At 39.2% G+C, this 138,902-nt stretch overlaps 3 protein-coding genes across 6 annotated transcripts; all 3 read left to right on the forward strand.

Moving 5' to 3' along the window:
* Positions 1-81,858: 81,858 nt before the first annotated feature.
* On the forward strand, positions 81,859-121,550 carry LOC126236419 (tRNA pseudouridine(38/39) synthase). 4 transcript variants are annotated; one of them, XM_049945721.1, is made up of 5 exons: positions 81,859-82,141; positions 82,261-82,411; positions 110,092-110,174; positions 114,552-116,573; positions 116,608-121,550. In XM_049945721.1, the coding sequence occupies exon 4, from the start codon at positions 114,582-114,584 to the stop codon at positions 115,872-115,874; it is 1,293 nt and encodes a 430-aa protein (XP_049801678.1). In that variant the 5' UTR covers positions 81,859-82,141; positions 82,261-82,411; positions 110,092-110,174; positions 114,552-114,581; the 3' UTR covers positions 115,875-116,573; positions 116,608-121,550. The 4 variants fall into 4 exon arrangements, with proteins under 4 accessions (XP_049801678.1, XP_049801677.1, XP_049801675.1 ...); XM_049945720.1 differs by lacking the exon at positions 82,261-82,411 and having other exon boundaries at positions 81,859-82,145; XM_049945718.1 differs by lacking the exon at positions 82,261-82,411.
* LOC126235114 (ARL14 effector protein-like) lies at positions 84,065-84,715 on the forward strand. The gene is made up of 2 exons (XM_049943848.1): positions 84,065-84,411; positions 84,610-84,715. Exons 1-2 carry the CDS (start codon positions 84,065-84,067, stop codon positions 84,713-84,715), a joined length of 453 nt encoding a protein of 150 aa, XP_049799805.1.
* On the forward strand, positions 110,276-112,162 carry LOC126235115 (WD repeat-containing protein 5-like). Its single transcript, XM_049943849.1, has 3 exons — positions 110,276-111,290; positions 111,375-111,477; positions 112,048-112,162. Exons 1-3 carry the CDS (start codon positions 110,276-110,278, stop codon positions 112,160-112,162), a joined length of 1,233 nt encoding a protein of 410 aa, XP_049799806.1.
* Positions 121,551-138,902: the final 17,352 nt, after the last annotated feature.

Raw genomic sequence — 138,902 nt, forward strand, 5'->3', positions numbered from 1 at the left:
GTAGATAGCAAAGAGGAAAACTTTAAACTATTTTGGTGTCATTCGCCCAATTTTTATTGGTACAGAAGATGCTGTAACTGATTCTTTCTAGTCAGTACAGCAGTTGTTATAAGTTGGCCTTAAGAGACTTTACATTAATGTAGAGAAAAATTTCCATCATTACTGCATGAAGGTAATCCTATTTTCACGGATATTAATTGTGCACTTTCTTTCACTGAATATTCTTTACAAGTTGTCAGTGGCTTTTTTTTTTTTAATAGACAATAAATGTCTGAGCTGCAGTAACTGTACTTACAGTAAAGATGTTTCACCTGTTTTTTGTTCACACTTCACTGATGAGAACACCTCATTCCTGTTACTGCAGTTTTAGAACATTTTTCAGAGTGAAAGTGGAATTTGCTATGGTGGTCACTTTCTTCCTTTTTTTAGCTACACATATTTCTCAACATATGTTTCAAATGTAAGAATTTTACTTCAAAATGGACACTACGTTGCTAGGATATTGAGAGCAATAGAAGTAATAATTGATTCTGAGACACCAGAGATTGTGTGAAAGTGGACTGGAAGAAAATGTAATCAAGATGTACAACGTTCTTCTATTTGTAAGGTATGTGACCATTCAGACTTTCCATGGAATTGCTTTAATTGCTAAAAACTTTATGGGTTTTGAGTCATCAGATAATTGTGGCAAATTTACAATAAAGACAAAATTATGAAAGCTAATACATAATAATTATGAGGCAAAAGTAACATCAGGAACGAAAATACATACTGGGTACAAGTACCTACAACATGCTTAGGCAGGTTCATATGAGTTAGCAATACAAGAAAAACACACCGTCTCGTACGCAATTGCCGGTAGGCAACATTTGGAACATAAGATATAATCTGGGAGCTTCATGTCGGACTGAAGACAGCAGACTTGAGGATTGTATTGTTTTTAACTTGCACCAGATGGCATTGATGTCAAAGATTGAGACAAACCAAGACATAGCTTTTATAATACACAAAACAATGTAAATATTCCAGCCACATTTTTGGATACAAGAGACTTGCAATGTTTCAGTGGACAGGGACATAAGGGAGGCAGAGTTGCTATATATTTAAACAGAAAGGTAAAGGATACCACTTTGTGGACAGACAGGAACATACAGAAATTGTCTTGAAGCAGTGGCTATACAGAGAAAGGAAGAAGAGCTTAATACTAGGGCAGTACTGATCTCCAAGTTGTCAGGTAAGACATTTTCTCAAGTAACTGCATGTACTACTAGAAAAGGATACCAGAGAATTCCCTTAAATAATAGTAGTAGGTGATAGTATAAAAACACTGGAAGACAGTTCTCATTCAAGAGACTTATATGATCTAATCAGCCCAAATAGTCAAAGTTCTGCACATGTTCAAAATTGAAACCGTCTGCTAATAATCTATCCAAGTTGTTATTTTCCTTCCTGGTGAAATTCATGTACTTAGTCTTGATTTCATTTACAGAAAGGCCTCTAGGTCCTGTCGCTTCTTTCATCTCACATATTGTCCTCTCTAGTGATACCTTTCTTCTACTAATAATTGTTAGATCATTGGCATAAGCACATATCTGAGTCGACTTTGTGCCTATGTAACCAGATATCTGAAGCTTCCGCGTGGCTGCTTCAAGTCAGATTGAAAAGCATTGTAGAGAGTGCATCCCCTTGTCTGACACCTTTACTAATCCTAAACCAATTGGTCAGTTCTCCATCCACTCGCACTGCAGCCTTGGAACCAGCCAATATTGCTTGAATAAGTGAGACATACTTCGATGGTATACCATGTAGCAGCAAATCATTTAACATTTGTGCTCCATCTAGACTATCAAAGGCCTGCTTGAAGTCTACACAGAGGTTATGAAGCTCAATGTTATACTCATATGTATTTACCTAAACACAAATATCTGGTCTGCTGTTGATCTATTAGCCTGAAATCCATACTGATACTCCCCCAAAATATCTTTTGAATATGGTACTAACCTGTTGTAGATAATACTAGAGAAGATCTGATAGGTTACATTCAGCAAGGTAATTCCACGGTAATTTGAACAGCAGGTCTTGTCTCCCTTCTTATGTATTGGTTGGATTACACCTAAGGTCCATTCTTCGGGCATTCTTTTCAGATTCCATTTCAACTTAATAAGTTTGTGGATTCGCTTATGAAGACCAGTTCCCCCATTTTTAACAGTTCTGCAATTATTTCATTGGTTCCTGGTGCTTTATAATTTTTTAAACAATGCACTACCTTCCGTACTTCCTCTAATGTTGGTTCCTCTATTTCTGGATCTACGGTATAATAGAGTGGCTGCCCATTCCTGGTAGGATTGACCTCCAAAATTCCCTTGTATTATTCTCTCCATCTATCCAAAACATCTTGTTTATCTGTCAGCAAATTTCCCTCTTTGTCCTTACAAGCTGTTATTTTTGGTCTATGTTCTCGAGTTCCTTTTTTGTTGTATTTTCTGCTTTCATTCCTTTTGTACAGCTCTTCCATCTCTTCTCTCTTCATGGCTTCCCTTTTTCTCCTCCTGCATACCCTTGCTGCCTCTATTCTCTTTTCATTATATAATGCCTGATTTGATCTAGTATTCTGCTGAAAGCATTTCAGCCTTACTTCCTTTTTCTGTTCCACTGCCTGTCTACTGACATTGTTTTTCGTGGAAGCTATGGTTCGCATAGTTCAAAATGGACCGTTGGTTAAAAAGTGGTTCATTAAAACGAGAAAAGTCTACAGATGAAGAGGAAGATAATGCATCTGATGTTCAAGCAAGTAAGTGAGTGACTCTCGAACCGAAGTTGTCAGTGTCCATTGAACCTAAATTGTCGGCGTCCCTTGAACCTAACCCTTCCAAGATCATTGTTAAGCTTACTGGAAAAATTACAAAATATAACTCTGATTACTGGGAAATCGGTTTTACTTTCACTTGACCTCACCCTAAACCTCAATGTGTAATTTGCTATGAAAGCCTTTCGAATGAATGTATGAAACCAGCAAATCTCTGGTGCCATCTTGAAACAAAGCACGCAGAGTACAAAAGTAAGTCAGATTTTTTTCAAAAATAAAGAGAGTTGAAAATATCTCGTAAAACAATTACCAAACACTGTGGTGCAAATATAAATGAAAATGCAACCCTTGCGTCTTACGAGGTGGTTCAGCTTGTTGCTAAGTGTGGGAAAAACCACACAATTGCTGAGGAACTTATACTGCCATCAGCAATAATACTTTGCAAGAGAATGTTAGGTGATGCAGCTGCTAAGATAACAGGAACTGTCCCACTCTCAAATAATACTGTTCAAAGACAAATTACTGATATGGCAGTGAACGTGGAAGAAACATTGCTGGCTAGACTTTGTATGAGTGACATGTATGCTCTACATTTGTATGAAAGCACAGACATATTGAAAAAAGCCATAATGTTGGTTTTCGCATGATTCTTATGGGAGGGCCAAGTTTTTGAAGATTTTCTTTTTTCATGCGAACTACTGCATACAACAGCAGGCAATATTTTTACTGCATTAAATAATTATCTCAATGAACATGATGACACCTGGAAAAAATGTGTAGGCTTGCTGACGGATGGAGCAAAGTCAATGGCTGGCAAAAAAACAGGACTTCTAGCTCATATCAAAGCAGTAGCCCCTGAGGTGAAATGGACTTACTGTTGTATCCATCGTGAAGGCTTAGTAGCCAAAAGATTGTCTGAACCTTTGCAAAAGATACTTAACGAAGTAGTTCAAATCATCAACTACATTAAAACTCGACATCTGCAATCCAAGGAAAAATGTAGACATGTTCAAAGTTGAGGATAAGATTAGTGCTATGGTCAAAAAGCATCAGATCTGGGCGTCAAGGATAGAAAACGAGTCACTAACTAACTTTTCTACTTTAAAACAATTCTTGGAGTCATCAGAGGAGAGTTTGCCTGACCAGATCAAGATCAATGTAGCCGAGCATCTACGCAGCCTAGCCACCATTTTTAGAGAGTATTTCCCTGAACCTGACCCTGACAACAGATAGATTCAAAATCCCTTCAGCTGTGAAGAAATAGACAAAATCTAAGGCCTCACTGAAGAAGAGCAAGATCAACTTGTGGATCTGTCCAGCTGTGGTATGATGATAAACATTTTCATTGGTGATAAAATTACAGACTTCTGGGCAACAGCACGCAAGGACTACAAGAAACTTGGAGATAAGGCAATGAAAAAGATCCTTCCATTTGCCACCACATATTGGTGTGAGCAAGCATTTCCTTCCATGTGGTTCATGAAAAACAATATATAGGAATCGGCTCGACGTGCGTTCGGATTTCAGAGTGAAAGTTTCAAGTTTGGAACCTAATATTTCAGAAATAATGGACTCAGAGGTCAGATTGAACTCACCTCATTAAGAACTGAAAATTAAAACTAATTGTATACTGATGGAGTACTCTGTTGTAACTGTATTTTTTCAAATAAATAATACCTTGTATGAAATTAGTGTTTTCTTATTTTTCACACATGTCTACTCAATGCAATCTCAAGTGTAGTACACTTGAAAGACCAATACACTCAGTTTAAATTTTTTCCTGTCATTTTCAGTTCATACTCAATTTTTTTAAGGACTTTGTTATGCTAAACACCCAGATTTGAAGGCAAAGATTTTGAGCAATAATCAAAAATTTAACAATAACGATGATGGCTAAATTGAAAAAGTTTTAAGCTCAATATTTTTTCAATAATGAATATGTCAATGTTTTTTCTAAGTACCAAAAATAGAAAACTTATAAAAAGACTCTTAATTTGGCTTTCTAGGTACTTGATACTGTGATATGACAAGGTACCAATCATGTTCGATGAGGGGGTCCTTGAGAAAATGTTGTTGGGAAGCCCTGCTCTACACAATCAAAAGCTCTGCTCAGGTCACAAAACATAGCCGGAGCATAGTCCCAAGCCTCGAACACAACTAGGACAAATTTTACTTGTGAATTCATTGAGTCAGTTGTACATTTACCTTCCCTGAACCCAAACTGTTTATCATTGATTTGTCCAAATAAAGACTAACTTTTTTATACGTTATTGTTTAAAAATTTTAGAAAAGAAAGGAGTTATGGATATGAGCCTATAGCTAGTGGGACAGTTCTTTTCAACTTTTTTATATATGGGCACAACTCTAGAAATTTTTAGTTTCTCATTGAACTTATTTTCATCTAGAGATTTATTTACACAATAAGTTAAAGGATAAATTACACAGTCAATAGCATCTTTAAACAAATTACATGACAAATCATAGTAATCAACACTAGCTGAAGGTTTGAAATTTTTACATATTTTCAGGATCGTACTTGGACACACTCCTGTGAAAGTGCTTTGGAAGGGCTTTTCAAAGCAGTTGTCGCTGATACTAACTGCACTTTCGGGAGGTCGTTTATTAACTACTAATTTCTTCAAGAAAACTAGCGTTCTATGGGTTGGAGCTTGGAATGTCAAATTGGCAGGTAGGTTAGAAAATTTAAAAAGGGAAATGGTCAGGTTAAAGCTAGATATAGTGGAATTGGTGAGGTTCCGTAGCAGCGGGAAACAAGACTTCTGGTCAGGTGAACACAGCATTATAAATAGAAAATCAAGCAGGGGTAATGCAGGAGTAGGTTTAATAATGAATAAAAAACAGGAGCACGGATAAGCTACTACGAATAGCATAGTGAACGCATTATTGTAGCCAAGGTAGACATGAAGCCCAGGCCTACCACAGTATTACAAGTTTATATGCCAACTAGCTCCACAGATGACGAAGAGATTGAAGAAATGTATGTTGTTAAAAAAATTATTCACATAGTGAAGGGAGCTGAAAATTTTATAGTCATGGGGGACTGGAATTTGATAGTAGGAAAATAAAGAGAAAGAAAAGTAGTAGGTAAATATGGAATGGGGGTAAGGAATGAGAGAGGAAGCTGCCCGGTAGAATTATGCATGGAGCATAGTTTAATCATAGCTAACAATTGGTTTAAGAACCATGAAAGAAGGTTGTATATGTGGGAGAGGCGTCAAGACACTGGAAGATTTCAGATATGTTATACAGTGGTAAGACAGAGATTTAGGAGTCAGGTTTTACATTGTAAGACATTTACAGGGACAAATGTGGACTCTGACGACAACTTCTTGGTCATGAACTGTAGATTAAAACTGAAGAAACTGCAAAAAGGTGGGAATGTAAGGAGGTGGGACCTGGATAAACTGAAACAACCTGAGGTTGTAGAGAGTTTCCGAGAAAGCATTAGGGAACAATTGACAAGAGTGGGTGAAAGAAATATGGTAGAAGAAGAATGGGTGGGTTTGAGAGATGAAATAGTGAAGGCAGCAGAGGATCAAGTAGGTAAAAAAAACAAGGGCTAGTAGAAATCCTTGGGTAACAGAAAAGATACTGAATTTAATTGATGAAAGGAGAAAATATAAAAATGCGGTAAATGAAGCAGGAATACAAACGTCTCAAAAATGAGATTGACAGGAAGTGTAAAATGGCTACGCATAGATGGCTAGAGGACAAATGAAAGGATGTAGAGGCTTATATCACCAGGGATAAGACAGATACTGCCTACAGGAAAATTAGAGAGACCTTTGGATAAAAGAGAACGACCTGTATGATTATCAAGTGCTCAGATAGAAAACCAGAGCTAAGCAAAGAAGGGAAAGCAGAAAGGTGGAAGGGGCATATAGAGGGTCTATACTAGGGTGATGTACTTGTGGGCAATATTATGGAAATGGAAGAGGATATAGATGAAAATGAAAGGGAGATATGATACTGCATGAAGAATTTGACACAGCAGTGAAAGGCCCCAGAAGTAGACAACATTCCATTAGGACTACTGGTAGCCTAGGAAGAGCCAGCCAGGACAAAACTCTACCATCTGGTGAGCAAGATGTATGAGACAGACGAAATACCCTCAGATTTCAGGAAGAATATAGTAATTCCAATCCCAAAGAAAGCAGGTGTTGACACGTGTGACAATTACTGAACTAACAGTTTAATAAGTCATGGCTCTAAAATACTCACACGAAATATTTACAGATGAATGGAAAAACTGGAAGAACCCAGCCTTGGGGGAGATTTTGGATTCCGTAGAAATGAAGGAACACATGAGGCAATACTGAGCCTACGACTTATCTTAGAAGTTAGATTAAGGAAAGGTAAACTATGTTTCTAGCATTGGTAGACTTAGAGAAAGCATTTGACAATGTTGACTGGAATACTCTCTTTCAAATTCTGAAGGTGGCAGGGGTAAAATACAGGGAGCAAAAGGCTATTTACAATTTGTACAGAAACCAGATGGTAGTTATAAGAGTCGAGGGACATGAAAGGGAAGCAGTGGTTGGGAAGGGAGTGAGACAGGGTTGTAGCCTCTCCCCAATGTTACTAAATCTGTATATTGAGCAAGCAGTAAAGGAAACAAAAGGAAAATTCGGAGTAGGTATTAAAATCAATGGAGAAGAAATAAAAACTTTGACATATGCCGATGACATTATAATTCTATCAGAGACAGCAAAGGACTTGGAAGAGCTATTGAACTGAATGGACAGTGTCTTGAATGGAGGATATAAGATGAACATCTACAATAGCAAAATGAGGGTAATGGAATGTAGTCTAATTAAATCAGGTGATGCTGAGGGAATTGGATTAGGAAATAGACACTTAAAGTAGATGAGTTTTGCTATTTGGGGAGCAAAATAAATGATGATGGTTGAAGTAGATAGAATATAAAATGTAGACTGGCTATAGCAAGGAAAATGTTTCTGAAGAAGAGAAATTTGTTAACATTAAGTATAGGTTTAAGTGTCATGAAGTCTTTCCTGAAAGTATTTGTATGGAGTGCAGTCATGTATGGATGTGAAACATGGACGATAAATAGTTTAGACAAGATGAGAATACAAAGTTTCAAAAAGTGGTGCTACAGAAGAATGCTGAAGATTAGTTGCATAGATCATGTAACTAATCAGGAGGTACTGAATAGAATTGGGGGAAAGAGGAATTTGTGGCACAACTTGACTGGAAGAATGGATTGGTTTGTAGAACATGTTCTGAGGCATCAAGGGATCACCAATTTCGTATTGGAGGACAGCGTGGAGGGTAAAAATCATAGAGAGAGGCCAAGGCATGAATACACTGAGCAGATTCAGAAGGATGTAGGTTGCTGTAGTTACTTGGAGATGAAGAAGTTTGCACAGGATAGAGTATCAGGAAGAGCTGCATCAAACCAGTCTCTGGACTGAAGACCACAACAACAATTTCTTCAATGGATTGGATACAAAATTTCTTACATTTGTCTGGGGTTATGGCAATATCATCTTTTTGGTTAGGGTAGACAGTAGAGTTAATTTCACTTCCGACTTCTTTGCATTTTTTTCTGTTATTATTTTATTTATTTTTTTATTTTTTTACTTTTCAATGTTTAGTATATCATGTAGTTTCTTTGCTTCATTGATTGCCTGCTTATACTTACACTTAGCTCTACCATACAATTCTTTATACACTTCTGATTTACCAGTTTAGTACAGTCCAGAATATAGCATAACAGTAACATGGTTATAGAAAATCCATGGATAAACATTGAGAAACTTTCTATTCATCTCTAAGCTACTGCAAAAATATTGCATGCTGTAAGAAAAGCAAAAATATAATGAGAAAGAAATGGATCACACCAGTCATTCCATGGGGAGGAGGGGACCTGAAACATCCATCTGAGAGGCACAAAAAATATTAAAAATCAAACCAGTAACGAAGACTGCACGAACAGAGAGAGAGAGAGAGAGAGAGAGAGAGAGAGAGAGAGAGAGAGCGAGAGAGAGATTACCACTAAAGGAAATAAAGACAATGTTCTTCAAGAAATCAATTACCCACTTAATATGGCAAAGACTGTCTGGGCTTTGATTAGCACAGACAGAATTGAAATACGTGCCAATAATAATGAAAATATAATACCCAAAAAAAAGAAGGAAATGAATTTTTGGACCCACATTTCATCGATTCCATTTTCTATGAACACAATTGTAACTGTGGTAGACAATCTCATATGACAAAATCTCACAAAGCAAAACAAAAAGAATAATATATTTCTTTAAGCATTGTAAATGTAACAGAGTGTTTATTTCTGTTTCTCACAAGTGATCTGTAAATATAAAAAATAATCTGCAAAATGAAAATAAAGAAAAAAAATGCTATAGGGCCCGATGGCATATGTACAAGAGCAGTTAATTATTGTTCAGAGTTTCCAGTCGAGCCACTGACGTTTCTCATAAACAAGTGTAGGGAAGAATCCCTGAGTCTCAAAGCCAACACAGTATTGGGTCAACTGCTTTTCATTCTCTATATAAACGATATGAGTACAATAAAGGGTACAAATGTCATTATATATGCTGATGACATGGGTCAATGGAGGTGGCCAATCCCACCCGTCAGCTGTGGCCCATGACGTAAAGGTGTTGTGGTGTGTGATGTATTATGGTGCAGAGTTTAGTTTATGAGTGTGTTTTGTTTGTAGATGCTGTCTTGTTGCGGTTGGTGGTGTGTATATGGTCCGCATGTCATGTGGTGTACACTGGGTTCATTTGGGACTCGGTGCTAGAAGTGTGCTTTTATCTGTCGTGACTTCTATAGAAGAACGAAAATTGATTTCAGTGAGTTAAGAATTAAGTTTCTGTTGTGTTTATGATTATTTGTGGCTTCTATTGTTAGGTATGGATATGACTTCTAGGTTTAATAGTGTGCGTCTGCGGCCTAAAATGGGGGACGACATATTGCCCTTTATTAAGATTCTGCAACTTTTTGGGCTTGTGGTGGAGATATGTGATTATCCAGAGTTCTGGCTTCTCAGACCAGGGACTGTTGGTGGGTTTTTGTTTTTTGGGGGAGGGTGAAGGTTGGGTGAGGAGCACTGGTAGGTTGTAGGTGGGTTGGGAGTTGATTTTTTTTTTTTTTTTTTTGAGAGAGAGAGAGAGAGAGAGAGAGAGAGAGAGAGAGAGAGAGAGAGAGAGAGAGATTGGGGTGGCTGACCTAGTGTGTAGTGCCGGAACTTTTGTGGGGTAAATAGTCATTGTTTTGGGTCTATTGTTCACGTGTTATGATGTTTGGTGGAGTTTTTATATGTTCTTCGGTTGGTGATATTTACTGCATGTGTTGGTAGTTGATGTTTTGGTATTGGCACTCGTGGTTGATTTATGTATCTTAGGGGAAGAACTCAATTCCAATTTTTTTGGTATCGTCTGTTGTATTTGAGCCATATAGATCATGGGAAGTGACTGATTCCAATTTGTCATCATAGCTATGTGAGTTTTGCTATTGGAGCTGCTGTTGACTTATATAGGTCAAGGGAAGTGTCCGATTCCAATGTGTCGTCATAGCTGTTTTGGTATCGTAAGCTGCTGTTGACCTATATAGGTCAAGGAAAGTGTGCAATTCCCGTTGTTTCATGTGTTGGTTTTGTGGTATTAATAGTTGCGGTGTGATTATAATTTTTGGAGTAGTTGGTTTTTATTTTGTGGTATCGACAATTGCAAAAACAGACATAATGTCTTATGGGATAACAGCAATCAGTGATAAAAAAGTCAGTAATAAAAAAGAATTGCAATCAAGACGGATTTTAAGTAACATCGACAATTGCGGTTGAGCTATGTAGGTGAAGGGAAGCAACCAATGCCTGTCGATATTGTGAGTGTACCGGAATTTGTGATTTTGTGGTGTTTTTATGTAGTCGTTTTGTGTGGTTTGGGATCGTGGTGTGTGCCTGTATGTGTTTATATTTAGTTTGTTCCCACCCATAAACCCTCAATTTCCCGCACTGGTCTCGTTAGTTTGATTATATTTTTGGAGATAGATGTGTTTGTTGGTTTTATATCTATTTTTGTGTTTATGTAATGACGTTATAGGCGCTATATTGGAGATATTGAGAATGGCCGTTTCCACCATATTAGTGAGAGTCAAAGCAGACGAGTGGAATCGGACGCTTCTGTAATCCAGATAATACATATTTTGTAGCTAGTGATAGCACTTACAATGACATGGAGAAAAAACTTACTCTGAACATAGAAAATGCAAACCAGTATTTCAGTAGTAAGTTTGTTCATAATTGGTGCACACACAATGTACTTGCAGTCCCAATTCAGCAGAAATATCCATACTGAAAATATCAGCCTGAAATATGGGAACACAGACATACAACAGACAAGTAGTTATATTTAAGTATTTGGGTGTGGTGATAAAACTGGGAAAATTATGTTGATAATGTGTATCCAAAAATATGTACGATTCTTATCAGTCCTGTAACGTAAAACTCTGTTTTTCTTGCTTGTTTCAAGCTGTCATACCTGGCACCATGCAAGATAATCTAAGGAGATATAAACGTAAACGTTATTCTTGTTGGTTTATCAAACATCGTATTTGTTTGTGTAACATGTGCCTGGGGTTCATCTATTAATAACGCAGTAATCTCGCATATACAATCTGTGTTCGGAAATTATATGACAAACTGTCACGTAAAACAATAATACCGTTCTCTATCAATACAACCAACGTAATACGGCTTGGTTTTTTTTAAAATGTGAAGTTGTGTGATATCTTTAATGTTAATGTTACTCAATTACAGATATTGGAGTTATGTTTCGTACAAATACACTATAAGACATTGTAATATATTCGATCTCTTTTATTAAGGGATACAGTCAGACTGGAATTATACTGTTACTAGAAACCTCGTTACTTCGTTTCGGAAAACCACTTGGCAAGTGTTCTGTTTTTAAGATCACTGAAGGTGGCAGTACGAGAATATGAATATAACGCCAGCACTGCATTAATTTAATCATTTGTAGAATGTGCAACTACAATTTATCTATCAGTAATCACTCAATAATACTAGCTTCCTCATGCACAAATGAAAGACCGAATTAAAAATGGCACTGTTTGGAGAGATCTTTAATACGGTGGATCATTACTTTCGTAATACGCAAAATTGCAGGCTTCAATACGGAAATACAGAATACGTCAACAACTTCGGAAACCTTGAAATTAAGATGGCGGCTGTTATTTACTCGCGTCTCGACAAGAGTCTTGCGACCCGCTGGTCGCAATGCTGCGCTTCCGATTCGCTACTGTATATGACGTCATGAATTTAACTGTCAGCCAATCAGCATCGCGACCAGCGGGTCGCGAGACGCAGGTCTACGTTCAGTCTGGGACCGCGTGACCGCTAAGGTCGCAGGTTAGAATCCCGCCTCGGGCATGGATGTTTGTGATGTCCTTAGCTTAGTTACGTTTAAATACTTCTGAGTTCTAGGGGACTAATGACCACAGATGTTAAGTCCCATAGTGCTCAGAGCCATTTGAACCATTTGATAGTGCTACGAAAGACCTAAGCTAAGGACATCACAAACATCCATGCCCGAGGCGGGATTCTAACCTGCGACCTTAGCGGTCACGCGGTCCCAGACTGAACGTAGCACTATCGTCGAGAGTATTTCCATTGCTGTCACATAGAGAAGGCACTCACTGTCTTGCCAATAGCATACTTTACATACGGCCAGAATCTCTTTGGATTTTCTGCCACGTTTCGAGATAAATCTCGCATTAATACCCGCGCTAAATTCAGAGCTTCTGTAAAAGATCGCCAGTCTTGGAGATTTTGCGTTCACTTAAATTTACCATGCTTTTTTAAATATTTCTACGACAGTGTTCTGTCCTGTTCTGTACACCAAGTGAGATCAGCTCCGTCGTTTGTTAATTTATTTGGTATAAATCTCTCAATTGCTATCGATACTATTTCTTTGAATTCAAGCCTCATCTGGTCTACACTTACATTATTAATTTGGAAGGAGTAGAGGTTGTCTCTCAGGAAGGCGTCAAGTGAATTTTTATCTGCTTTTTTGAATAGGTATGTTTTTCGTTTATTTTTGGAGGATTTGGGGGTTACAATGTTCAGTATCGCTACGACAACCCTGTGTTCACTAATCCCTGTATCCGTTTTGATGCTCGTTATTAACTGAGAATTATTTGTTGCTAAGAGGTCAAGTGTGTTTGCACAACCATTTACTGTTTGCGTGGGCTCATGAACTAACTGCTCGAAATAATTTTCAGAGAATGCGTTTAGCACAATTTAGGATGATCTTTTATGCGTACCTCCGAAATTAAACATGTATTTTCGCCAGCATATCGAGGGTAAATTAAAGTCACCACCAACTATAATTGTATGAGTCGTGTTTTAAATTAAACTCAATTTCTCTTTGAACCTATCAGTAATTGTATCATCTGAGTTGGGAGGTAAAGGGATCCAATTAAAATTTTATTCCGGTCGCCAAGAATGACCTCTGCTCATACTAACTCACAGGAACTATATGGTTCAATTTTGCTACAAGATAAACTACTTCCACCAGCAACAAACACGGTCACCGCCAGGTGCGCTTAGCTTGTCGTTTTGGAAAACCACTCTTCGCAAAAATTTCGGCTGAACTTATCTCCGGCTTTTGCCCGCTTTCAGTGCCTATAACGATAGGGCTTCAGTGCTTTCTATTAGCACTTGGAGCTCTGGTACTTGCCCAACATAGCTGCGACAATTTACAATTGTTTTAGCAATGGTTCCTGTATCTATGTTCTTCCTGTGTTCGACCTGCACCCTTTGAGACTGAAGCCCTCTTTGTATTTCGCCGAGATCCTCTAACTTAAAAAAAAACCGCCCAGTCCACATCACAAATCCCCTGCTACTCGTGTAGCTGCCTGTTGCGTGTAATGGACTCCCAGATCTATTCAGCGGAACCCGAAACCCAACCACCCTATGACACAAGTCGAGGATCTGCGGCCTACACGGTCGCAGAACCGTCTGAGCCTCGGATTCAGACCCTCCACTCAGCTCTGTACAAAGAGAATCTCTTCTGATCCAAAGCGACACACATCAGTGGTACTGACGTGAGCCATCACCTGCAGTTAGCTACACCCTGTGCTCTCCATGGCATCTGGAAGGACCCTTTCCACGTCTGGAATGACTCGACCACTGTAACACTTGAATGGGTCTGCTGAGTGCTGTTGACAAGCGTGATGCATTTGTCCCCTGTGACCTCAATTGAGGAGCTATTTGAGTAAGAAGTAGAGGCTCCAGCCATGAAACCTGACAGGAGTTGGGAGAGCGGTGTGCTGACCAATGTCCCTCCATATCTGATTCCAATAATGCCTATTGGCTGAGGACATCGGCTGGTCGGTACTGGTGCGTCCTCTGAAGAAGCCTGTTCAGACGGCGAGAGAGAGAAAGAGAGAGATTACGTTGTCCTGGATGGCGAGTATTCATCGGAGACAGAGATATCGTCAGGAGCGCTCCTGGAAAGTGTGTACAGACTGCCCTTGCTCTCTCTCTCTCTGTATATAAGTGATGTGGAAGCAGCAATATGCAACTATTTGCTGATGACGCTGTATTTTACGGGGCTGGGTATTCTTAAAATGGCAGTAGGAGGAGGCAGAATGACTTGGACAGAATTACTGTTTTGTGTGATGAATGACAGCTTGCTCTAGAAGTCGAAAAATGTAAATTAATGCAGACGAGCAGAAAAATCAAGCCCACAGTGTTCGAATATAGTATTACTGTTGTGCTCCTTAACACAGTCACATCTTTTAAATATTTAGGCATAACGTTGTAAACGTGATGTTATTGGCGATTTTTTTTAAACGAGCTAAAGCTGGGTTCACACACATAACTAATGTGGCGCCACATCTTGTGGCTCTCTATAGTGGCATCATGAGATACCGTTCATACAGCACACCACAAATTGTTGCACAGCTTTCAGTACGGCGTCAGTTGAAATCATATGGGGAGGTGTGAATGTTAAAGTGCAAGTTATTGCATTTCAACTGTGACAAGAGTTAAATACAAAGAAGACGTAATCCAAACGTTGGATCCAAAAATATATTTCACATAGGGACAAATCACAGATGAAAATGCTGTCTACAGTGACAAACTAACCAACAGCTGGCATGTAAATGTCATCGTATTATATTTACTATAAATTTATTTTTTGATCATTTAAGCTGACGGTTTTGATTTTCATGGTACAACACTGATATTATGAAATGGATTGATATGAAAAATAGAATTATACTATCAAAAAATTCTTTAGTAATCAGATATGTTCAGAGATATCTTCAGATAAGAAAAATATAATTTAAATAAGAAGGTTAACCCAAGTCTGGCCAAAATTTATATGGAATCGATCATTTCGGTTAACATGTGAAAGTTCTGAGGGGGCTAGGTTCATTGCACCATGCAAACGCAGGAGTGAAATTGATAATTTTGAAACCTGGCTATAGTTTGCTACTTGGCACATCACGCCATGTCTACTCCTTGTCTTCTGTGTACATGTACAGGCATTTTCTGCAAACCACTGTGAAATGCATGACAGTGGGTACTTGTGCTACATGTTAGAGTTTCTTCCAGTTCCAATCGTGTATGGACTACAGGAAGAACGACTGCTTAAATACCTTGCGCATGCCGTAATTAGTCTAATTTTGCCTCCACAGTCTCTGGGAGAGTGATGTGTAGGGGGCTCAAGAATATATCTAGATTCTTCTCTTAATTCAGCTTCTACAAATTTTGAATGTAGCTTTTGTGGGATATCTGTCTCCGAGAGTCTATCTTCAAGAGTCTCCTAAGTTTGGACAAAAAAGGTAATGCAATTGCATGCCCACAACATGTAGCTCAGAATGCAATGAAGTCTTTAACTCATCCCCAGAGGTTCCTCTCCTCATTTGCTAGTGAAGCATGTCACAGCTGATATCCCCACAGAGCCCCCCCCCCTCCCCCACTTATAATACAGAGCACTGGAGGAAAAATGTAAACTATGTCACTGTTAGGCCGCCTGGCTAGCCTCGTGGTCTAACACGCTGCTTCCCAAGCGGGAAGGCATGCTTGTCCCCAGCACGAATCCGCCCGGCAGATTAGTGTCGAGGTCTGGTGTGCCGGCCAGCCTGTGGATGGTTTTTAAGGCAGTTTCCCATCTACCTCGGTAAGAGTACACGCTGGTTCCCCTTATTCTGCCTCAGTTATACTGTGTCGGTGATTGCTGCACAAACACCATTTCCACGTACGAGTACACCATAATTATTCTACCATGCAAACATTTGGGGTTACACTGGTGTGAGATGTTCCCAGTGGGGGAGGGGGGAGGGAGGGTCCACTGGCGGCTGAACCGCAGAATAACCCATAACCCTGGGTTCGGGATTCAGTGTGGGGCAGCGTTGAGGTGGGTGAACTGCTGTGGCCTGTTGCAGGGTTGTGAACCACTGAGGGCTATGGCGGGACAAAGCCTCTCCATCATTTCTTGGTCCCCTGTTTAATACATACATACATATGTCATTGTTTGGCTGGACCAGCGTGCACAGGTATGTATGACCAGCTGTGTCATGGCTGGCTGCTCTTCAGGGCACAGCTGGACCATTTCTCAAAGTTGTGCCATATTTTGCACTGGTGCTGGGTAGCTGGTAGGGGAGCAAGTGACACAGAAGTGGTGCACCCAAACCAGGGCACTGGCAGGGCATCCAGGGAGAAGGGAAGTGGTGGCAGTGTGGTCACCTCTGCAACAGGATCTGCTTCAGCCTGAGGCAAGATTGTAGGCAATGAACTTGTTAGGACCCTCAGGCAGGTGGTGATGAGGACACCATCTGTTGAAAGGGGGGATGATTCAGAGGTATAGTTGATGTTGCCGGGTAAAGTGTGCACGTGGTTGAGGCATCAGATGCATGCAGTGTCACCTATCATAGTGTCTTCATTGTGAGCTGTGAGACACAGATCTTTATTAACCAATTTGATGGTGATGTCATCATGATTGAAGTTACTGTGATTGAGACTAATGATGACAGGAAGGGCTGTATTGGGATGGGTCACACACTGGGTAAAGGGCAGTCATTGTCATCACTGTTTGTGGCATTGTCCTGCAATGGGCATTAGTTTATCATTAATAAGAATATGGAACACATATGTGCCTCTCTTAAGAGGTTTGGAGGGTCTTGTGAATGGCAGCTGTACTGCCAGTTGGGCTATATCATACCACAGCATGATGTGTTCAAAAATGGAAATCGCTTTATGTATGAAGACCTTGGGCGCCAGTTGTGGAGCAGGAGGTAGCATATGAATATTTCTAATGTGGTCTTTCACTCATTGAACTACTGCTGGGAGGTCTGTATACTTGGGGTCTTGTGTAGGTAGAATGAAATCGGCGGGAGGCACCAGTGACTTCCCATATAGTATTTCAGTGAGGGACACTTGTAGATCGTCCTTGAGTGGTAATGTGCTGTGATGGTACTGTGTCCTTTTTTTTTATTTTACACGTCTTGTTCCGTAGGACCAAATTGAGGAGCAAATCTCCATTGTCATGGAACATGACAGTCCACGAAATTGCAGCAGAAAAATAATAACAGATAAAACAAAATGTGTATGAATCCTAAAAAGAAGTCGAACTATAAGTTTATGTAAACGCAATCAACAATATAACACAGGAAACAGCTAAATTTTTCAAGTAAATCTGCAACTGAATAAAAGGAGTGACCCAAGAGGAAACTCTTCAGTTTGGATTTGAAAGTGTGTGTATTACTGGTAAGATTTTTGAATACTTGTAGTAGCTTAATGAAAATGGATGCCACAGAATACTGCATACCTCTCTGTACAAGAGACAAGGAAGTGTAATCGAAATGCAGTTTGGATTTCTCCCTAGTATTAACAAAGTGAAAGCTCCTAATTCTTAGGAATAAGCTGATATTGTTAACAAGAACCAACAGTAAAGAATATATATATTGAGAGGCCAAAGTCAGAATCACCACACTAATGAACAGAAGTTGACAAAAGGTTTGTGAACTAACACCACTTAGTGCCTGAAACAACTGTTCCTGAGCCAAAAGTACCCTTCGAGAATGGGAAGAGTTACCACAAAATATAATACCTATGTCATAAGTAAAATAGACTACTTTTTGTGTTAAACTATCACTTACTTCAGATACTGTTCTAATCGTAAAAATGGAACCATTAAATCTTTGAACAATATCCTGAACATAGGCTTTCCACAATATTTATTAGTTTATGCACTTTCAAATCTAAACCGTCTATTTTAACACCTAGAAATCTGAACTATCCAGTCTCACTAGTCATACACCAATTCTGTGTAATTAAATGTCTGGTTTTGTTGAATTTTGTGTTAGAAACTGTAAACACTGAGTCTGCCTGTGATTTAGCTTTAGTTTATTTTTTACAAGCTATGAACTTATGTCTTGAACTACACTATTTGAATAGTGCCACAGAAGTACACAGCATCCTTTGCTACCAAGCTACTGTCATCAGCAAGCAGAAATATTTTAGTATCACCTGTAACACTAGAAGGCATATCATTTACATGAATAATGAACAGGTGTGGCCCCAGCACTGATCCCTGGGGCACCCCTCATTTAATCAGGCCGCACTTGGACCCCACATCATAGTACTCTCACATCTCAGTACTGTGGAGAATGACCTCTTGCTGTGTGTTATTAAAGAAAGAAGTGAACCAATTCTGACCTACTCTCTGTATTCCCACTTCATTCCACATGATATCCTTATCCCACTATCAGCCAGCCAGATTGCCTTTTTTGCTAGTTCCCTGTTTAGAACATTGTAATGGAAAGCAACTTTGAAAGAGCATGAGAAATGTGTTAAGGAAAGCATTACATTTGTCACCATTTTATTAGCACTATAAACATCCTGCCACTCTTATTCCTTAATGAGGCCTAAAAACTACTCTATTACCATTGGATTAGCTTTTCTGCATAGTTTGTAATTATATATAAGATTTATTTGAGTTTAAAAATGTTTTAGTATTAAAATTTGTGGATCATGGTTTGAAAGGCTTTTCCTTACAGAATGCCCATCTAGTAATTGAGAATGACTAAAAATATATTGTGCTACTCTTCCCCTGCATCCTGGCTGGGAACAATATGGTCTGCATCAGATCATATGAATTTAGGAGATCTTCCAACATCCTTTTTCTTGCTCAGTCACATGCAAAATTAACATTGAAATCACCATATGCAACTAATTTTTGGTACTTCCTATAATGTAAACCAAGAACCCTCTGTAGCTTGAGCAGAAATGCCCTGAAGTCAGAGTTATATGACCTATTAATAACAACATTAGAAGTTTAGCTTCACTAAATTTACCTGCCCTTGCACAACATTCAAATACCTGCTCAGTGCAGAGCTTTGATATGTCTACAGACTTAAATGGAATACTGGTTTTTACCTACACAGCCTCTCTTCCACCCTGCAAAGGACTCCTTGAAAAACATGCAGCTAATCTGTATCCTGGTAAAGGAAGCCTCTGAATTGTCAAATTATTTTAGTGATGCTCTGACATACCAGTAATGTCAGGGTCAACACCTAAAAGCAGTTCACTAATTTTATCTCCAATAGCTCTTAGATTTTGATGAAATATGCTAATTCCTTCACTGTTCAGATACCTGACCTCCTTTGATGGTGATTCCTTTATCAGAGAGACTTCCTTTAAGCAGGGATACCTATCAGCTGACTTCAATCTAAAAAAAAGGTGCAGCTCTAACACCAACTACTACAGGAATTTTCCTGTGACTGATCCCACCATCACCTACTACATCTATAAGCTTTGCCAACCTCCCATTCCCATACCTATTGAGGTAAAAGGCATGCTTAGTGTACTGATGGACTCAACTGGCACCATTGCAATGTGAGCCATGCCCTCTGCCTATGAGTACCTTCTCAAGCCCGATGTCAACAAGCCTAACAGCAGTATTAAGCCGAGTGGACATCTGTGCCACCTGTTTGAGTATCTATCTTTTCCATGTCACCACCTACATAATACTCTCCATCCCTATCAAGACTATTGCCAGCTCCACGCATAGTTCTTTTTCGTAAAATTCCTACATAACTCCCCCAAGTTAATAGTAACCTGAGCCATCCCTACATTAGGCTTCATAATGCTGGTGACCTGGTATTCACACACCAACATTTCCTACAACTGCTTGCCTACAACTCTGCCATGTGAACTACCTAACAGCAGAATCTTCTCCATTCCATTTGAAACTGCAAGTGTCTTAGGGTCTTTAACTGCTGACGTCTGCTGCATCTTTCCTACACCTACAGCTACAAGAGGCTCCTCTCCACTAAACTCTGACAAATCTATTGGTGATACACAAAGGACGACTGTCTGAATATCTCCTCCTCCTAGCTGCCTTCTTACCAACTGCCAGTTTCCATTTTCCAGATCCCTTCTTCCTCCTCATCCTATCCAGTTCCTCCTTTGTGTTTTGTAACTGCACCTGAAGGGCACAGATCTTATGCTTCTGCTCCTCTATCAACTTATTTCTACTACAAATTCCAGGAGAAGATCTCACTGGAAAGCCCACTGGCTTCCCCAATGCATTCGCCACAATGAAAATACTTTGAACAAATCGCACACCATAACCCACTACTCACAAACCTATGACAAAGCCCATACTTCTCATTCATGGTAAAATGTTAATAATTACTGCAAAAAACATCTATGTTTCCTAAGTTCAATTACTACAGTATGGGGATTTAAAGAACTAGCATCAGTGATCTCAAATTTCGTTCTCTACTAAGAAAGTGTAGAGGACAAGGGATTATTTTTAGGAAATATGGTGTGAAATTGTGATTTAGTGTGTTTCAGTGTGTGATGCACCAGCCTCACAGCAGACGGCGGACGAAGGCTGGCCGGCGCATTATGCAGGTTACACAGTTTTGCAACGAGCATCAGTATGTGTGTACGTGCACAGCAGCCATCAACAGCCAGAATGCAGGATTAGCAGACTTATGCAGGCGCGGGCCGCATGAGGCGCAGTTGCGTTAACCAATTCATCGAGAACGTTCCAATAAACACGGGGCCACGTAACTGGCGGATTCAGCAGTGGTCTGCACTATTTAAGGGCATCAGAGGTGGGCGTCGGCATCAGTTCGACTGATTGGGCGTTCGGCCTCTGTTACGTCGTCGTCATCAGTGACGCTGTCCCCAAAGACCAGCCGGCGGAGGGCATTGCCCGGCGACTCCCAGCATCGACACGAGCCGCAGCATCTGCAGGAGGTGAGCTAGGCCGGGCCTCGTGCTGCTATCCTCCTACCGCCTGCACAGCCGCTGACCGAGCATTGTGCCGCATTCCCCGGGCTGTGCGCATCAGCACGTCTCCACCATGACAGAGCGGTGGGGCTGAGCTACTGGAAAATGTATTGGAAGAACCAACAATAAAGAGGAAGATTGCTAAAAGCAGCCACCTTCTTCTACCCAGCCACGCCCTGCAACCCCAACCAAATGACCCGCTCCGGTCATCCTATTACAAAAGTAACTACTGTTATTAACACTACTAAACCACAACTAACACTGATACCACAAAAACTTCACAAAATTTCTTATCTAAAACCAAAAATTCGAGCAGTCCCTGGAACACTAAATGAAATTAAACACAGTGAACAAATGTTTTTACTGAAAAACTCTACATGATACAGCGCATATGTTGTAGTACTGCAAATATTCTGTCTGCAAGAGCCAACCAATTTTCAGGGGTTTGGTTTCAAGTGATATCATTGCCAGATGTAGTTGTGGTGGAAATTTAACAATCCAGAGCATTCAAATGGCAGTATCTGGCATGAACATCCAGAGTAGGTTGAAATCATTCCCAAAGCTTGGACCACATTCCATTGTCCAAATATTCCTCATAGATAGCCTGTTTTAATTGTTGCTCAGTTGTCCAACAAAGCCAATATAACAGTGCAGACATGACTGTATCATACGTGTTGTGGGTAGGTGGCACTACAATGACGTTGCTGACTAATTCAGCGTGTTCTGCAATATGACAAATCAGGGTGAGGAATTGGGTATCATCATCTAAACTGCTTAATGAATCAAACACACACCACGGTGGCAAACCCCAGAGTGGGTTGGGACAATGGCAGTTTAGGCTGGGAGTTGAGTCTGTGAGATAGATAATGGTTGTGATGTAGCGCAGTCACTATCGGCCAAGCCAGTATCAGTGACAAGGGAGCTTACTGAAATGGTAAGAAATACAGTTCCCAGTACACTGAGTACCCAGACAGTTCTGTGGGTACTTATGAAATGGAAGGATATCCCATAACATCACATACTGTGGATGGTGTGCTTGACTCGTGTGACATATCATAGTTTGAAATAAATTCCACTTCCTGATTGTCTGCATACTGTCTGAGTTTACAGCAAATTCCTGTTTTCAATCACAGCAAGAAGTTGCCTGTTGCCTACCATTGTCATTATGTTGTAGGAGTTGTGTTGATCAATAACAAAACACTCATAGCCACGGCATACATATGTTTTCCACAGGTCAACGATCTGCACAATGATTGCATTATTTCTACATTTCAGATGCATTAATTCCATATGCTATGTTCTGTGGAGCTGGTAGAACTGTACACACAACCAAATGCAGAATAAGACAGTTCTTACAAAAACTTGCATGATATATTTTGCAGTTGATGTGGGGTTACCAGTATGAAGGTATTCCTTGCTGGATAATAAGGAATGTCTCAATAATGGAGTTGACATGGTAAATTGCACATATATTTTACCCAAAAATTGTGATACAACTTCATGTCCACAACATGTCATAGCTCAGAATGCACAGAAGTCTTTGAATCATCCACAGATGTTCCTCTCCTCACTTGCTAGCAAAGCATATCACAGACGATATCTCCACATAGACAATATCCCAACATAGACAAAACATGCTAAAAGACTTAAAGCCAATGAAATGAAATTCTTGAGACAAACAGTTGGTTACACGAAATGAGATCACAAAAGAAACTAAGATGTGTTTAAGAAACTTAAAATGGAACCCATCACATATTATATTCAGAACAAGAAAAACAACTGGAGAAAACATCTTCAATGAATGACTCAAAAATGATGCAATACTAACCCCCCCCCCTGGTGTAAGACCACTAGGTTGATCAATGAAAAGATGAGAGGAGAACTTCTTGATGAGATTGTAATGGGTCAAGAGGCCTAATACTTGAGAGGAAGATGATGAGGATGATGATGAACTTTAATTTCCTTTCTAAATTTGTCTTTGGTTTCATTAACTGCTTACTCAATGTCAATGAATAATGCTGGAGATAAACTGTGGCATTGTATCACTCCTTTCTCAGCTACTGCTCCTGTTTCATGCCCTTTGGTCTTATATCTGCTGTCTTATTCCTGTACATACTGTAGATAATATTTCTTCTATCTATATCCAAATCCCACTCCAGCTACTGCCGGGTCTGGGTGCTGATGAGTCCTCTCCATTTGGCTCGGTCCTCCCACCACTTTTCTTCCTCCACTTGCTGCCAGTTCACACCTCTCCTTTCTACAGATATTCTCACTCCCATTTTCCACCGTGTTCTTGGGCGCCCTCTAGGTCTTTTCCCATCCATCTTTAGTTCTTCCATAATTTTGGGGAGTCTCTGCCCATGCATCCTCTTAACATGCCCATACCATCTTAATCTCTTTTTTTCAATTTCCTCTCTCATACTTTCTTGTTTGAGGTTCTTTTTAATCTCTACATTCCTTACTCTGTCCATTCTTGTTTTTCCCTTAAATGCTCTGAGAAATTTCATTTCCCCTGCTTTCAGTCTGCTCCAGACCCTTTCTGTCATTGTCCATGTTTCTCCACCATAGGTGACAATAGGGATGTAATAATTCTTATACATAAGGAGTTTTGCTGTTTCTGAAACTTCATTATTCCAAATTAGATGTTTTATTGTTTGATAGAAATTGCCTCCCTTCTGTAACCTCCTATTAATTTCGTTAGTTATTCTTCCATCTCTAGATATTTCACTCCCTAAATAAGTAAAACTTTCGACCACTTTGTGGGGTTCTCCATTCAAGGTAATATTTCCATTGATTTCTTTCTCTCTTCCAAATACCATTACTTCACTCTTAACTTTATTTATTTTTAATCCATACCTTTTCATTATTTCCTTACATGCATCAAGCTGTAACTGTACATCTACCTCTTTATCACCCCATATTACCATATCATCTGCAAAAATCATCTTTTTGTCTTTTTCTTTTACTATATCTTTAACTGCCCTATTCATTCCCTCCATCACAACGTTAAAAAGTGCAAGAGATAGAATACTTCCTTGCTTAAATCCTTGTCTTATTTTGAAGTATTCAGAGTTCCCCAATGGTGTTCTAATTCTACAATTGTGTCCTCTGTACATTGTCTTTATAACATTAATGTATCTATCTTCTATATCTATCTTCTTCATTTCTTCCCAGAGTCTTTCCCTGTCAACTGAGTCATATGCCTTTTCTGTGTCTATAAAAACCATTATAACCCTTTTGTTATACTCCCAACTTTTTTCCATCAGTTGATGGATAGAAAATATCAGGTCGATCGTGCTTCTTCCTTTCCAAAACCCATGCTGTTCTTCACTCAGCTCCTTTTCCATCTTTTCACTTCTCCGATTTAGTAAAATTCTTTCAAAAATCTTGGCTGTATGACTCATAAGGGTTATTCCTTTGTAGTTTTTACAAAGTCTTTTATTGCCTTTTTTGAAGATGGGAACAATGCCTCCTATTCTCCAGTCATCAGGTATTGTACTATTTCTCCACACGCTTGATAGTACTCTATACAGCCACTGCATTCCCACTGGACCTGCTGCTCTTATCATCTCCACTGATACTTCATCAGGTCCTGGAGCTTTCCCCCCATTCATCCTCTTCACAGCTTTTTCCATTTCTTCCCGTGTAATTTGTCCTAATTCTGCTTCCCAACTTCTCTCAATTTCTCCATTATTTGTTGTTTCCTCATGTACCTGCTCCTCAGCGTTTAACAGCTTCTTAAAATGTTCTTTCCAGAGATCTTTTATATTCCCTGGATCTTCAACAATGGTACCGTCCTCTGTTTCCATCTTTACTGGTACTTCAGAAGCCTTCCTTTTAATTTTCATCATTTTATAGAACATTTTCTTATTGCTCTTCACATCTTATTCAAGTTTTTTTGTAAACTCTTCCCATGCCTTTTTCTTTGCTGTTTCCACTATTTCTTTGCACTTCTTATTTTCCTCTATGTATCTTTTATGGTCTTCGTCATTTTTAGTTTTCCACCACTTTCTCCATGCTCCATTTTTTCTTCTAACTGCTTGGATTGTGGTATCATCCCACCAACTTGTCTGTGTTATTTTTTCGATTCCAGATGTTCTGCCACATACTTTTTGTGCTGCTTCGACTAAAGTGTCTTTGAATAAACTCCATTCTTTTTCTACATCGCAGAAAACTTCTTTTGGAAATTTTTGTGTGATTAATTCTCTGTACTTCTCAGCACATTCACTCTCCTTCAGTTTCCAATCACTTTCTTCTGTTTTCTATTTTTCACACACTGATTCATTTTCCATTGTCCCACCAGTAATCTATGGTCTCCATTTGCACTCACACTTGGAATTACCTTCACATTTGTTACTCTCTCTCCCCATTCCCTATCTACTACAATATAATCAATTACACTCTTGGTTCTTCCATCCCAACTGTATCTGGTGATAACATGACTTTCTCTCTTCATAAACCAGCTGTTTGCTATTTTCATTCCATTCCTCTGGCACAAATCCAGGAGTCTTTCCCCTTCTTCATTTCTGCCTCCATATCCAAAACATCCCAATACTTGCTCAAATCCCTTTCTGTCTTTGCCTACCTGTGCATTAAAATCTCCCATCACTATATTAGCACTCTCAATATGGTTTTCTAACACATTTTCAAAGTCCATCTTCTCTTCTTCGCTACATCCCACTTGAGGTGCATAAATCTGGATTACTTTTAGTGTTTCTTTTTGGAATCTCAGGTTTAAGATTATGATCCTGTCTGATATATATCTCACATTTTCAATACAGCTTTGTACATTCTTATTCACCATCACTGCCACACCATTTCTTCCAGACCTGTTATTCCCACTCAAGTACAATTTTCCTCCTCCTCTCAAATTCTTCTCACCTTTTCCCTTCCACTTTGTTTCGCTTAATCCCAATATATCTAACTTCCTCTCTGTTAGTACATCTGTCATTTCTTCCATTTTTCCATTGAGGGTTAATATATTAAGGGTGCCAATATTTAGGTTATTTTTTAGTCCAGTTGGTTTCATCTTCTTGTACTGATGAACATCATCAGGTCTCCCATCATTTGCACTAGTACTTGAAGAAGCAGTGGGGTCAAATCCTGAATGGTTCGTTTCGAGGCTCATATGTGTTTTGAAAGCAATATATGAAGACTTTCCTACTGGCTTGCTAGGCCTAACGCAAGAAAGGATTTTCTGTTGGGGTTGTCTCCCTTAGCCTTTGGAGTTTCTCCTCCACCACAAGGCAGTGGTTCCCTTCTCATTTAATCCCCAGAAAGCAGGATTGCCTCATCTGCCAGCTACGCTGTTCCGAAGTCTTCCTTCTCTACCGTCGCTGCCATTAAGGTCTTCACCCATAACCCTGGGCATGGGTTCCGTGTTGTACCCCATGGGATTTCTTATCAGTCAATATTGTCAAAAGCTTTCTCTAAACTTACAAATGCTGTAAATGCATGAAAGTTTGCCTTTCTTCTATGATAGATCATACAATAGTATTGACTTGTAACTTCTTAAGTTTTTTAATATCTCAAACTGCCGAAGAGCCAGCAAGTTTGGAGATAATTTCATTTTATTTTCTGGTAGTAATGTTTCAAAACTTGTTGATGCTAACCATTAGCTGAGCAGACATTCACACATTGCACAGGGTGTGAAATCATGCCGGCCACCAAAACTATGAATTGTGATTTATTAGTCTCATAACATACATAATCTAAATCATGTGATTTAGGTGCAGGAGACATGTCAAAATTGTGGTAAGATTTCATCATAAACATTAACAAACAGCATCAAGACAATAGTACTAATTCTGTTATATAAACATACAATAAAATTCATCACTAAATTACCTTTTGCTCAAATTATCATTTCACACTCTATGAATTCTACTACTGAATAGTAGCATTTCTCCCACATAATCTGCTGCAGCCCTGTTTTTAAAATCTCTGGTTTCATGTTAAATAGATTTTTGCCCATTAACTTGTTATTTATTGTCATCCCCATATACTGTGAAGTTCATGCATATAATTTAGGTTGGTGTGTGGGTACCGGAAAATGTATTGGAAGAACCAACAATAAAGAGGAAGATTGCTAAAAACAGCCACCTTCTTCTACCCAGCCACACCCTACAACCCCGACCACGTCACTCGCTCCGGTCATCCTATTACAAATTTTATTTCTCATGTTACATGTGTTGTTAAAATGATTCTTCTTAAATAATGTTTGTCTACTGTGTAGGAAGATTATGATTTCATAAATGTATATGGCGGGAATGGGTGACAAGACTGTGTTTGCTGTGCAGTACAAATGTATCTGGCAATTTTCTTTTGCAGTTTCAGTATTCAAGATACACTATCTGAACTTCCCCAGAAAATTATACCATATCTAATGACTGTATCAAAATAATTATGATATGCTATTTTTATGCACTCAACTCAGTGGAATTGGTAGTATTTGCATTACAAATGCAAAACTGCTTAATTTATATGGTACAAAGTCAATATGTATATTCCAGCTTACATTCTTGTCCACATTTAGTGCTAGGAATTTAATTGTGTCAAATTCTTTGATAGGTTAATTGTTATGTTGTATTTTAAGTTCCACACATTTGGGATGTTTGGTTTTGAAATGTACCATAAGGGTTTTTGCAACGTTCAATTTCAACCCACTTAACTGGAACCAGTTTTCTAAGGTATCTGTTGAGCTTATGATAGAGCTCAGAATTTTTCCTGTATCACCATCTTCAATTAAAACAGAAGTATCATCTGCAAACAGAATTGGTGGAGGATTTGTATTTACAGGTAAGTTATTTACGTAGAATAGGAACAAGATTGGTCCCACAATTTTTTTTTTTTTTTTTTTTTTTTTTTTTTTTTTGTGCAAGTATAATGTGAACTAATTTGGAGCATTTCCCTTAATCTGATATTTGTCTAATTTGTAGTTAAGCAATGTTAAGCAGAGTCAGATGCTTTTGTAAGATCACAGAAAAATCTGTAACTTTACTCCTCTGATACAATGTTTTGAATATCTCTTCAATAAAGTTATTCTCTACATCCAGAGTGTTTTTGCTTGTTGAAATCCAAATTGGTTACATATAATAATATCATTTTTTACAATAAAATTATTGATCTGGTTTGCAGCTACTTTCTCCAACACTTTCGACAGGACTGGAAGAATATAAATAGATTGATAGTTTCCTATTTCATAATAAGTCCTTTATAATAGTAGCCATATACAGAGAACCTTCAGGAAATTTCAACCTGTTTATAAATGGTCTTGAAGATTTATTATCTCATATAAAATTAAAAAACAAAGAACTAGTGGATGCTGGTGATTTGAATATAGATGTCCTGAAAAACACTGTCAGTGCACAGTTACTGAAATCGGTTACATTGTTATTCAATTTAATTTTTACTGTAAATATCCCAGCTAGGGTATACGAATGTTTTAAGACTGCCATTGATAATATATTTATAGACAGTTCTAGGCAACTAAGCCACATTACAAAACCAGTAGTAAATGAGCTATCCGACCATGACATGCAACACCTAACATTAAATTTTGAATATTGTCAGGGTAAAACATCTATCAGAACTGAGTACAGAAGGCCAATAAAACAGTCAAAAACTCAGAAATTTAGGAGAGTGCTCAAAGAAATTAATTGGATGGATGTTTACAGCATCCAAAACACAAATGGAAAATACAAAACATTCATTAATAAAGTTAGCACCTAATTTGAAAATTGTTTTCTCCTGAAGGTAACTCAAATTAAGCAGAAGTGTAATAACCATGGATCACACAAGGGATAAGGATATCATGTGAGACAAAAAGGAAACTCTATCTGATATACAGGGACACCTTTGATACTAGCATTATAGCTCATTACAAAAATTACTGCAAAATACTGAAGAAGGTTATCCAGAAATCTAAACACCTGCATTATGAGAAGAAGATAAATACATCCAGCAAGTAAAATAAAAAAAAATGGGATGTAGTTAAGTCAGAGACAGGTAGGACCAGAAATGAGGAGGAACAAATAGCTCTAACAATAAATGAAACCCTGGTAACAAACACATGTTGTGTTGCAAATCATTTAAACAAGTAACAGTCTCTGTTACTGATAGCAAGAGGTTGTCAAGTTCAGTAAATAATGCAATGGAATATCTGAGACCAATGCACACAAGCAATCTCGGTAAAATGGAATTGACACTTACTTCACCCAAAGAAACAGAATCCATCATAAAGTCCTTGAAATCAAAGCATTCTAGTGGTTATGATAACATATCAACAAAGTTAATAAAAGAGTGTTCATGTGAGCTTAGTCATATCTTAAGTTATTTGTGTAATCAATCACTTGTCACAGGAAAGTTCCCAAACTAGCTTAAATATGCTGAAGTTATACCTCTCCACAAGAAAGGGGACAAAGAAATGGCATCAAATTACAGACCGGTCTCACTTTTGCCAGCCTTTTCAAAAAGCTTTGAAACGGTTATGTTCAAGCATCTACTTAAGCACCTTAGTGAAAATAACATACTGTCAAAGTCACAGTTTGGGTTTCTTAAGGGTTCTGATATTGAGAAAGCTATTTACACTTACAGTGAAAATGTCCTTAATTCATTCGACAACAAATTAGAGGCAACTGGTATATTCGTGACCTGTCAAAGGCGTTTGACTGTGTGAATCACAGCATTCTTTTAAGTAAATTAAAATATTATGGCATCACTGGTAGTGCTCCAAAGTGGTTTCAGTCATATTTTACTAATAGAAAACAAGGGTGTCATTACATAGCACTTCAGCAGTAGGCAATCAGACATCATCTGACTGGGAAGAAATTACATGTGGTGTTCCCCAAGGTTCCATACTAGGTCCACTACTGTTTCTTGTGTATATTAATGACTGTCATCTGTTACATTACCAGATGCCAAGTTTGCCTTATTTGCAGATGATACAAACATTGCAATAAATAGTAAATCACATATAAATTTAGAAAGGGCAGCTAATCAAATTTTTACTGACATTAATAAGTGGTTCATAGCCAATTCACTGTCATTAAACTTTGAAAAGACCCACTATATGCAGATCAGAACTTCCAAGAGATTTCCTTCTGGTGTGTGTATAAAATATGATGACGTGGAAATAGGAGAAGTTGAGAGTGTAAAATTCTTGGGATTACAACTTCATAATAAATTCAGTTGGGAACAACATACTAACGAACTGCTAAAGCACCTAAACAAGTCTGTGTTTGCAATGTGAATGATGTCAGACATAGGAGATATAAATATAAAAAAACTTACATATTTTGCTTATTATGTCATATGGTATCATATTTTGGGGTAATTCCACAAACAGAGAAAAAATTTTTAGAGTACAGAAGTGTATAATTAGAGTAATGAGTAGTGTAAATCCAAGAACATCATGTTGAAACCTATTCAAAGAATTGGGCATATTAACCACAGCTTCTCAGTATATTTATTCCTTAATGAAGTTTGTTGTAAATAATACATCTCTTTTTCCAACTAACTGCTTAGTACACAGTATCAATACTAGGAATAAGAACAATATACATAAAGATTTAAAATCACTTACTCTTGCCCAGAAAGGAGTCCAGTATTCAGCAACGCATATTTTCAATAAGTTACCAGCAACCATTAAGAGTTTAGTTTCAGACAAGGCACAATTTAAACATAATTTAAAAGAATTGTTGGTGCCCAACTCCTTTTATTCCATCCATGAGTTTCCTAACTAGTGCAGTAGACCATTTTAATGAATATTTATTATACTTTAATTTTTGACAATACTTGGTTGTAACAGCCAGGTAACTACCTATTGTGTGAATGATGGATGTATGGAAAGCAGATGTAAGTATTAAGTTTGTAAATAGTGGAAGTTTAATTTTAAATCTTGTACATAATCTGACTGTTCTTAACTGAGGATCACTGAAATGAATAATTTACTTTAATTTTTGACAATACTTGGTTGTAATAGCCAAGAAACTAGCAAATATCTGAATGACGGATTTAATGAAAGCAGATGTAAGTATTAAACCTGTAAATATTAGAAGTTTAAATGTAATTCTTGTACATAATTTTACTGTTTATTGACTGAGGATCATTAAAATTAATGAAACTCAAGTTTTTCTAATTACATTTTTGTAATGTGGTTATCTGACATGTTCCACACCCAGGAGGATTCCCTCTTTTATGGGTCTATGGAATGAATAATTAATCTAATCTAATCCAATCTTCCCATGTCTTCCCTCGACCCTTTCTTGAACAAAGGTCTGACTTTGGCATACTTCAACACATCAGGGAAGCGTCCCTGTTCAAAATATTGGTCAATTACTATAGTTATGGGAGGTACTATTATGTTACACACTGTTTTAATCACCTTAGTAGGTATCCCATCCCACTCAATACAGTTTTTTTTCTTAATGATAATATAAAACTGTCCACATCCTTTATCGTGACTTTTTTAAAATCCATGAGATACTCAGTTTTTCCGTGGTCTCCAAAGGGATTTACCTTACTCCAATACTGTGCTATATCAACATCTGACTTTGCCATATTTAGGAAGTAATACATCTGCCCTCAAGTTACAAGTGAATAACAGAAAATCTTACCTTTTATTGAAAGTTATTTTATGAGACAATCAGTTTTTTGGAGGCATAGACAGTTTAATTTCTCAGGAAACGAAATTTGTATTTTCTGAGGTTTGAGATGTAGCAAGTTGGAAACTATGCTTTCTGCTCCCAGGAGTAACAAAAACTTTTTTGCTCTTTCATTCGATATCTAATGCAGCTGCACATGTAATATGTAATCTAATGCAGTTGCACATGTAACATGTAGTATGTCCTGGAATATGACACATTTATATTTATGTAAAGTTTCATTTAAATTTATAGTTCAGTCATTTATGTTTATTTTACTGATTATAGTGATGAAACTGGCCTAAGTAATTATACATTATGGCTTATTAAAGTTATAGCAAGGTTGCCTCATGGGAAAATATTTTGAGCTAGTGGGTAGCATAGGACATATTGTTACCACTCATTTGAAAGCAGGCATTCCCAACTTTCCAAGAACATATTTTAAATTATCTGAAACTAACTGAATTAAAAGTTTGGACACACATAATTTCAACTGTCTATTTTTCTTTAATATCTAAAACTTCTGAACTTTGACAATATACTTTTATTGCTATATTTTTTCTGACTCAGGCGACACCTGTCACTAATTAATTAAGTCACTATTTAAGATTTTGGATAATTTAGGATCATAAAATATTGATTTCAAGATGGATGCCAACTCATAAGTTGAGGATTTCAGACTACAAAAGCATAATAATGTTCCATATACTTTTAAGACATACTAACCAGAAACATGTTTCATAAAGCAGATATTTGCAAATCTTAGCTCCCATGCAAAATGGTAAAATCTAATCTAGCCGATTTTCAAAACATTCAGTAGTTTCAGAAATCACATCATATTCTTGCACCTGTGTTTAAATACTCACCCCTGCCCCAAAATTGCCAGTCTTTGACCTGTGAGCAAACAGGCAACCTCTCTATGTTTATAATTTCATGGTCAGTAATGACTTCAGTGAAAGCTATGCACAAAAATTCTGTCTCCAGCTATCATGATGCTCATATCTCCATGTCTGCAGTCAGTATGTGGACATGCTACAACTGACAGTGAATGTGAGAGACTTTGCATTGACATCATAATTGGAACAAAGATATATATTTATATGCAGAGATTAGACATCCTGCAACACCAAAACATCTTTGCATCATAGGCTCTCACGTGTAACAGTAAAAAATTAAACTTCAGATATGAATGTTCCACAAACACTACTTATTAGACAGTGTAATTAATTTTTATGATTGTATTTCAAGTCATATCATGTACACTGTGATTTCACCTTTTTGTCACTGCAAATTACACCACTGTGAAAGTCAACAAATGTTTTGTTGCTGATTGATGCCTGGTTTATTTTTCTTCCAGACACATTAATGAGGGAACAGATTGACATGTCTTTACAAGTGTAACTGTTATCTGTAAAACTGGAACTGGCCACCTTCAATATTATAGTGCTAATAAAGGGGTGTGGGCCATTTTAAAATGTATATGTTGTGTGGTCTACATCATCGGTACTATCCTTTAGAGAATAAGTTTTCAGCATATTATTTCAGAACATCAAAATATGAGACTTCGAGACATGTGGAAACGAGTGCATCAGAAGGTATGGGGCACAATGCAGATTGGTGTCCCATTCTTCTGTATGTAATTTGACTTTGGTATAATTTATAAGACAAAATTGTCATTTTCAGTATTTTGTAAATATTTTGGGAGTTACGTATATTGTAAGCAGCAGGATCTCTACATCCATATGGTTACTCTGCAAGTCACAGTTCTATCTGGTGCAGATCCCACACCACATAGCAGTACAACAGAAGAGGATGGACAAGCATGGTGCAAGCATTCTGTTAGTAGACTTGTTGCACTCTCTTAGTGTTCTGCCAATAAATCACAGTCTTTTGCTTGCTTTCCCCACAATGTAAGCTATATGATTGTTCCAATTTAAGTTATTCATAATTGCAATCCATAACAATTTAGCTGAATTTACATCCTTTAGATTTGTGTGATCCACTATAATCATAATGATCCACTATAATGATAACCTCATGAAGGTTTCAGCAAACCACCTTCAGGCTGTTTCTCTATCTTTCCACTATCAAACGGCATGTGAGAAAACAAGCACTTAAATCTTTCCATGTGAGCTCTGATTTCTCTTATTTTATTATGATGATCATTTCTCACTATTCTCTCTATGTAGATGGGCACCAACAAAATATTTTCACAATTTGGGGAGAAAGTTGGCGAATGGATCTTTGTGAGAAAATCCTGCTTCTATGAAAAATGCATTTGTTTTAATGACAGCCACCCAAATTTGCGTATCATATCCATGGCACTCTCTCTCCTATTTCTCAATAATACAAGATGAGCTGCCCTTCTTTGTACATTTTTATGTCCTCTATCAGTTCCATCTGGTGCAGATCCCACACCTCACAGCAGTACTATAGAAGAGGATGGACAAACATGGTGCAAGCATTCTGTTAGCAGACTTGTTTCTCTCTCTTAGTGTTCTGCCAATAAATCACAAACTTTTGCTTGCTTTCCCCACAACATTAGCTATATGATTGTTCCAATTTAAGTTATTCATAATTGTAATTTACAGCCTTTAGATTTGTGTGATCCACTATAATGATAACCTAGGTGAAAATATAACTGAAAAATCAAGATTTGTAAGTTTTAATGCTAACTAGAAAAAATCATTCAAATCAAGGATCATTGGTTTCCTTGTAAAAATACTATTATGCAAAATGTTCATAAATAACAAATTATAAATTAAGAACTGTGTATAGAACTATTTGGGTATCAGTTATACTGTGAGGCAGACAGCCTTTAGTCCATATTAACTTGTGGTTAGTGTTTCATTGTGTGCAAGTGCAAGTCTCTAATCCTCCATTATTATCTACCAGATTGATTTGTTTATTTTAGAAAGGAAACCCTAGTTATAAGTATTTGCAGCAGGTAAAAAACAATAAAAAGAAGTGATTTGTAATGAAATTTAATGATGACTTGTAAGATAAAAGACATTAGAACATAAGTATGTATTTCATGTAGGGTACATATTTGTTATCACTTTTTTAAATATTATATAATATAAATAATAAAAATGAGATCGACAGGAAATGCTAAGTGGCTAAGCAGGGATGGCTAGAAGACAAATGTAAGGATGTAGAGGCATATATCACTAGGTGTAAGATAGATACTGCCTACAGGAAAATTAAAGAGACCTTGAATATCAAGAGCATGAATATCAAGAGCTCAGATGGAAACCCAGTTCTAAGCAAAGAAGGGAAAGCAGAAAAGTGGAAGGAGTATATAGTGGGTCTATATAAGGGTGATGTACTTCAGAGCAATACTACGGAAATGGAAGAGGACATAGGTGAAGATGAAATGGGAGGTATGATACTGCATGAAGAATTTGACAGAGCATTGAAAGACGTAAGTCGAAACAAGGCCCAGGGAGTAGACAACATTCCATTAGAACTACTGATGGCCTTGGGAGAGCCAACCCTGACAAAACTCTACCATCTGGTGAGCAAGATGTAAGAGACAGGCAAAATACCCTCAGACTTCAAGAAGAATATAATAATTCCAGTCCCAAAGAAAGCAGGTGTTGACAGGTGTGAAAATTACCGAACTATTACCTTAATAAGCCACGGCTGCAAAATACTAACATGAATTCTTTACAGACAAATGGGAAAACTAGTAGAAGCTGACCTCAGGGAAGATCAGTTTGGATTCTGTAGAAATGTTGGAACAAGCGAGGCAATACTGACCCCATGACTTATCTTAGAAGATAGATTAAAAGAAGGCAAACCTACATTTGTAGCATTTGTAGACTCAGAGAAAGCTTTTGACAGTGTTGACTGGAATACTCTCTTTCAAATTCTGAAGGTGGCAAGGGTCAAATACAGGGAACAAAAGGCCATTTACAATTTGTACACAAACCAGATGGCAGTTATAAGAGTGGAGGGGCATGAAAGGGAAGCAGTGATTGGGAAAGGAGTGAGACAGGGTTGTTGCCTATCCCCAGTGTTATTCAATCTGTGTATTGAGCAAGCAGTAAAGGAAACAAAAGGAAAATTCAGAGTAAGAATTAAAATCCATGGGGAAGAAATGAAAACTTTGAGGTTTGCCAATGACACCGTAATTCTGTCAAAGACAGCGAAGGACCTGGAAGAGCAGTTGAACGGAATGGACAGTATCTTGAAAGGAGGATATAAAATGAAAATCAACAAAAGTAAAATGAGGATAATGGAATGTAGTCAAATTAAATCTGGTGATTCTGAGGGAATTAGATTAAGAAATGAGACACTTAAAGTAGTAGATGAGTTTTGTTCTTTGGGGAGCAAAATAACTGATGATGGTCGAAGTAGAGAGGATATAAAATGTCGACTGGTAATGGCAAGGAAAGCATTTGTGAAGAAGAGAAATATGTTAAAATCGAATGTAGATTTAAGTGTCAGGAAGTCGTTTCTGAAAGTATTTGTATGGAGTGTAGCCATGTATGGAAGTGAAACATGGACAATAAAGACAAGAAGAGAAAAGAAGCTTTCGCAATGTTTTGCTACAGAAGAAAGCTGAAGATTAGATGGGTGGATCGTGTAACTAATGAGGAGGTAAGGCCCACCCGGTTGGCCATGCGGTCTAACGCACGGCTTTCCGGGCGGGAAGGAGGGCCTGGTCCCCGGCACAAATCCGCCCAGCGGATTTGTGTCGAGGCCTGGTGTACCGGCCAGTCTGTGGATGGTTTTTAGGCAGTTTTCCATCTTCCTCTGCGAATGCAAGCTGGTTCCCCTTATTCCGACTCAGTGACACTATGTCAGCGATTGCTGCACAAACAAGTTCTTCACATACGCGTACACCACCATTACTCTACCACGCAAACATAGGGGTTACACTCATCTGGTGTGAGACGTTCCCTGGGGGGGGGGGGGGGGGGTCCACCAGGGCCGAACCACACAATAACCCTGGGCTCGGTGTGTGGGGTGGCAGAGGGGTGAAGTGGACTGCGGTAGTCGTCGTCGGGTTGTGGACCACTGTGGCGGGGACGGAGCCTCTCCATCGTTTCTAGGTCCCTGGTTAACATACGATACAATACAATACAATGAGGAGGTACTGAATAGAATTGGGGAGAAGTGGAATTTGTGGCACAACTTGACTAGAAGAAGAGATCGGTTGGTAGGACATGTTCTGAGGCATCAAGAGATCATTAATATCGGAGGGAAGAGTGGAGGGTAAAAATCTTACAGGGAGACCAAGAGATGAATACACTAAGCAGATTCAGAAGGATTTAGGTTGCAGTAGGTACTTGGAGATGAAGAAACTTTCACATGATAGAGTAGCATGGAGAGCTGCATCAAACCAGTCACTTGACTGAAGACCACAACAACAACATAATATGGAATATACTATTATGCAAAATGTTCATAAATAATAAATTATAATGTAACTAAAAACAAAGATGATGTGACTTACCAAACGAAATTGCTGGCAGGTCGATAGACACACAAACAAACACAAACATACACACAAAATTCAAGCTTTCGCAACCAACGGTTGCTTCATCAGGAAAGAGGGAAGGGAGGGAAAGACGAAAGGATGTGGGTTTTAAGGGAGAGGGTAAGGAGTCATTCCAATCCCGGGAGCGGAAAGACTTACCTTAGGGAAAAAAAAGGACAGGTATACACTCGCACACACACACATATCCATCCGCACATACACAGACACAAGCAGACATTTGTAAAGGCAAAGAGTTTGGGCAGAGATGTCAGTCGAGGCGGAAGTACAGAGGCAAAGATGTTGTTGAAAGACAGGTAAGGCATGAGCAGCGGCAAATTGAAATTAGCGGAGATTGAGACCTGGCGGATAACGAGAAGAGAGGATATACTGAAGGGCAAGTTCCCATCTCCGGAGTTCTGACATGTTAGTGTTAGTGGGAAGTAGCCAGATAACCTGGACGGTGTAACACTGTGCCAAGATGTGCTGGCCATGCACCAAGGCATGTTTAGCCACAGGGTGATCCTCATTACCAACAAACACTGTCTGCCTGTGTCCATTCATGCGAATGGACAGTTTGTTGCTGGTCATTCCCACGTAGAAAGCTGCACAGTGTAGGCAGGTCAGTTGGTAAATCACGTGGGTGCTTTCACACGTGGCTCTGCCTTTGATCGTGTACACCTTCCGGGTAACAGGACTGGAGTAGGTGGTGGTGGGAGGGTGCATGGGACAGGTTTTACACCGGGTGCGGTTACAAGGGTAGGAGCCATAGGGTAGGGAAGGTGGTTTGGGGATTTCATAGGGATGAACTAAGAGGTTACGGAGGTTAGGTGGACAGCGGAAAGACACTCTTGGTGGAGTGGGGAGGATTTCATGAAGGATGGATCTCATTTCAGGGTAGGATTTGAGGAAGTCGTATCCCTGCTGGAGAGCCACATTCAGAGTCTGATCCAGTCCCGGAAAGTATCCTGTCACAAGTGGGGCACTTTTGGGGTTCTTCTGTGGGGTTCTTCCGTTGGTTGCGAAAGCTTGAATTTTGTGTGTATGTTTGTGTTTGTTTGTGTGTCTATCGACCTGCCAGCACTTTCGTTTGGTAAGTCACATCATCTTTGTTTTTAGATATATTTTTCCCACGTGGAATGTTTCCCTCTGTTATATTCAAATTATAATGTAAGAACTGTATATAGAGCTATTTGGGTATCAGTTATACTGTGAGACAGACAACCTTTAATTAATAGTAACATGTGGTCAGTCTTTCATCATGTGCAGGTGCGAGTTTCTAATTCTCCATAATAATCCACCAGATTATTTGTTTATCTTGGAAAGAAAACACTAATTACAATATATGTATTTGCACCAAGTAAAAACTGACGAAAAGGAGTGAATATGTAATGAAATTTGATGATGACTACTAACATAAAAAACTTAATAACATTTATGTATTTAATGTAGGGTACATATTTGTTATCACTGTAGTTCCCACTTCTTTAAATACTGTATAATGTGGGATGAGTCAGTGGACATATGAAAAGATGTACCATGTTAAGGCACATATAGTTGAGAGAAACTATATTACTTAAATTTAGTATTCAAGAGGTGAGAAGTTACAGTTTCCAACAGCTCAAAACAGCCCCTTTCCAACAAGGGCACGAATCTTCATAAAAACCCTTTAATGATACCATTCAATAATGTTTGAAAAATTATAATCATTAATATAAATTAACTTTGGAAATCGGTAGGTGATTTAATTGGAACAGCAACCCAATACACAATCCTAAACATGGTTTGCACTTGGTCATCCATTTATTATTTCCCAAATCATCATTAATAAACACATCTTTGTACAAACGTTTTTTTACTCAAAACACATTTCTGAACTAATATTGAGTGCTAGTAAGTAATTCCCCCCCCATGAACCATGGACCTTGCCGTTGGTGGGGAGGCTTGCGTGCCACAACGATACAGATAGCCGTACTGTAGGTGCTACCACAACGGAGGGGTATCTGTTGAGAGGCCAGACAAACATGTGGTTCCTGAAGAGGGGCAGCAGCCTTTTCAGTAGTTGCATGGGCAACAGTCTGGATGATTGACTGATCTGGCCTTGTAACATTAACCAAAATGGCCTTGCTGTTCTGGTACTGTGAACGGCTGAAAGCAAGGGGAAACTACAGCCGTAATTTTTCCCGAGGGCATGCAGCTTCACTGTATGATTAAATGATGATGGCGTCCTCTTGGGTAAAATATTCCGGAGGTAAAATAGTCCCCCATTCGGATCTCCGGGCGGGGACTACTCAAGAGGACGTTGTTATCAGGAGAAAGAAAACTGGCGTTCTACGGATCGGAGCGTGGAATGTCAGATCCCTTAATCGGGCAGGTAGGTTAGAAAATTTAAAAAGGGAAATGGATAGGTTAAAGTTAGATATAGTGGGAATTAGTGAAGTTTGGTGGCAGGAGGAACAGGACTTCTGGTCAGGTGAGTACAGGGTTATAAATACAAAATGAAATAGGGGTAATGCAGGAGTAGGTTTAATAATGAATAAAAAAAATAGGTGTACGTGTAAGCTACTACAAACAGCATAGTGAACGCATTATTGTGGCCAAGATAGACACAAAGCCCATGCCTACTACAGTAGTACAAGTTTATATGCCAACTAGCTCTGCAGATGATGAAGAAATTGATGAAATGTATGATGAGATAAAAGAAATTATTCAGGTAGTGAAGGGAGACGAAAATTTAATAGTCATGGGTGACTGGAATTCATCAGTAGGAAAAGGGAGAGAAGGAAATATAGTAGGTGAATATGGATTGGGGCTAAGAAATGAAAGAGGAAGCCGCCTGGTAGAATTTTGCGCAGAGCATAACTTAATCATAGCTAAAACTTGGTTTAAGAATCATAAAAGAAGGCTGTATACATGGAAGAACCCTGGAGATACTAAAAGGTATCAGATAGATTATGTAATGGTAAGACAGAGATTTAGGAACCAGGTTTTAAATTGTAAGACATTTCCAGGGGCAGATGTGGACCCTGACCACAATCTATTGGTTATGAACTGTAGATTAAAACCAAAGAAACTGCAAAAAGGTGGGAATTTAAGGAGATGGGACCTGGATAAACTGAAAGAACCAGAGATTGTACAGAGTTTCAGGGAGAGCATCAGGAAACAATTGACAGGAATGGGGGAAAGAAATACAGTAGAAGAAGAATGGGTAGCTTTGAGGGATGAAATACTGAAGGCAGCAGAGGATCAAATAGGTAAAAAGACGAGGGCTAGTAGAAACCCTTGGGTAACAGAAGAAATATTGAATTTAATTGATGAAAGGAGAAAATATAAAAATGCAGTAAATGAAGCAGGCAAAAAGGAATACAATCGTCTCAAAAATGATATTGACAGGAAGTGCAAAATGGCTAAGCAGGGATGGCTAGAGGACAAATGTAAGGATGTAGAGGCTTATCTCACTAGGGGTAAGATAGATACTGCCTACAGGAAAATTAAAGAGACCTTTGGAGAAAGGAGAACCACTTACATGAATATCAAGAGCTCTGATGGAAACCCAGTTCTAAGCAAAGAAGGGAAAGCAGAAAGGTGGAAGGAGTATATAGAGAGCCTATACAAGGGCGATGTACTTGAGGAGAATATTATGGAAATGGAAGAGGATGTAGATGAAGATGAAATGGGAGATATGATATTGCGTGAAGAGTTTGACAGAGCACTGAAAGACCTGAGTCGAAACAAGGCCCCCGGAGTAGACAACATTCCATTGGAACTACTGACGGCCTTGGGAGAGCCAGTCCTGACAGAACTCTACCATCTGGTGAGCAAGATGTACAAGACAGGCAAAATACCCTCAGACTTCAAGAAGAATATAATAATCCCAATCCCAAAGAAAGCAGGTGTTGACAGATGTGAAAATTACCGAACTATCAGTTTAATCAGTCACAGCTGCTAAATACTAAGGCGAATTATTTACAGACGAATGGAAAAACTGATAGAAGCCGACCTTGGGGAAGATCAGTTTGGATTCCGTAGAAATGTTGGAACACGTGAGGCAATACTGACCCTTCGACTTATCTTAGAAGAAGGATTAAGGAAAGGCAAACCTACGTTTCTAGCATTTGTAGACTTAGAGAAAGCTTTTGACAATGTTAATTGGAATACTCTCTTTCAAATTCTGAAGATGGCAGGGATAAAATACGGAGAGCGAAAGGCTATTTACAAATTGTACAGAAAGCAGATGGCAGTTATAAGAGGCAAGGGGTATGAAAGGGAAGCAGTGATTGGGAAGGGAGTGAGACAGGGTTGTAGCCTTTCCCCGATGTTATTCAATCTGTATATTGAGCAAGCAATAAAGGAAACAAAAGAAAAATTCAGAGTAGGTATTAAAATTCATGGAGAAGAAGTAAAAACTTTGAGGTTCGCCAATGACATTGTAATTCTGTCAGAGACAGCAAAGGACTTGGAAGAGCAGTTGAACGGAATGGACAGTGTCTTGAAAGGAGGATATAAGATGAACATCAACAAAAGCAAAACGAGGATAATGGAATGTAGTCGAATTAAGTCGGGTGATGCTGAGGGAATTAGATTAGGAAATGAGACACTTAAAGTAGTAAAGGAGTTTTGCTATTTGGGGAGCAAAATAACTGATGATGGTCGAAGTAGAGAGAATATAAAATGTAGACTGGCAATGGCAAGGAAAGCGTTTCTTAAGAAGAGAAATTTGTTAACATTGAGTATTGATTTAAGTGTCGGGAAGTCATTTCTGAATGTATTTGTATGGAGTGTAGCCATGTATGGAAGTGAAACGTGGACGATAAATAGCTTAGACAAGAAGAGAATAGAAGCTTTCGAAATGTGGTGCTACAGCAGAATGCTGAAGATTAGATGGGTTGTTCACATAACTAATGAGGAGGTATTGAATAGAATTGGGGAGAAGAGGAGCTTGTGGCACAACTTGACTAGAAGAAGGGATCGGTTGGTAGGACATGTTCTGAGGCATGAAGGGATCACAAATTTAGCATTGGAGGGCAGCGTGGAGGGTAAAAATCGTAGAGGGAGACCAAGAGATGAATACACTAAACAGATTCAGAAGGATGTAGGTTGCAGCAGGTACTGAGAGATGAAGAAGCTTGCACAGGATAGAGTAGCATGGAGAGCTGCATCAAACCAGTCTCAGGACTGAAGACCACAACAACAACAACAGTAAGTAATTTGAAAGAGTTGCATTTGCTACAAGAGTGATTTTACTACTTAATGTTCTAGTTCTTAAGTGAATATTAAAGCTCAAAGAAAGCACAAACAAATGTTAAATTAGAAGACGTGAAAGATAAATTTAGAAAGTTTTGTAATTTCATCAAACAATTAAGCTTTTGATAGAAATGATCACTGAAGCTATATTAATTCCAACTATTACCAAATTTTAATATGAGTTTTGTAGTGAAATTACTTGGATTAAAGAATCTACATTAATAATAAATATGTTAAACTGCCATGTGTTTCTGTTTGTCTTTGAATATGCTAATTTCCAAAACTACTAGATTAATTTTTGTGGGGGATGTTTTTGCAGATAACTTGAGCATAGTTTGGGGCCTGTATAGACTTTAGTTCATCAAAACTGGGTCACAGAAAACATAACATATTCATACATACTAATGTATGTATGTTCCATATCTCCTCCAAAACCACTGGTTAGATTTCAACCAGATATGGTACACATATCACTTACTGTCTGGAAAGAATGTTGTGGGGGTAAGAATTACTTACCTATCAAAGAGATGGGGATGGGTTGAAAAAGAAGTGCAGCCTATGATGCACAATTACCCTGATTTTATTCATTCAGTATTTGAGAATGAGAGCACTGAGTGACTTGCAGCAAACTTATCACATAATTTCAAACTTTTATGAAACTTTTACTCATTGACAACCCCCCCCCCCCCCCCATCCCCAGATAATCAGCACCTACAACTATATTCTGCAAACCACTGTGAAGTTAATGGCAGGGTGTACTTCCCACTGTACCAGTTACTAAGGTTTCTTTCTGTTCCATTAACATATGAATGATTGTTTGAATGCCTCTTTCTGTGCTGCAATTATTCTTGTCCTCACAGTTCCTATGTGAGTGATACATAAGGGCTTGATGTAAATTCTTAGAGTCATCATTTAAAACCAGTTCTTGTAACTTTGTAAGTGAGCTTTCTCAAGATAGTTTACTGCCATCTCCAAGAGTTTCCGAATTCAGTTCATGGATCAAAGAAACCTGTGACCATTCTTGCTACCCTTCTCTGCATATTAGTCCTATGTGGCATGGGTCCCACCCATTTGAGCAATATTCTAGAATGGATTGCATGAGTGATTTGTAAGCAATCTATAAACTTAGGCCTACCACTTGCTTTACCCACATGTGATCACTCCATTTTATATCCGTACAAAGTGTTACACCCAAGTATTTGTAATTTGTATGAGTTGGCCAATTCCAATTATAGCTCACTGACATTACAGACACATTGAAGTGCACAATTTTACATTTCTGAATGTTTAAAGCAAGTTGCTAGTATTTGTACCACTTTGAAATCTTATCAAGATCTGATTGGATATCGCTGCAACATCTTTCAGACAGTGCTGCATTATAGATAACTACATCATCTGCAAAAAGTCTGAGATTATTATTAATATTGTCCACAACGTTATTAATATACAATATAAACAGCAGGGACCCAAATACACTACCCTGGGGCATAACCAATTTTACTTCTACATCTGACAATGACTCTCTGTCCAAGATAACCTGCTGTGTCCTTCCTACCAAAAGATCCTCAATCCAGTAACAAATTTTGCTTGATGCACCATGTGATTGTAATTTTGATAATAACTGTAAATGTGGTACTGACTCAAGTGCTCTTCAGAAGTCAAGAGATTCTGCATCTACCTGACTGCCTTGATACAAACCTTTTATTATGTCATGTAAGAAGAGTGTGAGCTGGGTTTCACATGATCAGTGTTTTCAGAATCTATGCCGAGTGCCTTGGAGTTCATTCTGTTCAAGATATCTTATTGTGTTTCAAACCAGAACATGTTCTAAGGTTTTACAACAAATTAATGTCAAGGATTTTTGTGGATCACTTCTGCTACCCTTCTTGTAAACAGATGTGACCTGCACTTTCTTCCAGCTACTGTGCATTGTGTTTTGTTTGAGGAATCTGTGACAGATTGTAGATAAAAGAGGGGCAATTCAACCGCAAATTTAGGATGGAATCTGTTAGGGATTTCAACTGGCCTGGAAACTTTGTTAAATTTTAATTATTACTGCTGTTTCTCAACACCAACAATGATTTGACTCATCTTTTCTGTGGTACAAGGATTTAATTGGGACAATTCTCCTGGGTCTCCTTTGTTAAGGAACATTTCAAAATAGAGTTAAGCATTTCAACTTTTGCTTTGCTACCCTCAGTTTGAGTTCCTGTCTCATTCATAAGTAACTAGTCACTTGACTTTTGTTTGCACTGTGCTGCACTAACTAATGGACCGATCATAGAGTCTGAGTGTTGCGGAGGTTAAGTAGCCTGGCTGCTGTTCCTCCTTGATCTTCTCTGGAGATGTGATGACTTCTCTTGTGAAATGGCATAACTCTACTTCTTCAGTTTGTAAGCGATGGTGGCAAGATCTTTTGGGGCAGGCTTCTTCCTGCCTGAGCGCCACTCTTCCTTCATCCACTTCTCCAAGATTTGTTAAATGTGCTCCCAGGCCTGGAGTGTGAAGATCAGGTGGGTGCTGATTATGCATAGCTCCTTCCTGAACACCACATCATACAACATGCCACAAATGTGGCAGAGGTCATACAGTTGGTGGGGAAGGGAGAGCTTGGAGGTGTCCGCTGGCATGAATGGGTATGGATTGTCCCTATGGGGGTATGTTCCATCCCTGAGAGACGCCACAGTCTTCTTTAGGAAGGGCTGCATGCTGCTCTCATCTGGGAGTGGCAGGTACTGGGGCAGGTCTTCTTTCTCAGACTCTTCCTCGTCTTGTGAGGAAGCGGTGGGCATCTCTTCCTCGGCCCACAAGTCTGCCTCCAAAACAGGAGGGAGGGCAGGCATCTCCACATCCATCAGCGAATGCTCTGCCTCCCACATTTCTACAAGTGGCAAGGCTGTGGACATCTGCGTGGCAGTGTCCACCCCTGCCGGCTGCCTCACAAGGGAGGCAGTGGCAGGGTCAGACATCTTCTTCAGCACTCACATTTCATCACGCAACTGTTGGAGCTGGCGATGGATGGCTGTGAGCTCTTCTTTCATGGTGGCCCTCTCAGCCAGAGGTGGCTTGGAGGCCGGCCAGGGCGTCATCGGTGGCGGCTTCACGGTGGCACAGCTCACTTCCGGAGTGGGGGGAGGGGGGGGGGGGAGGGGGCAGGTGGCCGTCTTGTTGCCAGAGACCACCACAGGGAGTGTTGCAACGTTCTGACATTGATGTTCCTTGATGTAACTTCAGCTGCATGAATTTGCAGCTTGGGCTCCACACTTGACAGCCACACCATGCGGCATGTGTCACATGCTTCAGCACACTTCAGGCACACAACGGTGCCCTTGCTGTTCTTGCAACATGCCCCATCCACTGACACTTGTAGCACTTCAGCACAATGCATTTATGCTTCAGCCATATTTTGCAGCCACAATCCTTCCCCACAATGTCCATGAGGAATTCGAGTGTGGCAGCAAGCCTGCCTCCCTTTCCGTGTCCAGACATTGTGTTCGGCTAGTGATGTAGGAGAGATAGTAGCGAGCGAAGAAGTGAGGCACAGCGAGTCGAGCAGCAGAGTGCATGACTTGACTTTTATGCCACTAACAGCCTTTATGCATGACCAGAATTTGTTTGAGTTTTGTGAAACATCATTTGACAATACTCTGCTATTGTAGTCATTGGAGGCCTCAAGCATTGATCATTTATAGTCAAAAACATTTCATTCAGCATCTATAGCCCTATACTTCATTTTACAGCTATTATGTAGTAGTCTCTGTGTCTTTAGATGTTTCTTCGGAGACTGTATATCGTGAGGATCCCCCCCACCCACCCCACTCCCCAATAAGAACTGTTTTGGTGGGTGCATATCTGTTTAGTGCATAGTATTAAACTTGAAGCCTAGTTGCTCTATATGCTCCAGCCCAATGTTGTAAGTTTCAAGTTCCTCATCAAAATATGACACTACTGCTCTTTTATCAACTTTACTTGTCTTAGTTGGCCTTTGTACTTTGGTAATCATTGTTGCCACAGCCACAGCATGGTCACTGATACCAGTTTTGCCACTGATTATTAAAGTATGATTTGAGACCTTACATACAAGTGAACTAAGGTTGTCTTTACAGTTTTCAGTTACATCAGAAGATAGTCTGGAGGATGATAGAGGGATCCAATTACCTTTTATTCCCACACTTGATACCAAGTCTTGCCCAAACAGTCTTCAGTTTCTATTTTAGTGGATTTGAGTTTCATGTCTACTGCAACAAATACACCACTTTCATTTACCATTAGTCTATCCTTTTGATAGATAGTTAAATTTTCCCCAAAAATCCCACTGCAGTCAATTACAGGTTTCAACCAGCTTTCTGAGCCTGATACTGCATGAGCTCCACTGTCTTTAGGAGAGCTCCAAATTCTGGAATTTTGATGCAAATGCTTCAGCAGTTAACTACTAGGGTTTTAATACTCTCACATGTGGGAGAGGAGGGAGGCATGCTTTTGGAGTTTACACTTATTTTTCTGGGTCTGCTATAGCTGTCATAACCTGAACTGGATGAAGAGTCACCTAATCTAAAAAAAAAAAAAAAAAACACTTGTGTGCGTCACACACACTGTCAGCTACCTGGGTAGCAGCCTCTGATGTGTAGTGCACACCTGACCCATTTAGAGGAACCCTACTACTCTCAACCTTATGATGCAGGTCCAGGAAGTCACAGCCTAGCTTGTCATAGAACTTTCAAAATCTCTTGTTCAGTTCTTCCACTCAACTTAGAACCAATGGCCACAGTCTGTTCTGGGAACAATTCTGCAAATTGTGAGACTCTTTGTTGAAACTTAATGTATGAGGCTGGTCTTCTTAACCTTCTCCGCCAGTTGCTGGAATGATCCAAGTATGACATTAGAACCCAAATAACAGGCATCCTTTGTTCCCATGTGAGCCACCTTTTCCCTCAGTGGCTGCTCGAAATGTTTTCTTTCCATTACTGTCATTTTCCTAATGGATGCTGTTATTTGCCATAAGTTTGAACTGCAAATTATTAATAAACCTTTTCCCCTTTTGCATTTGCCTCCTCCTGATACAGGACAAAACAAGTTTCCCCAAAACAGGTGAAGTGGGTCCCTCCGGCTTAGTCTTGCTGTCAGTGAGAAACAGGGCCTCAAACTTATTGATTAAGGGGATCAGCATAACACCCTGAGTCCTTTCCAGTCCCCATCTAACTCATGTACCATTGACATGCCATTTCCACTGAAATGAGTGAGTAATGACCCATCCCATACTTGCTGCAAAAGAGACAGGATTCACAGGAGAGGATAGTACTTGAGATACCTTTGCTACTAGTACAGAAGATGCATGACTCTAGGGGAGCTTTTCCAACACACCAATGCTGTGTTATGGCTGGTGCAATGTATTAGAGGACAGTGAACAAACAACTTTAAACTGAGCATGCTGATTATCTTTTAACCTGTTGAGCTAAAAATTAATAATTCCCAGTAAAATTTGAAGCAAACAAACAAAACTAGATTTCTATTAAGGCAACAGGAAAATGTGTGGTAAAAATCACATTATCACATACACCACTCAATGTACCTACAAAATTATATCTATGTACGACACATAGTTCAGGATACGTGATGTCATAAACACTCTTAAGGAACAGCATAGGCTACTTTAGAAAGTGTGCAGAACAAATACTTGTCGATTTGAAGAATGTTACATGAATTAGGGAAATATATTTACTCTCTGAAAAAACCATTTACTCTCTCACTTTTGAACTTTATCATATTTGTGAAAATGTTGTTCTTGGTTGATATGTGCTACATGATACAATTCAAAGTAATGAACACAATGCTTATACAATCTTCAATACGTTTATTCCATACTTCCACACTATTTGTTGCATAATATACACGTTGCAAAATATATAGGTATTACACACACTATCCAGTATTTAAGAGCATGAGAACTTATGGACTTGCAACAAACTTTGTACATAATTTCAAACCTTTATGAAAGTTTTCACACTGATAACCTTCACCAAATTATGAGAGGAAAAAAGTTTATCATTTATTTCATTTTCAATGTTCATGCTGTAAAAACAGTTGGATCAGGCATGATGTCATTAAATTTACATTTATTACTTCTTTGTTACTAAATTTATTTGCAGCAGATTTACCAGACAGTATCCACGTATGCTGCTGAATGTACCTACAAAATTATGTCATTGTACACCATATTGTTCACAAGATACTGTATGAGAGGAGGAGGAGATGGAGAGAGAGAGGAAGAGCTGGACAGAAAAAGGGAAGAGGAGGAGATAGACAGGAAGGGAAAAGAGGAGGAGATTGAGAGAGAGAGAGGGGGAAGGAGGAGATGGACTAATAGAATTGAAATATATACATACCAGGGCAATACCAGACACTCAGCTAGTTATAAGTATTAACAAAGAAATAAATACCATTTTCATTATCAAAAAGTTGTAAATTGATTTTGGCTGCAACCCCATGGCAGTATTTATTTGGCTCCATCTCAATATAGTTCAGGGTTTTATGAGATAATATTGAGAAATAAATAAGGAAATTTTTAAAAATCTTGTGTGTTGAAATGTTATTTAAAGAAGTAAAAACATATGATTTGTGTTAGAAAACAAATAATTCAGAAACAGACTCAGGACTTCTGCATCAAGTAACTGGATTATTTATTTATTTATTAATCTTTATTTATCCAAGGATCTTCTCACAGTGACATAGGACTTGTCAAGGCACAATACAATGCAAATCAATAGGTCAAAATATACATCATGTAGCATATATACCATACTTTATGGGGGTAGGACAGATGGTCTATGAGCATGGGACAGGTGGTTGGCCATGACCTTGACTGAGGAACCATCCTGACATTTGTCAAAGTGATCTAGGAAAATGACAGGAAAACCCAAATAGGGATGGCTGGACAGAGCAACTCCATTCTCCCAAAGATGTCACTGTCTTAACAGCTACACTACCTCATTCAGTAAGTCCCTATTGTGTAATGTTCCCTGATTTACACTCAACTTGTTTCAGGTAACTTGTAATATAAAACATAGCTTCAGTCTTCATTGCTGCACATCCACTACCCCCTGGACTGCAAAGATGCAGTTGTGCCCTTTGTACAAAACAAACTCTATTCCTGTCATGTTCAAATATATTCCTCAGTCCACCTGATAAACTGATTTATGTGACAATACTATCATGCATTTTACATCTTGACACATTATTTCCTTGTGAAAGCACTAATGAACTGAAATGTGACAAGGTGGGGCAGTTATCTGGTTCCATTACTGCCCTCTGCTCTATATTCCTTAAGCAGTCTTTAATTGTATATTATGCATTTTACTCATGAAAAATGTTTTAGCTGCTCTTTTAAATAGATGTATTTTAGTCATCATTTTATTTCCTTTGGTAATTTATTATACACTCTTATCCCCTGATATAAAATGCTATTTTTAGTTTTTGTTTCTTTTTCAGGGGTAAATTTAATTCCAAACTAGCTCTTGCTACATGATTATGTATAGAACTATCAGTGAAGTATTTACTAATGTTTCCCTGATATGTGCCACAGATTGCTGTCTGTGACTGTGTTTGTGCTTTTGATTACCAGAAAAAATTTCCTTAGCTATGAATTGAGAGTATGTAGGCCTAGTAGGTCACCACAAGTCATCAGCTGCTACAGAGTGATGCCTTCACCCATTGAGCATAACATAATGATGATGTTATTTCTTTGCATGTTCAACAGAATTAAATTAATTTCATTGTTCCTTTAACATCATTGTTATTAAAATTGCTTGTATTTGAAGCTGATGTGCTGCTTGTCAGTTTTTATTCTTTATTTCATTACATTGTAACCACAACTCACAATGAAGGGTTTCACATGAGCAATGCACACTTCACTGAGATGTCAGCCCAGCGGCAACTGCACGACTTACACGTAGGATTTCTGACATCCCTGGTCTGTCACATGAAACTCTTTATGTTTCTTCCCAGCTTTTGGAGAATAGACTGTACATTATTTTCCACACACACACACACACATTGCAATCCTGGTTTGTTTTGCCAATGCCCTAGAAAGAGTATGTATTTTATGTTCTGTAAAAAAGGCCTTTTGTAGATCTGCAGTGTTGCAGGTTTTAGTAAATCTGTTTTAGCTTTATTATTTGACAGCAATAATTCAAAATTTCAAGATATCTTATAAGTATTTTAACAATAAAAGAAAAAGATAGATTTCTACTCACCATAAAGATGACATGTTGAGTCACAGACAGGCACAACAAAAATACACTTACTCATTAGCTTTTGGCCAAAGTCATCATCAGAAATGGAAACATGCACACATTCATTCACACAAGCAAGCACACCTCATGCACACATGACTGCCATCTCCATCAGCCTGGACTGGAATGCATCTGTCATGTAGACTGGAAGCAGCAATCTGGAGGGGGTTGGGAAGGGATAGCAGGATATGGATGGGAGGAGAGAAGAGCATTGTCCAACAGAGCATGCAGGGACTAGACTGCCACAGGTGCAGCATAAGGAGGCTATAGGGCAGGTACGATTTGGGGGAAATGGGGGGCAGAAAAGGAGAGAAGCAACGGGAAAGATAGTCTGGTATATTGGCAGTGTGTGGCACAGAATTGTGGTGGGAAATGAGAATAGTGGGGAGAGGATAGGACAGAGAGGGTGGAAACTGTTTGGTGAATGGTGTGGAGACAGTAGGTTACCATAGAACGTGGCTGGCATACGTTTGGGAGTGGAGAATGTGTTGTGAGGATCATCAGTACAGTTCATGAAAGCTGCTTAAGGAGTGAGGAGCCAATCAAAATTAAGCATTCTATGTTCAGTAGCATGTAGTGCCACAGAGTGGTTTGTTTGTCTACTGGCAACGAATTGAGAGTGGCATAGGGGTGGACTAGCATGTTGTGGAGGTTAGGTTGGCCAGGGAGGGCTGGGTGTGCCTCATTTCAGGATGATAGGAAATCAAAGTCCTGATGGAGGATGTGGTTCAGTTGTTGCAGCCCAGAGTGGTATTTGGTGACTAAGGGGAACTCCTTTCTAGTTGGTTGTTGGGTGTGGTGGGAGGATTGGGGGTGTGAGGAGAAATTGCATGGGAGATCAATTGCAGAGTAAGTCTGGGGATAACACCTGTCTGTGAAGGCCTCAGTGAGACCTTTAGCGTATTCAGCAAGGGAATTCTTGTCACTGCAGATATGTTGTCCCCAGGTGGTGAGGCTGTGTGGGAGGGATTTTTTGGTGTGGAAGGGATGACAGCTGTAGAAATGCAGGTACTGTTGTTGGTTGGTGGGTTTAATGTGTTTTGTGGTTGGAGCCATCAGAGAGGATGAGGTTAATATCCAAAAAGGTGGCAGGCTGCGTTGAGGGGAACCAGGTAATGTACTGTAGATGGGAAGCAGGTGTTGAGGTAGTTAAGGAATGAAGTTAGGGTGTATTGGCCCTGAGTCCAGATCATGAAGGTATCATCAATGAAGCTGAACCAGACTAGAGGTTTGCTGTTTTGGGAGGGTAGGAAGGACTCCTCTAGGTGGCCCAGGAAAAGGTTGGCATAGGAGGGTACCATGCAGGTGCCAATGGCTGTGCCATGGATTTGTTTATATACCTTCCCTTCAAATGAGGAATGAAGTAGTGGGTCTGGAGTCAGAAGGACTTTGGGAAAGGTAGTGCTCAGTAACAGTAAGACCATGGGCATGAGGAAAGTTGGTGTATAGGGAGGTGTCATCAACACTGATAAGTAGACACCCAGGAAGTTAAGAGGTGGGGATGGTGGAGAGTTGATGAAAGAAGTAGTTGGTGTCTTTGACATTGGAGGCTAGATTACAGGCAATTGGTTGGCAATGTTAGTCAATGAGGGCCGAAATTCTTTCAGTGGGAGCACAATAACCAGCTACAAAGGATGTACAGGATTGTTGGGTTTGTGGATTTTGGGAGCATGTAGAAGGTGGGTGAGTGGGGTGCCATAGGTGTGAGGAGGAAAATGGATTCAGGGGAGAGACTCTTGGAAGGGCCTAAGGCTTTAAGCAGGAATTGGAGGTTATGTTGGACTTCTGGGCTGGGATAATTCTGGCAGAGTCTGTAGGTGGAGGAGACAGATAATAGACAGGACCTTCTGCCAGGTAGTCGCTGTGATTCATAATAACAATGGTGGACTCTTTCTATGCAGGTCTGATGATTATGTCAGGCTTTGTTTTGAGGTTGTGTATGGCTGACCTGTCTCCTGCTGAAATTTTGGTGTTCAGAGCAGAGGACCTGAGGAAGGATCATGAGGCCAAGTTGGAGGTAAGGAATTCCTGGAAGATGACCAGTATGTGGACTGTCTTGTCTCACAGTGAGGTAGATATACTAACAGTTACAATAATTGCCTTTCCAATAATAAACAGTTTGTTCACCCTTTTTAGGTACATCTCACCTTCATTTGACTGTCCCTAATATATGTCTAGCTTTGTTAATTCAATGGCTGTCACTAATCTACACTAATTGTGGTCAGATCTTCTCCAGCTTTAAAACTCATGCGACCCATGACAGAAATGCCTGATTCCCCACCCTTTAAAGAAGTTCTACAGTAGTAACTTGCATGTTAATGTGACGATAGTACTATACATTGGAATTTACATCTCTGCACCAGTGGTCTGCAATGTACACTACCATGCTGTACAAAGACTGTAATTTAACTTCAAGTTTCTGTACTTTGGACTGCCCATTTTGATTAATAATCATTATGAGCAAATTTGTGTGGTGTTTGTGCACTTCAGTGTTGTACAGTACATTCTGTTTTTTACATGAAAGATGCAGGAACGTCTAACACAAAGAAGAGAATCAGGATGGTGTAGACTGCATAGTCACATCACTCACGCAACAGAATAAAATAAACAGTGTCTAGTGTAGAAGGTGCACAAAACATGTGTGTAGTTGAAGGAATTCTGTGCATTAAATGCAAATATTGATTAAATGAAAAGTGCGCCAAAGTATTTTTAAAATTCATTTGCAACGATTTACAGTGGTTGTGGTCCAACTGTTTAAACAAGGAACCACGTGATTAGCATCAGCAGTGAAGTCGAAAGATGGAGTTATAAAAGTGTTATTTAGTGTTATAGGCGTTTTGAAAACTGAGATACGAGTATTGACGGAAGAAAATGAAGATCTGAAGCATCAAGAGAACTGTAGTTGTGTGAAAACACCCGTTATTGCGGACCATAGACAAGAAAATGAGCGAAACATTATTAACGGACAAAGACATGAAAATCGGTACAGTGTTACAGTTTCCTCAAAAGAATATGTAGGAGTTATAGAATCAACTGAAGACTGTAAATAAATGAAAAAATATGAATCGATAGCTGAAGGTGTAGAAAGGGCACAACAAGCTTTCAAGGACTTGAAAAAGATAGGGAAATTTGTAAAGAGAAAGAAAGTTCTGTTGTTAGGTAGTTCCCATGGTAGAGGTGTTGGCCAACTACTGCAGGAAAATCTAGGTCCAGAGTACCAGGTCACAAACTTTTTCAAGCCTAGTGCAGATCTGGGTCAGGTAACAGAGGATATAGGTTCTTTATGCAAGGATTTCACGAAGGAGGATGCCGTGGTTATAGTGGGTGGTCCGGGAAATAGCATTGACAGAGACTCTGAATATTCCATAGAGAGTGACCTGGTGAAGATAGCATCAGCAACGAAGCATACAAGTGTGGGATTTGTGTCTGTGTTGAGACGCCATGATCGGCCTCATTTGAACTCTTCTGTAGGGAGGGTGAACTTGGAGTTGGAGTGGCTGCTTAGGACGGATATAGGGTCCCATTTTGTTTTGATTCCTGTGGATGCTATTGATAGGTGGGACTACACTAGGCATGGCCTTCACCTCAATAGGAAAGAGAAGGGAAATCTGTCTGGGTTGATTGCAGAAAACTTAAGGGGGGACACTGTCACAAGTGGTAAAATACCAGTGGTCACATGTGTCAGAGGGATGCCTTTTTTAGGATAGGGAAGGGGGATGGAAAATGAGTTTTAAGAGAGATTGGCAGACACACTCAGTTTGAGAAAACAGATGAACAGGAGTCAGATTTTAGCATACAGCCTCCATTTAAACAATGTTTAACAGAAAGTAATCATAAACTGCCAGTTCATCTTCACCAAAGCAGTTATAATCCCATTAGTATGCAGTATCAGTTATCTTTATTACACCAGAACATTCCGGGACTCATAAATAAAGTTGATGAACTACTCATTTGTATCGATGAAATGAATTCATCTAACCAAATTGACTTAATCTGCCTCTCTGAACATCAAGTGACCACTGGTATAGATATGTTAGACATTTCGGGATTTAAGCTAGCTTCCTACTTCTGCAGAGTAGATATGGATGGAGGAGGATTTGCCACATTTATTAAAACCTGCCATAAATTCAAGAACATTGACATTAATAAATTCTGTTTAGAGCAGCATCTAGAAGCATGTGCAACAGAAGTAGAGTTCCATAACAGATCCTATATAATAGTAACTATTTACCGAGCACCTGCAGGAAATTATAATCTATTCATAAATCATTTAGAAGCTCTTTTGGGTTATTTAACAGGAAGAAACAAAGAAATTTTGATTGCTGGTGACTTTAATACGGATTTTCTAATGCAATCTTCCAGTAAACATTTACTGCAGTTAGTAATGTTGTCTTTCAATCTAACTCACACTGTAAACTTTCCGACTAGGATCACTAAATTCTCAAGGACAGCCATTGATAACATTTTTATAGACAAATCAAAGGAACAAAATCATATCATAAAACCTGTAATAAATGGATTATCAGATCATGACATGCAGCTCCTTGTTTTAGATGTAAATTCTAAGCAGATTATCAAGACTGCTAAATCTGAGTACAGGAGAGTGTTCAATCAACCAAAAATTGAGTGTTTTAGAAAACCGCTCAAAGATATGAACTGGAAAGATGTTTATAGTGCTCATGGCATGAATGAAAAATATAACACATTCATGAACAATGTCAGTACCATATTTGAAAACTGTTTTCCTCTAAAAGTTACTCAAAGTAAACAGAAGTCTATAATAAAACCATGGATCACACAAGGAATAAAGATTTCCTGTAAGACAAAAAGGAAAATGTATCTGTCGACCAAGAATAGCTCCAATGCTGATGATTTAGCTGAATACAAGGAATACTGTAAAATATTAAAAAAAAGTAATTCAGACATCTAAACAAATGCACTACGAGAAGAAGATAGCAATGTCAGGGAACAAAATAAAAAAAAAATTGGATATAGTGAAAGAGGAGACTGGTAGAACCAGAAAGGAACAGGAGCAAATAGCACTAAGGGTAGATGAAACATTAGTAACCGATGGGCATAGTGTGACAAATCTATTTAACAAGTACTTTATATCCGTTACTGATAGAATGGGATTGTCTGCATCAGTAAATAATGCCCTTGAATATCTGAAACTAGCCTTTACAAATAGCTTCAGGTACATGAATATGTCACTCACTTCACCAAAAGGAATAACTTCCATAATAAAATCTTTAAAAACAAAGCATTCTAGTGGTTACGATGAAATATCAACAAAGTTAATTAAGGCATGTTCTTGTGAGTTTAGTACAATTCTAAGTTACTTGTGTAACCAGTCAATTATAACTGGGACATTTCCTGACTGGCTGAAATATGCAGATGTTAAGCCTCTATTCAAGAAAGGGGATAAAGAGATGCCATCAAACTACAGACCGATTTCACTTTTGCCAGCATTCTCAAAAATTTTAGAAAAAGTAATGTACAGGAAGCTTCTCAACCATCTGACCACAAATAACATATTATCCAAACACAGTTTGGATTTCTGAAGGGTTTTGATATCGAAAAGGCTATTTACACCTACAGTGAAAATGCACTTAATTCATTAAATAACAAGTTACAAGCACAGGTATTTTCTGTGATTTGTCAAAGGCATTTGATTGTGTAAACCACAACATCCTTTTAAATAAATTAGAATTCTATGGTGTCACGGGCAGTGCTGCAAAATTTTTCAAGTCATACCTCGCTAACAGGAAACAAAGGGTGCCAGTGCAAGGGACTAGTGAATTCAGTTTATCAGTCATCATCAGAATGGCAAGAAATTACATGTGGTGTCCCACAAGGATCCATCTTAGGGCCATTGCTTTTTCTTGTGTACATTAATGATCTCTCATCAGTTACACTGCCAGAAGCAGAGTTCGTTTTGTTTGCAGATGACACAAGTATTGCAATAAATAGTATGTCGAGTGTAGTTCTAGAAAGATCTGCTAATGATATTTTCATGGATATTAATAAATGGTTTAAAGCCAACTCACTGGGATTAAACTTCGAAAAGACTCACTATATGTAATTCAGAACCTGTAAGAAGTTTCCACCCGGCATATGCATAAAGTACGAAGAAGAGCAGATAGAAGAGGTTGACAGTCTTAAATTCCTGGGATTACAACTTGATAATAAATTCAGTTGGGAGGAGCACACCACAGAACTGCAGAAACGCCTAAACAAGTCTGTATCTGCAATTCGAGTGTTAGCAGACATAGGCGACATAAAAGTGAAAAAGCTTGCATACTTTGCCTACTTTCATTCCATAATGTCATATGGCATAATATTTTGAGGTAACTCTTCAAGTCAAACAAAAGTTTTCAGAGTCCAAAAGCGTGTAATACGTATTATTTGTGGAGTAAATTCACGGACGTCTTGTAGAAACCTCTTCAAAGAACTGGGTATACTAACTACTGCTCTCAGTATATTTACTCCTTAATGAAATTTGTCCTAAATAATATATCTCTTTTTCCAACAAACAGCTCAGTTCATACATACAATACCGGGAACAAAAATGATCTGCACAAGGACTTAAAAGCACTTACTTTATTTCAAAAAGGGGTCCACTACTCAGGAACACTCATCTTCAATAATTTGCCAGCAAACATAAAAAATTTAGCTACAAATAAAGATCAGTTTAAAAGGAGCCTGAAAGACTTATTGTGGCCAACTCCTTCTACTCCATTGACGAATTTTTTAATAGAAACAAATGATGTATTGTATATACACTCCTGGAAATTGAAATAAGAACACCGTGAATTCATTGTCCCAGGAAGGGGAAACTTTATTGACACATTCCTGGGGTCAGATACATCACATGATCACACTGACAGAACCACAGGCACATAGACACAGGCAACAGAGCATGCACAATGTCGGCACTAGTACAGTGTATATCCACCTTTCGCAGCAATGCAGGCTGCTATTCTCCCATGGAGACGATCATAGAGATGCTGGATGTAGTCCTGTGGAACGGCTTGCCATGCCATTTCCACCTGGCGCCTCAGTTGGACCAGCGTTCGTGCTGGACGTGCAGACCGCGTGAGACGACGCTTCATCCAGTCCCAAACATGCTCAATGGGGGACAGATCCGGAGATCTTGCTGGCCAGGGTAGTTGACTTACACCTTCTAGAGCACGTTGGGTGGCACGGGATACATGCGGACGTGCATTGTCCTGTTGGAACAGCAAGTTCCCTTGCCGGTCTAGGAATGGTAGAACGATGGGTTCGATGACGGTTTGGATGTACCGTGCACTATTCAGTGTCCCCTCGACGATCACCAGTGGTGTATGGCCAGTGTAGGAGATCGCTCCCCACACCATGATGCCGGGTGTTGACCCTGTGTGCCTCGGTCGTATGCAGTCCATATTGTGGCGCTCACCTGCACGGCGCCAAACACGCATACGACCATCATTGGCACCAAGGCAGAAGCGACTCTCATCGCTGAAGACGACACGTCTCCATTCGTCCCTCCATTCACGCCAGCGCGACACCACTGGAGGCGGGCTGCACGATGTTGGGGCGTGAGCGGAAGACGGCCTAACGGTGTGCGGGACCGTAGCCCAGCTTCATGGAGACGGTTGCGAATGGTCCTCGCCGATACCCCAGGAGCAACAGTGTCCCTAATTTGCTGGGAAGTGGCGGTGCGGTCCCCTACGGCACTGCGTAGGATCCTACGGTCTTGGCGTGCATCCGTGGGTCGCTGCGGTCCGGTCCCAGGTCGACGGGCACGTGCACCTTCCGCCGACCACTGGCGACAACCTCGATGTACTGTGGAGACCTCACGCCCCACGTGTTGAGCAATTCGGCGGTACGTCCACCCTGCCTCCCGCATGCCCACTATACGCCCTCGCTCAAAGTCCGTCAACTGCACATATGGTTCACGTCCACGCTGTCGCGGCATGCTACCAGTGTTAAAGACTGCGATGGAGCTCCGTATGCCACGGCAAACTGGCTGACACTGACGGCGGCGGTGCACAAATGCTGCGCAGCTAGCGCCATTCGACGGCCAACACCGCGGTTCCTGGTGTGTCCGCTGTGCCGTGCGTGTGATCATTGCTTGTACAGCCCTCTCGCAGTGTCCGGAGCAAGTATGGTGGGTCTGACACACCGGTGTCAATGTGTTCTTTTTTCCATTTCCAGGAGTGTATTAATACTATTAGTATTGTTATTTCAGCTTTAAAAAAAAAGTGACATGTTCCAAATCCACGAGGATCTCCTCAACACGGATCTATGGAACGAAAAACTAATCTAATCTAATCATAAAAAAGAGTAAATAGCAGCGCAATAGTGAATCAAATACTGTCAAAGACGAGTTTCTCGAAAATTGGCAACACTATGCTGGAAAACATCGAAGTACCAAATGAAAAAAAAAAAACTGAAGAACCGGTGCGTGCAGGCTTCAAGTATCAGCAAATGAGTAAGTATCTCAGTAACATGCTCGAAAGAAACGTCAAGAGACGAAACCAGCGGGAACTACAAAGTTGTATTCCTACACGTGTGGACAAATTCACCTCAAAGCAGCAGCCAGGAAGAAAACGTCGAGACGAGAAACATGGCGACGCATATAGATATGGTAGTAAATCGGTCCATAAATTGCCAGTATTTAGCGTCAATAAGGTGCAAGTTATGCGACAAAATCGTATCAAGTGGCATTAGAATTTGTTCAGTGTTGCATATTTGGTATCATTCGCAGTGCTTCATTTGGTGTACGTGTGGAACAAAGTGTAACAGACGTCTGGCAGCGAGTGAAATGTGCCGCGCAAATCGTGAAATCATAGTACTCGAATCACTGCAGAAAGAACTGAAAGCCACAATAGAACATGCTCTGTTGCTGGAAAACATTATTAAAAGTCTATCTGACCCATCACATAAAGAACTCGGTCAACCTCAGGAGTACAGTGAACCAAAGAAATGCGCAAAACCTAAATTTGTTTCCAGTGAGTTAAAAGTTCCGTTAAGAAATCGATTTCAACACCTTATTACGGATTGTGAACTTAAAAATGTTGAAACAAGCAACTCACACCAAGACTACGAATTGGAATCGGCGGACAGGAAATTTACAAAGCGTAAAAGTCAGTAAAACGTAACTGTCTCGATGTTGCAAACAAAGTGACTCCTAAAAACTTTAGTAGGCCTACAGTTTTGCTTGCTGACAGCCACGGAAGAAGAATTGCAGGAATTCTTCGTTTCCAGCAGGATCTCAATTTTACAAGTGCTGTGAAACCTGGAGCAGGCCTAAAAGAAGTTTGGAAAGACTATAAAAACAATAATCACGTGACACAAAGTGAATGCATTGTAATATTGGGCGGCGCAAAATCATGTATATAAGAATGAACTAATAGTAGCAAACAGAGTGCTAAGAGATGCGCTATGTACAACAGAGGATCAAAAAGTTATTGTTGTAGGCATACCACACAGACATGACCTTACTGAATCTTCTTGTGTGAACAGAGAAATCCAAAAAGCAAACAGGGTGTATAAAAAGATCTGCAAGACCACTTCAAATGCTTTTTTCCTCAGTATTGACGATCTTGAAAGACAGCACTTCACAACACATGGTATGCATTTAAATAAATAGGGCAAATCGCTGATCAGTCAAAAGATCAAAATGTTGGTGGATAGTGTTTCTCCTAGATGTAAGAAAAGTGATCCTATTCCACTACCACTGGTAAAGGACGCCTGCAAAGTATCTTCCCTACCACGTACTCCAGTTGCAGCAGTAACACAACATCAGGTATCACTGATTACAAAAAATGTGCTGGGAGAGAAGAAGCTGTAACTACCGTTACAACAGATAGAACACCTCATTCAGGAACTAAGATAACAGAAACAGCAAAAGTGGCAGCATATTCAGCAACAAGTGTACCAACAGGTGATCCAGCTGTCCATTCTGCAGCAACATTTGAACTACCTAATTTGAACTACCTACACTGGGAACCAAGGCACTTAGATCATGCCTTGAACAGGAAGAAGAGAAGAGACCTCCAAGAGTAGAAGCAGTATCAAGTGTAGTGGGCAAACAGAAAACTGTTCCTCCATTACGTCTAAATGATTTTTTAGTAGAAGGCAGCAAGGGGAAGAAGCCCATAAGATAAATAGTGCCAGAGATTTAATAATCTCTCAGCAAAATAGTGCATCTGTAAAGAAAGACAGGTTTGATTTTATATAATCTGTTATCTTAACATTGAAGGAGTGAGGGATAAATAATTTATTGTCAATGTCTTTGGATTAGAAAATAAGTTTGATATCTTTTGTTTAAGTGAACACTGGGCTAGTGAGAGTGAAGTTACATTTATTAAATTTGATAATTATAATCTAGCCAGTAGCTACTGCAGAAAATTGCATTTAAGAGGTGGTGTGGCAATATATGTTAACAAGTCACTTAGCGGTACAGTCAATAGATTAGATCTAGATTTTCTGTGTGATGAACAAAACTTTGAAGCCGCTGGTATAGTAATAGACAGTCTTAAGTTAGTTGTAATTTCCCTGTACATGTCACCTAAGGGTATAACCAATGTATTTTTAGAAAAACTGGACCTGCTGTTACATGTACTTACAGATACTAGATGGATACATTATGATATTGTGATAGGTGGAGATGTGAATGCTGAATTCGATGTTACAACACAAAAACGTACTGTCACTGAACTCCAAAACCTACTAAGACAGTGCAACTTACATTCAGTCAATAACAAGCCTACAAGAGAACATGCATGTCTTGACAATATTTTTGTAAATTTTAAAACAACAGAAGACTCATGTTTTGTGACAGTATTTCCGTATTCTGATCAAATTATACAAGTATGTTCCCTCTTGATAAGAGTAATGTAAATAAGCTTGTCCCAGAAGTTGTGGTTACTAGACCAGTCACAGATGAGAAAATTGACAGGTTTCGTACGTCCCTTTCTAACAGAGATTGGTTTGGCCTGTGTTATGATGAGACACATTATACTCTAAGCAATTATCTGCCAGCAAAGGTACTATTTGATAGGTTTCTCAAAGCATTTTTGGGACACTTTAATGACTGCATACCAATAAAGAAATGCAAAGTAACTGACAGAGTCCTAAAAGCAAAAGTTCCAAATTGACAAAATACATGATATACAAAACAGCTGTCTACTATGAAAAAATCAAGTTATGTTGTTGTACAATATTTATAAAAATCTGAAAACCAACCATGCTAAATTAGCCTATGTTAGATCTAGGAATCAGTACAAAAAAGCAATTGTGGAAGCCAAACAAGCACACAATTTCAGAAATATCGAGAAATCCACCAATAAGTGCAAAGCAGCATGGACACTAATAAATAGTGTTGCCAAAGATAAAAGAAGTGACAAAATTAGTATCTCTCCCCAGGAATTTAATGACTTTTTTATTAAATCAGTTGAGGAAGTAGGAACCTGAAATCAGCTCATCACAGTTACTGTCAAAAAATATTGCTAGGTCATCAACAAACACAAGTACCTTCAATTTTTCTGAGGTCTCATCTGGTTTTGTGTTAAGAATAGTGAAGCAGTTAAAATCATCAGACAGTGTAGACATATATGACCTGTCTTGTAACACGCTGAAGAAAGTAATAGACTGTATAGTGTACCCCCTAACATATTGTATAAACAAGTGTATACTGGAGGGTTTTTTCCCTGATGAGCTTAAACTGTCTAGGGTAGCTCCAGTACATAAAAAAGGAGATAAAAATTCTGTCTCAAGTTACAGGCCAATATCCATAGTCCCAGTTTTTTCAAAAGTTCTAGAATGCATAATTTACCAACAATTATCTGTTTACTTTGATAACATAGGATTAATAAGTGGATCACAGTATGGCTTTAGGAAAAACATGTCAACCATTGATGCAATAGACAGTGTTGTTAAATACATCCATCAAGCATTTGAAGATAAATGCTTTGCTCAAGTGACTTTTTGTGACCTAAGCAAAGCCTTTGACTGTGTAGAACAAACACCACTACTCGAAAAAATGGACTTTTATGGTGTTAAAGATAACAGCCTTAAGCTATTAAGATCATATTTACAAAACCGTAAACAAGCCGTCTGTGTTGCGAAAGAAATGTCCAGTATAGAACAAGTTAAGGTAGGTGTTCCGCAGGGATCCGTGCTGGGACCTTTCCTTTTCTTAATAATGATAAATGATCTGCCATCATTTATTAAATCCAGAACAGTACTCTATGCTGATGATACAACGTTTCTCAACAGCAGTAATGATCTTAATAGCCTTAAAACATGTGTTAGAGAGACAATTGAGCAAGCTTCACTCTGGTTTAAAGCAAATGGGTTCTTGCTTAATGAAAGCAAAACCCAGCAGATGGTATTTAGTTTAAAAGACAAGTTTCCATCAGATGATCCTAGTTGTGTTAAATTTTTGGGGGTATATTTGGATGACAAACTTTTCTTGGAATCCACATATTAAGTATATTAGTGGTAATCTATTTGTTAAGGCGATTAATGCACTGTGTACCAAAAAATTATGTTAGAGTATCTTACTACTCATTTTTCCAAAGCATCATATCCTATGGTATTATTTTATGGGGAAACTCCACCTGTGTGCATGATATACTATTGCTGCAAAAGAAAGCTATTAGGATAATTACAGGCTCACCATACAAGGCTCATTGTAAACCTTTGTTTACTCAACAAAAATTCATGACAGTAATAAACCTATATATTTATTATGTTTTAATCTACACAAAAAAGAACTTACCTAAAGTAAAACACAGGGCAAATATACATTGTTACAGCACTAGGATAAACAGCTCTACCTATACGCCCTACCACAGACTGTCAAAATCAGTTAACAGTTATGAACTTATGGGCCACAAATGATTTAACAAAATTCCACAAGCTATACAAAATTTACCAGAGCAACAATACAAACAAACACTTCATGACTGGTTAGTTGTAAACCCATTCTACAATATAAAGGATATTAAAGTGTAACGTTCTTAACAATTCTGTACTTTTATAGCATGTACTGTATTGTATTATATGTATGACTTTGTCTATTGCTGTAATGGCTTAAAGACAATAAAATTATTATTATTATTATCGTGATTTGAACGGCAAGACACCTATACAAAGCTTATAGGAGGCAAGCAGCGGAATATACAGAAGATCGGTTAATGAAATGTACATAGCAGATTAAATTTCAGTATGCAGCAGCATTTCAACAGATTAGGAGCTGTATTTATTGATCCTAATAAATTCTTAAGCAATAAATGTCTGGGGAAAGATGGTTTAGTTACATCTTAACAGATTGAGTTCCAAAATACTTAGTAAAATATTCACTGATACATGCCATATCATAAGAAATTAGGGAAACCAATAAGTGTTGATGAGGATGTTAAAGAACCTAAATGACTTCCAACCAATAGTAAAATTATAAATAGAACTGAGCGTTCATATATAAGGCACTCAAATGTAAATTGATTAAATGCTGAATATTCAGGTGACAAAAGCTCTAAAATAGATGAGCTTCAAATAATTTGTCTGAGTTTAAAAATAGTAAAACTCTTCAATAAAACTTAAAATTTTAAATTAGCTACCAGTCTTTGCAGGAAAAGTCAGTCACGAGGAGGTTCATGCATACTTATTCATTGAGCTGTAGATAACCATGTAAGAAGTGACTTCAAACTGTTTATTTTTGAGAGCTGCTGTATCGAATTAAGGATCCAAATTGTTGTTACAATGTCGACTTATAGAAACCCAGGTAAAGTCACAATTAAGCATTTCCTATGAAAACTCCATTGTTTGCTAGAACACCTAGATAAAGAGAAAAAAATTGTAATTGCTGCTGAATTCATCATCAATGTGTTGAGTGAAAATGGTGAAGCACCAAAATTCATTGACACAATAAAAAAACACAGTTTCAAATAAAAATTTTCGGAATCACTGAGAGAAGGTCCACAGTCAGCTACAAGTATTGATAATATTTTAACTAATTATGTTTTTGGAGACACACATAAATTTTGTTTCAATTTAGGAGTTTCTGGTCAATTGTGTTATTCATTGAGCTGAGATCAAGTAAGGAAGTTCTGTGTGAGAATGTGTACCTAAGAAGGAACTTTAATCAGGAAAACATGATTTCATTTCATGGCAAGCTGAATGAGACAGAAAGGCACGAAAATATTCCAAGGAGTGTAAATTCTGAAGCGTTCTTAAGTAGATTTTTGAATGTTTTCAATGTAAAGTTTCCACCTAAAATTTGTTTTAATAAAGTGACAAATTGAAATTAACCACACAGCTACATAATGAACAAAGATATAACAAAAATACTCGAATTGTTTAATATGTTAGATGATAGAAATTTACATTTAAGAAAGTTGTCAGGGCAGCAAAGCAGATGGCAAATAGTAGTTTAATTTTAAGACATGAGAATAAATTAAAGGCAGTGTGGTCAATTGTGAAATCTGAATTATGTATTAAAGACTCTCGTCACGAAATTTGTAAAATCAAACTTGAAGATAAGGTAATTGAAAATCTAGCTCAAATTTCAGAATGCTTCAGTGAATTCTTCATTAATGTAACAAAGTATCAGTGTTGCAGATTATGACAACAAACTATGTTCCTGTATCAAATGTCTGAATGCTTCACAAAATTTAAAACAGTGTAAGGAATAGATGTGGAAATATTATATTAATAAAAAAACAAAAAATCTACAGGTTAGGATAGGATTCCCACAATAGTTCTCAAATTTGTGCTTAAAACAGTAGGACAGCCACTATCTATAATAGTAAACCAATCTTTTGATCATGGATGTTTCCCAGAGGTACTAAACTAAGTAGAATTAAAAGTGCTGTTCAAAAAAGGATCAAGAGAGGATATGGGAAATCATCATCCCACATCTCTTCTTCCAGTCTTGTCAAAAGTATTCGAAAAATCTGCCATCTCGACTCAAAATTTTATTGAAAACCATAACATTATTTTGAAAAATGAATGTGGCTTCCAGGGTGGAAAAAGAAATGTAGATGCAATTATCAAGTTTGTTGACAAGTTTAGCACATCATCAGACAATAAAAATAAAGTTACAGGGGTCCTCTGTGATGTCACAAAAGCCTTTGAGTCAGTGTATCTTGCAATTATTATCTGTAAACTTGATAGATATAGAATTAGCAGTAGTGTTCTGCAGTGGCTTGCTTCATACCTGTGCAATGGGAAACAGAGTGCACCAAATTATTCTTCCAAATGGAAGACAGTAATGCAAGATGTCCCTCAAGGTTATATACTAGGACCTATTTTATTTCTATTCTACATTGATAAACTATCAATTAATATTAATGCCCCATCGGTTTCATTTGCAAATGAAACATCCATATTAATTGACGATCATGAGCCAGAAACTGTCCCTATCTGCATCATCAATACTGAACGAGATGACGCAGTAGTTCATACACTGGACTCACATTCTGGAGGACGACAATTCAAACCCATGTCCTGCCATCTTCTTTTAGGATTTCTGTGGTTCCTCTAAGTCACTTCATGTAAATCCTGGTATGGTTCCTGTGAAAGGGCATGGCCAACTTCCTTCCCCATCATTTCTTAATCTGATGGGACTGATGACCTCACTGTTTGGTCCCCTCCGCCCCAAACCAAACAACCAACCAACCACAATCAATACAACAGATAATTGAGAAACATGGTTTCATCTCACTGGATTAACCCTGGACATCCCAAAAACTCATATGATCCAGTTCAGAACAAATCAGTCAACGGCCCAGGAAATTAAAATAAATTGAAAAATCAACATCCATAAGAAGTGGGTTCTGTGAATTTTTTAGTATTAAATCTAGACAAGAATTTAAATTGAAACAGACATGTGGAATATTTGGTTAACAAACTATGTAGCTTTGTGTTTGCAGTGCAAATATTAGCAAAAGCCACTGACATGGATAGAAGGAAAATTGTGTGCAATAGCTGCTTCCAGTTAGTTACAAGGTATGGTATTGCTTTTTGTGGAAATTCCAGTAACTTAAAGTGCATTCTCAAATTACAGAATGGAATTATTAGAAACATTTTTGCTATGCATCTGAGGAAATCATGTCGCCCATTATTTAAAACTCTGAAATTATTAACAGTACTCTCTCAATATATCTATAACATTATAATTTTCTTGTGTAGCAATTTATAGTTCTTTGATCACACGTATAATGAAGAAATAGAGAAACTTTTGGGTCCTTGCACATTTTTTAAACTTGTATAATCAAACTCTCTAGTAAATGGGAATCAAAACTTATAACAGACTGTAAAAACCAAGATCATTCTGAATATGAACCTAGATATCCTGAATAGAAAGTAGCATGATGCTCTGCTTCAGCGATGCTACTGCTCAGTTGAAGATTTCATGAATGATGAACTAAATATTTGGGTAGATATAGTGTATCAGTTGTCTTGTTGTGTGAATATGGGATGGAACTTAGTCATAAAAAAGTTATATTACTGTTTAAATACATCACCTTATTACGGTTTTATATCAGTGAAATTCTATTAAACATATTTTGGTGTGTCTCCTGTACTCTGATTTAATGATTAACATATGCATGTTATGAGACAAATAAATCACATTTGGCATTTCATTGGTTGTAATGATTTTATCTTAAAAAGGACTACTTCTCCTTCATATGACAGCAGGTATTTGACCATGTTGGCCGAACACCCACTGGCTATACCCCCACTAATTAATTCCTCCAGCCTCCCTTTCCCAACTCTATTGAAGTGCATACACACCTAGTGTAGCCCCATCTCCCAGTTGTCCCCAGCTGCACCAGTGCAATGTGCATCTGGCCGCCAGTCATCAGCGTCATCTCCAGCTCTATACTGATTAGTTGTACAGTACTGCCAAGATGAGACCTCTCATTTCATTATGTACAAATGTGTGTCACCTGTCAGGGAAGCTATCTTACTCATCTATGTTGTACACTCTGTCCCTACCCAAGCTTTTCCCTACCACACCCACTATCGCTATGTGATCATCTTGTGTGAAAAAACACGAAATCTTCAATCACTTGATCAAACCCAGTACTTGGCTTGAAAACACTAGGGATCTGACACTACTCCCCTAACTTCTCCTGTAACTGAGGGTTTGCCATGACAGCTACATAGCAGCAGTACTCTCTTTTTCCTAACATATATGCCTTTCCCATCCTTCCTACTCATAGGCAGAGTACACTGCACATCCAACATCTTACAGCATATTTAGGCTCCTCTACCCTCACCTCTGGCAGTCGGTACCAATTGCTGGTTTTGCATTGTCAGACTGCATCCTGTTCCTGCTAGCCCTTCGACCAACTGCCAATTCCCAACCACCCACCTCACCACTGCCTTCTCTCAGCCTCACTAGTTCTTTTCTAGCTTGATCTAAGTGTGCCTGAAGGGCATATATCTTTCCTTCTGCTCACCTATTAATCCATTCCACCAGCATATTTTACAATTTCAGGAAATGACCTTGGAGACCTCCCCAGAGCTCCCTCCACTATCTTTCCCAAATGAAATCATTTACTACAGCTTATACAATACATCCCACTAATTAGTTTCATATGACAGTTCCCACAGTTTCTACATACAGTCAAATAATGCCTACAGCAAAGAAGAAGAACCTAAATATGAAACACTAAATAAATATTACGAAATCAATTACTTTTATCTCACTACAAAAAGAATGTAACCTCCAGTACTGTATTAAATTCGTTAATACTGTAAATTCAGCATTATTCTAAAAGGCCAGGTGAATGTAAAAAACGCCAGAGCTAATAAAAATTTAAAACAACTCGAGTTATTTCCTAAACTTAAAAATGGTATTTCATGTCTTCCCTTGTGTAACAAGAAAAAAAGCTCTAGCACAGCTGTTCATAGCAAAAGGTCCTATAAAATTTGTGGGAATAGCTATAGTCCATTAGAAGCAATGACTTCAGTATGTGAATGGAAGTCCGATCTACAAAACGACTACCAGTAAGTCAATGTTCAGACAGACCTACAACATAATGCACATTAAATATACTGCAAAAGGTGTTCAGAATGTAAAAGAGACAAAAAAGAACAAAAATAAAATCAAAACTTATATTAGTAATGATGTTTACAATTTGTTTTGGAATAAATTTTGCAGTTACCACCATCCACCATCTGACACTTACTTTTATCATGTGTATTGTATATTTTATGCCCTAGATTTGAATCAACAATGTGATACTGTATAATTCATAGGAAGAGAATGGAGAGATTTGGTAAGCAGTTCAAGAAAGAATTCTAGTGAAGGAGATGAAGATGGACAACTTATCCCATGAAACAAGGACAAAAAACAAGAAAGAAGAAGAAAACTAATTAAATTTTTTGCATTTCAATGTCCCCCACAGAAAGCAGACAACTATACAAGTTAGGGTTGTTTCAAGGCAACACAAACCGTGATTTTTTACAGGGCTTCTGGTAACAAATCAACATGAGTACTGACTCTGTTGGGCTTGTGTCAACACAATTCTAACTCAAATACTTGTTAACTTTTTTGTTGCATGGATATTCTGGCAGAGTCTAATGTATAAGTTTCATGTATGAAATTCTGGAGGGAGTGGGGGTCCAGACTCACATAGTGTAGTGTATGAGATAAATTTGACTAATGTACATGATGTGCTACAATTTCATTACATACTGTATCTTTATTGTCATATCTGTGTTTTCATTTACAGAAATTAGTGTTAAATGGGGTATAGAAATTGTTTCAATAGGACTTCTTTCTGTTCCAGAATTTTCAAAAAGCTGAAGACAATTCTTCATAAAATAAGTATGAACTAATCAATAGTATTAAATAAGAGAAGTAATGGTGAAACTTATAAAAAATAATAAGAATTGTCGTATAAAGCTACTACAATTCGTAGGCTAGTGTAAAAAAATCACATTTATGCATTGAGTGGTGGGCAGGAAACAAACGGTGAGAAGAACCTTCATATGTGATCGAACTTATTGAATATTTTTCGGTCTTAGCTTTTCAGGCAGTTTGCATTGGAACGATCTGACCTCAATTTCGACGTCATATCTAATATATATCCACGTTTCATCACATGTTATAACCTCCTTTAGAAGTTTGGGATCATTGTCGACTTTATTCAAGAATTCCCCAGCAATATCTAAGTGATGTCTTTTTTGGTCGAAATTCGACAGTTTCAGAACAAACTTTGCTGCAAAACGTTTCATCCCAAAACATACGAAAAAAGTACTTGGCATAAGCGAAAAGACGCTTACATCATCAACAACCTCTGACGCTGATTCAGCGATTTTCCAGAACCATTTTCCTTACTTCTTCCAAACTGTAGTCAGTAACAGTTGTGCTAGGTCGTCCAGGGTGTTCGTCATCTTCAGCGTCTTCTCGAACTTCCTTGAAGCGTCTGTACAACTCGTAAACTCATGTCTTTCTAATAGCAAATTAGCCAAAAGCAACAGTCAACATTTCGAATGAGGTGCTGCACTTTATTCCCCCTTTTTCAAGCAAAATGTAATGAAAATTCTTTGATTCATCTTTTTCAAAAGTAAAAATTCGCCAAGCACTCAACAATAAACTAAATATGCAAAACACATGAAAATGCAAACAAACATCAGAAACATGTGTACTAACAAGATAAAAAAAATTAAAATTGGATGTATGAAACCTGCAAAATAAAAAAAAATTCCTTTACTTTCGATCACACATCGTACGCCACTAAACATGAAGCATGATACAACTTTTCTTTCATTTTGCACATGACACCTCTTAATGTGAACAGTGTGGAATATAATATAATTGCTGCAGATAATAGGGTAGTCCGCAACATCAGCATGTAGTTTTTAGAGAAAAAATCAATGATTAACTGTGACAAAGTGTAATGCATTCAGTTTCTGACATGAAAATCCTGTAAAAACAAAATTTTATTGTCCCAAAAGATCTAACAATCAGTGAAGTTAATTATTTTCAATTCTTGGGACTAAGTGTAGATGGAAGGCTTTCTTGAAAGTATCGTTTTTAATTTCTTGTGCAGAAACTAAATGTTACTATCTTCACTGTAAATAAGATCTCCACTGTTTCTGACACTGAACTCTCAAGACTTGTTTTAATTGCTTACTTTCTCTTTATTGTGTTATAAGATATTGTATATTGGAGCAACTCTGTGCACTCACAAAGAACATTCTTAGCCCACAAAAGGATTTCAAACTGAACTGCAGTGCCAGTTCACGAGCTTCATGTAGGCCATTAATCTGGTGTCTCAGAAATCTAACTCTGCTATCCCTGTTCATCCTATTCATATATTCCATCATGGAATTTGTGGTTGACAATATTGGTTCACTCATATGAGTCTGCAATATTCATCCAATGAACATTAAATGGAAAAATGATGTGCTCTTGGAATAATACTTTCTTAAGCACTGATCAGAAAGATGTGCACTATTCAGCAGTTTGCATTTTCGGTAGGCTCACACCAGAACTAAGAAAATTGAATTATAAACCCAACGTATTCCAGTCCACCTTGTAAGGTTTCCTTCTCCTTCTGTTCCATAGAGGAGTGACTTGCAATGTATTATTTTTAGTACATTCTTCAACAACTTCTTTCACATTTTATTAATTCTTTTGTTTATAAATTTTCTAATCAGCATTCTGTAAACTCGTCCCATGATCAAGTAGTTTTGTCTCACATGGTTCCACAGAAACTCATAAAGAAATAAAACCCCCGGCACGTACCACAAGAAATTTAATTAAAGAATAGAAAACCTAAATTAGGATGACGAGATGAATATTACAGCTTCCATCCATCCAGATATAAGGTCAGTATGTTAAAAACCATGCAACCACATTCGGTCTATCCCTAGTGTACAATATTGGTTTGTTTATACTTTTTTGCTATGCTCTGTCAGCTGATATCAAAATGATGAGGATGATGTTTAGTTTCTATTTTATGTGCCACAATTTCCCAATGGGCTTGACTGAAAAATTTTGCCTCCATATAATGTGTGAGATGTTGCACTCAAAAAGAGTCTTGCTTTAATATTTTCATGAAAAGAGAAGAAAAGGATTATAGCGAAAAAATATGATGTCAAGTGAGACAGAGTTATTTACTTTCGCCACATTTTTTACTGTGCCCCTGCTACGTGTTACACTAAAATAAAAAGAAATTTCGACACCATGAAGGAGTCGTGTGACGTAAACGAAAGCTGATAAGCAAGCTTTCATTTGAAAGACGATGTCTATTCAAACTTCGCGCCTGTCGCAGAAGAGTTGTTCTAGTGGTGTCACTATAAGGATGTGAGTCCGATTTGCTTTAAATAAACGCTGTAATGGTATGAGGATTAGTTAATTTTCATATTGGCCGTGATGAGTTGATGTTAGTCGAGAATACCCTATAAGGCAACAGAGACACCATCCCAGAATGAGATTTTTACTCTGCAGCGGAGTGTGCGCTGATATGAAACTTCCTGGCAGATTAAAACTGTGTGCTGGACCGAACTTGAACTCGGGACCTTTGCCTTTCGCGGGCAAGTGCTCTACCAACTGAGCTACCCAAGCACGACTCACGCCCCGTCCTCACAGCTTTACTTGTGCCAGTACCTTGTCTCCTACCTTCCAAACTTTACAGAAGCTCTCCTGCGAACCTTGGTAGGAGACGAGGTACTGGCAGAAGTAAAGCTGTGAGGACAGGGCGTGAGTCGTGCTTGGGTAGCTCAGTTGGTAGAGCACTTGCCTGCTAAGGAAAAAGGTCCCGAGTTCGAGTCTCGGTCCGGCACAGTTTTAATCTGCCACGAAGTTTCAGAGACACCATTGTCAACACATCAGTGTGTTTCGACAAGGTCATGTAATATGACTATGAGAAACTGAATGTTCCTACTGTGGTACTGCAGAAGGATTTGGCAGGCACGTAGCCACTGTATATGTTTGCTGGCAGCGGTGGTCGCGAGAATGTACAGTTGAAGAAGATCAAGCACTGGATGGACACGTCACTACCGAGAGAGAAGACCATTGTGTTTGGCGTATGGCTCAAGTGCATCTGCAGCAGCACTTTCGAGCAGCAGCTGGCACCAGAGTGACACAAAGAACAGTTATAAATTGGTTACTTCAAGGACAGCTCTGCGCCAGATGCCCAGTAGCCCAAACCGCCGCCATTTGCGAGTGCAGTGGTGTCAAGCGTGAGCTCACTGGAGGGCAGGGTGGAGATCTTTTATGTTTTCTGCTGAATGCTGGTTCTGCTTTGGTGCCAGTGATGGTTAGAAGGAGGCCAGATGAGGGCCTGCCACCAACTTGTCTGCTCACTAGACACACTGGACCCACTGGACCCACACCTGGAGTTATAGTCTGGTGTGCGATTTCGAATGACAGCAGGAGCACTCTTGTGGTTATCCCATGCACGCTGACTGCAAATCTGTATGTCAGTCTGGTGATTCGACTTGTTATACTGCCATTGATGAACAGCGTTCCACTGGGTGTTTTCCAACAGGATAAAGCTCGCCCACGTCCCACTGTTGCAACCCAACATGCCCTACAGAGTGTCCATCTGTTGCCTTGGCCTGCTTGATCACCAGATCTGTAACCAATGAACCACATATGGGATATCATTGGATGACATCTCCAGCGTCATCCACAACCTGCATTAACTGTCCCTGTATTGACTAGACAAGTGCAGCAGGCATTGACCTCCAACCCACAAAATGACATGCAGCACCTGTACAACACAATGCATTCACATTTACATGCTTACATTCAACTTTATGGCGGTTACGCCAGTTACTAATGTACCAGCATTTCACATTTGCAATGGCTTATCTCGTCCTTATGGTGACCTGTGATCTTGCAATGTTAATCACTTAATTATGTTACCAAGACAAATGTATTCCCGAAATTTCTTTACTGTACTCTACATTAATATTTTTTTGTTACAATTTTTTCTGTCAGTGTATTTAAGTAATCCTTCACAGCGCAGAATGTATTGCTTAATAGGAACTTTCTGGTTTTTATGCAACTTAATTTCAGTAAACTCTTTAGGGAATTAGTTGTATAATTTTATTTCTGAAGAGAAAACGCTGTTTTGAGTTTTATGTTTATTTTTTCTTGGTACACGTAAGTTCAGCATAGATCTTAGTCCATGGCCAGGAACAGAGCAGTTTGTGCAGTAATACGAGGGTGGTCTGAAAAGTTCTCCAAATGGATTTAAAAAAAACTTACATCACTGAAACCTTTTTTATTTTTCAATGTAGTCTCCTTGCAGATTAATGCATGTGGTCCAACGATGTTCCAGTGCCTTGATCCCATCTCGAAAACGAGTTTCATCCAGGCCAGCAAATAGTTCTCAACTCCGGCTATCAATTCTTCGTTGGAAGTGAATCATCGTCCGCAAGAAAAATTTTCAGTTCTGGGGAGAGATGGAAGTCTGACAGAGCCATATCAGGCGAGTAAGGTGGGTGTGGCAACAATTCATACCTTAGTTCGTGTAATTTTGCCTTGGCGATGGCACATGTGTGTGGGCACGCATCAAGAGTAGCGGCACCTGTCTTGCAGAAAAATTTTTCATTTCTAATTCTTCAGTTAAAATGTGTTATAACCTTTCAGATTACATCTGTCAAGCATGAGCAATTTCAGGCACTTTCAATCGGCGATCCTCAATGACCATTTTGTGCACTTTTGCAATGATTTCTGGAGTAGTGACAAATTTGGCCGACCACTGTACAGATCTTCACTAAGCTCTCCCGACCAAATTTAATTTCATTTATCCACTTGGCAACTGTTGAATATGAAGGAGCAGAGTCCCCCAGTGTATGTTGGAAACCCGCATGAATGTCCTTTGCTTTCATACCTTTCTTTATGAAGTACTTAACACTAGAACTGCTGATATTTTGACATACCTAGAACCGCAGCTGGGTCACTAATGACCCCCGATCTTTTCCTTTATTTCCCCTATGTCAATGAGTTATTGTTACTGCCAATTAATCTATTGTTAAAAGCACTAGGAAATTTAGAATGAAATTAACAAAAATAAACAAGGTTTACACAAATTTTAATTTTATATTTTAAAACCTACATGTATTTGCTGAGTGTTTTTACTGGTTATGGTTACATGATGAACACAAATAATAGTCTTTTGATGTACATTTGTTGCACACAGTTTTCTTGCAGATGTGACACTTTACAAATGACTTGTTTCCTTCACAGTTAGACTTTACAAGGCAACATGTTCGCTTTTTTTGTCTGTCAGCAAAATCTTCAGGTCTGACAGGGACACTAGTCTTTCTAGTCGCTGCATATTTCTCAGCAAGCTCCTCCCCCAGCTACAGGATGAAATCCCTACGTTTCAATTTTTTATCATTTATGGAATTGAACAATACCTACGCATTTATCACAGCCAAATCGAGCAAGTTGTAAAATGTGTGAACAGGCCAAAGTCTCGATGGTGCACTGACAGAGTATTTGCGAGCCATTTGGTCGACCCCGTCCACTCCGTATTTAGAGCAGTTATAAAACGTAACTGTATCTGGCTTCTTTTTTATACCATCCTCAATCGTCACATAAGGATGCATAGTGCTCACAATCAGGACATTCTTGTTGCTCTTACACTGATAAACAGTCAGTGTGGTATCATCTTTTTTCAACAATACTGTGCTGTATAACTATTCTCTTGCCTTCTTGATACAGACTGGAATTTCCCTGCGAGATCGATTTATTGTGCCCACAAGACTCTTAGAATTAGCTTTCAGTGTCTCAGAGGGCGCTAAGGAGGTGAAAAAATTGTCAAATGTGACATTTATTCCTTTGTTGAGGTAAGGTTGCTTCAATTTTCTTACAACAAAGTCACCAAGGTGCTCATCACTCCGCCTAGTGTCATCCTTTCCTAGATAAGGGATGGCATTCACAATATATTTTAAGTCTTTATCTACCACCATCCAATACTTTTGTCCGTATTCATCCGGTTTTGAGGCCATAAACTGCGTGAATCTGCAACGGCACTTTGAAGGAAGAAGCTGTTCGACGATTGTTTTGTATGGACCTGGTATGTAGCTTGACTGTGCATTCGCAATGACCTCAATCCAGATTTCTGATACCAAAGCAAACTTGTATTCTCTTAGTCGTTCTGATCTTGTGGATCTAATGTCAAATCTGAGATAATGCGTTATCTCTCTGAATCTGTCACGAGACATTGTTGATTTCACAAAATTATTTCCCCACTTCACTGACCACAATGCGTCTAGTTCTAAGCTCTTAGCTCCAATAGCACCACGAACGTACAATATAGCTATAAAAGCTTCCAGTTCTTCAATTTTTATAGTCCACTCATCTGAGCTCAGTACACGACGTGTTTCAGCTTCTGTACATTTTACAATATGTTTCAAAATTCTGTTCATTATTATGTGATGCCACGCACTGTAAAAGGTCTCATTCACGTTTCGTTTTGCATACGGAGATGGTCCTGTCCTATCTTTGAAAACATTCTGTTGTCTATATCTTCCAGCTGAACAGTCATCTATTACTCCAACTTTCCAGGTTGTTCCATTGGGTGCTACAATATCGCTACCTGAAAGAAACTGAAGTAGTCCAGAACACTGGGCATTTTGTTGTCCACACCGACCTTGAGGACGTCCACTTCCTTGAGTTGACTTAGTCTTTGTGGCAGCTGTTCCTGTAATAGTAGTTATACGTATTAGAATGCGATTTAACATTGAATATATTGTGTAATATTAGAACAAAGAAATACCTTCATAAATGTAATATATAATTTGTAAAAATTCAACACGTAGCAAAGTATAAACATAAATGTTACAATTGAAATTAGTGTCTGTGCAACATATACATAAACAAAAGTTATTATAAAACAAACACATAAACAAGCATACCTTTCTCTTCAGCATTCAGTAGAACCTTCTCAGGAGTAACATCGTCTTCTGATGAAGGATCCGGAACTATTGGCGATGGAAATTCTTCCTCAGATAAAGACTCCAGCGGTCCGCCCTCAGATTCATTATCTAAAATCGCATTTAGAGCATTTATAATGTCCTCTTCTGTGCGTAGAAATTTGGCCATAATATATTCGTAAGTTACAAGCACTATCTACACCGACAGAATGCACTACTAAACCCGTTTTCGTGGTACAAAACTCTCGGTGCGCAATATCTGCATACAATGTCAGACTTGTTTGAACCTCTCTCCCTCTCGTCCCCTGCTGAAAACTGGAACGTCAGCCGGAAGTGAAGTAAAAACGAGTTTTGCAATTGTTGACCAAACACACACTAAAAATAGGCATGAAGCTACATGAAAAATGTGATTGTTGTAGCGACTGCGCCGGGCGGGTCAGAACTGACCCTTCCGCAGTTCTAGGTGAATCTTCATATTTCTGTTTTATGTTGTCGCCATAAAATGTGAAATGAAGTATAATCACTAATTACCTTATTTCATAAAAAGTCACAGAAATGTAACACTGTAAGCAATAATACAAAAGAGTGACAAACAAAAGGATTATCAAGTGGGTCACGAGTGACCCAGCCACGGTTATAGTGTTAATCACTGCTCGAATCTCGATTTTTTTCCATCTTCGCAAATCACTACGCGGGAACAACAGAGGATGTCACCACCACAGCTTTCTTTCAAGAGTGCTGACGTGGCACGTGTTAACAGGCAACAGTCCAATGAGTATCACGTGAACAACTTGTTGTGCTAGTGCTGACCTCTCATTGTGATTCTGAGAACTTTTAAAACAACCCTCGTAATCAAGGTTATTTTTCATGTGTATAAGTGAGTAGTAAAGGTACATACATGGTGGAGTTAAAATCCCCAATGTTTTGGAAACATGAATTGGCAGGCTCTTGAAGACAGACGTCTATTATCCCTCAAAGTCTAATTAAAAAATTTCAAGGAGCACTATTAAGTGAAAACTCTAGAGATATTGTGTCCTTACATATCATTTACATGAAGACAAAATTAGACTGACTACAGCAGACACTGCAGAATTCTTCCTGCATTCCATATGAGACGGGGATGGAAATAAACCGTAACGTGTGCTACTGTTCCAAGTACCCTCTGCCACGTACTTCACAGTAATTTGTGTAGCATGTATATAGATGCAGAACATAAGGATTTGTAATGGAACTTAAAATGGAGCATAGCAACCCATATTAATGGCGCCTCCATGTTCTTAAAAAATTCTCAAAATTTTCATCTCTTTCTGCTCAATTAAACTAGTTTCTTGTTTGGTTTGTTCCACACTAAAGAGCCAAAGAAACTGGTACACCTACCTAATATCGTGTAGGGCCACTGCAAGCATGCAGAAGTGGCACAACATGACATGGACTCGACTAATGTCTGAAGTTGTTCTGTAAGTTCTGTAAGAGTAAGAGGGGGTAGAGACCTCTTTTGAACAGCATGTTGCAAGGCATCACAGATATGCTTAATAATGTTCATGTCTGGAGCGTTTGGTGGCCAGCAGAAATGTTTAAATTCAGAAGTGTGTTCCTGGAGCCACTCTGTAGCAATTCTGGACGTGTGGGGTGTCACAGTGCCCTGCTGGAGCTGCCGAAGTCTGTCGGAATGCACAGTGGACATGAATGGATGCAGGTGATCAGACAGGATGCTTACGTACATGTCACCTGTCAGAGTCGTATCTACATGGATCAAGAGTTCCATATCACTCCAACTGCACACGGCCCACACAATTACAGGGCCACCGCCAGCTTGAACAGTCCCCTGCTGACATGCAGGATCCATGAATTCATGAGGTTGTCTCCATACCCGTACACGTCCATCTGCTCGATACAATTTGAAACGAAACTCGTCCGACTAGGCAACATGTTTCCAGTCATCAACAGTCCCATTTCGGTGTTGACGGGCCCAGGCGAGATGTAAAGCTTATGTCGTGCAATCATCACAGGTACACGAGTGGGCCTTCGGCTTCGAAAGACATTATGTTTCGTTGGAAGGTTCACACACTGACACTTGTTGGTGGCCCAGCATTGAAATCTGCAGTAATTTGCGGGGTGTTGCACGTCTGTCACGTTGAACGATTCACTTCAGTCGTCGTTGGTCCTGTTCTTGCAGGATCTTTTTCCGGCCGGAGCGATGTCGGAGATTTGATGTTTTACCGGATTCCTGATTCTCACGGTACACTCGTGAAATGGTCGTATAGTAAAATCCCCACTTCATCGCTACCTCGGAGATGCTATCTCCCATCGCTCGCCCGCCGACTACACCGTCACGTTCAAACTCACTTAAATCTTGATAACCTGCCACTGTAGCAGCAGTAACCGATCTAACAACTGTGTCAGGCACTTGTTGCGTTATATGGACGTTATCGATCGCAGTGCCATATTCTACGTGTTTACGTATCTCTGTATTTGAATCATAGAGTAAATAACTCTGGAGTGAGCATTGCGTTCTGCGCATGTTGTCAACATTAAACCAGGATTGTCACGTGATCTCGGGACTTCGCTGTGCCTGTGTGCTTTCTGCAGCGTTTGAAGTTTATACTACCAAGAGTTTTTGTTGTGTTTCACCGTTTGTTGATAGTGTAATAGCGATGGTGAATTACGTTGTTGCTACGGATGGAAAGAAAAATATGTGAAAGGAGGGATAGTAACTTTTCATGGGTACATTCCATATAGCTCTAATTATAGTTTTCATTTTAGTAAGAGACACTGTATACGTTTAAAAATTTCGAGACGCATTATAATTAAGACTTGATTCTGTAGACCTATTTTTCTACGATTTTATGACTATATAATAGATATTACGGCTCGTACAAAAGCTTACAAACAATCGCTTCCTCTCGTAAATTTGCTAATGGAACAGGAAAGGGAAAAGTTAGTTGTTTCAGTAAATACTATCCTCCATGCATTTATCAGTGACTTGTCAATTATGTATATAGATTACTCCGTCCACTATTTATTTAATGAACTGGGAGCAAGTACTTGAAATGCGTTAAATAAATATTTCAAAGTGCCACCAGTAAGAAAAATTGTGCTTAAGGTCGCAAAAACGAGAAAATAAATACGCAGAAATACAAGAAAACAGGACGAATTAGCAGGGATATAATCTCTAATGTGTGGTAAATTCGGTGTTTTTCGGACACTTGCGAAAGTACTAATGTACTGTCAAGTCGTTTTGCAGGACTATCACTGCAAAAATGTACTTCAGGCTCTGTAATACTATAAAGTGCGATATCATACCAAAAACTACCAAAAATCGAGTGCATCTGAACTATGACACCTATCGCAAAGAAGCTGAATGTAATATCACTTGCCCTTAAAAGTTGCGTAGCTGGTTTATTCCCGGTATCAAATGGATACTGTTAAAATGTCTTCGCAACATATATAAATAATCCACGACACGTATGAAAAGAATCCGTCTGTACTAGGGATGTAGTGACATTCTAAATATACAGGGCGCTTGTTGACAACACAAAATCTGTTCTGCGCATGTGAGTGCTCACTCCAGAGATATTTACTCTATGATTTGAATACGGGTGCCTATGCCATTTTCTTTGGCTATACAGTGTTTTTTCCACCTGTAATTTTCAAGTTTAGCTATTCAAGAGCGGCTCAAGTCCGTTACATCTAGTCCCTTGTCTTTATTGTTTTAAAAAATTGTAGATTTGGTTTTTAGGTTCTTTTGGTTCTTGCCAAGCGCATTCCAGCTTTTTTTTTTTTCCTTTTGTAGAAGTGTGTCAAGGACAAGTACCAGGTGATAAAAAAGTCAGTATAAATTTGAAAACTGAATAAATCACGGAATAATGTAGATAGAGAGGTACAAATTGACACACATGCTTGGAATGACATGGGGTTTTATTAGAACCAAAAAAATACAAAAGTTCAAAACATTTCTGACAGATGGCGCTTCATCTGATCAGAATAGCAATAATTAGCATAACAAAATAAGACAAAGCAAAGATGATGTTCTTTACAGGAAATGTTCAAAATGTCCACCATCATTCTGCAACAATAGCTGTAGTCGAGGAATAATGTTGTGAACAGCATTGTAAAGCATGTCCAGAGTTATGGTGAGGCATTGGCGTCGGATGTTGTCTTTCAGCATCCCTAGAGATGACGGTCGATCACGATACAGTTGCGACTTCAGGTAACCCCAAAGCCAATAATCGTTGGGACTGAGGTCTGGGGACCTGGGAGGCCAAGCACGACGAAAATGGCGGCTGAGCACACGGTCATCACCAAACGATGCGCGCAAGAGATCTTTCACGCGTCTGTCGGACATTTTGTGAACTTTTTTTTTATTATTCTAATAAAACCCCATGTCATTCCAAGCATGTGTGTCAATTTTTACCTCTCTATGTACATTATTGCGTGGTTTATTACGTTTCCAAATTTATACTGACTTTTTGATCACCCAATATGTTCTCCTTCTTAGAATGTATTTAAACAACAGTTGTTCCAAAGGTCCGTAAAAAATGGGTTTTCTTATTTGCTACATTGCTAACTATCGACGAATGCTGACGACTCCTTTACATCTGATATAACTACTCTTATGTGACCCACCAGTTGGAGTCAAAGTGAAAAAATATAAGAATTTCAAGAATTAAACGTCTGTTGACTATACTAAATTATCGAGAAAGTTTGTTAAATCACTGAATAAGACCATGGTATGGTCCAACAGCTCTCTTCATTCGATTCTGCTATTGGCAGTTGCCGCGAAATTTCGCCCTCAGATTTATTTCCGATTATGTATAGCAGTTGAATTCACGTGATTTACTTTCAATATCCTAAATAAGTAAGAGCTTACTAAGGCAAATACCGAAATTACTCGAGGAGTTTCGTAAACATCTGTTTTTATAGGCAAACTTTGTCTCATTTGTGAACTGTTCCGAAGAGTTCATGATTCTATGGAAAAACGTAACTTGCAAAGTTTTTTCGTAATCTTATAATGAAAAACAATTTGAATTACTTGCGATTGACGTTCAGAAAACAATAAATTATTTTAATAAGTTGATACGTCTTGCGCAGCATATGTGTATTACTGTATAATTCGCACTACAAATTGAATGTATAAACAAGGCTGTTGTCGGTAAAGGAAAGCAGCGCTATTTGTTTCCTTTTAATACGCATTTGTTTACAGTATGGACGTTGTAGCCGTCATACAGTAAATAAGCAAGATTATAGCTAATGATACAACATTATTTATTATTTCGGTTGTGTAAGTTGGAAACCAGAGAGTGTTTGCCGCCAATTATCAAATGACTACCCGTGGCAGCGTTAAATGTCTGTGATGTTGATGTTTTGATAAAGGTGAGAGAAAGCGTAACACAATTTTCCAAGAGTTTGGAGTCATTAAAATGACATGTAGGTAAATAAGATAGTACATTTTGACGTAAATATCTTTGTTGATATTAATTTATGGACGACATAGTCTAGTACATATGTGTAGATACTCGTTTGATTAACCATTTTCTATATGTTAGAGTGTTAGACGAAATTGAGAAGCATGAGGCAGATTTAACTGTTCATTGAAGGCCCCCGTCTCCACGACTGAAGCGTGTTAAAGCCCATCGGCAAGATAAGTCAACAACAGCTGAATGATATGTTATGCTAATATGTTTACGTTCTTAGACGGTATGTAAGAACTGTAGGTATTTGTGCTGCAGCTATACTACCTAAAGTTACGTTTGTAAGATGATCGTTCTTTGAATACGACCCAAGTTTATCATACAAAATTCATCTAAAACCATACTGACCTGCCGTGCATCTACGAAGTCAATTTCATGTCTGAGTGGGTGAGAGATGCTGTGGTCATTTACGTGTTATGTTACTTCAGTTTTTGATTTTCTGTTGACTTCGTTCTAACAGTATGCCTTTGTTTAAATTTTACTATTTACTAACAAACAAAGAGAAATTTGTTATATCTTAGATTAAATGTGTATTGCAACACTTGAGTTACATATGGCTCTCAGTTTGCAACAGTGATGATCAGTTTTAATTAACCGAATAACCTATTAGCCACTCCGCAAATGATTTGTAATCAGATTTCTACTTGGAGGTATGAATTGGTTCCAGTAACCATCATTGCAAGTAGGTACACTTCACAGTAGGGTCATTCCATGTCAATTCAACCAATTTGAGAAAATGTTCCAGCTGATAGTCTCAGATTTGGCTGAAATTTAGCACACCGACGCTACCGAGTGTGGAACACTCATGTACAAAATTTAAAGTTCCCCTGCCAATTAGTTCCAGAATTATGGCTTGTGAAAGACGGTGGCATGACCCGGAAATTGCAACCCGCATCTGGCAATCTATCTTCAGACCCAACTTCAGGTCTTAATAACTTGGGAACTATTTCGCACAGTCCAGTGAAATTTTTACAACCCAGTAACATCCACTTAGAGAACACACTCTATGAATCAAAACACCAACAACATATTTCTGAGAGAAAATAAAAAATTCCAAAATGTGATTAAAAAATGTAATACGTTAAAAGGTACATATTGTAGGTGCCCTCTATGCCAAATATATTTAACTCAAAAAGGGTATAATTTTTTTGTGGTAAGCTTAATGTAGCCTAAACACACACAGAACTCATCTTGCCCATATCAGTTACACGAACATGAAAATACAAAAATTAGAAAAATTACCAGAAAAACATGGATTTTCTAAGTGTGGTAGCACAAAAGGGACAAGTGATGTCCAAGCCAAATTTCAAACACGGCATAAGTAGACCATAATATTATATGTGGCAAAATTTCAACTTGTTATTGCAAGTCATTTGTGTACAAAAAAAGTTGACAGAGATGTATTTGGTCACGTTTCTTTTAACACGATTTAGCAAGTAATAGTGATGATGCAGACAGCTTGTTTCAGATAAAGCTGCAGCAATTGTTGGGAACCATTAGGCAACAAAAAGTTAAACAATGGTAGTTTTCAGGGACAGAATGAGTCATTGTTAGGCAGTCACAACAAAGGAAACAAGCAACAATTACAGGTTGCTCATGTTTTTAAGATTCTAGTTCAGACTGGTCAGTACTGTTGTGGAAAGTCAGTATGGCGGCGGAAGAGTGTGCTAGTGGTGCTTTTGATCAAACAAGTTGCAGTATTGGTAGAGCACAAGCATCTGAATGTAATAAAACAACATATGAAACAAAATGTAGCATTCGCTTTGTACTGTATGATCTGGATCAATCGGACTAAGATTTGTTGCTATGGAGATCCAGGATACACCCTGTGGGCACAAGAAGTACAGTTCCAGGAAACTTTAGTGTTTGTTACCATCATATGAGAGTGTTTCTGGATAAGTGTTCTTTCCTACAAAAAAGTTGTTTTGATCCATTTTGGATTCATAAGAAGACAGTGAAGTGTAGCCTCAGAGAAATTGATATAAAATCAGTATTGAAAGTGAATCAGTGCATGGGACTTAACATGAAACCAGGACAAAAGTTATGTTCCAGGTGTGTTACATTACTAAAAAATGAAGAATATTCTGATAATTTACATGACAGTGACGAAGAGGATCAGCCACCTACAACCACAGCGGATGAGCAATTAAATACTTCTGTGACTGCTCTTGGTTTGTCTTCCATGAAGACACACAAAGTTGGGAAAAAGAGACAGGCCCAGCTATGGTAGACGAAAACTACAAGAAGCTCAAATGAAATTAAAACATAAAATAGCTGACACACTAATGGTGGAAGAGGAAGAACTATCTGCTCCAAAGGAACGGAAATCATGCCAGAAATGCTCTAATTTGGACAAAATTGTGCATGATTTGAAAGAAAACTGTGCCAGAAAAAAGTAGCTATTCTTACCCTTGCTCCTTCCAGCTGGTCTATTGACTACACTGCAAAGGAATTCAATGTTTCTACATATATGGTAAAGCAAGCTAGGAAAGTAAAAACAACCCAAGGAATGCTGTCACAACTTCAGTAGGCTCAGAGTAAGCAATTGAGTTCAGAAATAAAGGTGCTAGTGTCAGAGTTTTATGAAAATAATGACTACAGCCGAATAATGCCTGGAAAAAAAGATTATGTAATGGTGAAAATGGGAAATGTACATGTACAGATGCAAAAATGACTGTTGCTATGCAACATATCAGAACTATATGTAGAATTCAAGGAAAAGTATCCCAATACCAAAGTAGGTTTATCATCTTTTTTCAATCTTCGGCCAAAATGGGTTGTGCCTGTAAGTGCAAGGGGCACACACAATGTTTGTGTATGGGAGATCCATCAAAATGCTAAGCTGATGTTTGCTGCTATAGAGGATTCTGGTCTGGATTACAAAGGTGCAATGCAGCTGCTAGTGTGTGACATCAGTTCCTACCAGTGCATGATACACAAGTGTGAAAAGTGTCCTGGTAAGGCAAATCTTGCAGAACACATGAATAACAAACTGAATGGTGAACTCCTAATGGATGATGATGAACTTGTTTCTTATAAACAATGGACACTCATGGATCGCACAAGTCTTGAAACAAAGCAAAGTACAGTGGAAGATTTTGTTGAAATGTGTTGTCAAAAAACAGACAAACTAACCACACACACAGCTTCACATCAACAGCACAATCGGCTTATCTCCAGTTTTGTAAGGATAATTTGAAACAAGATGAAATTATAGTAATACTAGACTTTTCTGAAAATTATGCATTTATAGTTCTAGATGCCATCCAAGGATATCACTGGAACAACAGTCAAACAACTCTCCAGCCATTTGCAATTTACTATAGTGGTGAATCAGGTGATGTGTCTGTCAAGAACCTGTGCGTTTTTAGCGACTGTTTAATTCATGATGCCATTGCAGTTCATGCCCACATTCGCACTGTCATGGCATATGTGAAAAGCTGCCTCACACACATTTTGCGAAATACTTCAGTGATGGGGCAGCTAGTCAGTACAAAAACTGTAAAAATCTCAAAAATTTATGCATGCATTACCATGATTTTCAGATTCACGCAGAATGGAATTTTTTCATAACAAGTCATGGTAAAAATGTATGTGATGGTATTGGTGCGACCATTAAGCGCATGGCATCACGAGCTAGTCTACAACACCCTACAGAAGGTCACATTCTAACACCTCTTCAATTATTTACCTGGGTACAGAAAAATATCTCTGGCATACAGTTATTCTATGTTTCGAAAGATGAGGTGAAATCAGTCGAAGAGTTGCTAAAAAGCAGACTATAACACGTTAAAAATGTTGCAGGCACAAGGAGCCATCATCACCTCTCTCCAGCAGACTCTGGCTATGTGCAGATGAGCAGACTGTTTGGTTATAACTATAGGTTCATGCACAACATGTGTCTTCACAGTGTGTCTGACTCAGGATTCAGAAGCAAAAGCTGCAACATACAACCAGGTTGCTATGTTATTGCTGTTTATGATGACAGATGGTACTTAGGATGTGTTGCAGAGTACTGTGAAGCAGAAGGTGGTGTATTTGTGAACTTCATGGCACCAGCAAGATCATTTCATTGGCCAAGTTTGGCAGACAGGTGTTTCATTCCTTTTGAACATATTCTTGTGACAGTTCCAGTTCCTACCACAGTGTCAGGAAGACAGTACAATTTGCCACTCAATGTACAGAGTACAGTAGTTAAAGTGTGGGAGAACTTCTGTTCGAAGCACAATCCAGTAACATCCATTTAGGGAACACACTCCATGAATCAAAACACCAACAACATATTTCTGAGTGAAAATAAAAAATTCCGAAATGTGGTTAAAAAAAATTTCAGTGGACTGTGTGGAATAGTTCCAAAGTTAGCAGTTAAGTTGCAGTGTTCATTAATGATAGGTTGTGTTAATCTGTCTATATGTTGTTGCTTAGTGATTAAACACTTGTGGGAGAGGATAAGAAGAGGCAGAACAGTTTACGATATGTTTTTACAAAATTGTGTGTGGAACAATGGCCACATCACAAATACATCTGTCAACTTCCATTATACACAAATGTCTTGCAATAACATGCTGAAATTTTGAGATATATATCATTAGGGTCTACTTATGTAGTGTGTGAAATTTGGATTGGATACCACTTGTCCCTTTTGTGCTACCACACTTCGAAAATCCATGTTTTTCAGGTAATTTTTCAAATTTTTGTATTTTCGTGTGCATGTAACTCAGTTTTTGTGACTGATATGGGCATGATGTGTTCTTTGTGTGTTTAGGCCACATTAAGCTTACCACAAAAAAATTTATACCCTTTTTGAGTGAGCTATATTTGGCATAGAGGGTACCTACAGTATGTACCTTTTAACGTATTATATTTTTTTTAACCACATTTTGGAATTTTTTATTTTCCCTCAGAAATATGTTGTTTGTGTTTTGATTCATGGAGTCTGTTCTCTAAATGGATGTTACTGGATTGTAAAAATTTCAGTGGACTGTGTGGAATAGTTCCAAAGTTATTAAGACCTGAAGTTGGGTCTGAAGATAGATTGCCAGATTCGGGTTGCAATTTCCGGGTCATGCCACCTTCTTTTACAAGTCATAATTCTGGAACTAATTGGCAGGGGAAACTAATACTTTGTACACGAGTATTCTACACATGGTAGAATTCGTGTACTGAATTTCAGTCAAATCTGAGACTATGCCCCTGGTTGAACTGACATGGAATGACCCAGTAGTTTGCAGAGTATGGATGCAGATGGTTAGTCTACACAGCAGAAGTACGCTACAATGGCTGCTTTTTCCTGTTTGCGCAGTGGTTAGAACACTGGACTCGCATTCAGGAGGACGACGGTTCAATCCCGTCTCCAGCCATCCTGATTTAGGTTTTCCGTGATTTCCCTAAATCGTTTCAGGCAAATGCCGGGATGGTTCCTTTGAAAGGGCACGGCCGATTTCCTTCCCAATCCTTCCCCAACCCGAGCTTGCGCTCCGTCTCTAATGACCTCGTTGTCGACGGGACGTTAAACACTAACCACCACCACCACTTTTCCTGTTTGTGTAAAAGTTCACTGATTTTGCATCACTGGGCGCACCGCTTCATGAGATTGATAAATGAAATTCATAAAGTAATTGTGAACACTAATCCTTAAATCTGCATACTTCTGTAGGAGCAGTTGAAATCATTTTCGTGATTATGGTAAAAAAGCACTCCATCTTCAGGCCGCAAGCGGCCCATCGGGACCATCCGACCGCCGTATCATCCTCAGGTGAGGATGCGGATAGGAGGGGCGTGTGGTCAGCGCACTGCTCTCACGGTCTTTACGATGGTTTTCTTTGACCGGAGCCGCTACTATTCGGTCGAGTAGCTCCTCAATTAGCATCACGAGGCTGAGTGCACCCCGAAAAATGGCAACAGCGCATGGCAGTTGGATGGTCACCCATCCAAGTGCTGGCCACGCCCGACAGCGCTTAACTTCAGTGATCTCACGGGAAACTGTGTATCCACTATGGCAAGGCCGTTGTTGATTATGGTAAAGACTTCTACAAATACAGCCTTTTTCTTCATTTACCTCCACAAACATTTAGTAAAAAATAATTTTTATGTTTATGTAATATATAATTAATCTTGTCTTGACCAGAGATCACCACAATTAATGCATGAAAATGCGTTCTAAATTCCCAGCCACTCTGACAGTGTGTGTGGAATGGATCACATTATTCTGGTATGCCTCCAGATTTACATTTTGTATCATTTTCCTAAATTGCTCCAAGTAAATGCCAGGATAATCGGAAATATGGAAGCGTCCGATCCCGCCCGTCTGCTTTGACCCATGACGTCACAAATATGGTGGAAACAAAAACAAACACACACACTTTCCACAAGAAGCCTAATGACACTAACAGGACAAGCGCGGGAAATGGAGTGTTTTGGGTGGGGGGCAAACGAAATATAAACAAATTTAGACGCCTTGCGTAGCTACAACGTGCAAGTGAAGACAGCCATGCATGAATACCCACCCACCTCCCCAGGGGTCGTACCCCTGCAACCCATAGAAGATAAAGATGCTTCAGTAGCTAATTAGTGTTTTTTGTCTTCAAAAAAAAAAAAAAAAAAAATCTCACGGGATAGAACGAACAGATCAGAAAGATAAATATAATAAACTAAAACAGAAATTGGAGGAAACAGATAATTAAAATAAGTAATAAGTGTTTTTAAATTTAAAAAAAAATCTCACGAGATAGAACGAACAGATCAGAAAATTAAATAAAATAAGATAAAACAGAACTGGAGACAGCCACACTCAAACCAAACTCCGCGCCGTCATGACGTCACACACGACAACACCCTTATGTCATGCGTCAAAGCCGACGCGTGGGATCGGACGCTTCTGTCGACCCGGATAATCCATTTGAAGAGGACGGGCTAATTTCCTTCCTCATACTTTTGTAATCTGGGCCTGCACCATCTCTGATGACCACACTGTCAATAGTACATAAAGTTTTTATGTTCCTTCCTTCATCAGCTGTGAATGTTTGCATAACCATGTGTTTGCTTAATAATAACCTTCATTTAATAACACCCCCCTGCAGGTTCGGGGGTAAGAATAGGCCTGCGGTATTCCTGCCTGTCGTAAGAGGCGACTAAAAGGAGTCTCAAACTTTTCGGTCTTAATGTGGTGGTCCCCTCAGTGGTTTGACCACTAGATTTCAAAATTTTCTGTTAGTGCATACCATTTGGGGAAGGACGCCTTACATGGTGTATTATATATCCATCTTGCCCTAAGATCTGGCACACCCGATATTGTCATGGAGCTGGACTTACACCGAGCTTCCGGCCACATCCGCTGCAGTGTGTTCCGGGTAGCGTGTTCCGGGTAGCATACATTCCCTCCATAGTGCACTTCCATCTTTGCCCTCGTGATGTACATGGATATTTCGACACCCGACATCCAGCATGGTAGCCAGTCCGTTGTGGTGGGGTTGTCATGTACCCTCTTGGTGGTAGCCCCCTGACTACACAGGGATCGCACTGCTGATGCCTGAGCTGCTACCTCCCCACATATGCTGAGGAGGAGATGCCTATCCCTCTGGGGCATCGGGACTCCTGGCAAAGGCCATCCTGCCAGGTGGTCTTTGCTGCGGCTGGGTGGCACCCGTGGGGAGAGCCCCTGGTCAGAGTGGGTGGCATCAGGGCGGATGACCCGCAATGAAGCATGGTACATCATCTCTCGCTGGTGAGCCTCCACCAGCAGTCTCTAAGCGATCGAGGTTTAACGTCAATGGGAAGAAATACGATCCAAGATCATTTCCCTCCATGGCCACTCCATGGGAGGAACGCATGGCTAAAGCCAGCAGTGGAGATTATTCACCTCGATACCTTGTCTGTACGCGGGTTGATGGTGAATCTTTTATGCCAACCAAGCCTCAGTTTTTTGTGGAGCATTTAGAGGACAAGTTCGGGGAGGTGAAGGGCTTGTCCAAAATGCGCTCTGGGTCAGTTCTCATCGAAACAGCATCCTCTGCCCAGTCACGGAGGTTGCTCACTTGCGACAATTGGGGGATGTTTCCGTCACTATCACTCCCCATAAAAGTTTAAACATGGTCTAGGGTATTATCTTCCACAGGGATCTTCTTCTACAGCCCGACGATGAACTAAGTGCCAACCTAGAACGACGAGGTGTTCACTTCATCCGGCGCGTCCATCAGGGTCTGAGGGATAATCAGGTGGCCATCGGTGCCTTCATCTTGGCCTTCGAGGGTGATGTCTTACCCGAAAAGGTCAAGGTGATGGTTTACCGCTGTGATGTGAAACCATATATCCCTCCTCCGATGCGGTGTTTTAAATGCTGGAAGTTCGGACACATGTCATCCCGCTGTACTTACGGCATCACGTGTAGAGATTGTGGACATCCTTTGCATCCCAATACTCCATGTGCCCCGCCTCCTATCTGTGTTAACTGCGGAGAACACCATTCCCCCTGCTTGCCGGACTGTAGGATATTCCAGAAAGAAAGGAAGATAATGGAATATAAGACACTGGACCGTCTGACCTACCCCAAGGCTAGGCAGAAATATGAGCGGTTACATCCTGTGCCAATGCCAACAAGTTATGCCGCTGCTGCAACACCGGTACGATCCACTTCCGTGTCGTCACGTACAGTTGCCTCTCAGCTATGTCAGACTTCACCGGACCCCTAGGTTGTTGGGGGCACTTCACTCCCTGTTGCTCCTGCTCCATCTACTTCAGGAGCAACACCCCCCCAAACCATCGGGGACATCAGTTCCCCCTTCCCAGCCGGAGAAGCGTAAGACTTCTTCGGCTTCTCTCACCAGGAAGGGGTCTCTTGGGGACCTCCCTTCGCAAGTTCCGACCGGCTTAAAAGTGGACACCCGCAAATGGCTCAAGCAACCACCGGTCGCTGGTCGTAGGGCCTCACGGTCGTCGTCCGTCCCTGAGACTGAACCAGGGAAGCCCTCCCAGCCTGAACCACCGAAGGCACAGAGAGAGACAGAAAAAGAAAAAGGTTCGTAAAAATCACGGCAGTGCGGTGGCACCCGTTCCACCGCTTCCTACAAGCTCTGCGTGTGAGGACGAGGTGGAGATTCTGGCGTCCGCAGAGGACCTCGATCTCTCCGGTCCCTCAGACACCATTGATAGCACTAGTGCAGGTGCTCAGTTGGAGGCAGCAGGTGACCCAGCGGCGTAATCTGCGATCCCAGTCCCTTCACGCCTTTCTCAGCCATGGACATCATCATCCTCCAGTGGAACTGCAGCGGTTTCTTCCACCATCTAGCTGAGCTCCGCCAACGTATCAGCCTTCACCCTTTCCTCTGCATTGCTCTGCAGGAAACTTGGTTTCCGGCAATGCGAACCCCCGCCCTCCGTGGCTATCGGGGTTATTATAAGAACCGGGCAGCTTATGAAAGTGCGTCCGGTGGCGTCTGCATCTATGTCCTTAACTCTCTTCACAGCGAGTTTGTCCCTCTACAAACAGCTTTAGAGGCTGTCGCTGTGCGGGTGTGGACGCCACAGGCTGTTACCATCTGCAGTCTTTACCTTCCACCGGATGGTGATGTCGCGCAGCATGTCCTGGCTGCGCTGATAGCCCAATTGCCGCCACCTTTCTTGTTACTGAGCGATTTCAATGCCCATAACCCTCTGTGGGGTGGTTCAGTGGCAACAGGTCGAGGCGCCACCGTTGAGCATTTATTGGCGCAGCTCAATCTTTCGATTTTAAATGATGGTGCCTTCACACACTTCAGTGTGGTGCATGGCACATACTCTGCCATTGACCTTTCGATCTGCAGCCCTAGCCTCTTACCGTCTGTCCAATGGAGTGTGCATGACGACCTGTGTGGTAGTGACCACATTCCAATCTTTCTGTCACTGCCACGGCATCACTCTTCTGGGCGCCCCAGCAGATGGGCTATGAATAAGGCTGACTGGGACTTGTTCTCCTCCATTGCCGCTATTGAGCCTCTCTCTAATGATGACATTGATGCGGTGGTTCAATCGGTCACCACCAGCATCATTACTGCCGCTGACTCTCCCATTGCCTGTTCTTCTGGGTCCCCTCGGAGGAGGACTGTGCCTTGGTGGTCGCCTGAGATCGCTGAGGCAATTAAAGATCGCCTGCGGGCGCTACAGCATCACAAGCGACATCCCTGCATTGAACACCTCTTCACCTTCAAACGGCTGCGTGCGCAGGCCCATCGCCTTATCCGCCAAAGCAAGCAGGAGTGCTGGGAGCGGTATGTGTCCACCATTGGCCTCCATGTCTCTCCATCGCAGGTCTGAGCCAAGATCCGACGCCTCTATGGCTATTGGACCCCTGTCAGCGTCCCTGCGCTCTCACTGAATGGAGCAGTTTGTACAGACTCCGACGAAATTGCCAACAGCTTGGCAGAGCATTTTGCTCTGAGTTCCACTTCTTCCAATTACCCTTTGGCCTTCCGCTCCATTAAAGAGCTGATGGAACGTCGGAGCCTTTCTTTTCGCACCCGCCATTCTGAATCCTACAATGCTCCATTCAGTGAGTGGGAATTTCACAGTGCCCTTGCCGCTTGCCCTGATACCGCTCCTGGGCCAGATTGCATCTACTGTCAGATGCTGAAACACCTTTCAGTGGACTGCAAGCGACGCCTCCTCGACCTTTACAACCGTCTCTGGGTCGAGGGTGAGTTTCCGTCGCAATGGCGGGAAAGCATTGTCATCCCCGTTTTGAAACCAGGCAAGAGCTCTTTGGAGGTGGACAGCTACCGCCTGATTAGCCTCACCAACGTTCTTTGCAAAGATTCCGTAAAGGCCGCTCCGCCACTGACAATCTGGTGAGTCTGGAGTCGACCATCCGTACTGCCTTTGCCCGCCATCAGCACCTGGTCGCTGTCTTTTTCGACATGCGGAAGGCGTATGATACGACATGGCGTCATCACATACTTTCTACGCTTCATGGATGGGGTCTTCGGGGCCCTCTGCCGATCTTTATCCGAAATTTTCTGCCGTATCGTACCTTCCGCGTGCAAGTCGCCGCCTCTCATAGTTCCTCCTGAGTCCAGGAGAACGGGGTACTACAGGGATCTGTCCTCAGTGTCTGCCTGTTTTTAATCGCAATCAACGGGCTCGCTGCAGCGGTGGGAAATTCTATCTCCGCTTCCCTGTATGCTGACGACTTCTGCCTTTACTACAGCTCTACTGGCATTGCAGCTGCTGAACATCAGCTACAGGGCGCTGTCCACAAGGCGCAGTCTTGGGCTGTAGCGCATGGTTTTCAGTTTTCGGCTGCCAAGACCCGCGTTATGCATTTCTGCCGGCGCTGAACAGCCGTGGCTTTATCTTGACGACGAACTTCTTGCTGTGGTGGAGACCCACAGGTTTCTGGGTGTAGTTTTTGATGCCCGGTTGACTTGGCTGCCTCATATTCGGCAGCTTAAACAGACGTGTTGGCGGCATCTAAATGCTCTGAGATGCTTGAGCCACACCCACTGGGGCGCCGACCGATCTACCCTGTTCCGGCTCTACCAGGCGTTAATCCAGTCCCGTCTGGATTATGGGAGCCTGGCTTATGGCTCAGCATCCCCATCTGCGTTGTGGGTGCTGGACCCAATCCTCCACAGCGGGATACGCCTTGCCACCGGTGCTTTCCATACCAGCCCTGTGGACAGCATACTAATGGAGGCAGGTGTCCTTCCACTGCGGTTACGGCGCCAACGTTTGCTGGCTGCTTATGCTGCTCATGTTTTCAGCTTGCCCGGGCAAGCTACTATTCCCACAGTCGCACGTCCATCTTCCAGAACATCGGCCCAGGGCTGGATGTACGATCGCCGTCCGCGTCCGGGAGCTTCTCTCTGGGCTTGGGGCTTTACCTCTTCCGCCTCCTTTCCGGGCACCTCTGCGTGCACCCCCTTGGTGTGTGCCTCGCCTTCAGCTGGAACTGGCACAGGGCCCGAAGGACTCAGTCCCTCCGGAGGCCTTCCACCGCCGCTTTCTTTCCATCATCGCAACGTATCAGGGCTCTGGCATTGTTTACACTGACGGCTCGATGGTTGCTGGTCATGTCGGTTATTCGCTAACTCTAGGGGACCATTCCGAACAACGTTCCTTGCCGGCTGGCTGCAACGATTACACTGCTGGGCTGGTCACCATCTTTCGAGCCCTAGAGTATATCCGCTCCTGCTCAGATGAGTCCTTCGTGATCTGTAGCGATTCCCTGAGCGGTTTACGAGCTCTCGACCAGTGTTTTCCTCGTTCTCGTCTGGTGATGGCTATCCAGGAGTCCCTGCATACTCTTGCCCGTTGCGGCTGCTCTGTGGTCTTTGTGTGGATCCCAGGTCATGTTGGGATACCCGGCAATGAATATGTTGACTGCCTGGCGAAAGAGGCCACCAGTAAACCACCTCTGGACATTGGCCTCCCGGAGACTGATTTGCGAGCAGTCCTCTGCCGACAAATTTTCTCGCTTTGGGACGCTGAGTGGCGCGAGCTAACCACGCCCAATAAACTCCGTGTTATAAAGGAGACAACGACTGTGTGGCATTCCTCCATGCGAGCTCCTCGCAGCGACTCCGTTGTCCTTTGTCAGCTCCGTATTGGCCACACCCGCCTGACGCACGGCTATTTACTGAGTTGTGAGGAACCGCCTCTATGTTGCTGCGGGTCTGCTTTGACGGTGGTCCACATTTTGTTGGACTGCCCACTTTTAAGTGTGCTCAGGCAGACGTTTGCGCTCCCTGATACGCTCCCTGCCCTTTTAACTGATGACTCTGCCATGGCATGCTTAGTTTTCCGTTTTATTCGGGCAGGGGGTTTTTATCATTTAATTTGAGTGTTTGTTATGTTTTCTTGTGTTGATTCGGGCCTTTGGCCTACGATTTTAAACTGAGTTTTTAATGTGTCTCTCGGTGGTTGGCTTCTCCTTCATTTTGTTCCTATGGTCGGCCAACCACCGTCACACTCTGTGTGCTTTTATTTCGTTTTGTTTGGTCCTTGTCTACGTTTCTCTTGTTCTGTGTCGTCTGTCTACGTTTCTCTTGTTCTGTGTCGTCTGTCTACTATTTTGTTGCACGTTTTTCTTTATTCTCTGTGTGTATTTTTAGTATTTGGAAAAACGGACTGATGGCCATCGCAGTCTGGTCCCTTTAACCCCCACAAACCAACCAATTTAATAACATATCGGCCCTTGACCAGCTTTACAGGAGAGAACATAGCATTCAGAAGATGGGCATTTGCTGCTGTACTCCTCCCCTCCTCCCTCCCATTTGAAATCTGGATTACAGAGTTTTTATTCATCTATTGAGTGGATCACCATCAATTCTCGGTGGTATCATATGTTTGTTTTTTGAGTCACCTACAAAATTTAGTTATTGCATGGCATGCGTCAAATCTGACCACTCATTTATGTAAAGAAAATGGGAATTTTAAAGTCTTTCTCCCTTGGCCTCCAAAAATTCCCACACATTCCCAAGCAATGGAAGTAAATTCTCTTGTGTCTCACAGGGCCAAATCCACAATTTCAGAACTGGAATACAGATGCTAAGAATGACAGAACTAGAACTTGTAGACTATGGGAACTTTTCCAGAGATGTAATGAATGCAGAAAGGGTGTGATTGGAATACAAATAATGAAATTAGTAAAGGGGCCCACTCACCATATTTTTAATGCTTTGAGCAGTTGACAGGCATATAAATGTAATAGAAAGAAATGATTATGCTAAACCTTTTAGTGTCATACACACTTTGTGTGTGTGTATGGTACAATTTTATGGAAATCATTGCAGTTTCCTCGTAGACCCACTCACAAGTACGAGTCAGAGTTGGTGAATATTGAGGGAGTTTCTTTCATGGGCCACTTGTGTGTGTGTGTGTGTGTGTGTGTGTGTGTGTGTGTGTGTGTGTGTGTGTGTGTGTTTCGTAAGCATTTGTTATAAAACAGTTATGCTTGATGTCATAGGCGTTACTGTCACTAGCAGCACATACTGATAAAATTGTTTACATTGTAAAGTGTGAAGCTGCCTATGCTTATAGAAAGGAGTAAGAAGTGACAACATACTCAGTATTGATTTTGGCAGATATGTTTTTCAGCTTCAATACAATGTTACAATGCAGTCCATTTGATATCTTGTCATATGGTACCTGCTGTTTCATGACAGAAATCTAGTGATGGGATTCTTCCGAAATGTATCATGAGATGATAAATAAAATTATGTTGCTGCTCAAGACAAGTGTTTTACCATTGAGATCTACATATTTACACAAGTATCTTATTTGGTCATCAGCTGTGTGGTGATATAATGCATTTTGAATGTGGTTAAATGTGCAGCTGCAGAATGGTTGTATATGTTTTAGAATCATGGGATTTGTATGAAATATTGTAGAGTTTCATACACATTTAATGTTGTGCTTTTGCTTGAATTACTTAACAAGTACACAGATGGAAACTGTGTCAATAACGGCATGTCAATAGCCAGTAACTGATAGTCCTGTTACGAAGCTCACTACTGAGTATCACCAATGCTTCCACTTTATAATGAGTGAATTTCATGGCCACAACATTAGAAACTGGTTTAAATTATCAGTGGTTAAGGGACCTCAATAAACATTTGCAGACAACATCTAGTGGGCTCTAATCAGCATGTTCTGTCGTTAAAGTTATCACAAGACTTACAGGACTAAAATATTGGTTACTGCAGTTTTCAGAGATGAAATAATGAAGGCAGCAGATCATCAAAAGGGTAAAAAGACAAGGCCTAATATAAATCTTTGGATAACACAGGAGATATTGAATTTATTGATGAAATAAGAAAATACAAGGTGGCACAGATAAATGTAGACTATTTATGTATAAAGGAAATCCAGTGAAATTACAGAAACAAAGAGCTGAAATGGACTTATCATTTATTAATAATGAAAAATATAGTGAAAATACAACAATAGAAGATGCTGAAAGTGACCCCCTGCGACTTCAGTACACGGATGTGCATGTCGAGGCATGTTCAGATACACCTGGTGTATAGTTTGGATGTCTATGGCAGCAACTTCACAGCTGATGATGGTCTTTGTATTGTGTATGGATTTGTTTTATAGACCTTACGCTTCACGTGCTCCCTGCGCCCCCCCCCCCCTCCCCCACCTCCCTCCCCAGGAAAACAGGAAAAGAAAAAAAAAAATCACATATTGTTAGTTCCAGCAAATGTGGTGGCCAAAATGTTTGCTGGTAATTCGTTCCTCATCATGGACTCGTTCCAAGGATACCATAGAAGTGTGGCATGTTGCCTTATATTACTGGAAGAACCAGTATTGTCTTTCATATTCAGAGAATTGAGCACAAAATGTATCAAAAATTTCCATATATGCGACCATATTGAGAGTAGTATCAAAAAATATCAGTCCAATAATACATGTTGCTGTTACACTGCACTGAATGTTGATATTTTCCTCACGATGTGGTTGCTAACAGTGTTAGGGTTATCTGCAGCCTAGTACCCCATGTTCTGTGAACTCTCATGACCAGGAAGATGAAACCGCGTTTCGTCACTTGTGATATAAGAGAAAGGGTCTAACAAACCGTTTTTGAAAGGAGGCTGTTAAGATGAACATAAACAAAAGGAAAACAAGGATAATCTAACATAGTTGAATTAAATCAGGTGATGCTGATGGAATTGGAGTAGCAAGCAAATTGTAGATAAAATCTACTATTTCGACAGCAGTGTAACTGATATGGCCGAAGTAGAGAGGATATGAAACTTAGACTGGAATAGCAAGAGAAATGTTTCTGTTTGTATGTCCATATGTGACAGGTTACATTTACCATAAGTTCTGTTCTTACCGTATTACTACCAGGTTACGTTTAGCAGCTCCATGAATGAATGTTCATCCTAACAGTGCCAACACTGACTAAGACATTGTCTTCTGATCAACATTTTTTGCTTTGTGTCCCAAAGCTTCTGAATGTTAACATTATTGTAGAAGACTCAGCTTTGGAAGTGGTATATCTTTCTTACTTCTTGTCCATAGACTTCACTAATTCTCTTCCAAAGTGTGGGTAATAATGTCCTTGACTTTGATGACATATTGTTGGCTTAAACTGTGTACTATAGACTTCATGGCAGAAAGCTACAGAAATATTTATTCACTCCCAAAAATATCAATAAGATCATGGCGTTTGCATGAATTACATATAAAGGTTTCACCTGTAATACGTGACTACTTATTGTTGCCTTTTCTCATCACTGCTATTCATTACTGACAATATGATGTAGTTACTGCTACAATACGTTATTCTAAATATTGCAAATGTACCTTTTAGGCCTTCTGAAATAGGCCACAAGAATTTTTGCATCTTCTGTGGAAAAAAGACATAAAAACTGGAATTCCTGAAAGGACATCATACATCATCAGTGCTGGCTGAACATATCTGATACAACAGGTACCAGTAAACAAGGTCTCTTCAAAAAATTCTGAAGCTTTTTCCACAAAACTTTTCTGCACTCACCTTTTAATTATTGTGAATGGTCTCCTTCGAATTACTTTCCTCCTCAATTGATACACCGCTCTGAGCACCATTTCCACTTCTGGAAGCAGTGTTGGTACATCTCTTGCTGGTTTGTGCGAAGCACTGTCTGCAAAGTTTCTTTTATCTCATTTATTGTTGCAAATTTTCATCCTTTCAATGGGATTTTCGGCTTTGGAAATAAAAGAAAGTCCACAGGGGCCAGGTCTGGAGAGCACGGTGGGTGAGGCAGCACAGTGATTTCATTTCTTGTGATCTTCACAGATTGCGAGACAAAGGTCTCTCTGATTTTTACTCATGAGCAGTGAACGAACTTGGTGGCAACATCATGCATTCCAAGATGCTGTGTGAGGATTTCATGACTTGATCCAACTAAAATGTTAACTTCATCTACGATCTCTCAGACAGGAAAGTTTTGGCTTTGTAAGCTAAAACAAAGAACGAATGTGTGTTAATAGAACATAAGTGAACCACCTTTATGTTGCCAATCTGATTTCCTTGAGTGCAAATAAACCACAAAGTCAATGAAATAGCTTCATAGAGTAAGTTGGAAAGCGAGCCTGAAAAATCAGTTACTGCTATAATTGATGTAATCTATCCTCACAGTCCCTAAGTGAGAAATACATAGAGGATCGTAAAATATTCCTAGAGTCATCACTCAAAGCTGGTTCTTGAAACTTCTCAGGATGTGTACATCTGTCTTCAGGAGTCTACCAGTTCAGTTTCTTCAACCTCTCTGTGACACTCTCCCACAGGTCAAACAAACCTGTGACCATTCGTGCTGACTTTCTCTGTACATGTTCAGTATCGCTTGTTAATCCTGTTTGATACAGATCCCACACAATTGAGTAATATTAGAATCAGTTGCACAAGTTATTTTTAAGCAGCTTCATTAGTAGACTGATAGCATTTCTCCCTAATATTCTACAAATAAACGAAGTTTACCACCTGCTTTACCCCTGACTGAGTCTAGGCGGTCATTCCATTTCATATCCCAACAAAGTGTTACACCCAGGTATTTGTATGAGTTGGCCAGTTACAACTGTGACATATTGGTATTACAGTCAGAGGATACCACTTTTTTTTCCATGTTGTGAAGCACACAGTTTTATGTTTCTTAACTTTTAAAGCAAATTGTCAAATCTTTACACCACTTTGTAACCTTACTAAGATCTGACAATATTTATGCAGCTTCTTTCAGACAGTACTTCAATATAGATAACTGCATCATGTACAAAAAGCCTGGGCTACTACGAATATTGTTCATGAGGTCACTAATGTACAACATGAACAGGAAGCATCCCAACACCCAAAGTTACCTCTAATCCTGATAATGAATCCAAGATAACAAGCTGTGTCCTCCCTGCTAAAAAATTTCACATGATATACTCCGTAGTGTCATACTTTTGACAGTAAGCGTAGATATGGTACTGATTCAAGAATATTTACTTGCCCTTCTGTGATGAAGGAATTTTGGAAAACCATTTGTATTAACTCCGCTTTGGTGCCACTGTCATCAGTAACTTTACCATTGCTACCACACTGTGGAGGTATTGAGTGTCTTGCTGCTGGCGTACTTTACATATTATCGGAATCTCTCTGGATTTTCTGACAGGTTTTGAGACAAGAGTTTCATTGTGGAAATTATTAGAAGCATTTTGCATTGAAGTCTGTGCTAAATTTTGGGCTTCCGTAAAACATCATAAATCTTGACAATTTTGTGTTCCGCTAAATCTGTGCAACGGTGTCCTGACCTGTTTTGTGAATCAGGGGGATCTCTCCATCTCTTATTAAATTACTTGAGATGAAACTCAATTGGTGTCAGTATTTCTTTGAATTTAAGGCACATCCAGTCTGTGCTTACATAGCTAGTTTGGAAGAAATACAGTTTGTCTCTTTTGAAGATATCAAGCAAATTTTTGCAAATTTTTTTTTTTCTTTTTTAAATATATTTATTTTTGATGGATTTGGATGTTAATGGTGTTCAGTCTCACTACAACAGCCTTGTGGTCAATAGTCTCTGTACCCATTGTGATGCTCCCTATTTGTTCAGGATTGTTCGTTGTCAGATCTAGAATGTTATCACAACTACTTGCTCTGTGTGTGGGCTCTTGAGCTAATTGCTCAAAATACTTTACTGAGAAAGCATGATGATTTATGTCTACTACCAACTTTAAATGTGTGTTTTCGCCAACATATTGAGGGTATGGTGAAGTTGCCACCAACTGTAATTGTATGAGTTGGAAACCTATTTGAAATGAAACTCAAATTGTCCTTGAACTTTTCAGAAACTTTATCATTCAAGGTGGGGGGGGGGGGGTCCTGTAAAAGGGACCAACTGATAATTTATTCCAGTTGTTCCATAAAACCTCTACCCATACTAACTCACAGCAACTATCTATTTCAATTACACTGCAAGGGAAACTAATTTTGACAGCAACAAGCATGCCACTGTCAACTGAATTTACTCATCTTTTCCGAATAGTGTCAGGTCCTTTGTAAAAGTTTTGTGTGGTTGTCTCTGGCTTAAGCCAACTTTAAGTACCTATAAAGACTTGTGTTTCAGTGCTTTTGGTTAGAACTTGGAGCACTATTTCTTTCCCAACACAGCTATAACTGTTTACAACTGTAATACAAGTGAAATTCCTGGCGATTAAAGCTGTGTGCCTGACTGAGACTCGAACCCGGGATCTTTGTCAATCAGAGCAAATGCTTTACCGACTTAGCTAACCCAAGTACAGCTCAAGACCAATCTTCAGTTTTACTTCTGCCAGTACCTCATCTCCACCTCCTAAACTTCACAAAAGTTCTCCTGTGAAACTTGCAGGATTGACATACATGGAAGAAATGATTTTTCAGCTGGGGGATGTTCCCGGAATGAATTTTTCACTCTGCAGCAGTGTGTATGCTGATGTGAAACTTTTCGGGAGATTACGACTGTTTGTCAGACCCTGACTCAAACTCAGGATCTTTGCTTCTTGCGCGCAGGTGCTCTTCTAACTGAGCTATGTAAGCACAACTCATGACCTGTCCTCACAATTTTACGTACACCAGTATTTCATTTCCTAGCTTCCAGACTTCATATTTCATTTTGTAATAGTGATATTTCTTGGGTCTACCCTCATTTCTCGTTTGAACCACACCTTTTGATACTGAACCCTTTGCCGGGTGTGTCTAACATGGGCCACTACCTAGTCCACTCCACACAACCCTCCGATACCCATGCAGCCACCTCCTGTGTGTAATGGGTCCCTGATGTATTGAGTGAATCACAGCACCTCTGTAATGTAAGGTGCAAGTCAAGGAATCTTCAGGCCACACATTTGCAGAACCGTCTGAGCCTTTGATCAGACATTCCACTCAGCTCTGTACTGAAGGTCCAGAATGGTTCTGTCAACAGTGCTACTGATGGTGAGCTCCACTTTTGAGAGTGTTGCAACATGTCACTTTGGTAAAGCAGTGTGTTATCCAACTTCTACTTAGCTGATGAAGCCAGACTGGCTGTCTTTACCACTTCAGATAACCTCTGGAAACTAGAGAGAATCTGTTCTGAGTCAAAGGAACACACATTAGTAATGAATGAGGCACTATCTGCTCTTGGCTGTATGCTGTGTGCTTCATGTCATCCAGAATAATCCAGTCCACACTTGAGATAATTGTGTCCAGTATGCACACAGTGTGCAATTGTTGTGAACATCATTCATTGGCTAGGTAGATGTTGCTTTACCAAAGTGATATGTTCCACCACACTCTAGACTATCAATATTCTCACCCTCTGTGAGTGCCCAACCTTGTAAACTGAGAGGCTTCCACTAAAACAAGGCAAATGACTGCATCTGGCTCAGGACCATCATTAGTGCCAGGTAGCACCTGAAGGCTGTTTGTCAGACAGACTGGGGAGGCATTTCAGTCAGTGGCCCAGAAAATTATCGTTGTCTGCCACATGTTGAAACAATCTCACACTCGACTCAGTGCAGGCAGTAACCAATTTATTCACTGTAGTGGAGATATCAGGGGACTCATGAGATGTGCTGGATATTCCTTGGAATCCCAAGTCCACTGATGCCCATTGGCAACAGTCTCACGCTGTATGATCAAAGCCAGAACCTCATGGAGCTGTGAGTGAAGGGTCTTCAACTCGCCTTACATGCAAACACATCATTCACAGTCAAATGGTTCAAATGGCTCTGAGCACTATGGGAATTAACTGCAGCGGTCATCAGTCCATTCACAGTCCCTAGCTATACTAAAGACATTGGAAACCTACGCAACACCATTACAAAAGCACACAGACAAAGCAAAATAAGTAAGACAACAGAGGAGGAAGAGCAGTTCCCGACTTGTGGAAAAAGTTTTTTAAACTTCCTTTCCTTCTCCAGGAATCAGGAAAACTGTCCAATTAATTTTTCTGGTGTTTCCCTCAATAATGCACAGGGAATATCAGACAGACATTGAACTGTTAATGTATTTGGAATGCAGAAGGATTTGGGAGATACTATTCCATCCTGATAGCTTGCTCTTGCTTCAAATGCTGTGCAGCATGTTTCACTGTATGCAGGAGGTTCACTCTAGTGGGACTTACAGTATAATGCAATATTTCAAATGTAATTGTCTTTCCTATTTTAATTAAAAAGTAACCTTCAGTGAGAGAGAATATGTTCATTATTCTATGTACGTGGTTTCTATTTTTCATTAATATTTCAGCCTTGTAATAATGTCACAGATTTACATTTGATAATCATTTGACTGCCACACTTATGGCACCTTATGACTTACTTCGCCAAACAAATATTTTTATTGGGTATTAATCTGCAAGAAATGGACAGATAAAACCTGTATCATGAGTCACCCCATAAATGCAAACAACTATCCCACATAGTGGCATTTAAAAAATGTATTCCTTACTTAGGCACTAATACACCATACTGTTGCTCACTGGGTAATTGCATAAATAGTTCTCTGTGAGTTGTGAAGTCCTTTGAGATTTGCATTAGGAAATCTCGTTTGTTAATTCCACACTGACTTTTCAACAGACCTGGAATATTTTAAACATGACAAAATTAAATGAAGAATTTTGCTGTTGTTGTAAATTGTAGACCTACTTGTGATAAAGGATTCATAGTCCAGATGGTATCCAGTGCATTGAAAGCTCTGAAGAAAACATGCTATGATTGAGGGGAGAATTTCTCTTATCTGCACCAGTTGCCTTAATGACTTACAGAGTATTTCAATATAATTTAATTGGATAGACAAAAAATCCACTCACCAAGCAGCAGCAGAACACACACTTAAAAGATGGTTACACTTTTGGAGCCAGTGGCTCCTTCTGGCAGAATGGTTAGAGGGCGAGGAAGAGGGGTGAAGTAAAAGACTGGAAAGGTTTTGGGAAAGGGCAGGTTTTTGAAAAGTCTCCCCTGAACTGCCGTTTTCCAAAATCTTCCTCTTTTCTGAAACCTCTCCAGTCATTTTTTCACCCCTCTTTCTTCCCCTCCAACCTCTTTGCCGGAAGGAGGAGCCACTGATTCTGGAAGCTTACATAAGTATAACCTTCTTTTATGTGTGTGTTCAACCGTTGCTTGGTGAGTAGAGTTTTTTATCAGTCCAGTTACATTAAGTTGTCAAAAACTGATTATTTTGTTGTTATATTAGAGTACTTCAATAGATATACAAAACAGAAGAAATATCCAAAACGTACGGAAGTACTTTATAATACTAATACAAAAACAAGAAAGGATGTACATGAGTGTGCTGAAAAGTGATGCCTCCAAATTTTCTATTCTGTTCTCAAGATTGGTTGAGGTGTTATATGTCATGCATATTACTCGGCCGACTTTTCCGCTTTGCTGACACAGGTTGCAACCCTCTGCTGCTAGAGGGCTCTGAATTGAAGCATCTAATGTAACTATGTCAGCGTGCTGCAAGAATCTCAGAAAACTGAAAACACTAATTCAAAGATTTCATTCACACATGGAGCACCCTCTCCTTCAGTGTTACAATACCAGACCAGATGAGCAGTATGTCATCTGCAAAGTTAGATGCGTTAGCTTTACTGTCATCAATCATCCTCCATACAGTCCTGACTAGGCCCCACCCAATTTTCATCTGCTTCCAAAACTTAAGAAAACCTTCAGGGATCACAGTTTTATAGTGATGAAGCGATGCAACAGAGTCGAGAAAGTCAAACATTTTACAGTGGCCGTGTCGACCAACTTGTTTCTCACTGGAAGAAATGTGTTTGTTGTCAGGATGACTGTTGAGAAATAAATCTGTAGACATGTGCAATAAAGATGTAGGCATCTGTGCCTTGATGTATTCAAATGCACTTCTGGGGAGTTGTTTAAACAAGTGAGGCATTGGTGGATGGTAAAAATGTATGTTGTTTGATAAGTGTTTGCTAGGGATCTGGTAAGAAAGCAGGACATACCCCATTGAAATACCTACCATTGAAAATAAGTTAAATATAGTGTGAATTTGAAAACGTAAAATCAGTCAAAATGTAGCAACACGTTCTTTTTTAATTTTTAATTTTTTTTATAGATGAATTTGATACAATAACTGGTGATAGCCAAACAAATACTTAATGTCTTAAAAATCTGGCTTTTGGAATTCTTTTGTTGGTGAAGACCCTTTCACCACTTCAACTTTTTGGCATTCTCACAAAAGCAAATGAATTAGATATATAAATATCCCTCTGCAGAGTTGAAAATCAGTTAAAATCTCAAGGTAAAAGTAGACATCTATATCCAATGAATTGCAAGTTCAGCTATACACAGAATGTCCTACATAGCACAAGTCCTAGCTACTTCCTGCAGGTCACTTAAGTGAGCATGCTTTCTGTTTACCTGCGAAAAACAGTTAGCGTGCCCAGGCCACAATACTTTAGAATTCACAAATACCTTTTATTCTTACATATGATATCATTCCTTGCAGTTAATCAGAGCCTTTCCCAAAACTAAAATGGATTTCAGAAGTGATGATTGTGTGAACCAAGGAATGAAGCTAGCTGTGAAATCTAGCAAAGGAAGGAGTTGGTTGAAAGTGGTCCGGGTACAAAGAAACTCTTTTCCGGTTTGTGTCATAACAGTTAATATCTGCTCTCGCACACAGTTAATATCTGCCCTCGCATGCCTCCAACCTGAATCTTTGAACCCCTCATAGTAGTGAGATAAGTAAAATGTCTAACTTTGTAGTGGGACAGTATCCATCTGCTCAATATTCTAGATGTTTTGTGGTTTCTGTATCTCTGTAATAGAGGGGGGAGGGGGAGGTACTTTGTGCCCACCTTTTGTAAATATTGTAACTTATATTGGTATTCCATATTTTAAAATTCTCATAAAAAATTTATTGTTTTTTTCTTTTTTTTTTTACCTGATTTTATAAATGTGTAAATTCTTTCATCAAAACTTAGTATAAGTCTAATGGCACTCGTCATAAAGTCTACCTTCTTAGTAGTAGATGTGACTTGACAACGAATGCCTTATTCCATAAGTTTTAAAATTTTGGCAGTGTGAATCCTCTGGGCATTGAATTTCTCTGTGTGGGTAGCAACAATGATCTCAAAAGTGATTCATGTGTCTTGAGTTTATGATTGTTTCTTGTTACTTCTTATTCAGTGCCATTTTGTCCAGTGCTAGAGATAACTGTCACCTGTTCCCAATTTATGGTCCAACACTTACAGAAGGTTTGTTTACTCTGCTACTACGAGTAGAAGCAGAGTCCATGAGCATACTAAAATAGTAAGATTTGATGAGAGAGAGAGACACACACACACACACAGTGAGTGCAGGAAATATGACAACTTTGCTGCAATTTGAGAAGTATTTGATAAAATGAATGAATTACTACCAAGATTTTATTTTGCAGGGATGTACACTGTTGTTGATGAAATATTGTCATTGTTTTGTGGCAGGTGTCCCTTCAAGGTCTTCATTAAGGAAAAACCTGGAAAGTATGGTATACATACAATGCTCACAGACTATAAAACCAGATATGTTCTCAGCATGGAGCCATATGCAGGGAGGAAAAATGACAGTCCACAACAATCAAATTCAGCTGCAACTGTAGTGGAACATCTGGTTGTTCCTACACATAATTCAGGATGCAAAGCCACCACACAGAGAGATATTACACTTCAGTTAATTTGGCCGAAGATTTATGAATGAATCACAAGCTCACTTGTGGGAACATTGCAAGCTAATAGGAAGCATATTCCTCAAGAAGAGAATTATTTTCCAGTAAATTTTCGTGCAGTGATTCTATTACTGGAATCATCCCAATCACGGTTGTATCATGTATCACCCATGAAAACAATAAAAATAAAAAGCCTTCCGTTGCTGCCGACTCAACATTATGATGCTGCACTTGGTTCACATACTGACACTAAGAAGAAAACAATTATAAATTTGTATTATAATGAGTTGAAAGGCAGTGTTGGCACAGTTGATCAAATGGTGAGTCAATTTCCAACTAAAAGACCTACAAGAAGGTGGTTGTGATCTATTTTCTATACTTTTGTGGACATAGCAATGTTGAATGGTTGTACATTGTTTCTGTTCAGCTTCCCAGAGGGGAATAAGATGAAATCTAATAAGCAGTGACTTTTTCTTCAAGAATTTGGACTACAATTCACAAAATCATACATTGAATAAAGGGCTGTGAATATTAGAGGACTCCAGAACTGTATGGCTTCACTGTGGAACATATTCTCAGATGGAGTATCAAACAGAAGTTTTCTGCAAAGGAAGCTGAAGGAGGGCGGGGAAGGTGTCTTTTGTGTTTTCATGAAAGCCAGTCAAAAGCCGTGAAATACAATAAAGTGAACTAAACAACAATTATCTGTAACAACTGTAACAGATACACATACAGTAAACACAGCAAGAAAACTGTTGCATGTTCCAAGTGCGAAGACATGCCTGAAGAAAGGGATGAATAAGTTATCCCAGAAGCTATGTAATGTAAACTGCTATGTTTTACGTAAAATATCTGTAATACTTTTTAATTATAATGAAGTTTCTTCAATAACTCTGTAATGACTTTTACTACCAATGTAAAGAGATGCTGCTCAAGAAAATAAGACTGAATAAACTCAAGTGATGGATAAAAGTGAAAAATACTAAATGCATTTTTGTAGAGCGTGCTAAAAGATATTTACAATTTCTGGACATTTATTACATTATATACAATATTTTGTTGATAAAGGTCAATAAAAGTTAAAGAAATCTGAATTATAACATTTTTTGTGGTGGGCACAAAATACACCCCCCCCCCTCAATCCTCCTTGGCACTACATGTTACGATAAATACATTGGTACTGGAAGGGTTATGTGTCAGTGCTGCTCTTAGTAGTCCATTGGCTAGACACAGTCGTCAGTGCCAATATTTGTAATGTGAGAATTGTGAGATGCCAGACAAAACAGCTTTATCTTTATTTATTTCAAATGAGTGAAGACTGTTGTGGAGCCTTTGTCAGTTCTATTTTACAAACATATATAGATACCAGTTACATTAGTTTATGTAAAAATATTACTTTATTGTAGGCACTGGAAAGACTTAATTACTTACCAGCAACATCCTATATTTGTTTAAAAAAATAAAGGTAAATATCTGCAAGTATTGGATAATAACCAGAAAACATCATTTACCCCAAAAAGCATTAAAATAACTTTTTCTCAGAAAGCACCTCTGGAAAATGCCATAACAATTACTTCAGTGAGGCTTTGGTTGATTTATTCCCCTATCCTTTCCCAACTGTGCTTGGTTTCTGACGAGACAATAAACTCTAGCCCTGCTTCTTCTGAGACACATGTTGTATACCACCCACCTACTGCCTCCCTTGACATAGATTCATGATTATCCCGATACAAAAGTGGATGTCAGCCAGATACAGATAACTGTTCAAATTATCTATGGTTATAGCAGCTAAGATAGTTACTATTGCTTCATTCATCGGTTGGCTCCATCTGTGATTTTATTTTGCACTCTGTGTTGGTTTTGATTACTCATATCAGGTCCAAGAACCTTATCGTGTATCACATACAATACATGATCAGCTACCATCTCTTTTCATTGCTAGAACTGAGCTTAGTATTTTCCTCTTTTTTTATCACCAGTGCTGTGCACAGAAATCTGGTCTCTAGCTGTCTGCTATTGTATTGCTAAAAAGCATTGTACAGTCAGCTTGTTTGCCTTTGTCAACTTGATGTGCATCAATATTAATCATTTTTCGTTAAGAGGGCATTGTCCTCATTGTCAGCTATATGTACACATTTCATTAAGCCTGTGTAAGAATAAAGAAGAATTCTTGCTGCCTGCATACATGGATCATGCACAGTGGTAAAAAGGCTGCAGTATTTACACTGAAATCAACAAGAATTATTATATGAAGCACTGCATTCTCATTTTCCAACAGACAAAGAGGAATCTTGTTTATTTATACATAGATGAAGTATAGGTAACTATTGGTGGACACAACAGTGATGTCCTCTTAAAGGTAAATAATTTTTACTGACAAATTTTGTATCAAGCTATAACGTATGGAAGTGGCACACGTGTGGAAATAGGGATTGTGAATTAAATAACAGACTGGAATGAACTGTGACAGGATCTCAAACAGCAGGTGTAGACATACTAAGGCAGGCATAAAAACTTTGAAATACTGCATTGATAATGGCTATTTACTATTCGAAACCTAGTTCTGCTTTAATAAAGCTAGAAAGGAAACTACTACTGATTGCTGCTCTCTATCACTTCGAAAGTCATATCGTGGTTGTTGAGCGCATTCTGCTCTCCTAATGGAAGACAATCTGTTAATTAATCTAATGTTATTCGCAGATACCTGTTGCTGACTTTCATTTTAAACAATGGTAGGAGTAAAGTCAGCCTGTCGCCAAATAATTGTGTGTTTGAACAGGTGACAAGTGCGTAACAAAAATTGAAATTAACCAAGTTTTTGTACACAATAGACTAGCAAAACCCACATTCGTACACATAACACATAATTGCGTCGTCTTGATAGTGTAGCACAACTGCGTGTTTGAGCTGATGTAACCATACACCGTCAGGTGGCTTGCGGAGTATGGATGTAGATGTAGATCTCCAAGGAAAGACATTGTTTGAAAGCCTAGCAATAATTTCATTCTTCTGTATGTACCTGTGCACTGTCCATCATCTCAACTATAGGAGAGTGATTACCCCTATTCCTTCCATCATTATTATTATTATTATTATTATTATTATTATTACACCCAGGTTTTTCAAGTATCATATTCACTCTTATTTTACGGCCTCTCACCCATCACTCATTTAGAAAGAACATATTGACATGTTTTGTACAAGAGTGGACACACACACACACACACACACACACCAGGGTGCAAAGTATTTGCTAACAAAGAAACTTGTCATTGTTTCAGAATTGTTCCTGTTCCTGCAAGGCGTCAACACTACTGAGAGGGTTACGCTGTAGTTTCCTTCACAAGTGCATATAGTGGACTAGGTGTGTTGAGCAGACAGCCCCTAGTTTGATTATTATGAATTCCAGACATTACGTGATATTGATACATTTAACATAGCTGTCACTTTTTGAAAATCGTTACAATGGTACCAGTAAGCTCGGGGCAAAGTATTTCACAAACTGGAGTCAACAATACGACTACTCCAGGAACTCCTAATAATCCAACAGGAGGATCTGCTAAAACAAGTTCCGGAGTAAAACCTAACTATGCACTAAAGTTCACTCTTGCTGGTCATACAAAGGCAGTATCTGCTGTAAAATTCAGCCCAAATGGTGAATGGCTTGCAAGTTCATCTGCTGATAAACTAATCAAAATCTGGGGAGCATATGACGGAAAGTTTGAAAAGACAATTTCAGGACATAAATTGGGTATATCAGATGTATCGTGGTCTAGTGATAGCAGGTTATTAGTAAGTGCTTCTGATGATAAAACATTAAAAATTTGGGAACTGAGTTCAGGAAAGTGTTTGAAAACGCTTAAAGGTCATAGTAATTATGTTTTTTGCTGTAACTTCAATCCTCAGTCTAACCTAATTGTTTCTGGCTCATTTGATGAGAGTGTTCGCATCTGGGATGTAAGAACTGGAAAGTGTTTAAAGACATTGCCTGCTCATTCAGATCCAGTGAGTGCTGTTCATTTTAACAGAGATGGTTCCCTAATTGTGTCCAGCAGCTATGATGGCCTCTGCAGAATATGGGATACTGCATCAGGTCAGTGCCTGAAAACACTGATAGATGATGACAATCCTCCAGTGTCATTTGTTAAATTTTCTCCAAATGGCAAATACATCCTTGCAGCTACATTGGATAACACATTGAAGCTTTGGGACTATAGCAAAGGAAAATGTTTGAAAACATACACAGGACATCGTAATGAAAAATATTGTATATTTGCTAATTTTTCTGTAACTGGTGGTAAATGGATTGTTTCTGGTTCAGAGGACAATATGGTGTACATTTGGAATCTCCAGACAAAGGAAATAGTGCAGAAGCTACAAGGACATACAGATGTAGTGCTTTGCACAACATGTCATCCAACAGAAAATATTATTGCTTCAGCAGCACTAGAAAATGACAAGACAATTAAATTATGGAAAAGTGATATTTAAGTTGTTTTACTTCCTATTATTGAGATAATGATTGTAATTGTTCGTGGTGATTATTAATTGTACTGACAATCAGCTCAAGTCATTGACTGTGCATTCAGTATTAGTTTCAGTCATTTGTTTTATATTAAATGTAATCAGTGCCTAAGATTTGCTGGACAAACAATAATATTTATAGAGTAAATGGCCTTTGTAAGAAGAATTTTTTGAAGTTTCAGTAATTCTCAAACATCTGACAACTGTGGTATAGGGATCCTTCGTATGTATAGAGAATCAAGTTACATTTAACCTGTATATAAGTTACTCTTCAACCGAAAAGTTACAATTCTACAGTACTTTCTTTGTTTCATTGTATATTATTTAATGTAAAACTTAAAAATCAATAATAATATTGAAATAGCACTTTATTTCATTGTCCATTATTTTTGGACTCATTCTAAATCACCACACAACAATACATTGAAAAATTATTTCAAAATTAATTTAGTCTGTGGAAAACAATTATGTTGTGATGGTTTGTCCTCTATTTATTCCAGCAGTTCCAAATAATTTGGCAATAGTAGTTCTGCTGATATGATCATGTAATATCTTATGTATTTTTAAATGTAAGAAAAATGGCTGATGGAATTTAAGAGTGCGCAGTTATATTGCAGTGACTGATGATGATTACTGGATTTTAAATTGCCCTATACAAAATTTTTACTGTAAGACTGTGGTATGTTATATTTTTAATTAACTGCATTTTGTAGCCATAATGCTGACTTTGTTCGCAAGAATGTTTTGATTGTATGTACTGTCATGAAAGAAAGTAAATCAAAGATGGAATGTAGTGTTAATGACTTATCAGATACTGATAATGGATGATTATCATTAATAAAAATTTGTTAGCCTTATGCCTTCACAAGTGAAGGAGAACAATGTTAATGAAATATTTGTGAGATAGTTTGTGTTACTGAGAGGCACAATACATGTAACTGCAAGTTTGTTAGCTTTGTGTACATCTCTCTCTACATGTGAGACATTCTGGTTCCAAATCTCTAAGGAGTCATAGTAATAAGTTACTGTTGATGATAGAAGTTTGAATTTCTGGAGTTCCTTAGATATGGCTGTAATGTAGTGCAGTTGGCAGTCAGACATGTTACACAGCGAAACAGTAATTTGAAACTAAATGTGTGACTCTTAGAGAAAAGTTTTTCTGATAACTTGGTTATTTGCTTGCCAGAAATTTAGACAGTGAAATAGTGTCCAATAATATGGAAAGTTAATGAAATGTAAATAATTAAATGGAACTATGTGGAATAAACATTGTCGGTACAGTAAACCCCAATCTTCTTTTCCCTTTAGAGTAAAATGTAAATCTACACTAGCGATGTAAGAGACTAGTTTGATGTTTTTAGTAAACTGCAGTGCATTGAATGAAAACAAACTGCTTAATGCTGCTGTCTGCTCACCATGTCAGCAGTAGTGTAATCAGTAACACAGAATTGCATCAGCATAATTACAGCTTTAATTTACAGTGTCTGTGGTTATGTTTCTTGGTTGGTCACTCAGTTAAACAAGATTATTCTTTGGCTTGTAAATATATATACTGGAGCTGAGAAAGATATATGCTATTAGTAAGACTTGCATTGATATGAGGTATGATTTTCAAAAGAAAACCAGTTTAATGTTGAATAAGAAGTTGAGTATAGCATTTTTCATGAAGCAGGTGAGGAAGAGCAATATCGTATTAATAGCACGCATAAGGTAGTCAAGACCTTGGTTTCAGCATTGGACTGTGCTCAGAACTGATAACATTTAATCTGAAGACACTGTAATGTTTTTTAAAAACGTATTGACTTCTTTTAGTATTGAGTAGGGTACATAGATTAGATCTTGCATATATAATATTGAATGGTGGTAAAATAATTGGGAAGAAAAATAAAAATTTACTATTTAAAATATAGTATGTATAGGAAAAGCAGTAACATCAACTAAAGTACCCCATTGTTTAAGTCACTTACTCATACTCAGGACTAGTATTTAAATCCTTGTTTAACTGTCCAGATTTAGGTTTCCTGTGGTACCCTTAAATCACTTAACGCAATTGACGGGTTGTTCCTTTGAAAATACCAAAGCCAATCCACTTTATATCTCTGCTATCCTGCTTGTGCACTCCCATAATGACCATGTCATTGATGGATTGTTAAACTCTTTATTTTCCTTCCTTTGTTATCCAAATATCTGCCGGAAGAAGTCGATAAAGTTAAACAGAGATCTGATATTTTAATCTGATCAGCATTCAAAATGGTGAAATCATAATTCACTTTAGATTCAAATGAAAGAAATGAATGTCTAGTTGGTGGTAATCAGACAGAAAGTGGTGAATATAAAAGGAAAAATTCGTTATGAAGTCTCAGATGAATGAAAAGGTCTTTGGGAGAGAACCTACGCTTTCTTCTGCCTCTTTGAATTTCATTGAAGCTAGGAAAAAAATTATATCCAATATCAGGGATGATATCTGTGTTACAGTTTAGTGGAAACAGTTTCCATTACTCTGAAGAGTTGCACATTATCAATGACTACAAAGGCCTGGCTTTGAACTTAACTTTATTGTTTTATATCATCGAATCTGGATTTTTGAACCCGTGCAGATGGACAAGTGCTTTTTCGATACTACTGGTGTATCTGTTTCACTGTGTCACTTTTGAATTAGTAAATATGAAATGTGTGTGTGACTCCCTGTGTCTGTCCAAATCACAAGGCACCTTAACACTGAGCTGATTACATACTCATGTGCACTGTTACCATTTGGTGCATTTGATTAGGGGATTGAGATGCTGTAAGTTGTACTATGTTTTCATTGCACTGAATACAATTTTCTTTTTTTACCAGGCAATTTATGTACCCCCCCCCCCCCTCTCCCAGTTATCTACTTTGCTGCCTGTTGAGTTTGAAAGCTGTTTGTTATAAGCTGCTCAAAAATTATCATGATACCATGAATATGTTCCTCATTGCTTACTCACTCCCCCCTCCTCCCCCTTGCCCCAAAAATCTTTTCCTTAAACCATTAAGCCACCATTTCTTCTTGCATTGTCTTTAGACTGCAAGTAAGTGCAAAAACAAAGAATTAATGTAGTAACCAGAATATGTGCAAGAAAGCACCGTATTCCTTCCTAATTCATTAAAGAGAATGTTAATATTCCATACAGATTTGATTCTCGAAATTGTAAAGAAGGTGTAATTAATTTTCATATTTCAATATTTCTTTCAGAATCAAATCATCTGAAAATAAAGGTGCAAAATGGCCCAAAGTCCTGCCCGAAAACAGAAGAGAAAAACATATACAAAAGAAGAACTTCAGGAGTTGTCAAAAGAAGAACTGATCTCAAGAGTTCTGCAGTTGGAAGCCTATAACACACAATTAAAGTGTTCACTAACTAAACGACTGAGTGAAGTGGAGAACACAGTCAGTATTGAAGAAACAAAGCGCAAACGAGCTTTTGATTTTTCAAATTGCATTAAGAGGCATATTATGTTGAAAGTATTGTATCTTGGATGGAATTATCAGGGTCTAGCAACACAGGAGGACAGCACTAAAACGATTGAACATGAGCTGTTTGCAGCTCTGTACAAAACTTGCCTTGTTGAAAGCAGGGAGACTGCCAATTATCATCGATGTGGTCGTACAGATAAGGGTGTAAGTGCTTTCTGTCAGGCATTCACATTAGATGTTAGAAGCAACTTGACTGAAGAGGAAGTACACTCAGGAAGCACTAACTCAGAACTACCGTATCCAAAGCTTTTGAACCGTGTTTTGCCAAGTGACATTAGGGTTCTATCCTGGACACCTGTACCACAAGGCTTCAGTGCAAGATTTGATTGCAAATCTAGGACATACAAATATTTTTTCCCTAGAGGAAATTTAGATCTACAGAGGATTAGTGAAGCTGCATGCTATCTGGTAGGTAGCCATGATTTTCGTAATTTGTGTAAAATGGATGTAAAGAATGGAGTAATCAATTATATAAGGGAAATTCTTAGCATCGAACTGAAAGTTGTCTCTGAGGATCCTGCAAAAGTAGTATCATATGACGTGTGTGTACTAACAGTAAAAGGAAAAGGCTTTCTTTGGCACCAGATAAGATGCATTGTTGGTGTTTTGTTCTTAATTGGTCAAGGCAAGGAGGAGCCCACTGTTATAAAGGACTTACTAAATGTTGATATTAACCCACAGAAACCTCAGTATTGTCTTGCTAATGAAGTTCCACTTAATCTCTTCCATTGTGAATTTGATGAAATGGGGGAGATAGTGGACAATGATACACTAATAAGTGTGATACATGAACTCCAGAGAATTTGGACAATTCATGCTGTTAAAACAACAATGGTGCGTTCTATGTTGTGCTGCTTGCAAGAAAATATAGAGCAAAATGCAAATGAACAAAGTTCATGCCTTCTTGATGGAGTGAAACGAAAAGTTTACCAGCCGCTCTTTGAGCGGCCAAAATGTGATAGTTTGGATGAGCGCATTCAGCATTACATAAAAAAGAAGAAAATTGAGCTTCCAGAAAATGAGAGAGAAAATGCGAAGTAGTGATCAACAGTTTAGTTTGACAATTGTATATTTGAAAATAAATATTGAGATTTTTTGGTAATTGGGTAAATGTTGATGTAACACAACCAAATGAAAAAAAGTTGATCTAATGGGAAGATATTTGTTCAGCTTTTCTACGTACTTGGTTAAGCAGAGATAGGACATTACTAATGGGAAAAATAATCATTTTGTCCGTTACATGAATTTGTACCCTTTTTGCTGCCACAGTTTTGATATTATGGTATAGGAGGAAAACATTGCATCTTTTATGAATTATTTTTGTTGCAAACCCTGTAGTAAAACCTGCAAGAGTCTCTTCAACAGTTTCACATGATGACAGCTGAAAGTTGGTCCACAAAAAATATCAGTAGTACTTTAACAGTTTTCTGTTTTTATTCCTAAAATATTTAGTGAATTTTTAAATAGTATGAAGTCCTAAATGAGATGAAGATAGTTGTCTGCTTTCTTCACATTTGTGATGTATTTAAAACATTTGCTACAACATCTGGTTGTGGAAGCGTGTTACATTTTCTTTATTCATCACTAGAGCATGACTCTTGGCCTTCAGTGTGTATGGAGAAAGAAAGTCATCATTGGATTCCACTATTTCTGTCACATTATATGTGCAATGAAAAAAACAAGAAGCTACCTGTTTGCAAGACTTGGGCTCTATTTGCTGATTTGTGTGTGTGTGTGTGTGTGTGTGTGTGTGTGTGTGTGTGTGTGTGTGTAGTAAACAGCAAATGATAAATGGACTGTTTAACCAAAAATTCCACCTGTTGGTTCCACATTTGTTCCTTCTTAAACTGTATAGAGAAGAAAAGTATCCATTTCTGTGAGATTGTGACCTGCGTCATTTCCTTACTCCCGGTGGAGACTGACACATTTGACAATTGGGAACATCTGTTCTATTCAGTTTTCTTTATCCTCATCATCCACTATGCAAGTGACTCATAACTTTGGCATTCTTCCTTCTAATGCCACACCTTTAAACTACCTCTGGAAGATTACTTTACACCATTTAGTTGATTCTTGCCACTACGTTTCCCTCAACATACACCTGTAAATCTCCTTTTCATTCATACTCCCTTGTTATTGCCATCATTTGTCCAATTTTTTGTAATGATTTATTTATTGTCTGTTTGGCGTTTTCAGACATTAGCTGCCTGGACCATTTACTACTACTTTCCTTTTTATCTTTGTTGCTCCATTAATGCCTCTGTTTTGTGTTTGCCCATCCACTGTCCTGAAAACTGCACAACCTACCATTTCTACCTTGTCAAGTTTACAGATCTCGTCTGTTGCTGTTAATACATTGGAAACAGAATTCAAATACCCCAAACAGGGTAGCTGAACTCCAAATTTAGCACACTGCCTTACCACAATGAGTGCAACAAATTCGAATGATGGGCTGTGGAGTTCATATCTGGTCTGTATATTCATATATGTTATATCAGTTTGTAATGACAAACATACAAAAGCTTTTACCAAAACATTTTTTTATCCCAAGGAAAAAAGGAACTTGTACAAACTATTCTTCAACATAATTTGGCTTCTTGCTTGTTTTGAAATGCACAAACAAAGATAAACATCCTAATCAGGGCATCGCCTGAGTGTTTCATTTCAGACACATTTTGCTTCCTGCTCTTCATGACGTCAGCACACACTTTGCAGAAACTTGTTGGGTGTGAATATTTTATGGTTATTATTATTATCACTATTATTATTATTATTATTATTATTATTTAGTATGCGATTTGTTTTTCTGGAAATGTTTGCCACAGTTTGGAGAGGGTTAACTTTTTCTTTCATCCATATTTCTTGTCTTGTGACACCTGCCATGAACAGAAAAAAGTAGTTGGTTCCACCATTTGTAATGAGACTTCTTGAAGGGGTAATAACCCATCATTAGCTTTTATTCATACCTCCTACTTTACTCTCACAAGTGTGCTACCTCAAGGCTGTGCATTGCACAAGCAGTGAACCAGCAGGGGTATAAGCTTTGAGAAGAAATGGTATGAGACTTGGAACAGAGTGGTGTTACAGAAAGTGCTGTTGGGAACTGCAAATTATTAAGAATATGGGAACTGTATGGCACAATAATGCACAAACGTTTTATAAGTAGAAGTTATTGTACTGGATGTAATACAAAAATTGGAAGGAATAACTGTATCCACTTACTATGTAGTTAAGGTATTGAGTAGGAGCCAGACTTATATTAAAAAGTAAAGGTTAATTTATTTGGTCTCAGGAACAACTATGTCATTGAAATTTGTTTCTGTAATGTTAAAATACAGAGGTAGTTCAGAGATGTCTGTGCTTGTTTGCCACTCACTGGCTCAAGTATATGGTGAGGATATGTTAGATTTTGATATGTATTATAATATATAGCATTACAACGGTGGTTATTCAACAGACTAACACATTGTTATAGTGACATAATAATCTTGTGGTAAATTCTTGAATTTCAGTGTATGATATGCAAGGCCTTGCTTTAATTTTCTCACTAGCTAATGAACATAATTAAAATCTTTTTGTTTAGTGATTGGTTACACAGTATATTTCACAGTGATTAGAATAAGTTAGTGACATATTGATAGTCTCTTTGTAACTGATAAAATACCAGCTCCTTACTTGTAACTGTAATGAAAATTCCTGGATAAAAGCAACATACAAAAACATGAAGAAATGCAACCACTAAACTACAGTAATTCCTTTCCTCATGTTTCAGCTAGAGAGTAGTCTTTTTGTGGTGTATCATTATTATAATGTTCTATGCTTAAATTTGTTGAGCAAATATGTAACTCTGTGACTACACAGGCCCTTGTTGACTCATTCGTCTCTTGTTCGAGCCCTATATGCCTTTTCCATTAATCCAAGTCGAAGAACTTCAGGAATAGTTTGATCACTGGCTTTGTTAGTGGATCTTCTTTTTAAATTAATTACATTTTCAAGAACTCTTCCAATGTCATACCCGTAACTCTTTTCCAACAAATATACTCATTAAAGTTCGTAATAAATTGAAGTTGTGTGCCTGAAATGGAATTGAGTCATCAGTCTTCTGACTGATTTGATTTAGCCTGCCATGAATTCCTCTCTTGTGCCAACCTCTTCATCACAGAGTAACACTTGCAACCTATGTCCTGTATTATTTGCAGGATGTATTCCAATCTGTCTTCCTCTGCAGTTTTTGCCTTCTACAGCTGCCTCTAGTACCATGGAAGTCATTCCATGATGTCTTAACAGATGTTCTATTACCCTGTCCCTTCTCCTTGTCAGTGTTTTCCACATGTTCCTTTCCTCACCAATTCTGTGCAGAACCTCCTCTTTCCTTACTTTACCAGTCCATCTAATTGTCAACATTCGTCTGTAGCATCACATCTCAAATGCTTCGGTTCTCTTCTGTTCCTCTGTTCCCAGGGTCCAGATTTCACTACTATACAATTCTGTGCTGCTAACACACATTCTCAGAAATTTCTTCCTCAAATTAAGGCCTATGTTTGATACAAGTAGACATCTCTTGGGCAGGAATGCCCTTTTTGCCAGTGCTAATCTATTTTTGATTGCTCCATCACTGGTTATTGCCTGGGTAGTAGAAGTCCTTAACTTCATCTAATTCATGACCATCAATCCTGGTGTTAAGTTTCTCGCATTTCTCATTTCTACTCCTTCTCATTACTTTTGTCTTCCTTCAATTTAATCTCAGTCCATATTGTGTACTCATTAGACTGTTTATTCCATTCAGAAGATCCTGTAATTCTTCTTCACATTCACTCAGGATAGCAGTGTCATCAGCGAATCGTATCATTGATATTCTTCCACCTTACATTTTATTTCCACTCCTGAACCTTTCTTTTATTTCCATCATTGCTTCTTCAATGTACAGATTGAACAGTAGCAGTGAAAGACTGCATCAATGTCTTACACCCTTTTCAATCTGAGTGCTACGATCGTGGTCACCCATTCTTATTATTCTATCTTGTTCTTGTACATATTGTATATTACCCGTCTCTCCCTATAGCTTACCCCTTTTTTTCTCAGAATTTTGAACATCTTGACATATTTTACATTGTTGAACACTTTTTCCAGGTCGACAATTCAAGTGAACATGTCTTGATTTTTTTTCTTTAGTCTTGCTTCTATTATCAACCGCAACATCAGAAGTGACCCTCTGGTGCCTTTACCTTTCCTAAGCCAAACTGATCATCATCTAACACATACTCATTTTTCTTTTCCATTCTTCTGTTCATTATTCTTGTAAGCATGAGCTGTTAAGCTGATGGTGCGATAATTCTCACATTTGTTGGCTCTTGCAGTCTTCGAAATTGTGTTGTTGATATTTTTCCGAAAGTCAGATGGTATGTCGCCAGACTCGTACATTCTACATACAAATGTGAATAGTCGTGTGCCCCCAGTGATTTTAGGAATTCTGATGGAATGTTATCAGTCCCTTCTGTCTTATTTGATCTTAAGTCCTTCAAAGTTCTCATAAATTCTGATTCAAATACTGGATCCCCTCTCTCTTGTATATTGACTCCTGTTTCTTCTTCTATCACATAAGACAAGTCTTCCCCCTCATAGAGGCCTTCAAAATACTCTTCCGCCTATCCGCTCACTCCTCTGCATTTAACAGTGAAATTCCTGTTGCACTCTTAATGTTACCACCCTTGTTTTTAATTCCACCTAAGGTTGTTTTGACTTTCCTATACACTGAGTCATTCCTTCCAACGATCATTTCTTTTCCGATTTCTTAATATTTTTCATGTGGCTATTTCATCTTAGCTTTCCTGCACTTCATATTTATTTCAGTCCTCAGTGACAATATTTCTGTATTCCTGAATTTCCCAGTACATTTTTGTACTTTCTTCTTTCATCGATCAACTGAAGTATTTCTTCTGTTACCCATGGCTTCTTCACAGTGAACTTCTTTGTACCTATGTTTTTCTTTCTAACTTCTGTGAATGCCCTTTTTAGAGATGTCCATTCCTCTTCAACTGTACTGCCTGCTGGGCTATTCTTTATTGCTATATCTACAGCCTTAGAGAACTTCAAGCATATCTCATCATTCTTCAGTACTTCTGTATCCCGCTTCTTGTGTATTGATTCTTCCTGACTAATCTCTTAAACTTTCAGTCTGCTCTTCATTACTACTACTTTGTGATAGTCTATATCTGCTCCTGAATATGCTTTAAAATACAGTAGCTGATTTCGGAATCTCTGTCTGACCATGAGGTAATCTAACTGAAATCTTTCCATATCACCCAGCCTTTTCTACGTATACCTCCTCTTCTTGTGATTCTTGAACAGAGTATTCACTATTACTAGCAGGCCTTACATTACGAAAAAGACCATTTCTCTCAAAAGACAGGGTTCTATGTATGAGACATGGTCCAGTACAAAGTGTTAATCTTTCAGGAACTTTCAATATAACATATACTCTACTGGAGCATTAAAGATTAATTCTGAGACCACATCAATGTTGACACACTTATCTCAAATTCCTCAGCATACTATCCTCTAAGTACTTGTTAAATATAGAGAAGGCAGCTGTTGATACAGCAGAGTAAAGAAATCACTTTGGGCTGGATCAAGAAGCTCAGTATCTTACAGAATTTTAAAAGGTTTTGATGAAGACTGTGTAAAATGTGATATTATCATTAAAAAATACTACTTAAATCACTGTAAAGCATAACAGCATCTCCAGTAACTGAAATAATCAAAATAGTCAACTAATATTTTTAACTCAAATTGTTGTAGTAAACAGAAGGTAAAACTCTGTTTTCAAGAAAGGGTCAAGTGAAAACAAAGCAAGCTATTGTCCAATTTCTATTCTTCAAATCCTGTCAAAAATGGCTACAATCCAGTTACAAAATTTTTTGCAGAATATGGTATTATTCAAAGAATCTTACTTAGTACCGTAGAAAACTGGTTCCAGTTAAATGGGTTGAAACTGGAACTGAAAACAAAATCCCATACTGTACATATCCAAAAGAAACATTTAAATTGCTAGGAGATTAAAATAATTTTGAACAATTGGGTTAGAGATAAAGATGATACGGTTAAATTTCTTGGATTAAGTTTGGGCAAGAATTTAAGATAATCACACACTGATTTTCTTAAAAATAAATGAAGTAATTTTGAATTAGGAGTACAACTTCTACTGACATCTATACATTACAAATAGCATATACTAATTACTGGATTTATCATTAGGTGTAGAATAGTTTTCTGGGAAGCTCAAATAGCATCTGTGGATACTGAAGCTGCAGAAGAAAATTATTAGATGCTTTTGTACTGCACAGCCAAAACTATCTTGTACACTATTATCAGAAACTAAAAATCATAATTCTTCCCTGCCTATACATTCGTGAAATTATGATGTATTATTCTTATGCAATAGACAAATTATTTGAGAAAAATCATTTTGACAGCAGCAGCAGCAGCAGGAAGAGGAGGATACCATTGTTAGCATTACTGTAGTTGCTTTCTATTTTAGGCGAAGGTTCATTACAAATCTGTAACATATACCTATATTAAATGATTGATATAGAAACATTATGAGACTAATAAATCACACTTCACTGACAGCTGTTTGTCTACTGGCAAAGTAAAAACATGTTTTATATATTAGAATTATGTGTTGTTTACATCCATGATTCCAAATATTCAGATAAACTTTAAAGTGATGGGATACTATGGTAGTATTTTACTTGTTTTTGATTATCTGAGTATTTCGTATTTCCTTCCTCATATATGTTGATAACATCCTACAGAATTTTGCACCAGAATGTAGAAGTCCATTCTGCACCCTGGGTATATTTGCATAGTACATTATTTTTGTTTCTAATATTGTGGTTGTGCATTACACCATTCATCCTGAATTCTCTCTGTTATAAACCACAGATACCAAACAATGGAAAATCCAGGATGGAATGTAACAATATTATGGAAAGAAAAGTTGCCACTCTCCATATAGTGGAGATGCTGAGTCGCAGATATACGCAACAAAAAGACTGTCACATATAAACTTTTGGCCAGTAAACCCTTCATCACACACACACACAACACGAGTGTGGCTTCAGTTGCCAGACTGTAGTCATGTGCATGTGAGTTGCGTTTTCGTGTATGTGTGTGTGTGTGTGTGTGTGTGTGTGTGTGTGTGTGTGTGTGTGTGTGTGTGTGAGAGAGAGAGAGAGAGAGAGAGATTGTTGTCATTTTTGACAAATGCCTTGCTGGTTGAAAGCTTATTTGTGACCGTCTTTCTGTTGGTTCTATCTGTGACTCAGCATCTCCGCTATATGATGAGTGGCAACTTTCCTTGTCATAAAACCACAGATACCTTTAGAGAACATAATTATGTATTGACACAAGACTGAAAGAAATCTTAAGTCTCTAAAAAGGCTTTAGTGAAATTTTTGAAAATCGGTTTTACGTAAGTCTCTTACTGTGTATTTGTACAGAATAAATACATTTTTTATGGTAGCTTCATTGTCCCAGAAGATTACGACATAGGAGAATATCTGTAGGAAGTACACGTAGCAAGGTAGCAACTTCACCTGCAGGTCAGTAAGAGAGATTTCTAAGTGCAAAGCAGGCAGACAAAGATATCATCAGGAGTGTCCCAGGGAAGTTTTGACAGAAGCACGTTTGTTCCTATGTACTTAAAGGAATTAATGGGAGGGTGAGCAACAATCTGCAACTGTTTGTTGATTATGCTTAAGTGTTCTAAAGTGATTGTAGAATTTGTATTTGGTGTGTTGAATGGCAGCTTGGTCAAAATGTGCAAAAGTGTGAATTAATGCACATGAGTAGGAAAAACAGTCCTGTGATATTTGAATATGTATTAGTGGTGTTCTTCCTGACACAGTCACATCGATTATATACCTAGGTATAATGTTGCAAGGCAATGTAAAATGAATGAGCATGTTAGGTTGTTTGTGGTGAAGGCAAATGGTAAACTTCAGTTTGCTGGGGCAATTCAACAAAAGTGTAGTTCTTCTAGGAAGGAGACCACATACAGAACACTTGTGTGATGCATTACTGAGTACTGCTAAAGTGTTTGGGATTCACACCTATTCGCATCATTGGAAGAATCAAACTTATTCAAAAGTGTCCTGGTAGATTTGTCACCTGAGAAAGCTTAGTGAATGGACTGCAGAACGATCCTATTGCCGCCCACATACATCGTGCATAAGGATCACAAAGACAGGATCAGGGAAATTAGCATTCATATAGAAGCACATAGACAGTTGTTTTTCTCTGGCTCTGTTTGCTAGTGGAACAGGAAAGGAATAAATAGTTATGGTACAGATTACCCTGTGCCGTGCAATGTATATTAGTTTATGGAGTATGTATGTAGGTGTGGTTGAATACATTTTTGGTTAACTTATCCATATGCTGGGGCCATCTCAGTTTATTATCAATTTGGATGCCGAGGCAGTGTAGCCATGGAGCCTAATCTAGCATGCACCCATTGATTTTAATTCCTGATAACATACGTTACTTTGATTTATTTATAATTGCATAATATGAGTTTTTCTAAGAGTAAGTGTCAGTGTGTTTGCAGTGGATCAATTGTAAGAATGTTATATTACTCTCCTTTCTATATCTGATATGGATGTGTTTGGGTCCTTTATCAGCATACTAGTATCACAGTGTCCCAGATAAATAATTTACATAGACCTAGTACAAAATCTTGGAGCACACTTTACTTATTGTTTGCCCAGTCTGAATTTAGTCATATTTGTGTCACCAGTTGTTAGTGTGATCTTTTGTTCTTTACTGTCATGGTAACATCATCCATACGTACTATTTTAGTTTGCGAGATCATATCTTACTGACTTACAAGAGAAAGCCTTTACAGATATCAAAATTAGCTGCAGCATTCTGTTGAAGTTATCTTCTCAGAATTTTTTGAGAACACAGGGGAAGGATATGTAATTAAAAGTTACTAGTTTTTCTCCAATTTTATAAATGGGTGGTACTACCACACATTTCGATCTTTCAGGAAATACACTTTTACCAGTAGACTGGTTACAAATGTAACTTAAGCCGGCACAAGATTTTAGTTCTTGCTTGAAATACCAATATAGCCAGCGAGTCACTGCTTTTTAGTGGCTAATAGTTGTGATCTCAGATGATTTGGCGCCCGCATCTCGTGGTCGTGCGGTAGTGTTCTCGCTTCCCACGCCCGGGTTCGATTCCCGGCAGGGTCAGGAATTTTCTCTGCCTCGTGATGGCTGGGTGTTGTGTGATGTCCTTAGGTTAGTTAGGTTTAAGTAGTTCTAAGTTCTAGGGGACTGATGACCATAGATGTTAAGTCCCTTAGTGCTCAGAGCCATTTTTTTTTTTCAGATGATTTGGCAAAACTGATATTTGCTGGTGGTGTATGCAGTATATATCTAAGTCCAATGGATCTGTTTTCAGTCATCAATTTTTTGTCCATGTGTTTCAGTGTTTCATCTTCTATTAAATCTTTTGTTCTCATGTATCATAATTTTTCTCATTTGTTAAAATTCTGTCTTCGATAGATTAAATGGGAAGAGTATTAATGATTCATATTCATGCGCTTGGATTAATGGTACTGCTGTGCTTACTTACTTTCTGTGTCCGGAACTAAACTTCAGACTTCCAAAAATCCATCACCGTTGCTTCTTAAAGGTCCACCCTTCCATTATCACTTGACCCAACACAGTGTAAATTCTTGGGACAGTAACTCATTCGGTGGTCACCGACCTCAGTTATCTTCATCCCATGTGTAGAGTATGTTGTCTAGTCTGGATGGCACGTGACGACTTATGGTTGAATGCCTCGTGAAGCCTTCTGTGGCCTTCCTGGATACTGTGGCTGCAGTGTTGTGCAAGCTGCACCAGGTCACTCGGTCCTTAGTGCTGCTTTGGGATCCAATATCCTTAATACCTGACACCTATTACGTGCTGCATCTTCACAGAGCATGCAGTCCCACAATGTGTGTTCTGGTGTGCTAACACTGCTGCAGGTGCAGCTGCCATTCATCTGTCTTCTGATTTTGTGTATATATGTGCCATAAGGGCCAGGACCAGTCAGGTAATGTATCAATGCACTTGATGGGTTAAAAAATTTTATTTTTAATATTTCCCTGATGTTAGAGAGAAATCCATATGTTGTCCTGCCAGTGCCTGAAGTGTCACATTCATTTTGCCACCAGTTGTAATATCCAATCTTTTAATGCCTTTTTCAAATTGGCCTCAGTTCCAAGCACCCTTCATACTTCCATTTGATTGTCTTTCTTTAACCACTGAAAGGCTCCCCTTTTCCTAATTTCCAAGTCCAGTGGGCGTATTCCTAGGATTACTAACAAAGCATCACTCAGAGTAGTGCAGTGGGTGTCCATTAATCGTTGCAGCACACCTCATTGAACTCTTCTCACTGTTGAAGCTGGCTGCACTAGCTGCGGTCTGTGAGCCCAGATGCTTGCACTATCCTGGTGGTATACTCTGACTCTTCAAGGGAGCTGAAATTGCCTATTTGCAATGATTATAATTTTATTCATTACATCTGTATCTTTTCTGCCTGTTTTCCCTATGTGATGGGCAAAGTTATGACTTTTGTCCAGAAATACCCCTAGATATCTCATTACTGTCCTTGATCTTATATTTTCTGTGGCAACTTGGATTTCCCTTCCAGTGATGGTATAGTGTATGGTATTATGGCCACTCAGTGTCATTCCACTCGAAACCTTTCAGCCTTTCACATGGTGCATTGCTGCTGTATTTGATAACTTGACATCACTATGTAGGCATACCATCCCACTGGAGTATTAATGTCTGTGAGCACGTCTAACAATTCATACAGTCAGCATTTGGGTAGAAGTGGAGGTCCGCTCCCAAGACCAGCATGATTGGTGGACATCACACATGTTGATTGGTTCCTGTGGAATTACATGAAATCCCAATAGAAAGGACAGACAGTTACTTAAAACATAGTGAAAAATAAAAAAATCAAAATTTTATGCTCCATTCAAAGGTACATTGAGACTAACACTCTTCATCTTAAACAATTGCTTTGAGCGTAAAATGTTGCTGTAAGGTTTTAAGTTATTTTATCTGCTCCTTATCTCAAACTAACAAGTTTTGGATACTACACCATCTGTTTTCCCTATAAAAGTTCAGCATTCCCTGCACATAATTCCGTGTACACAACATTAGTGTCTGCTTTGACACCCAATCGAGAAGTCCCCCACGAGTTATTTAAACTAGAGAGAGGATCTTACAGTAGAGAGTAGAGGGGGTTCTTTGCAACCTCACAGATCATAGCACCCACTGTCACAGTGGGCACATGTGCACACGGTTTGTGTGTGTGTATGTGTGTGTGTGTGTGTGGGGAGGGGGGGGGGGGCGCACGTGCGCACATGCATGTATTTTGCTGTCTATGTCTGATGATGGGCTTAATCTGACAGCTGAATAATATTTAGCAGTCTTCTTCATTGTGCCTGTCTGACACTCAATGCCTCCTCTATGTGGATCTACTCTATTTATATTTTTAGGTGAAATGTTATGCCACATTTCTATCCCATGTTACACATATTACTTACAAACTCAGTGCTGCCTAAGAATGCCTTTACAATTTAATTGGAAAACAGAACTCTACAAGGTTTTTGACCAACTAAAAGTTAAATGAAAGTACTCTCTGTGTCTGCCAACCCGTACACACAAGGTAAGTAAGTATGTACTATCAGTGCACAGTGGGGGCAATTTTAGTTCATCAAAAGTATACTCAGTCTGAATAGCCAATTGATTTTGCTTCATAAATACTGACATCACAAGCCAACTACTCTTAAACTGAAAACATGAACTTAGTTATCACATATGGTTTTTTTACACAGTGTCCATATGTATTTCAATGGCTGGAAATTTCACCTGGTCAGGATCCACAAAATTCTAGGTGGAATTTTTGGTCCATATTTATGATTTTCTGAGATAAACATTAAGATACTCCAATGTTGTACCATTTACAATTATCAAATTCCTCTCAAATAGGCAAGCCAGACCTCAAATACTGATGCAGTGTGTCATTTACCAATAATATTTGAATGCTTAGCCTCTGCCACACTTTGTAATAATATTCTAAAACATGTGACATACTGCATCCAAGTTGAGTGGTTCAATCATTTACTGATCACCGCCAGTGCTCCCATATATGATTGCTTTTCACGTAAGCACGAATTATAGCAGGCAAAGGGATGATACCATATGGAAAAAAAAGGTTACTTGGTTATTCTTCTGGTCTGTGATTCTCACAGTTCTACATAAGTGTCACTAGGGTGTGACCCACATTAGAGAGATTATAAAGGCTTACTAATCCACATGTAAGCCTCTTCAGTCATATTCATTGGCCTGATACTGATGGAAATGAACACATTGTATTCACCTGTCCAAAATGGATAGAAGATAAAGCAGTACACTTGAATACTTTTACACTCTGCTGTGTTTAATGGCAGCTGTTGGATCATATCTATTTTGACTGGGCTGGAACTTTTTGAAGACAGTTTCAGTAAGGGCGATAGATGCCCTGTCCAAATACCTGCACGTCTGCAATATGTAGTCCAGCATCAAGGAAACTACTTTGCGAGTCTTCACTTAAATTTTAAAGGTGTCAAAAACTACTGCAACAGTCAACTGTCCACACAACTCATCCAAAGGGGTAAGAAAGCACTGGTTTTGCTCACTTACCATATGTAATTGTTGGTTACAAATACAAATTTTGGCTGGAAATAGGGAAAAAAATATGTGAACTAAGTTAAAATGGCAGTAATCTTGAATAAACAAATAGCATATGACAAAAATGTGTGACTGACAACTGAACTGTTTAAAATCAGATACAGTAGATCTGTCTACCTACTGTTCCATAGAACCACAGTGAGAAGATTCTCAGATATGTAGAAAATACCATAAAACAATAATACATATTTACAGAGAGAGAGAGAGAGAGAGAGAGAGGGAGGGAGGTGGAGGTGCTAATGTGTCTTCCACAGATTGTAAGTGTAGCAGTCTTAAGTTTGTTTTTATTAATCACTTTAATCTCCTTGGGCAATTTATTTTATAGTTATAGGCATGTGAGGTAAGCTCGCACACTGTCCATCCCTTTCCTAACAAATGTAATTTAACTTTCAAGTTGGAGTTTTCTTTGAGCATTGCTATCCTTTCCTGCTTAGTCTATTGAAATTTCTTTAGTCATTGCTTAAGGTTGTGTACCAGGGCCTCTTGAGGGTGACTATCCTGAAAAGGGAAAAATCTGGTTTGTGTTCCCAGGAGGGTGGGCCAGGGGGGGGGGGGGGGGGGGGTTGCAGTGCTGGACTGCCAGTGTAACTAGGTACTGACTCTCCCTATAGTCTGAGTTTTATATTTCTTCTTGATAAAATATGAGTTCTAACTCGCAATCCTTTGTCATGGGCAGAGCTGTTTGTGCTGTAATTATCAGTGCTATGTCTGGTGCATGCAACTGATTGACAGATGTACTCATATAGTGTAGTTAAAATCCCCACTGTTTTAAACAGAGTGAGGGAAATGTTGAATATGTCATAAATTACAGTCTTTGACACTAATAACATCTTTGTTCTTCCGCAAGGTGCAAATGCTTGTGTGCTCTCTCTGTAGTTAATCTGTTGCTGACTTCCATGTTGGGCAAAGGTGTTTCTTTTGTGCTTGTGATATAACCTCTTTCGCTGCTACAGGCATGCTCTCAGCATTCCATGCTGAGGAGTCTTTTATTATTGCTGAACTGTACACTTATACACATCCACAGCACTTGGGAGAAGGTGTAGTGGGATGGTTATAGATACCCACAGCAGCAATGGAGTTATTAAAGCATGTAGAAGTGTATCCCATGGTACAATACTGGATATGTGTTGGTGTTATAGTTTAATTTCATCACACTTCCTGGATAGAAGGCTTACTGCTACGCAACACTGCACTGGCACCAAAAATGGAACATCTACATGACCATACTTTTCGTGGACAAATTCCTTAGAACAGGGACTCCCTTAGTGAACTGCAAATCATTTTCTCTGATCAACTTGCAATGGAAGTGGAATGTGAAAGTGTCACTTTGACAAATCTCGCAGGCAGCACCAACAGTGGTGGACACAAACACAAACAATACAGAACCTACTTGGCAACTTCACAGTCAACAAACACAGTGCTACATATCATCAGGATCTTGGTCAAACAACAAATCCCGGACTGCATAATGAAAGCTCACATGTGCTTCCCAATTTATCTGCACTGGCCTTGGGCACGCCAGATCCATTCACTGCATAATACAGAGCCCAGCTGACTGTGCCTCACAAAAATGTGCCTTGGTTTTGTATCCTGGCCGCGAATGTGCCAAGAGCACTCCCCTGCCGAGTTCAGACTAATTTGCCATCAAAGCACAAACACGACTTAAGTGGAGTCCTGTTAAGACCTAGCTCCATACCTAACCTACTGACTTTTAAACTGGAAAACCTGGCCACATTTCAGATTGCTGAGGTCATATTACAATGTCCCAGCAGCGTGGAAGATAACCTAAATTTGTGGCTCTACTGAGTAACGTTGCTAACTATGCTTATGCAATTAGGACATTATTCATGCACCCCCGACTACAAGAAAATTTGACACCACTACTACAGCACCTTATCAAGGCACCTGAAAAACATCTGCATCAAGTCATTTATAAAGAACGGATTGGTAGCAGAACACCTTTGCAGATATGACAGCATGTGTGAAAGATTGTTTGTCCCACCATTATGCCAAGACAGCACGCATTGGTCCATCTGGTTGCTCAGATTACCTGCTCTAATTCAGTCCACTTTGATTTTGAAGGAGTATGATTCAATGGAGATTAAATTATATTTGGGCCTATATGCAGTTCTGCAGCAATGACAGAGATAAGAAGCATTGTACAAGAATGCTCCCTGCTTCCCATCAACTGCTCTACGGGAACCACAGCAGCTGCACTGTGACACTGTCCCAAGCATTCTCAGACTCATTTGACAGCAACCAACTGGGCTGCACTAACCTGCAGCCAGCTGTGGTAATGAGACCAATGGTAAAAAGTGGTCCTTGTGCCAGTGAGGGGGCCTGACCGCAAACACACTGGTTTCACACTTGCTTCGGTGAGAAAGCAAGCAACAGCTCACGATTATGCAACCACCCAAACTCCAGAAGTGGTCCATAATGGGTGCTATGGGTCGCAACAAACAGTGCAGTTGCCTAAGGAAAGGGACATGTGACCACACCAATTTGGCTCATGCCCACAGAAGTGGATGCAAGACTATGTATTGGACTGTGCCTCTAACCAACACTTTCTTGTGGACATTGGCTCTGCGGGCAACACCTGGAGAGTCATCTACATCAATGAGCAAGACATTGGACACACAATTGTGCACTGTCAGTGACACTCCCATCAGGCAGTTCGGAACAGTTGAGCATCCCTTGGACCTTGAGCTACAAGAAAGATGCACTTGACAATTCGTAGTCCCTGACATGTGTGAAGCAAGCTAGAGACCGACTACCTCTTCAACATCCACCTTTCACCAGACTTAGCAGCAGGGTTACTTCGCCAGACTATTTGGAGAGTCAGTACCCAGTGACACTGGCAGTCCAGCTTTGTAACCACTCCCTCCAGGAGGGGTCCTGGGAACACAAACCAGACTCTTCCCTTTTCAGGTTAGTCACCCTCAAGAGGCCCTGGAACACAACCTTAAGCAATGACTAAGAAATTTGAATAGACTAAGCAGGAGAGGATAGCAATGCTCAAAGGAAACTCCAGCTTGAAAGATAAATTACATTTGTTAGGAGAGGGATGGACAGTGTGTGAGCTTACCTCACATGCCTACAACACGAGCAACACCAGTAGCAACAGAAATAACATGGGAGAAAACGATCTGACCAACCAACACAAACCACACCCTATTCACAGACCAGTACGGCAATCAATCTTCAAAGTGTGTATGCTACCCTTGCATGTACTTCCCTTGTGGCCCACATGCACTGCACACAAACTCTGCAGCGTGGTGTGAAACACAACACAGTACACCAAATAAATACCATGCTGAGACTGCCAGTCCATTAGAAAATGGGATGCCTGGTGCCTAACAGACTGCATGCAGCCAAAAACATCAGACAAACTTATGGGCAGAAATATTCAGACCATCAGAGTGGTTGTGGGCTGCACCTAGCCACTTGGTGCACAGAAGAAATTGATCATATAGATTATGCAGTGACTACCATTCCTTCAATACATGTATGGTACCATTCCAGACATCCAAGATGTTATGCACACTTTCGCTGGTGCTGCTATTTTTAGTGTCACAGACTGCAAAAAGCGTATTTCCAGATTCCTACAGTGAGTGATGATATACCAGAAACTGTATTAATAACACTGTTTAGATTGTGTGTGTGTTTTTATTCATGCCATATGGCTTAAAAACACTGCTAATAACCACCTATCATGTGCGTAGCATTGGGCTGGTAGAATGGTGGCACCACACCATAGAAACAGCACCCATTTGCCATGAGGATCAGTGGACAAAATCCCTATGCCTAATGCTACTGGGTATACATTCAGCTTTTAAGGAGGACCTGCAGCTATCTTTAGCTGAGATCTTGTATGGAGAGCCAGTGATATTTCCACCTGAGTTCATCAAACCTGCAGAGCTGCTGGATTCAAAGGAGTTGACAGACCTCCTCAGGTGAGTTATACAGTGCACCTCACGCATTACACTGCCACCACCACAGCTTTGTGGTTCTCTCAAGATCTTCATACATGAGGCCCTAGCAAACTGCTAATTTCTCATGCTGTGCAATGACACCTTATGGGCATCCCTCCAGCCACAATACTCTGGCCAGGTGCTGCTGGGATGTTATTTAGTTGGTGATAAACTTTTTTGTAAAAGGGAAAGGGGTTATTAAAAAGTTTTGTATGAAGTGCACATTTATTAGGGAAACATTAACTATGAGTCTGTATAACGAACACAGTATTATCGTTCAAACACTCAGAGAATCATGAATGAAAAAGGAAAAGTGAAGGTTTATGATCCTTTTTTGTTATCTCTCCGAGATGGTCTCTCATCTTGTTCTAATGAAAAGGATGCGAGTGGCTTTAGCCTGTTGATTTCTATGAGAAGATGCTGTATCTTGTGTAATCTACATGTAAAACATACTGTGTTTAGGAATTAGTTTATCACCAGTTACTATGCACATACGCACATAAAATAAAATGAAAAAGTGCCCACGCACATGGAATGCTGATTGGAACTACAAATGGGACATTCCATTTCAGAAATCGTTAGAGAATTCAGTACTCAAAGATCCACAGTGTCAAGGGTGTGCCAAATAATTTCAGGAAGTATCTCTCATCGTGGACAATGCAATGGCTGATGGCCTTCACTTAACAAAAGATAGCAGTGGCTTTTGTGTAGAGTTGCCAGTGCTATCTGACAAGCAACACTGCATGAAATAACCACAGACATCAATGATGAATGTATGAGAAACATATCTGTTAGGAAAGTACCAGTACAGTGAAATTTGATGTTAACTGGCTATGGCAAAAGACAACCAACTTAAGTGCCTTTGCTAACAGTGTGACATCACCTGTTGTGCCTCTCCTGGGCTCATGACCAAATTGGTTGGACCCTAAATGACTGGAAAACTGTGACCTGGTCAAATGAGTCTCAATTTCAGTTGGTAAGAACTGATGGTAGGGTTTGAGAAGGTGCAGAACCCACAAAGCCATGGGCCTAAGTTGTCAACAAGGTATTGCGAGCTGGTAGTGGTTTTATAATGGAATGGGCCAGGTCCTCTGGTCAAACTGAACCAATCATTGAGTGGAAATGCTTGTGTTTGGCAATTTGGAGACCATTTGCAGCCATCAGTGTCTTCGTATTCCCAAACAATGCTAGTCTTCTTATGGATAACAGTGTGCCATGTCACAGAGCCACAATTGGTTTGTATGTAAATATTTTATACAATCAGACTCAGGAAATAATAAATGTTGATGTGCTGATGCAAGCAATTGATATGGTATGTCATCAGAATGATGACTACATTAATGACAGTCATGATGTGGATTTAACAGCTAATATAAATGAGATAATTTTGCTAGGTAATACTTCGATGCAGACAGTGGATGAATTATGACCACAATCAGCACCCAAAACTATTTTTTCCCTGACTAGTTATGAAAAAGCTATTGCAAGACAGGAAAATTCCGATAGCCTGATCTTGAGTGAACATGGAATGTTTATCAGCAGAGTAGCATCACAGACACTAAGCAACATTGCCTCAGTTGATATGAACAGTTCACATGGGATGATGCAATTTCTGAAGGATATGTTTGAAAAATTCGATCAAAACCAATCAAAAATTTTCAGATGATGATCAGAAATCTTAGCTGATGAAAACCTTTTGAAATGCAGACAGTTTCGTGCATTTGCTACTGAATTGCAAAAAGTATGCCCAGTAATATTTGTAAGAGCATTTCATAATGTACTGCCATGAAGCTGGTCAGAATAACAAAAAAAAAAAAAACAAAACAAAAAAAAAAAATGCTATGTGGTGGGGTTTACTCATGGTGATGCCTTGACCTAGGTTGCAGATGTAACAGACTGATGTCAAACATATGACCAGTTCAAGTAGACTGTTTTGGACGAACTTTGGTCAACAGCCATTTAAGAACGATTACGGCAGGAAATATTTGACACATTACTGTTCAATGGCAAATTAATATTAATATTGATTATTTGAATTCATATACTTATCTAGGATTATAGCTACTTATGTTTTTGGATTGGAATAAGTTATTGTATAATAAAATAAATAATCATATGTAAGGACGGTTGAGAAAATATTTTGAAAAGTATATTAACAAAACAAGATATTTGAGCAAACTCACATCCCATGTATATGCATTGAAAATTCTGAAAGGTCGATTACCATATCATATTCAAAAAAAGCTAGTCACTATACTGCAGACAGACCTGGAATTCTGTCTTTCCATATTGGACTCAACTGATTTGATTTAAGAGGCCAGATGATCAACTTGGATGTGCCACTGAATTTCCAAAGTAATGGAAATGCACAATCCCGCAATAACAACGATAATATTGGTCATGGTTGGCATCTGTATTCAATGTCAGAAGACAAAAGGTACAAAAACAATAGCCACCAAGGAAATAATTACTATCAGAGAAAAGGAGATTGTAGATACAATTCTGGGTACCAACATTCGCCCCAACGTGATAGAAACCAGTACAACCAGTGAGAAAGCAATATAGGTGTTAGGTGAAGAAATGATGAAATACATAACAAGTAAAGGCCAATGAATACTGGACCTATGCAAAGCAGAGACATTAGGCAAGCTGACTAGGGTCACTGCAGCAACCAAGATACAAACTGATGCAATTTGGAACATGCAGTACTCATGGTTAAGGTGGCTGACAATATTAACACTGTTCCACTGCCACAGATTGAAAACACCTATTGATCAAGGTAAGCCCCCAGACAATGACTGTCACAAGCGATGATGATGATATTTGTTTTGTGGGGCACTCAGCTACGTGGTTATCAGCATCTGTGCAAATTCCTAATCTTTTCACTGTGCAGTCTTGCCACTTTCCCAAATAATCGTGAAATGATGATGACAGCACAAACACCCAGTCCCCAGGCAGTGAAAATCCCCAACCTGACCAGGAATCGAACTCAGGGCCCTGTGATTCGAGGCAGCAACGCTACACACCAGACCATGAGCTGCAGACTAGAAGGAGTGGGGGCATACAGAATGAACATATACATTTTTTGATTTGGCCAGGATAAAGATATTAGAGATTAGTTGTATTTTCTGATGAGACTTGTAGTGGTGAAGAGGCAGATGAAGTGATAGAGGCAGTAATAAATAAGCAAGTACAGGGTGTTTAAAAAATGACCGGTGTATTTGAAACGGCAATAAAAACTAAACGAGCAGCGATAGAAATACACCGTTTGTTGCAATATGCTTGGGACAACAGTACATTTTCAGGCGGACAAACTTTCGAAATTACAGTAGTTACAATTTTCAACAACAGATGGCACTGCAAGTGATGTGAAAGATATAGAAGACAATGCAGTCTGTGGGTGCGCCATTCTGTACGTCGTCTTTCTGCTGTAAGCGTGTGCTGTTCACAACGTGCAAGTGTGCTGTAGACAACATGGTTTATTCCTTAGAACAGAGGATTTTTCTGGTGTTGGAATTCCACCGCCTAGAACACAGTGTTGTTGCAACAAGACGAAGTTTTCAATGGAGGTTTAATGTAACCAAAGGACCGAAAAGCGATACAATAAAGGATCTGTTTGAAAAATTTCAACGGACTGGGAACGTGACGGATGAACGTGCTGGAAAGGTAAGGCGACCGCGTACGGCAACCACAGAGGGCAACGCGCAGCTAGTGCAGCAGGTGATCCAACAGCGGCCTCGGGTTTCCGTTCGCCGTGTTGCAGCTGCGGTCCAAATGACGCCAACGTCCACGTATCGTCTCATGTGCCAGAGTTTACACCTCTATCCATACAAAATTCAAACGCGGCAACCCCTCAGCGCTGCTACCATTGCTGCACGAGAGACATTCGCTAATGATATAGTGCACAGGATTGATGACGGCGATATGCATGTGGGCAGCATTTGGTTTACTGACGAAGCTTATTTTTACCTGGACGGCTTCGTCAATAAACAGAACTGGCGCATATGGGGAACCGAAAAGCCCCATGTTGCAGTCCCATCGTCCCTGCATCCTCAAAAAGTACTGGTCTGGGCCGCCATGTCTTCCAAAGGAATCATTGGCCCATTTTTCAGATCCGAAACGATTACTGCATCACGCTATCTGGACATTCTTCGTGAATTTGTGGCAGTACAAACTGCCTTAGACGACACTGCGAACACCTCGTGGTTTATGCAAGATGGTGCCCGGCCACATCGCACGGCCGACGTCTTTAATTTCCTGAATGAATATTTCGATGATCGTGTGATTGCTTTGGGCTATCCGAAACATACAGGAGGCGGCGTGGATTGGCCTCCCTATTCGCCAGACATGAACCCCTGTGACTTCTTTCTGTGGGGACACTTGAAAGACCAGGTGTACCGCCAGAATCCAGAAACAATTGAACAGCTGAAGCAGTACATCTCATCTGCATGTGAAGCCATTCCGCCAGACACGTTGTCAAAGGTTTCGGGTAATTTCATTCAGAGACTACGCCATATTATTGCTACGCATGGTGGATATGTGGAAAATATCATACTATAGAGTTTCCCAGACCGCAGCGCCATCTGTTGTTGAAAATTGTAACTACCGTAATTTCGAAAGTTTGTCTGCCTGAAAATGTACTGTTGTCCCAAGCATATTGCAACAAACGGTGTATTTCTATCGCTGCTCGTTTAGTTTGTATTGCCGTTGCAAATATACCGGTCATTTTTGAAACACCCTGTAGGTGATATAATTATACACATTATTCTTGACACGAGAACTTCAATGAATGTAATTTCAGTTTATTCAGGGAAATCACAAGAAATGTATAAGTACCTACTTTTCTTGTGCAAAATTACAGAGTTCTAACAGCTGTGGATAACAAATCACAAGTAGTGAAAACACATGTATGTATACCTACTATGATAAAAGGTACTATAATGTGTTACTTTCTTATCATTGAAAAACTAGTACTCAACTGCAATCTGTGTGTGAATTCCTTTCACTAAAGTGAAAATAGGCTTACATAAAGGCAAGTGTCAATTTCAAGTTGGAGATTGTACAATCTCTCTTGATTTAGTTAAAATGAGGGCAAGTCAGGATATCAATCATTTTTCCACAGGTATTGTTAACCAGTTGTGATGGAGGTGCACCACCACCAAATATTTTATTACACTTCATATCCAAAAACATGGGTAAAAAACGAAGCAGTATGTAAAGAAATGCAGATAATGATAAATTGGGAAATAATTGAACCATCACAGTATTCATATTGTAGCCCCCCTTATGTCAACTACAAAACCGAATGGCAATGTCCACCTAGTTTCAGATGCCACACAAATCAACAAAATCATCATACCACTTATGACAAGGCCAGAGAATTTAGATGAGCAATTACTAAAATTTCACAATGTTAAATAATGAACTAGCATAGATGTTTGTGACTCACAATAGCAGATATCCCTACAGCCTGACTGTGGAAAATATACAGTGTTTTTATGTACAGGTAGAAGTTACCAATACTGTGTATTTCCCTTAAGATTAAATGTCAGTGCAGGGATATTCATAATAGCCCAGGTTACAGAGTTGGGCCCAGAGTTGCTAATTAGACTGATCATGGATGTGTAAGACCTATTGGTTGTCACTACTACATGGAAAGAATACCTGGAATTGCTGAGTAAAGTGTTACAAAGAGTTAGAGAGTATAATGTCACAGTGAATTTACAAAAGTCTGGTTTTGGACATCAGAAAATAAAATTTTTAGGTCACATTATTTCCTCAGAATAGTAATATCAGACAAAGGAAAGAGCAATGCGCTAAAAAAATTTCCAGCACCCCAATCGCTAAACAGTGACGCTCTGTTAAACTTACAGAGGAGAAAAAATACATGGTTGTGGAAAGAGCACTGCCAGGAAGATTTTGATGCAATTAAATAGACCCTAGTCAATGTTATATGTCACATCATCTTGATATGAGCCAAGACTCCTAAGCACAGATGTGTCATTACAGGGAGTGGGGGCATGCCTTTTTGAAATCAGAAACTTTGACGGAAAATCTACTGTATATATGATTAGTTTTGCAAGTAGAACCATGGCAGTATGTGAATATCTTATTCCATAACAGAACTGGAAGCCTCAGTAGTCGCTTGGGCATTTAGGAAATTTCTGTACTACTTATGGGGTAAACACACACAAGTTTTTTTGCAATCATCAAGCCCTGTTGTTTCTACTAACCTGCAAATTGTTGCACAAGTGTATAGTGTACTGGTGTCATTCCTTGCAAGAATTCATTTTTTGAGA

The sequence above is a fragment of the Schistocerca nitens genome, chromosome 2 (genome assembly GCF_023898315.1).
Source record: "Schistocerca nitens isolate TAMUIC-IGC-003100 chromosome 2, iqSchNite1.1, whole genome shotgun sequence".
In the NCBI taxonomy this organism is placed as follows: domain Eukaryota; kingdom Metazoa; phylum Arthropoda; class Insecta; order Orthoptera; family Acrididae; genus Schistocerca; species Schistocerca nitens.

Bases quoted from the DNA above. Each gene is read 5' to 3' on its own strand.
- LOC126236419 (XM_049945720.1), top strand. From the start codon at position 114,582: ATGGCCCAAAGTCCTGCCCGAAAACAGAAGAGAAAAACATATACAAAA.
- LOC126235115 (XM_049943849.1), top strand. From the start codon at position 110,276: ATGGTACCAGTAAGCTCGGGGCAAAGTATTTCACAAACTGGAGTCAAC. The intron at 111,291-111,374 runs GTGATATTTAAG...ACTGACAATCAG, and splicing joins GACAATTAAATTATGGAAAA to CTCAAGTCATTGACTGTGCA. The intron at 111,478-112,047 runs GTAAATGGCCTT...TGCATTTTGTAG, and splicing joins CAAACAATAATATTTATAGA to CCATAATGCTGACTTTGTTC.
- LOC126235114 (XM_049943848.1), top strand. From the start codon at position 84,065: ATGAGAGTGTTTCTGGATAAGTGTTCTTTCCTACAAAAAAGTTGTTTT. The intron at 84,412-84,609 runs GTAGACGAAAAC...TGCTCCTTCCAG, and splicing joins AAGAGACAGGCCCAGCTATG to CTGGTCTATTGACTACACTG.